The sequence below is a fragment of the Lynx canadensis genome, chromosome D1 (genome assembly GCF_007474595.2).
Source record: "Lynx canadensis isolate LIC74 chromosome D1, mLynCan4.pri.v2, whole genome shotgun sequence".
NCBI lineage: Eukaryota > Metazoa > Chordata > Mammalia > Carnivora > Felidae > Lynx > Lynx canadensis.
In genome coordinates, this window is record NC_044312.2 from 90,199,298 (window position 1) to 90,342,187 (window position 142,890).

Genomic DNA, 142,890 nt, shown 5'->3' on the forward strand with positions numbered 1-142,890 from the left:
ACAGTAGATGCAGGGTGAACAGGAAGGAAAGTACCTTCAGTGCCCTTCTCTGATGAATCGGAGATTTTAAAAATTATTCTTTCTTTTTTTTAATTGTTCAAGTTTATTTATTTTTGAGGGACAGAGAGTGAGCAAGTGAGGGGCAGAGAGAGAGAGAGAGGGATAGAGAGAATCCCAAGCAGGCTCCACACCATCAGCATGGAGCCCGATGCTGGGCTCAAATGCACGAACTGTGAGATCATGAGCTTGGCTGAAACCAAGAGTCAAACGCTTAACCGACTAAGCCACCCAGGGGCCACTAAAAATTGTTGCTTCTAAAAGCATTTGAGTTAAAGTGAACACACACACACACACACACACACACACACACACTGTATGAGTGTGCACTTGGCCCTTTCTGGCATCTGTTTCTCAAACAGGCGGAGAGCTCACCGGGAACTGAGCCAGGGGCAGTGAGGGAGGGGAAGCAGGAGGCCCCAGCAGGGCCCAGGTTTCCTGCAGGGAAATCCAGGGGCTGAGTGTCCCTGCTTCCTTCTGGCCAATTGTTCGTGGGAAGGAAGGCTAGGGCCTCCTGTTCTCTCTCCAGAATCCCATGATGCCCACTCTTAAGCAAGCAAGAAGAAGTCACCCCCTCACCCTGCCCCAGAGCTCTCCACATCTTCCCCTACTTAGGGGGCTGTGGGGATGGGGTGCAGCTTCCTTCATTTCTTCCTTGATGGCAAGGACATGAAGCTTTAGCCTATCATTTTCTTAACAACTCATTTTCTGAACCCTACAGCACCTAAGGCATCTTGGGGTGGCCCAGATGTAACTGGGCTCATTCTTTCCTCCAATAACCGGAAAAAAAATACTCTGAGACCTGCCCATCCGCACAGAGGACTCAGAAAAGGAGAGAGACCAGCGCCATCTTGGATCGCCTGCCGCCTGCCTCCTCCCCATCACCTCTAGCCCCATCCTCACTGATGCTGGGGGCTACCTTCAGCTCTGTGCACCACTTGGCCCCCAGGGTAAGGAAGGTTCATGTAGTTCTCCCTCAGTTTTACTTCCTGTATTTTTCTGGGCTAACAGACTTACATCACAAAGCAAACACACTCATCTGAATTATTAATAAAGTCGTTACAAGCACAAATCCTCAAGTCAAACTGCCCAGGTTTGTATCCCAGTTGGGCCTCCTACCAGCTGTGTGGTTCCCTGTGTCTCATTTGTAAAAAGGAGATAATAAATAATACCAATGGGATTATTGTGGAGATTAAATGACCCGGTACTTGTAGGGGGCTCAGCACCATGCCTGGTGCATAGTTAGCACAGATGATCAGCTATGAAATAATTGCCAGAGTGTCTAGGATGTCTCTGACTTTGACCGGGTCAGTTTCGTGTTGCTGGGGCCTCTGCCCTGCCCTGACCCTGGGGAGCGACTGGTTTTTTTTCTTCCCTTACAGGATTCCAGGGCCTGTCCAACATGTGTACGTCTCGAGTTGCAAGGGGAAAACAGAGAATTCTTGTTACTTAATTATGGAGACCACTTTCCGCTTCCTTTATTTCTGCTTCCTCATTGTGGTCTGAGCTCTTTTATATTGTTCAATCTCCATATTTTTCTAAACAAAAGATCAGTCCACTCCTCCCCTCTCTCACCCCTGGGACAATAGCGAATATCCCTAAATGTGCACACAATGCAGAAACAGCCATGGCCAGTAGTTTAATAATACTTTGGGACGCCTGGGTGGCTCATTCAGTTAAGCATCCGACTCTTGATTTCAGCTCTGGTCATGATCTCACAGTTTGTGGGATCGAGTCCCGTGTCAGGCTCTGCACTGACCTCCCTCCCCCCATCTGCTTGGAATTCTCTCTCTCCCTGTATCTCTCTGTCCCCCCCAAAATAAATAAGTACACATTTGAAATAATAATAATAATAATAATAATAATAAAATACTTTTGCCTTTGTAGGGGAAGGAAACTTTTCCTCCACTCTCTCAGATTCCAAGACTCAGGACTGTGAACTAAGCTGACAAGTAACAGAAGAACAGGAGAAAAGCACACACCTTTTATTCGATGTTAATATTTTTACATAGCATGGGGATCTTCATGGAAAGAAATGAAAATCTCAAAGAAGCATGTGATTAGGGGGCTTAGTTGCCACTTAATACATTTAAGGGCAATAAATCTCCGAAAAGGGGTTAGACGAGGGAAAGGGCGTTGGGCCTCTGGGGTGGCAACTTGTTTGGACAATGACTAGGAAATAAAATGGGGGAAACTGAGGCAAGATAAGGCTGTTTATTGTGCAAGGCTCATCTCAGGGTCAGCTCTCCATCTTGTGCAATGAGAATGTTCTTTACTTCCGGTACCAGGAGGGCACTCTTTCGCAGGGGAAATTTATGCCCTGCTTTTAGGCAGAGAGGGGTACTGGAGGTGAACGAAGAAGAGGCATTTCTGCTGACTCTGCGGAAATTTCCATGAGGAAGGATTCTGAAGCATCCGCTGCCCCCAGGGAGGGTGGAGAGCAAGAAGATGAGAGAGAACGTGACTTAGGTCACATATTAGGGGCTGCTGGGAATCCTGGTCAAGCTGCCGAATCTCCTGAGAATTTACCCTGGAGAAAAGGGGTCAATTAGGAGGCGTGCCCTGTAATCCATGCGAGACAGTGAGGGCCTGGGTGGAGGAAGTGTGCGTCTGTGGAGAGGCGATTGCAAGAGGGTCTTAAATGAAACACAACCTATAAATCTTGACGTGCGATTGGTTGTGAATCGGGGGGATAATTTAAAAAAGAGTTTAAACTTGCGGAATTTGTTAAAACTGGAGGTATTTTAGAGCTAGAAGGGCTCCCCTCACACACACACATATTTTACAGATGAAAAGTTGGATCCAACAACTTGCCTGCAGCAGTAAATCATGTTAATTCTAGGTCTCAGAGCCAGAAGTTAGATCTCTGGATCCTCTAGCTGGATCCCCAATTTCTCCTGTTCCTTCCATGCAAATAAGAGGCCAATGCCAACCCTGGGCTTCAGTAATTGGCACTCAGATAATCACTAGCGCTTGTACATCACTGGCCCATCTCGATCACTAGGACACTAGTTTTAGGAAGACAAACACTTACATCAGGTTTCTCAGCCTCAGCATTTATTGACATTGTGGGCCAGATGGTTCTTCATTGTGGGTTGTAGGACCTTGCCATTAGATGCCATTGGCAACCTCACCCTTTCTCCCCACCCCCAGGTGTGAGAGTTAAAAATGCTTCTAGGGGTGCCTGGTGGCCCAGTTGGTTAAACTTCCCATTCTTGATTTCGGCTCAGGTCAAGATCTCAGTTCGTGGGTTCGAGCCCCACATCGGACTCTACACTGCCAGCACAGAGCCTGCTTGGGATTTTCTGTCTCCTTCTCTCTCTGCTGCACACCAACTCCCCACCCCCCTGCTCATGCTCTCTCTCTCAAAAAGAAATAAAATAAACATTAAAAAATGTTTCTAGACTTGTTGAATGTCCCAGGCAGGGTGGAGGTGGGGGTACAAAATTGCTCCCGGGTGACAACCAAGGCCTTATATCAGTGTGCTTACAGTGAGTTTCAGCATTGCATGGGCCAAAGAACCTAAAATCTTAAATGATGAAGCTCTTAGATCATTCATTGAGAAAGAAATGATTCCTATTTTCCAAATAACCATTAGAAAGGTGATTTGTTCATTCATTCAGCAATAGGGATTGTGTATATACTGTGTGCCAGGAGCTATGGAAGTCTTTAGAGAGATGGGGGTAATTTGATGGCTTTAAAGAGTTGACAGGCAAGAGCAGTGATGTGAAAATAAATGCTCACCTCTAGGACAGAAAGAGTCCCACAGGGAGTGGGAGAAGGGGGAGAAGCCGGGCAAGACATGGACCGTCAGATGGGATAGCATCTTGCTGTACATATCAACCTATAAACTGAGCCCCAGAGAGCCTGGGCTTTGAAGTCAGATGCACCTGTGTCTGAACCTCGGCTTAGTATGACTTGGGCAAATTGTTTTCTTAACCTCAGTTTCCTTATCTGTCAAATGGAGATAATAACAATACTCGGTTCATGGTTGTTTTGAAGATTTCAGTGAGATAATGCATGTAAAGCTCTCAGCACAGAGCTCAGGACCTGGTAAGCACTCAACAATGCTAGAGAAGTTTCACTAATCATTTTGGTTATGCTATTTTATGATTATTTCGTTTTACAGAATTTTCTTAAGGAGGCTCCACACCCAATGTGGGGCTTGAACTCACGACCTTGAGATCAGGAGTTGCATATGCTACCGACTGAGCCAGCCAGGCACCCCTATTAGTTTATACTTAAGAACAACGTTGTGCTCTAGGCAGAAAAGCACATCCGTCATCCCCAAGGAGAGAGTAAGTCATCGGGGCAGGTTATTTTAGCTTCAGCCACCTGATGGACTCTTATTTATGGCTTCTTCGTTGTACGTATGCTTGGTTTGAGGTGTCTTACCAATAGTATTACTAAGTCCTTCATTTCCTATATCACAAAAGCAGTGAGATTGTTGAACGTGCCACTTAAGATGTATCTGCTCATATGGAAATGAGAGCAAAGATTATTTTTTTAAAGTTGAAAGTGAGAAAATGCAAAATTCTCCATGTGCGTTTGAGGCAAAGCATTGGAGAGTGGGGATGACGATACATATAAAGTGCTTAGAAACAACCTTTGCACATAGTAAGCACCCAAGAAGTATCTTCCATTACCACCACCATCATCATCATCATCATCATCATCATGCGGAACAAGGAGGGAATCATATAGTATATGGAAGATTTTGAGCTGATGCACTCTGCAGTTACAGCCAGAGGCAAGGACAACTGAAAAGCAAATTGAGAAAATCCCAAGGATGTGGCTACAGCTGAGCATCAGCCTTGCGACCTCATGCAAATTTAGGACCCTGCTGGGGATGGAGAACACAAGGGCTTAGCTTATGGGAAGTGGAAATTGCCATTGGGCGATGTTGTTGCAAACCATGAGGTCCCGTGGATTTAAAGGTTCATTTAAATGTGTTCCTCGTTAAAATGAATCTCGGGTGATCGGGCTCTGGATCCCATAAGGTCTCTGAGACACTCAGGGACACCATCTGGGGAAGAAGGGTCATTTGCCTAAACAGGTTTCCAAATTGCGAAGGAGAAGAATGTATGAGAGCAGCAAGGAGCGTGGTGGCTTTGCACGTGGATACTGCAAATGTAAACTCTTATTGGACACCTCAGACTGATAAGTTTTATATCAACCACTCACCTTTGTTGAGCATGTATGATGCGCCCAGACTGTGTTCTAAGTATATTTCATGGACGTTCACCCAAACTCTAAGAGCGAGATACTGTTGTGTTCCCATTTTACAGATGTGGAATCTGAGGTGCAACTTGCTTAAGGGATCCAGCCAGTCAATTTTGCAAGCAAGAGGTGAATCAGGCAGTCTGCCTCCGAAGCGCATGCTTTTACCTGATTTACAAATGTCCTTTTAACACGACCTATTTTTAAGCATAAAAGTTTCCACATTATCACGACACCTATCACTCGTAGGGAAGCATGGCTGTTGAAGGCGAGGAGAAAGCCATTTGATTTAGAAAGAAGCACATCATTGACCCTTGAGTGGGTGGTTTCTGCAAAGCGCTGGGATGGCAGCCAGACTGTCAGGGCTTACCGGAGTCAAGGGAGGTGAGAGAGGAAGGCTTCCATGTATATATCACTTCCTGGAGTTATTGGCAGTAATAGGCGAGGAAGAACTAGAATTACAGCTACAGGGAGCAGCCGACCATGTGAAGGCTTGTTTTTTTTCTTCTCCCCAAGGTGATTGAAGACACATTGGAAAGAAGGAGAGGGTGCTGGTGGAGGGGAAGAAGATAAAGATGTTGAAGAGGAAGGCAAGATGTTGCGAATAAACATCTGGGAAGGGAGAGCACTCGGGGCTAGAGAGCAGAGGGTTTGAAGTCTGGCTGAATTTGGAAGAGATGTTTTGGGTTTTACTTGTTAGTGATCCCCTGATGAATCATGGTTTAAATTTTCCGTTATCTGGACTCACCTTGTCCTGAAAGCCCACATTCTCCTGGTGTGGATGGTCCGTTATCTAATTTTAGGAGAAGTGGGTGTGTGTCCCACAGCTGCTACTCGATAGCTGTGTGTTCTTGGACAAATAAGTCTCTTCTTGTCTCTGAGCCTCAATTTCCCCATCTGTGGAGTGGCGGAGGCCAACTACAGGTCCTGGGTCCTTCCACCTGCAACGGGATGAACTTCCGATATGAACAGAAAATATCCTGCCATTTTAGGGAAGAGATTAATTCCCTTATTGTGTGATTTTTGTTTGGGTGGGAGAAGCAACCACAGTCGCTTCCCTCTGCAGGAGAGCGGGTGATTTGACCAGAACTTAAAGTGGGTCTGCATTATTTACAAATGTGTGTAATGTTCGTTCAAATGGATTAATTTGTTACCAAGATTCTAAGGGCATCATTCTAGATACTATAAAAACGTATGTCCTTCACTAGCCATATACATACCTGAGCCTCAGGTATGCTCTCTCGTTGCTGGAGAGAAGTGCACTGTCATTTGAATACACAAGTCGACCCACTGGTAGTGGGATTGCCAATCTCCCTAAGAGCCTAGTTCTCAGGAAGGAGGACAAAAGGGTGTACTTTCGTTGCCAACCACCTGTTGTTAACAGCATTTAATGAGTAGAATTTCCCCCACCAGAACTATAACTCGACAGATGCATAGAGTGCCTACTGTGTGTCAGGCACCAAACAGGAAAATGGGGACCGTAGATATCAGTCTTGCTGATCAAAGCCTGTAACCGCAATAAAAACACAAAACAGGAAACCATGACAAGTATCTGACTATCTGGTGTGCAGCCATTTGGAACACAAGGGGTGCAGCGCGTCAGCTAGAGGTGTGTGTGTGTGTGTGTGTGGTCAGTATGGAATAATAAATAGGTGGTATAATAAGGTAGAAGTGTTTGCAGCAGGCACCCAGGAGAGGCCTGCACAATTACGCCTTTATCTCGTTATGGATAGATTATTGCTCAAGAATACTTATACCTACTGATCCCGCAGCTCCAACAACACACACACACACACACACACACACACACACACATGCACACGCACACTCCTACCTCTACAGCACCTTGGTGTGTACTATGGCCCTAAGCCAGCCCTTAGATTCGAGATGCAGGTAGCATTCTATAGAAGCAGTTCTCACAGTGTGGTCTGGGGACCTTTGAAGTTGCCCTCAGAACCTTTGCAGTCACAAGGGGCCCCAGGCTCAGAGGGGCCCCGTGTTCAATGTAATTATTGCTCTGCTGTGGCTGTCTTGAAATTCTCACTAACTTTTGGACAAGGGACCCCCACGTTTTCAGTTGCACTGGGATTATGTAGCTGGTCTTCGTTGTTTCAGATCCTTTCATGGGGCTCATGAGCTCAAAACTATTTTAATAATGATAATGATACATTATTTGCCTCCTTTTTTCTCATTCTTAACACAAGAACACGGTGGAATTTTCTGGCAGCTAGATGACGTTTCCAGCAGCTACTGCAACAGACTGAATGCAGAAGCAGATCTGAGGACCCAGCTCTTTTCTCTGAAGCCAGGCATGAAGGAGATTGACAGAAATGAAAAACTATGCTAACCCTTTCACTGCACATCATTTGCTTTTGGAAAATATAGCCAGTTTTCATAAAAATCGTGGTGTGCAATGGGTTTTTTTAAATTGTTTTGAAACGAATTAACTAATGACGTTTTTTTCTCAGTTTTAGTTTTTAACACATTAAATCTCAACAGATAAAACTCACGAAAAACAAAGTTTTGGAAGATTATCAATAAATTCTAAGAGTGTGAAGGTTGGGCCCCTGGCTAGCCTAGTTGGTAGAGTGAGTGACTCTTTAATCTTGGGGTTGTGAGTTTGGTGCAGTGATTACTTAAAAATAAAATCTTAAAGAAAGAGTATAAAGAGGTTTGGAGTTCAAAAGATTTGAAAGCCACAGGTCTATAGATATTTACTATTTCTGTTGGAGGAAAGAAACTATTGAGGAAATGTGATCGGAAGGTATAGTTTATCTTTGTTTATACTTGTTGTATTAGTCAGGGTCCTCCAGAGAAACAGAACCAACAGGAGAGATATATCTATATATCTGTGTCTATATGTTTATATCTATATCTGTATCTGTATCTATATCTATATATCTATCTAAAAATGGAGATTTGTTATAGGAATTGGTTCATACAACTTATGGAAGCTGAGAATTCCCACGATCGACTGTCTGCAAACTGGAGACCCAGGAAAGTCGGTGGTGTAATTCATTACGAGCCCAAAGGCCTGAGAAGCAGGAAGGGCAATCATATAAAGCCCAGTCTGAGTCTGAAGTAGAAGCAGGAGAACCAGTGTCCAAGAGCATGAGAAGATCCCAGCGCAGGCAGAGAGCAAATTCACCCTTCCTTTGTCTTTTGTTAGATTCATATCCTCAACGGATTGGATGAGGTTCACCCACATTGGTAAAGATGATCTTCTTTACTGGGTGCACCAATTCAAATGCTAATCTCTTCCAGAACACCTTCACAGACACACTCAGAAACGTTTCACCAGCTATCTGGGCATCCCTTACCCAGTAAAGGTGATGCACAAAATTAACTGTCACACTCGTTCGTTGTTGTAAGTACATCAATGTCTATTAAAAAATGAGGCAGACACAATCTGTTCCTTACCGTTGCACTTCTGCAGAGTTTCCCAAAGTGTCATCCAACACAAATCACTTGCTTTACTTGTTTTTCTCTTCCATAAAAGTTTCAGGGGCTCCCGGGTGACTCAGTCGATGAAGCGTCTGACTTCGACTCAGGTCCATGATCTCATGGTTCGTGAGTTCAAGCCCTGCATCGGGCTCTGTGCTAGCCTGGAGCCTGCTTCAGATTCTGTGTCTCCCTCTCTCTCTCTGCCCCTCCCCTACTCGTGCTCTGTCTCTCAATAAATAAAAACATTAAAAAATTTTTTTTTAATTAAAAAAAAATAGTTTCAGACCGGCTGGTTCTGGGTCACATCTGGCCACTGGAGTGTTCCAAAATGGAAGAGCTGCTTCAAGAGGCAGTGAACACCTCTTCCCTCAAAGGGTCCAAGCAGAAGCCAGCTGTTCACCTCCAGATAGGTTGCTGCCCCTGCTTCCTAGGGGTGCTGGAGAAGGTTTGGCATGAGGCAGAGTTGACCTCTGAGGTCCCTTGCACTTCTGGCATGTTAGATGAGAAAGTCCTTTGCCTTACCAAGTCCAAACTCCCTGGTTGAAGTGATCATGAACGGGCCCATACCTTAAGAGGAAGACAGAGAGAGAGGGAGAGAGAGGGAGAGAGAGAGGACATTTTGTCAGCATCAAAGCAGTGGTACAGTCACTAGAGATTCCAATCTTCATTATGAGACCGAGGTACCAGCTGTAGCCTGAAGAGGGAACTTTCTCCCAGGGACGTGTGCGAGAGAGAACGGGGTTGACGGGACAGAGTGGGAATAGGAATTGTGTGTTCACATTCTGATGACTCTGACTCACTGAGGTTGACATTTAAAAAAAAATAATTTTTTTATGTTTATTTAATTTTGGGGCGCCTGGGTGGCTCAGTCGGTTAAGCGTCCGACTTCAGCTCAGGTCACGATCTCGCGGTCCGTGAGTTCAAGCCCCGCATCGGGCTCTGGGCTGATGGCTCAGAGCCTGGAGCCTGCTTCCGATTCTGTGTGTCCCTCTCTCTCTGCCCCTCCCCCGTTCATGCTCTGTCTCTCTCTGTCTCAAAAATAAATAAACGTTAAAAAAATATTAATTTTGAGAAAGACAGAGTGTGAGTGGGGGAGGGGCAGAGAGAGAGAGACAGACAGACAGACAGACAGAATCTGAGGCAAGCTCCAAGCTGTCAGCACAGAGCCTGACACGGGGCTCGAACTCATAAACCATGAGATTGTGACCTGGGCCAAAGTCAGCCATTTAACCAACTGAGCCATCCAGGCACCCCGAGGTTGACATTTTTTTAAGTCACTGATATCTCTCTTCCCTGTTTGGGGCCCCCTTTCCTTCACTTTTAGCACCAAAGCCCTGACAGGCTTTTTCCCCACTTGCCTTTTGAAAATCCATCTTATAAAGGAATGCTAAGGTGCTTGGCTGTTAATAGTTTAACACATTACCCTTGGAAAAGGAACAAGGAGATCCTGGAGATAATATCTCTACCCCGAGGAACATATCTCCTTAAGCAGGAAATTTTAGATGCTGGGCAGGCTGTCCAGACATTTGGGGGAAAGAACCATGCCTATTGCTTTCAAGGGGTAATCAATTATGTCTGTCCTCCCTTCCTCTCTGCATCCGCCTTTCCTTTTTCACTCCCACTTTTCCTCTTCCATACAAGCCTCTGTTATATCTGAGGAGTAGCCTAGGTATTGGGATTCGGAGATGAATAACTTGGCGTCACTGACGACTTCACCAGTGAGTGGAGACAGGGGAGCGGATCACGTGATGCACTGAGACAAGACTGTAAGGGAGGCTGTCCTCACTGCCAGTGGAGCTTGCCTGGGGTGCAGGGGAAGGATGATCCCTTGACCTGGCTCGTGGAGGGGGGAGAAGGATGATCCCTTGACCTGGCTCGTGGGGGGGGGGAAGGATGATCCCTTGACCTGGTCCGTGGGGGGGGGGAAGGATGATCCTTGACCTGGCTCGTGGGGGGGGGGGAGGATGATCCCTTGACCTGGCTCGTGGGGGGGGGGGGAAGGATGATCCCTTGACCTGGCTCGTGGGGGGGGGGGGGGGGGGAAGGATGATCCCTTGACCTGGCTCGTGGAGGGGGGGGAAGGATGATCCCTTGACCTGGCTCGTGGAGGGGGGGGAAGGATGATCCCTTGACCTGGCTCGTGGAGGGGGGGGAAGGATGATCCCTTGACCTGGCTCGTGGAGGGGGGAGAAGGATGATCCCTTGACCTGGCTCGTGGGGGGGGGAAGGATGATCCCTTGACCTGGCTCGTGGGGGGGGGGGAAGGATGATCCCTTGACCTGGCTCGTGGAGGGGGGAGAAGGATGATCCCTTGACCTGGCTCGTGGAGGGGGGAGAAGGATGACCCCTTGACCTGGCTCGTGGGGGGGGGAAGGATGACCCCTTGACCTGGCTCGTGGGGGGGGGGGAAGGATGATCCCTTGACCTGGCTCGTGGAGGGGGGAGAAGGATGATCCCTTGACCTGGCTCGTGGAGGGGGGGAAGGATGATCCCTTGACTGGCTTGTGGAGGGGGGGGGAAGGATGATCCCTTGACCTGGCTCGTGGAGGGGGATGTGGGTGTTATCAGGGGGAGCAAGAGAGCAAGGGGCTCCAGGCCCGGGGAGGTGAAGTGAGGTGCCCGAGTTCACACTGGTTATGTTGCTGGACCAACACTGAACCTGGTCTGGCTGTCCACAGCCTGCACCCTTGACCTGTATGTGGTACTGCCTTTGCCCAAACCGCCAGCCATTCAGTGTGGCCCGGCATAGGGTGAGGTGGGGGGAGAGAGTGGCCAGGAACGAGGCCACGGTCAAGGTTTCACACAGCATCCCTTTAGTCGTCCAGGGAAACAGAAAAGCACGGTAAACATTTATGGACCAGAGAAAAGTAAGGCCCAACTCTTTGAGGCGTTGTTAACTTATATTCATGCCCCGAGATGATATTCATTGAATGCCTGCCCTGCGTCTGGACAGCTATCACTCCCTCCCTCTAGAGCTCACGCCTCACATCTTCACAGTCTCCACTGCGTAGGTGGGGACAGTCTTACTGAGCTAAGCAGGATTCACCGTTGAGGGCTCATTGTCATTTCCACCGGAGCTGTATGTATCTCTTCGTCACTTCCTTCGAAGACCTTTTGCCCCTTCTGACAAATAACCCCACGTGTCTTTTCTTTCCTCTTTTCCTTCCTCTTGCTCCCTGCGTCCAGGTTCAGAAGGAATGTGAATTGACCCCCCGGGGAAGGTTTCCTGCAGTGGGGAGGATGGCCCGGCCCCTACACCAGCGAAACAAGCAGGAGTTGACCCATCGGTGCCATGCACTCCTTGCTACAGGGTTTTGGTCCCCGTTACCTGCCTGACGCTGGCTGACAGCTACTGTTCCACAAGCAGAGGCTCAGGAGAATGGCCCACCCCTCCCGCAAGAATGCAAACAATCAGCTATGAATTTCCAGTGGGACGAACAGGAACCCATTCAGCCAGGAAATCTAAATTGAACAGGATTAAGTCACTCAAGCTCCCTGGCCCCGCTTAACTTCCAGGACTGTAGATGATGCCGTGTTCCTGTTTGCGACCGTTTTCGCAGCTGGTCTCCGGAGGGTATCTCACTTGTAAATGAGGTGCTCTGTCTGTGCAGGCGGCACTCTGTGGTGGGTCAGCCCAAGGACCAGGGAGCCAGACAGTCTGGGTTTGAATCCCATGTCTTTCCCTTGCTGTGTGGACAGGTTTCCCATCTCTGGAAACTATGTCTCAGTTTCCTCATCTATGAAATGAGAATCGTAACAGTACCAGCCCCATGCTGTTGTTTCATGGTATTATGAAAATTAAGCGAGTTGATACTAGGGATGTGCTTAGAACTACGCAGGGCAAACACTTTTAAGGGTTAAAGTAATGAAATAAATATGTTTCATTATCCAGCTACGGGTGGTACTTGCCCCTGTCTCCTTCCTTCAGGACGTCTGTTGTTTGACAGAGGGCACGGATTTAAGGAAGAGGCTACGAGCAGGGATTTAAGAATTAAACCGCCTCCGTTCAGATCCTTCTTCACCTCTTAATGGTGGGTTGTCACCTAATCTCTCTGCTCCTCAGTTTCCTCGTCTGTAAAATGGGGGCTCTAATTGTACCCTATTTCTCAGGAGGGGCATGGGGAACGAATTCTGTCAAGTTCTTAGTGTAGTATCTGGCACAAGTAAGTACTCAATAAACTTTAGCTGTTCTTGTCAGGCACTCCAAAACAAGTGGCTTATAAATGCACCAATTTCGAGTGCACAAACAACAATAATGCCAAAGCAAACGCCCCGAGAAAGTGTGGCCAGAGCCTCGAGGCAGCTCCTGGGGGCTGGCCGTGTGCGAGCCGACAACGACAACGAGCGTGGCGGCTTGGCAAGGCATGGAAGAACCCAGCCGCTCTGCATCTGAGCCCTGGCTCTCCTCCTTGCGAGAGGTGTGGCGTCATGGGGCCGGTTACCATCTACAAACCTCAATTTGTTTCCTTCCTGCCTCCCTTCCTTCCGTTAATAAATATTTATTGAGTGTCTACTCAGCAGAGGCACAGTGCTGAGTGCTGGGTATTCCCCCAGTGCACAGGCCGCTGGTGGACCACGGGCAGAGCGTGTGCTGGCCTGGGGGCCTGCTGCTGAGTGTGTGCGCAGTCAACACGCGGCTCGTGCGAATTTGCTATCAAATACCCTTAGTTCGCCTCTTTCTCTGGTCTCATCAGCCTTTCTTATGAAGAAGGTGACTGGTTCTGACTCCTTTCTCCGGCCCAGACGAGGTGCTTAGGCAATCGTCAGGAGAACGATTGTTCAAGGTTACTCGTTTTGTTTCTGCGGTGGAAAGTGAAGCAGGGATCTTTTCCCCCTGTAAATTTAGGAATACTATCAGTAGATTAGTCATCCAAGAAATTAAGAATCAGAAAGCAGAGTCTACTGAGTAGACTCAATTAAGATCTCCCCTTGATCTTATTTAGTCCTGGGCCCCTTTCAAAGCAAATTTGACTGGCATGCAATCCTTCCGTCTAGGACAAAATTTCCCCAGTTAGGTTCTGTGGAATGCCATATCCTCAAACTGTTGATAGGAAATGAAAAAGGAATGAAATTATTGAATTTCTTTCCTGCAGACCGCCTGCACTTTCTCAATACACTGATGCGTATTATGCTCTCGTATGTAGTACTTCCCGAGATGATTTCGCTAAGGAGCCTTTCTCCTGCAGCAATAGCTACATCTTGTAGTATTGCCTTTCCTCAGAGAACAGTCTAAGAAATGCCCATCCGTGAGATCTCATGGGCCGGTCTGTGCTCCTGTCAGACCAGAACTGGCCCATTTAATGCTAGAAAACGAACAGAGAGTTCTTTGTGAAGGGCGGCCATCCACTTGCCGCTTGGCTCTCTTTGACGGAAGAAGACCCTCAAGCACTGCGAGGAACCGTTGTCCTGGGGGACAGGGCATCTTTGCTCCATCCGCTTTCTGCTACTGTGGAGTTCTCCTTATTTCCTATGGCCAGCAGAAAACCTCTCTGCAGTTGGTGGTTTGGATGAGAATATTTATCTTCCCCAAACAGCTATGCAACTTCCTCTCCTCCAGTTGGGAGGTCAAGCTGACCAAGAGAGGAGGGAAGCGCTTACAATGGGAAATAAAACCTTGTAGTTATTTTTACTCCTGACAAGTGTGTGACCTTGAGAAAGGACTAAACCATTCGTGTGAGCCTTGATTTCCTCATCTGTAAATGGCAATAATAATAATAGTGCTCCTGTCATGTGTTGTCTGAGGAGCGAGATACTGCCTTCAAAGCACCTGGCACTGTATCAGCGGAACATACGTCTGCAGTTAATATTAATGTCGATTGTAATTGTTGTTAGTGTTGATTCCGCATTTGTGTTTTCCTGTGCGTGTGTGTGTGTGTGAGAGAGAGAGAGAGAAAAGAAGAAGAAGAGAAGAAGAAGGAAGAAGAAGAAGAAGAGAAGAAGGAGGGGGAGGAGGAGAAGGAAGAGGAGGTAGAAGGGGAGGGGGAGGGGGAGGAGAAGGAGAAGGGAAGAAGGAGGAGGAGGGGAAAGAGGAAGAGGAAGAAGGGAGGGAAGAGAAAAGCAGATACAACGCTTAGGGTATAAAAGGGATTCCATCTTGCAAAGGAATATTTACATTAAAATGGAAAATGAATAAATTTCCTACTAATGCTGAGTCTTTCACCTAAAGAGATCATTTATCAATGTGATCCTAGGTTGACTCCTAGAAACCAATATTGCTGGTTATAGATTAACTCGTATCTTAGTTTATACATTAGTCTCTAGAGAATCTTATTAGTAGGAGTCAATCCCAAAAAGCTCACTTTGCATGGGATGTGCCTTGTGAATATACCATGGTACCCAGAACACCAAACTCATGGATAGGGTTGTGTGCTGGGTTCTGACTCTAAGGAAAGTGGCCTAGATTGCCTCAAGGGGTTTTTCATGAGGCCTCTTGACCATAGCCTAGATGAACTATCCTGGCCAGGACTCTTTCTCTTTCTCTCCCTGCCTCCTTCTTTCTCCTCTTCCCATAGCTTCCCCTCCCTCTCCTGCCCTCCCCTTGCTCACAGACAGGAATGAATAAGCATAAACCCATTCTTGCTTATTCCATTTGTCTTTGTATATATCCAATGAAGACTACCATCTTAGGGTCGTTATGTTAATGTGGTTATGCTCTTTATTTTTATTTTATCTGTTTTCGACATGGGGAGGATATGAATGTCATGGTTTAAGGTTACCATTTTGCTTTCGTGTTCTTGGACCACTAGTTGAAGTCTCCCTTACATTCAAGAGCATTTTTTAATACAACGGTATGTTGTGTTGTAGTAATATAATAAACATTTGAGTGTAAAGAAAGGCTAAGACATATGGGAACCAAATTGGGAGTCAAAGATAATATTAGGCTTTCCCATAAAGGAATTGGGATTATTTATCTAGGGAAACAAACATTATGGACAAGAAACACACAAAGATCTTTTATGTTGAATGCAGTACTTCATTACTTTTCTTTAGCCAATGAACATATTGTACAAGAGTGTGGCAAGCACTATACACATATTTCACATAACTCTCATAAATCTCACTTAAACCTTACAAAATCCCTGAAAACCAAGTTGTGTCTGCAACTGGGATTCCAATGGATTAAGGAATTGCCCCCAAACAGTACCACTCGGTCTAAACCAAAGTGGGGGCTTCTTCCCCAAAGGAACTATTCCTTGTCTACAAGGTTGTGCCTATACTAGGATGACTGTCCTGACCCAGACATGTGTTGCAAAGGACAGCCTTACCCGTGCCCTGTACTATCTCAAATGAAGGGGTCAGAGCCTTTCACAAAAACAAGTACAAGCTGGGTTTCATGGGACCTGGGGCCAAGAAGAGTCTTCTCACCAGCCCTTCCCGACCTCTCTCTATCTGTGTGTGTGTGTGTGTGTGTGTGTGTGTGTGTGTGTGTGTGTGTGTGTGTGTCTGTGTGTGCATATGCAACTCTTCTATTGTGAGGTCCTCATGATCTGAGGATCTACTGTGAGGTCCTCATGATCTGAGGACTCATTCATCCATTCCTTCAACAAGTGTTTGTTGAATTCTTATGTGACATGGAGATCACCGATAACCTTGACAGTGGTTTCATCAGAATGGAGAGGATGAAAGCCTGATTGGAGAGAGTCAAAGAAAGAACAAGAGAAGGAATAGTAGGGACAGTGAATATGGAAAACTCAAGGTGTTTTGCTCTATGTAAACAAAGATGGTGGGAGTGGAGGGACGTCCCACACACCCCACGAAAAGATGAGGAATGTGGGGGACAGGGTCTGGTGCACAGTGGAGGGTTTAGCCTCAGATTCAAGTCCAGCAATAAGAGGGAGGCAGAATAGGGCTGCGAATCCTGGCAAGTGGATTGGTTCGGCAGTGGCAGCATGCGTGTCTTGGCTTGGGGGCTGCTAGAGCAAGTACCCCAGGCTGGGAACCTTAACAATGGACATCATTTTCTCACAGGTGTGGAGGCTGAGGTGTCCAAGATCAAGGTACTGGCAGATTTAGTTCTTGGTGAGGACCCTCTTCACGGCTTGCAGATGCCCTCTTCTTGCTGTGTGCTCACATGACCTTCCCTTGGCTGAGAGACAGAGAGAGACAAAGAGAGAGACAGAGAGAGATGACCAGTCTTGTGTTTCTTTCTCTTTTCATTCATGTATTACTTATTTATTTTAAAAATGTTTATTTATTTTGAGCGAGAGAGTGTGAAAGAGATTGAGAGAGAATGAGCAGGGGATGGGCAAAGAGAGAGAGAAAGAGAGAAAATCCCAAGCAGTCTCCGCCCTGAGCACAGAGCCTGACTCGGGGTTCAATCTCATGACTGTGAGATCATGACTTGAGTCAAAGTTAAGAATCAGACATTTAACCCATTGAGCCACCCAGGTGCCCCTGTTTCTCTTTTTATAAGGGTGCTGAGTGTCCTATCCTCATGACCTTATCTAACCCTAATCACCTCCCAAAGGACCCAACTCCAAATGCCATCACACTGAGGACTAGGGGTTCCACATATGAATTTGGGGGATGCAAACATTCAGTCCATAGTATTCTGGAAATTATGTTTCCATGTTCTCGCTGAAAGAAGGAAAAAAGGTTCTCAGATGCGAGTGAGGCTATGTGAGAAAATTTGGGAATGTTGGAGAGAGTGGGACAGTGACTAAAGACATCTAGTGTGAGTGCTGAGAGACATTAGAACCCAGGAGGATGGTGAGTGTGAATTTAAAGTGAAGTCAGGCAGTGTGGTTTTGTGTGTTTTTCCAGCCATGTTCAAAGTGATGCAAGCACCAAGTAGGAAGAGAATTGGACTGAGCAACCTTGACCTAGCAAAGCAAATACAGTGAAGTGAGTCTAGGATGCATGCGAGAAAGTTAATATAATAATGGAATTTAATCTGGGTGAGGAGGGAAGTGATGGCCACGAAAGGTAATAGATTTCAGGGAGTTGCAGAATCATGGGAGTCCGGGTACTGGAGGGGTGAACTGGGAAGTTAGAGAGTGGGAGAGGGTAGCAATAGGAAATGACAAAGTCAAGGCTGACCATGAGAGTGAGTGGCCATGGTAGAGTGTAGAATGAGGTCATTGGAGCAGAGGTCAAGGAACTGAGCTGCCAGGACATTGGAAAGATTTTGTCTACGAATATTGAAATCATCAGGAATTGTGACAAGAGCAGTAGCTAAGACAATGACCATGAACCAGGAGTTAAAGCATCAAGAAAAGGGGAGGAATAACCCTGGAGTCTGCAATGGCCACAACAAGGAGGGGAAGTGAGTAAACTAGTCCAATGGTTCGATGGGGATTTTTAGGAAGGGAGTGTGATCTCAAAAGCGGCTCAAGGAGCAAAGAACACAAGCCCTCTCCTTCACAGTCCAGTGTTAGAAGGAGGGTTGGAGAGAACCTACCACCATCTGAGAGGATTTCGGGGGAGGGAAGGTCCTCAGAGGGTTCAATTAGAACAGTGATTCTCGAGGCATCTGGGTAGTTCAGTCGGTTAAGTGTCCAACGTTGGTGGAAGTCGTGATCTCATGGTTCGTGAGTTCAAGGCCTATGTAGGGCTTTCAGCTGTCAGCTGGAGCCTGCTTCATATCCTCAGTTTCCCTCTCTCCCTTCTCTCTCTGCCGCTCCCCCTCGCCCCCTCTCTTAAAAATAAATAAATATTAAAAAAAAAAAAAAAAGAACAGTGATTCTCAAAGTGTAGTTTAGGAAAGTTCAGGAACTCTAGGGAGTCTCTGAGGCCCTGTCAGGGATCCACAAGTCAAAAACTATTTTCATAGTAAGACTACAATATTATTTGCCTTTTCACTCTCATTCTCTCACAAGTGCACAGTGGAATTTTCCAGAGGCTACATGATGTGTGATAACACCACAGATTGAATGCAGAAGTGGATAGGAGAGTCCAGCTGTCTTCTATTAAGCCAGAAGTTGAAGAGATTTGCAGACATGTAAAACAACGACATTCTTCCCATGACTTAAAAAATAGTTATTTTTCATAGAATATTTGATGGTTTTATTAGTTATTTTAAAATCATTAAGTTAATGTGAACGTTTAGTTTCGAATCCAGTATGCACTGATAGATATAACCTGCACAAACAAAAGTTCTTTGGGTCCTCAGTGATTTCTAAGAGCCTCCTGAGACAAAAATGTTCAAGAACCACCGAGTGAGGGCGTAAAGGCTAATGGAATGTTCAGAAAAGAAGCTGAAGACCCTATGGGAGATTTTTCTGATGATGGGCCGTGGGCTCCAGAGCACACAACAGAAGGTTCTAAGGAGTGGGGAAGGGCTGGGAAACAGGTCAGAATGGAAACAGTCATGTGGCGATGACAGTCTGGAGGATTAAGGGCAACCTTGAGCCCTGGCTTCTCGTGTTGATGGACAGAGACCGGGTGTGAAGGCCATAGGGAGGCCAGTCCTGAGTACCTACAGGCAGAGGGTAGTGATGATTTTGTGGGTGCTGCCAGGAAGCCAGGAGCACGCTGAGCCAGCTCGTGCTCTGAGAGACGTGGCTCCAGGATACCAGCCATCTTACATAGTCTTTGAATTCTTTTTTTTTTTTTTTAATGGGGGTAGGGGGGGCGTTGACATTTCGTTTGTTTATTTTTGAGAAACAGAGTGAGGCAAAGCATGAGCAGGGGAGGGGCAGAGAGAGAAGGAGACACAGAATCTGAAGCAGGCTCCAGGCTCTGAGCAAACAGTCAGCACAGAGCCTGATGCAGGGCTCGAACCCACGAACTGTGAGATCATGACCTGAGCCGAAGTTGGATGCTCAACCAACTGAGCCACCCAGGCGCCCCTAGTCTTTGAATTCTTAAAGAGAATCTGGCTGGCGCTCCTCACCTGCTCTTGGGTCAGGTGCTCTCTCCCAAGACCGGTCACCTGTCACAAGTTGTAGGATGATCCACTACCCCATCCTGCAAAATCTGAGATGTGCAATGGTTCCTAGAAAGGAGGGTATGGTCTGGGCAGGCATTCCCAAATGCCTATTACAATGACTAAGGGAAATGAAAAAAAAAAAAACAAACAAACTTTTTTTGGAGCAACTCTGAGTATTTATTTGGAATGTTTCCCATTTAGTCTGGCCTGAAGGTGCAGAGGTGGATTGAGCATGTGCTGATCTTACATTGTGACACAAAAAAAATTGGGGTACACGGTCTGCTACGAACTTCTTCCGTTGCCTCTGGATGCAAAAGGCCTTCTGAGAGGGGAATCGGGCAATACAATGTCAGCATCTTTGGATGTGGCAGTGGTGAGTGGGTTGATGTACACAGCCAGATTCCTGCAGCAGTGGAGAAAGATAGATTTGCACCAGTAGTTGGCTGGTGGAGGGGCTAGCCCAAAGAATCTTTAGGTCCAGTCTGCCATTTTGCACAACTTCAGAATACACTATTCACACTGTAATTCAAGCGACGGATGTCCCCTATAGTTGTGTAATGCACAAACCCTGACATGGGAACCCTCCCTGTGCGTGTCAAAATCTGACTTTGACAGTGTTCACCCAGACACCTTTCCATTATAGTCTCAACACATGAATGTATTGCATTTAACAATGTTTAAATCTTTCAAGCAGATCAGCACAACATCATAGTCACAGGAAAGATAAAACAGTTTGCAAACATGAACATTCAGTGAAGAAAAAATAAGATTTTAAATAACGTGTTTAAATGTGCCATATTTGGAGAATGTGCTCAAAAGAGCATTTATGTCTCCTACCCTGTCCCAACAAGCTGTGAGTAGGAACATAAATCAATTTCCCTCTCCACTGGATAATTCCAATCAGCCTTCAAAATATAGTAGGGTTACTAGTTATCACCCATTTATATATTTTTTCAGTTTATTTATGTATTTTGAGGGAGAGAGAGAGCCGAGTGGGAAAAAGGAGCAGAGGAAGAGGGAGAAAGGGAATCTCAAGCAGACGCCATGCCCAGGGTGGAGGTGGGGGTGGGGGCGACACAAGGCCCAACCATGACCATGTGGGGCTCAATCTCACAATTGTGAGATCATGACCTGAGCCAAAACCAAGAGCCAAATGCTGAACCGACTGAGCCACCCAGGCGCCCCAGGGATCACCCATTCTAAAGTAATCAGACCATCAAGTCAACAGAGTATCTCTTGACCCTGCATCCCGTCCAGGTTCAGCCCCACTTCTCTGCTTCCCTTCATGGCAGAACTCTTCAAAGGAGTTGTTAGTGTTCCCTGTCTCCTTCTCTTCAACTCTATCTCCTTTCAGCCCACTCTGATGGGATTTCTTCCCACACCACTCCACTCAAAAGGACCCTTATCAAGATCACCAATGTGGCTTTGTCAAAGAAAAGTTAATTCTCTGTTCTCATTTCACCTTTAGACAGCATTGGACATACTTGACCAAAGCCTTCCAGAACACTTTCTTCTCTAGGACTCTGTCTCAGACTCCCTTGGACTTTCCCGTCTCATTAACAACTCATTTCTTTTTTTTTCCTCTGCTGGTTGCTCTTCTTCTATAAGACCTCTCTATAATTTCTGGCTTCTGCTTTCCGTCCACACTCACTCCCCAAGGCATTGCACGTAGTCCCTTGGTTTTCAATGCTGTTTATATACACGGATGGGTCTCAAATTTACCCATCCCTCAATGCCATCTCATATATTCAAATGTCTATTTGACATCTCCGCCTGGCTCTCCCTCAGGCATTTCAAACATAACAGAGCTGCCACAGAACTAGGGATTCTCCTTCTAAATGCACTCTCCATTCTGTCTTTCCCATCTCAGTAGTGGCGCCGCTATCCATCCCATTGCTCAAACAAAAAAGTCAAAGCCTCACCTGTGACATGTATCTTTCCTCATGTGGCAAATCCATCAGAAAGTTCCATCATCTCCAATTCCATGTTTTACAAATAGAATTGTTCCAGACCGAATCCAAGCATCATCATCTCTTCTTTGGTCTACTGAGGCCACCTCCTCAAAGTGACTGCCAACCCTCACTTTTGCTCTTTTTCTAGTTCATCTGCAACCTGTTAGCCAGAGGGATCTTTCTAAAGCAGAAATCGGATCATGTTACTTCATTCCTAAAACCCTCTGATGACTTCCAACTGTGGCCAAGCTCTTACCCTGACTTACCAGGTCCTTTACGATCTGACCCGGAGCTGTTTCTTGGACCTTATTTTGTTCCCCTTTCCACCTTGTTGCCAAGCTTTAACTACAATGGTTTTCTTTTCATCCTTCTTACTTGTCAAGCTTCTTCTTGACTCAAGGTCTCCGTATTGGTCACGTCTTCTGTTTGGACCATCTCTTCGTTCCTATGGATTCTTCTTTTCATCATTTAAGTCTCAGTGTCGGAGCTCTGGGCTGAAAGGCCATCCCTGCCAACCCCGGATGAAGCAGTTCTCTTCCCCACAGTCACGCCAGTGCCCCATAGCCTATTCTCCTCGTGCACAGACCAGGACTTGAAATAATCTCCCTTATGTGTTCATTTGCATGTTGACTGTTTGCTTTCTGCCCCTTGATGGTAGAGCCTTTGTCCTGCTCACTGTGACATCCCCAGGACTTGGTACCAGTAAGTGACCCTTAGTATTTGTCAACTAACTGACTGACTTGGAACTGTGAGAAGGAATCACTGAAATCCAGATTATCAGGGAGAATTCCTGCTAAGCTCTTTTCACTTTTAAGATTTGCTCATTTAAGTCATTCTTAAAACACAGTCTCAAAATAAATACCAGCCCCTTTAGTGGAGGCCAGATACTTCCCCACACCAAAAGACAAAAAAGAGACTAAAACCAACATTCCAGAAACACCCCATGTTTGCCAAGGAAAGGATGAGGCAGACAAAAACAATTTTTTGTTTTTATCATCCGACGTTCTTCAAAAAACAAACTTCGGTTTCTTCCATGTTTGTGCTGTAGAAGTTAAAAAGAGGACAGGGGCGCCTCAGTGGCTCAGGTGGTTAAGCATCCAACTCTTGATTTTGGCTCAGGGCACGATCTCATGGTTTGTGAGTTCGAGCCCCACGTCGGGCTCTCTGCTGTCAGCACAGAGCCCACTTTCCATCCTCTGTGTCCCTCTCTCTGCCCCTCCCCTGCTCGTGCTCTCTCCCTCTCTCTCAAAAATAAACATTAAAAAAGAAGAAGAAGACAGAAGGAAGCCAAGCTTGTTTTCATCTGTGTGATAAGTCTTCCTGCTGTACCAAAGGTCACTGATTTTACATCCTGGTGTTGGATCAGATGCTGAGCTTATCCCTCAATGGCTCTGCCTTCATGGATGGTGCAGTGCTGTGGATGTATACTGTGTGCTTACGCAAGTTCTGTGTCTAGATTGGTATGTATCCTGAGTAACGACATTAACTTATTTTATGACCGGAGCTCTGAGAACCTGAAAACCTGTGTGTTCTAACACTGCAAGTACCTGGGGGACCTATCTGTGCTTCTCACAAACTCTGTGGCCAGGCATTAGCAAAGGGTCTTGGATTTTCGGGGCATCTGTTTTTCTACCTATGAAGAGGAGAAAACGTATGAAAAGGTATGATGTTTTTCTTCATTGGAATGCCTTTAAGATTGTGTGAGACATTGAAGTAGTATGGAAGGAGGTCTAACCTTGAACGCCTGAAGTTGGCAGATGTGTATTTTACACCCACTGTATACCATAGATCCTCGAGGCATTAAATACTCTGATTTTGTAAACTGAAGTGACTTTAATTATTATTCAGAGACAGACGCAGTTACCCTCACTGAGAGGGAGTATGGTGGAGTCAGGGAATCCCTGCCCTAGCCTATCTTTACCTTGTGTATAACTTCAGACAGGTCACCTTGCCCTTTCTTAAATTTTTTTTTTTCAACGTTTATTTATTTTTGGGACAGAGAGAGACAGAGCATGAACGGAGGAGGGGCAAAGAGAGAGGGAGACACAGAATCGGAAGCAGGCTCCAGGCTCTGGGCCATCATCAGCCCAGAGCCCGACGCGGGGCTCGAACTCACGGACCGCGAGATCGTGACCTGGCTGAAGTCGGACGCTTAACCGACTGCGCCACCCAGGCGCCCAGCCTTGTCCTTTCTGAACTTGGCCTGATTAGACTTCTGGGGGTAGAAATGAGTTATGAAGATGGGTTGAGCAGGCATTGTTGCGGAAACAAAGAAAAAGGAGAACGACGCATCTCTGGAAGAGTGGGAACCGGAGGGTGGTTTTGATCCCAAGGCAGCCCAAGGAGGCCTCTGCTTCTCCCTGGCTTGATGCCCACTTGCCTCCGTATTTAACCCATAGCTTCCTTCACCTCAGTAGTGTTCAAGCTATGCAACGTCAAGCAAGGTTTTAAAGAAAAGGTTCTCTTGCTAAGGAGAAAAATGATTTGAACCTATGCTGTTCTATTGCATCGTGTCTGCTTATCCCCAGCTCTGGCCCCTCCTAGGTGCCAGCATCCCTTCCCTCACTGCACCGCCATGGGTGGCCGGGAAGTGGGTGAAGCAGGCTGGGGTCAGGAGAAATAGGGAGTATGAGTGGTTGGGACTGTGGCAAACTGAACACCCCATATCCCGTCTACAGGGAGAAGCATTATAGCAGTAGCCCGTGGTGGCTGTACCAGCCTACGGCACAAACAGTGCCAGATATTTCTGATTTTCCAAGGCAAGCTGAAAATCCGTATTTTTGCACGAGGTGTTCTGATTTTTACATATCGGCAAGTAATTTAAAAAACGTTGACGCTACTGGGTTCAAAAAATATGCTACATCTAATATACATCTAGCTGGTCCACAGGTGGCCAATCTGCAGCTTCCAGAATCCAGAGTTTAGATAAAGTCATGACCTGTCAGCTTCTGTTCTGGATACTAGGTGTGTGTGTGTGTGTGTGTGTGTGTGTGTGTGTGTGTGTTCTCATTCCTGAAATGGAATCTGATTGGTCCAGTATACCATTGCAGGGCCAGAGTTTGTCACAGAGGTTTGTCACAGAGTTTGGCTGCATTTGGGTTAGGCACCTGCCCTTGATCTTAAAGGCGTTGTCTAAGGCCTGCCTTTTCAGGAGGGACCTTGATTGGGCCAACTTCCATTCTAGGGGCTGTGGCCATGGCAAGCTGTGTACCTGATATGTCTTATAAAGACCTAGACTTTTCACCTCCATGAATGAATGTTTACATAGAATGATCTCTGTGTTGGTTTCTCCTAACAAAATCCTGTTTCTTAAGAAAAGGCAATGTTGCAGGAGCATCTGGGTGGCTCAGTCCGTTGAGCATCTGACTCTTGATTTCAACTCAGGTCATGTTTCCCAGTTCATGAGTTCAAGCAAACATCACATCGGGCTCCACACTGTCAGTGCAGATTCTGACACATGGGATTCTCTAGCTCTTGCTCTCACTCTCAAAATAGATAAATAAACTTAAAAAAAATTTTTTTTGAAAGAAAAGGCAATGTTCCATTGGCATTTAGTTGAAGTTTTGGTAAAAATGTGGGTGGTAACAAGTGTAAGATATTGGTGGTAGGAAGCGTTATTAGAGAGAAGCTCTGACTGATTTATACCAGTGTCGGCTACTTCTCACTTTGAGAAAATTCAGATTACAAAATTAGCAACTCTTAGGTTTAGAAGAGACTTTAGCCTCTTTAAACCTCCGTTCCAGTCCTTGAATACGCTTTTATGGCGTCCCCACCAAGCTGGTGTTGCCTACATTGTGGGTACTTCTCTTTACTAGGGAGTATACTTCTTCCAGAGGGAGCCTCTTTTATCCCTATCCCTGGATAGGCCTAGTGATTGCATTTTTTTTCTTATTGCACAGTGCCCAATCCATTCACGGATTCACTCATCTGATATTTACTGGGTGCACACTGTGTGCCAGGCACTGTTCTAGGATCTTGGGCAATATCAGTGAATGGAATAATTCCATGTTCTTGGAGAGCTGATGGTATGGCCTAGAAGTAGGAGGCGGTGGGAGAGAGATAAATTTTCTTAAAAAAGTAAAATCTGTAATATGTTACAAGGTTATAGATGCAGTGGAAAAAAGAAAAAGTAGAGTCTGATGAGGGGGCTTGGGAGGGAGGGCTGCGTGAGTTACAATTTCACGCGGACAGAAGAGGATGGGCCTCACTGAACAAAGACTTGAAGGAGATAAGGGAGTTAGCCATGTAGAATGAGTGTAGAATGAGTTCGAATGTAGAATGAGCCCAGCGAAGGGCTTCCTGTAGCCCTGTAGAAATAGCTCCTTTTTCACTTCCCTGACCTGCAGATAATACAGTAATAGTAATGGCTTAAGTTCTGTTGAATCCAGGCAGAGATTCTAAGCTCTTCCTCCATCTGAATTCATTACATTCTCATAGAATTCATTACATTCTCATAACAACCCTGTGATCACTACTGCTTTCCTCCTCGTTTTCATAGGAGTAAACTGAGGCATAGCACCGCTAGGTAACTTGGCTAATATCCTGCAGCTAGTTACAAGAGGAGGTGGGATACAAACTTTGACCTTCTGGCTCTAGGCTTGGGCTCTGAAGACCTCAGCACAGCTGCCTTGAAGATGTCTCCCAAGTCACTGCCCCTCAAGCGTTTCTTTCCGAGGCACGTGCTGGAGCCCGGTCCTTTCCTTGTGTGTGCTTTCTGGGATGAGATTTCATCACCCTGGGGTTTGAGAATACTTTAATATCATTGGACAAGTGGGGCTCAGGGAACTTCACCAAACCCCTTCCCTTGGGCACACCCTGACCAGCAACCCATCCTCAAACATAAGTTTTTTTAGGACACAGTGATCAAAATAAACACTTATTTTTTTTTCTCTCAGTTTTGACATAAAAAGACACATACATCTTTTCTTCAGCAAATGTCACTGTGGTTTCAAAGCCTAAGTGTGATATTTGAGCGGGCAGCATTTTAAAAGTATTTCCTGCTTAACCATAGGCTGAAATTATACAAGCCAGTGAGTCCTGAAAACAGCTGCCTCAAATTCTTACCACCTGCAAAAAAAAAAAAAAAAAAAAAAAAAAAAAAAATTGAAAATAATTTTACATTGTTTTTAATTTTGAGATTGGTCGACTTTCTCTTGTTTCACACTCTGAGGGACCCTCCAACTCACTAAACCTTCAGCTGGAAAGAGAATTTGAGAGCTTTAAAAGGGTTTTGCAAATCTAAGGGAGACTTCACCGGAATTATATTTTCATTAATGCACTTAAAACAACTGTTCCTGGAATCGGCCTGGGGACTGTTCCTTGAAACAACAACAAAAGTCCCTAATCTCTGGGACTCTAGTGAACCTTAGAATCAACCCCATGGCTTTTTGGTAGAGTTTCCCAGGGTGGGGGGACACGGAGCAGATCCCTTGGTGGAGGTTGGGGGGTGGGGAGTGTGTCGTCTTGTGGGAGCTCCCTTGACCTGTTGCATCCTCCCCCGCTTTTCAAGTTAAGAGTTGGATTTCCTGAAATTGTTGATCTGGATGAAAGTGCAGGCGCCCCCTCCCCCTTGCTCCCCTCCCCAGCAGAGTGCGAGTCGCTGCAGGGGAGGAGGAGTGGGAGGGGTTGAGGTGGGGTGAGGTGGGGTAGGGGCTGCAGGAGAAAAACTAAAGCGATGAGCACAGGACAGGAAAAGTGGGAGGAGGAGGAGGAGGAGGAGGAGGAGGAGGAGAAGACGAAGCAGGGGGAGGAGGCGGCCTTGAGAGGAGAGAGGAGGGAAACGTGTCACCAGCCCGGCTCGGGGAGCTCCGCGGCCGCGGCGTTTGTGGACCCGCGCTGGGGGACCCGAGGCCAGACGGGACCCCGCGGAGGCCAGCGCTACGCAGGGAGGGAGGAGGGAGAGCTGGGCAGAGCGCGGCGGGAGAGCCACCCAGGTCCCTCTTTGCTCTTTGGTGAGAAAACTTTCTCGGGAACACCGGAAACTTTGTCCTGGGCGCGCAGAGGGGAGCTGCGGGTGTGTGCGACTCGAGGTGACTCAGCCCCGGGACCCCCAGGGGGGGAGTGGGGAAGTCCCCGGGAGGGGCTGGCGTTGTCGGCTCAGCAACCGCTCTGGATTGAGAACGAAATCGCCGTGGACTCCGGTCACAGGCTTGCGGGGCGCGGGCAGGGGGTGCGTGGGGAGAGCGTCACATTTGGGGGCAGCTGGATGGGGACCCCCGTGCGGTTAAGGATCCTCGGATCCCACGCAGCAGGCGGGCGTAGAGTACCGAACGGGCGACCCCCGAGTTGAGGCGGGGGGAAGCGGTGCCCAGCGTCTGCGGCTTAGCGCGGGTTGGGGGCGGGGGGATGCCGCCGACCGCGGGACCCAGGCTGGGCCAGGAGATCGAAAAAGAAAGTTTGCTTGCTTGCCTCTCTAGTTGTCCCTCGGCCCCAGGGTGCAAATCTAAAGAGCTGCCCCGGCTGGGGCGCGGGCGATTGGGAGCCCAGGAACAGCCCATCTTTTCCTGCGGTCCCCCTTTTGCAGAAGCAGGCGTGGGAGGGAGGACAGCCGTTTTGTCCCGCGGGCCACTGGGCTCCGCCGACTGGGGCGGGCCGGGGCGCAGCCCGCGGGACACCCGGCTGGGGCGGGCGGCTGTCGGCGTCAGCCGCACCCCGGTTCCGCGTCGGCTTTCCAGCCCGCCCTCTATTTGGCGAGGCTTTCTCCTGCGCGCCTACTGTGCGCACGCGGGCTGCCCCCTGCGCGCTGGGGGGCGCTCTGCAGCCTCGGCTCCCGGGGCCGCGACCCTCCCTCGCCGCCCTCTGCCCCTGTTCCCGAGGGCGGGCGCCCTGCGTCAGATCAGGCTGTGTGCTTGCAAACTGTGCTTCAGGAATCGGTTCTGGGGTACCTCCCTGTTTGGCAACAGGGTTTTTCCCCTGTTGTAGCCAGCCCCTGCCCTCGGTCACATGCCGCCGCCTCTTCCTCCGCGGTGCCGGGAGCCCGCGTTTTGTTTGTCAGCAGTAAAGCGGTGAGTATTTATAGACGCCGCTGCAGTCCTGCGGTGTGTAAGGTTTCAATTACTGCGATGCGCCCCACAAGACGGAAGGCTCACGCGCGGCAGCTCAGAGGCACGTTTACTCCGGAGACCCGCATGGAAAAAAACTCTGTGCTGGAGTCTCCGGGCATCCCTCCTGGGGCGGGGTTCTGGACCTGTTGCCCGCGTGCAAATTCAAATGGCCCACGGGGAGGACCAAAGCAGTCAAGGACGCCGATGGTCCACACTGCCTTCATAGTCTGCCCCGCTTCCCCTCAAACGGTGCTCGCGGATCAAGCCTCGAACACTGCCTTTTTTGACCTCCCTTTGGTCATCCTGACCACCGTGGGTGGGTTGCTGTCATGACATTTCGTTGGCCTACACGCTGCAGAATGTCCCAGTGCTGCTCTCTGGGGAAAGGCTGCTCTTGACACCATAAAGCAGCAAGTGGATCAGGAGGGGAAATGGAGCTTGCAGAAGCTAATTTAGCCACACATTAAATTTAGCCCCTGGTGAGTTCTCTACCGCTGAGAATGGTGACTGAGAAAGGTGTGGTGGGACCCTCCTCTCCGTGGAACCTGACTGGTAGGTTTTCTCTGGTCGCAGCGTGGAGCCCTTCTAAGCCACGAAGGGTGCTGTTGAGAGCTTTTTCTACAGGAATCTAGCAGATACCGGAAACAGTGCTTGATCAATCCACAAAATCGTCTTCAGTGTTTCCAACCGCAACCATTGATTGTCCTTTTGGGATTTTATTAATGCTTCTTCTAACATCCAGAACCACGAATAGTGTAAAAAAGAAAGGCCTTAGCAATGAGCTAGTCTAACTGGTTTATTTCTCTAGAGCCTGGTTGAGACTACCATGTTTCTCAACGAGAAGACCTCATTTCGTTCACATCCAGAAGTTCACGCATATATATTTATTTCAGTGGGTGAGATTTCAATAATGGTTATTATTTGAACATTATACAAATGTTCCCTTTATTTAAAAAAGGAGGAGGGGGACAAACACCTCTTGAGTTCTTATTATGTCTTAAACTTGGCCCTAAGAGACATTGAGGATGTTGTATAATCTGCACCAAAACAATGTTTAGGTAGGTGCTATTATATCTCCATGACTATAACAATGAGCCCACTGAGGCTTAGAGAACTTGGGTAGTTTGTTCAAAGTCACACACATGCAGGGGTGGAGCTTAGGGTGAGTTCTGGGTCTGCTACTCCAGGCTTATAGTGGCAGCCAGTATTGGAGATGACTTTCCCTCCAGTTCCTCAGCTGTTAATTAGATCATCTTATGGTCGAATAACTTGGTGGCTTTTTCTTTCTTACTTTTCCTCTGTGTCGCATAATATCACAGAATGGCTCAATTGTTGAAGAAAAAAAAATCCTAATCTTACATTTAGAAAACTGTTCGTTCCACTGTTATTGACAATTTCATGCTGGGAGCCCAGACCCCAATGTCATAATCTTCAGTGTGTTCACTGACAGTGTGTGTGCAACATTTAAACTGTTTATCTGTGGAAAGTTGGATTGTTAGGACTTTATGGATTTCTTCATTATTTCTCTTTTCTAATTACTTCCTGTGGTCATTCCTTTTGTAGTGCCCTTGTACGAGATCAAGTATACTGAAATCTTTCTTGAATTTCAGATTGAATGGAATTGAACTGACTTTTTCCCTTTAATTGTTTTTGCAGAGCTAGACGGATACAGAATTGATTTGAGAAATAGAGTGTGGGCCCCTCAAAGATCCCTACTGTGTTTAATGTTTGCCATTAAAAGTTTGTTCTCTAGAACTGCCTCTCTATATGCAAATGTTAAAAGTAATGCTTGCTGAAAAGTATCATCTGTTAACAAGTCGGTGTGAATATCTCTATAAGTCGGTGTGAATATCTCTATTGCTGAAGGAAGGTTGAGAACACAATATTTTGTGGATTTTATACTGGGTTAGGAATTTGGGAACAGAGAGAGTGATATCCTGATAAGCAGAAAGCAAGTTTTTACAAAGGAGGATTCCACTTTGGAACCAGAAAGGAGGTTGGGAGTGCAAATGATACAAAGCAGTGATGAGACATCAGAGGTGAACTTGAGTTAATTAACATTTTTGTCAGGGACTGGGGATCCAAGGTTTACTTTGAAACTTGTTCCGTTAAAACAAACAAGCCAACTTATGTATTGGGCAACTATTATGAGCCAGGTACAATCACGGTAATGTTATTTGAGCCTCTCGGCAATGTAAGCAGGTGAATATTCTTTTCTCTATGTTGAGATGGGAAAATGGAGGCTCAGAGAGGTTAATTACTTTCCTGATGTAACACAGCCATTAACCCAAGCCCCTTGTCCTCTGCAGCACATTTTGATATCTATCCTTGAAGGCCTTTCATGAAAAACCTAGGGTGCCAAGTACTCAAGAAAGGCCTAGCGGTTCACATGGAAGTTTCTGGATCAGAAGTGGGTGCAAGGGCAGTGTGGGAGCTCTAAAATGAGGGGTTAGGAGGTGGGTGAACAGTGGAGGAACTGAAGGGACAGTGTGGATCATTCTGACAGTTGTTATTCCATGGAAGAAGGAGAGAAGCCCTGCAGATACTTTGAATGTAGAGAATTGGTAGCATTGGTCTGGCAGGGGATGGCTGTCACACCGTGCAAGACCTGGAAATTGGCATGCCGCATGACGTACCCAGAGAGAGGACCCCCATCTCCCTCAGCATACCTTCTGTTGTGATGATGCCTGGTTAGGAGCCCCAGTTCGTAGGCAATATAATTTAGGGAGCTTGTGAGACCTGTTTCCATTTTAATTGGACTTGGCCCTTTGTGGTAATAGTCACCCAATCTCTGGCTTTAAATATTCTTTTCTTATGCTTTGCCAGTTTATGGCCTTTGTAGATCAATCCTTGGATTCCATTTAGAGGAGAGAGAGGGAGGAAAAAACCAGCAAAGGTTAGTGATTACCTAAATTGGATTAAGTTCTGTCTCGCAGCGTTTAAAGAAATGCTGCTTGCTCTCTAATTACCGTCAACTAGGAATTTAAACGGTCTATTAAATTTAAGCTGACTTTTTTTTTTTTAATCCAGGATAGTTCTAGTTCTAACATATTCCGGGATTTTGGAAGCTTTTTTTATATTCTTTAAGTGTAGAGAGGGCGTTCTCTTGTTCCCCACCTTTTGAAAATATTACATTTCTGTAGCAGGATAATGAATGATGTTATTATATACCTGCTTCATTGAGAAGCACACTCACAGCCAGGTTCATCCAGCTTTGTCAGCCTCTGGAAAGCAAGCCAGTGGAATGAATTCTTTGTCAGAAATTTAGGGGCGCCTGGGTGGCTCAGGTCCGACTTCGGCTCAGGTCATGATCTCACGGTTCGTGAGTTCGAGGCGCGCGTCAGGCTCTGTGCTGACAGCTTGGAGCCTGGAGCCTGCTTCAGATTCTGTCTCAATCTCTCCGCACCCCCCCCCCAAATATAAAAAAGAAAACATAACAAGTTTCTTTTAAAATAAAAAAAAAGAAATTTAGGGACACCTATGTGAAGGATGGGGTATGGCTTCCTCCTTTATCTCTGTAGTGAAAGAATAGGCCTATGATGCAAATCAGCCACCTTTACTCTGCTTGAGCTTTGAATAGAAAATATGAGTTATTCTTTGTCGGAGTGGGTGGTGGGTACGCTCTGGGGCTGAGACTAGGTAGGCATCAAGGCTGCAACCTTGAAGGGCATGACCCTGAGAGACAGGGCCTTACTTGCCTCCTCCTCTCGTGGGCCCTGGTGTGCTTATGATGAACTGCACCCAGAGGGTTTCAGTGAGTGGTAGAACTCACCAAAAGATCTCTCCTTCTTTTGACCCTGGCCTGTGGGAAGATAGGGTCAACCCCTAAACAACCTATCGTAAGTATTTGTACGATTGGTTTTGCGTATAATTGTACATTACCTAAAAGCATGGAATTACCTCTCTAGGCTTTCATTCTCGTTCCCTCTCCTCAATTTTGGGGTACAAATAGATGATTTTTTGAATGCATTCATCAGTGTTCTGGTTTCGCTTTAGCTCGTTGCCAAATGGCAGCAACATCTCCAGTTTCCCGCTTCTCTTTACCTGTTACAGAACTTTGTCCAGCTTGGCTCGTTCCTTTTGATGCACGCTGAGTTCAGTGTCTTGTTGAAGGCGTCTGTGACTGCGGTTAGGTTTTTAGTAAATGCTAGGATGAAGGGACCGCTTTGGGCTCCCTCGTTCAGGAACTAGAGTATATATATATATATATATGTCAGCTTGAGCTGAACCCGGGAGGGCACCTGAAGGAAGCATTTGTTTTTGTCTTCTTCCCGAGGACTGGGGGCCAGAGTCCAGCAAGCGCTGGGATGTGTGTGTATGTTGTTCTGAACTAAGCTGCCTCAAACCCTGTCGCAACCTGCTGGTGACCTCAGCCGCGTAAATCCTCCCTGGAAACCCATTCACGCTTGCTGTTTAATTCCAAATACTCCTTTGGAACTGGTTTACCTTAATTCCCCAGACGTCTTTGGGGGAGATCACGTCAACCGCGCCATCATTTTGGGGAACTCTGCCCAGTGTGCCAGCTGCTGGAGGCCACCACTGTGGGGGTGTATGGCCCCTTTCGCTGTAAAGTATCTGGAGGCGAAATCAGTGGGTGAGCAAGGTGATCCCTTGTGGCGTTCTGAGAAAATGAAAAAAAAGAAAATTCTTGCCAGCGGAACAATTGATTCCTTTCAAGATACCTCGAAAGGTGTCGGTGTCAACTTTGAAGAGCGGGGAGCTGGTGAAAGAGTCCCCGTATGGGGGCTAGCTGGCATCTTGGAGACAACGCAGGTCAAGGAACTGAGATCTGAATCCTGATCTCCATTCTGCCGGGGGCAAGCTGTACGAGTTGCTCGATTGCTCTGGGTGTCAGTTTTCCTAGCTACAAAATAATGGGATTGGCCTACTGCTGGACTGTTAAAATTTTAAAATTGGGAGACTTGACATCTAAACTCAGGTTTCCAGCTTTTAAAAAAAAAAAAGTGGGGGGGGGGTGGGACTGGATTCTCTAACGCGGTGGCGTTCCCTGCCTCGGCCCCACTGAGAATCGAGTTTACTGTGCTGGCTTCAGGCCTTCCTGTCTTTGTCTTTAATCATGACCAACTTATTATTCTCTCTCTTCTTGTTTCTTTATTATTGGTAAGACTATATCTGGCTTGTCTTTGTGTTCGGGATAGTAGGTGCTCATGAAATATTTGTTGAAATGTGTGGGTTTTTTTCATTCCTGTCCTTGTCTGTCACAAATGAAAAAGGATACTCAAGCTTGGGAAGGGCTTACCTATGAAAGCTTGTGTTTCCTTCCCCAGATTTCCTTTCTAGGCTCCAGTGTCCATGTTCTTTAGAGGAAGAAAATGGAGAGCCTTATTTTTCAGTTGACCGCATATTAGCCTTGCCTTGTAAACTGGAAAAGGCGAGCTAACCTTTCCGCCTCAGTCTTGTCTCAACTGCCGTTCTTCCCTCATAGTCGTCAGCTTGCATGTATAACGTTAACTTCTGAGTGTTTACAGTGAGCCCCTGAGCCCCACAGAAGCACGTATTTTATTCTTCTTTACCCTCTATGCTTCCTCTTCTCAGATGCTGGCACACACCCAGACCTCCTAATGTTTGGTTGTTGAATGAAATTGAGTTGACCTCATGAGCTCCGTGAAGTGATCAGATCCCGAGAGCCTCTTCGGTTTTCTGAGTCTCTGTGCAGTGCTCTTCACACCTGGCTGCGTGTCATGAAGAGAAATTTCCTTTCCCTTGATCCCGTTTTCTTATGAAAAAGCATTTCATCCATGGGAAGGTGAAGCTCCTTTTGAACAAACAGCACAAGTTAATCTGGAGCACGCTTCCCCACACGGAGAGCTCTTGTCTGCCGGGCAGTAGCTTTTGTCCGCTGTGTCCCCCACCAGGGTTTTAGAGGGTACGTGTCAGAAATGCGATTGCTCACGTAACGGTCAGTCTCAGCCACCGCTTGTGTCTAGACTTTTCAGTTTATCATCTGGTAGGCCCTGTGGAATCGCTCTGGATGGCATTTATGGGCCACACCCTAACAATTTGCACTCCAAGAAACTCGATGCTTAAAGTGGGGCTTAGAGATGAGTAACTGAGATGTGTTGCTCTTCCCCACAGTTTTGCTTGAGTTGTACCAGAGGAGGGGATTTTTCTGGTGATTACATAGTGGTTTGCAGGCCAGGCTGATGGTGATGATCTGATGAAATAATTACTGCTAGCTGCATCTGAATCGTCAGTGCTTTGAGTCGTGTGGGCACTAAGAAAACTTTGCTAAGCAAAGATAAGGGCTTGAGCTTGCATCCTGTTTGCGCTAATATTTACCGTTGCCTAAGTTCAGATTCTCAAGACTCTGTGTCTGCATTGGTGTCCAGTGTGAGCACTGAGAAAGTGGTCTCATTCTTCCCGTGGAGCCTTTTGCATAGTCCACACTTGACCCTTGACATCTTCTTGCTTGTGGGAGTGTCTGTCCCTCAGCTGGCTTTTGTCTCCTAAGCGTTGTGAAGTTTGGTCCTTAAAACAAACGCTCTGTGCTATGCAGCAGACACCTGTCCCCTGCCGTGTCTGTAGGCTTCGCTGACCGGCACACAGACCCAGGATTCCTGGCCCACGCGGCCGAGGTCCACATTCCTGTGGACAGTGATACTTAGGTGGACTCCAGTTCAGTCATCTGAGAAGGGAATTTTTCTGGTTTCTGAAAAATAGGAAGCCTGTTCTGCCCGGTGGCCTAGAAGCCACATGTCACTCCATCATTCAGAGATGTGGTTGTGGTTGTTGTTTTAATTTATTTATTTGGAGACAGAGAATCCCAGGCAGGCTCCGAGCAGTCAGCAAAGAGCCCAATGTGGGGCTTGATCCCACGAACCGTGAGACTATGACCTGAGCCGAAATCCAGAGTTGGAGGCTCACCTGACCGAGCCCCCCAGGGGCCCTGGAGATGTTTACCTTGTACGTGCCCTGCACTGTGCTTGCAGTGGGATACAGCAGGGAGGAAGAGAGGCACGGCAGGTCTTGGACTTTGAGGAACTTACACGCCATCGGGGCTAGTCAGTGAACAAGTAAACAAACATGATGACCTCACAAGCTGGTAAGGGCCTGAGAAACAAAGCCTCATCCTGTGAGAGACTGAGTGTTCCTCATGTCCGGGCCGGGCAAGAAGCTGTTGATGAAGGGAAGCCATGGGTGATGGTCACCTCTTAACCTCTGCGTGTGGCAGACATGAGTGTTGCTTAAAACAGGTGGTGTAGGAGGTCAGGTCCTGGAATCAGGTAGGATCTGACTGTTGGTCCCTCTTACGACTCTTCTGAATTTGGACAAGTTAACCCCTGTGCTTCAGTTTCTTCGTCTGCGAAATGGGATGAATTAAACCTACCTGGTTACTTTCAAGTGGAGATGGACCGAGATGCTAGATGCAGATAGGGGGTTGATACCATCCCGACCATCCTGGCCAGCCCATGATGAAAAGTAGTGTATTCCTTTTTTTTTTTTAATTTTATTTATTTATTTTGAGAGAGAAAGGAAGAAAGAGAGAGAGAGTGCACGAGCAGAGGAGGGGCAGAGAGAGAGGGAGAGAGAATCCCAAGCAGACTCCACACTTTTGGGCACAGAGCCCAATGGGGGGCTTGAACCCACAAACCGTGAGATCGTGACGTGAGCCGAAATCAAGAGTTGGGACGCTCAACCAACTGAGCCATCTGGGCTCCCCAGTAGTATATTCTTTTCAGGGAAAATTTAACAAAATAGTCACAGTAGGCGATTTGCAAAATGGTCTCAGTATTCTTGAATACCTACTTCTGACTTAGTTTCCATCTGGTGAGCTGGGGTGGGGTGTGTGGGGTTCAGATCTAGTTTCCTGGGCTGGCTTGGTGGCTTCTGTTTGCTGTGTGTTTCTTCTAGAAATATCCCAAGCCAGCAAGCTTTTGGCTTGCCCTGTTTGAAGAGTGCATATGGATATGTCTATACTACAGGAGTGCTTGTGGTTCCAGAATGGAATCAGTGATGGGGTAAGACTGAGAGAAGACAGTTGATGAGGTAAGAGGCTGGTCAACTAGATGACGTGGTAGGTGGGAGCTGAAACACCAGAGGAGGCCAGTTCTGGGTTTGTGCTGTGTCAGGGGGTCATCTGCTGCCACGTCTCTCAGAGGCTCTCAGTTCTGTAGGGCAATGAGGGTAGGGACTGAACGTAGAGCTGGTGACGCTGAGGTAATCATGGCCACTAGCTAAGCCAGACTCTTTATTTTTCTTTAATGTTCATTTTTTGAGAGAGAGAGCATAAGCAGAGGAGGGGCAGAGAGAGAGGGGGACAGAGGATCTGAAGCAGGCTCAGTGCTGACAGGCTGACATCAGAGAACCTGACGTGGGGCTCAAACTCACGAATGGTGAGATCATGACCTGAGCTGAAGTCCGATGCTCAACTAACTGAGCCACCCAGGTGCCCCAGGCCAGACTCTTAATCAACTGATAAGCCAGCAGACCTCGGGAAGACCACTTGTGTGCCCAAGCCCATAGTGGCTGGTTTGTGAGGGCTTATGTTACACTTGACTTAGACCCTGGGAAAGGGGTGTGAGAAGGCTGGTGGTCATAGTTGTGATGGAGAAAATAAAGGTCCCAAACCTATACGTTAGGCCCCTAAAGTGCTAGTGGGCTTGGTGAGTTCATTGCTAACACTTACAAGTCACATGGTTTAGCATCTTAAAAAATCTGGGTTTTTGGCATCTGTTGGAAAATTCAGATCTGGCAAAACTGAACTTGTGCCCCGAGGTGGCAAAAACCAGACTGGATTGAGTAGTGACTGCCTCCTTTAGCCTGGGCAGATCCTGCCCACTCTCTGTGATGTTCCACAAAGTATGGCAAGTATGTGGCATATCGTGCAGAAAGGAAAGAAATCAGTCTTCCTTTTGTTTGCTTTTTTCCCCAGGGTTTGTTTTTCTGGCCTGTGTGTCCCTGTATATATACAAGGAAGCTCCTGTTGTAGAATAAGTGGTAAAGAAATAAATTTGTGGGGGTGCCTGGGTGGCTCAGTCGGTTACTGATCCTTCGGATCCTCTGTCTCCCTCTCTCTCTGTCTCTCCCCTGCTTGCACACGCGTGCTCTCTCTCCCTCTGTCTCTCTCAAAAATAAATAAACATTAAAAAATGGTTATGATGGTAAATTTTTAAAAAAGAAATAAACTTATGTCGAAGGAATGAATGAACGAACGAACTGTAATTGATAGAGCATCGCATTTGGGATCAGAGCCAAGTTCAAATCCTCACTTCTCCCGAGCAGCTGAGGGACTTTGAACAAATCAGTAACCTTTTTTTGTCTTTCTCTTGAGGGGCTGGGGGAAGGCATCACTGTTGTTTTTACTTATTTCTTTGAATAAGTCGAACGTGTTCATGTTTCAAAATTCAAAGGCACAAACAGGTTTATAGAGAAAAATCTCCCTACTGTGTCCCTGTCACCCAGCTCTTTTCCTTGGGGGAAACAGGTGTTCTCCGTTTCTGGTTTGCCCCTTCCAGAGATTCTTTATGCCGTGCAATGACATTTGTAAATGCTCTTTTTTGTCTGTTTTACCTAGATCGTAGCATACTGCACGTGCGGTTCTATGTTTAGCACACTTTCCTTCGGATTGGAGAGCACGCCAGTCGGTACACAGAGCCCTCCCCTTCTTTCCTAGAGCTGCACGGGCTTCCAGAGTGTGAGATACTCCAGTTCACCTAGTCGGTCCTCTGTGGCTGGGCATTTAGGTTATTTGCAACCTGTTGCTGTTGTAAAGGAGGCCGTAGTAAAAACCCTGGTTATGTAAGTCGCTGGATGTGCCTCGAGTAAAATTTCTGAAAGTAGAGCTGCTAGGTCAGAGGGCACAGCCTTTGTCACTGTGGTAGATCTTGTCACATTTCCATCCACAGCAGCTGCCCCAAACTGCTGTGCTTCCAGTAATGTGTGAGAGTGCCTGTCACCCAACACCCTAGTCCTCTGTCACCTCTTGGAAACGGCGAGCGTTTTGTGAAGAACACAGAGTGTTACAAAAATATTGACACTAGCTATAATTTGGGGGGCCCCTTCACGGGCCCAGCTATGCTCTAGATTATCTCGTGGAGATGCATACCCCACTCATTTGAAGATAAGGCAACTTGGGAGTCATTTACTCGGGTCACCCAGCTAATAAACTGTAGATGCTGGATTCCAGGCCAGGCTTGTCAGATTTCAGTACCAGGATATTTTCATATGGGAAAGCCTTATGTAATTTTAGGTGCTGGAATTCTCAGCTGACACATGCATGAAGTTCCTGTGTCTCCCGGTAGTACCTCTCATGTGGCTGGTTCATTTGCTCATTCATCAAGTGTCTGAAGAATTCCTGCACTGTAATAAGCACCCAAGAACAAGATAGACATAGTCCCTGCCTTTATGGACCTCACAAAAATAAGAAATAATTCTGTAGTCATTTATTGGATGACAAGACAACAAAGGAGGTGAGGAGGGTGTTCACTGGGGTCTCCTAAACAGGAGAAAAAATCAGGGGAAAGAGAGCTCTGTGAGCAAGTGCTTATCAAGATAACTGATAAAGGGTCTGTGGGTTTGAGCCTGGAGAAGTGGATGGAAAGTATTTCACACAGAGGGCATGGTATGTGCAAAGGTCCTGGGGCAGGGAAGAACTGGTAATGTTGGAGGAAATGAAGGAAGATCAGTGAGCTGGCATGCAGAGTAGCAGGTGGTTGGTGAAGGTAGGAGGATGGGGTGTGGGGATTTATTCTAAGAGCTGTGGGGAGCCTTTGAAGGCATTGAAGTAACATGAGCACCAAGGGCCTTGGGCTGTGGGGTTCTTGTCATGGACTGTATGACCTTAGACAAGGTCAACATTGGGCACATCCATTTTCTTCTCTGTAAGGTGAGGATGGTCACAGCACACAGGGGTTTTCAAACATTTTGAGTGTTACATCCATACATACGAAATGTGCAATTCACTTAGACTCTGTACACATGGGCATGTGTGTCGTATACACGTGTCCCCAAAATGTGAGGCACGCTGATATTTTCTATCCTAGTCTGTTAAAGGTTTTGGCTAAGACCCCTACGATCCTTTTAGAAACACTGAGATAATATATGTCAAGTGCATGCTTCACAGCTGGCACTCAGTAAACTGTGCTCTCACTCATCACAGGCGTTATTATGAAGATGATGCTGGTTGCGGTTAGAGAACACATCGGTCACGTTAAGGGACAGTATCCAAATCCTGACCGATGCTGAAGGACACTGGCTCTTCATCTCTGTGTTCGGGTCACAGGGAAAGGAGTTGCACCCGGGGCCTCCTGGCTGCAGGAACTGCTGAGGGGAACGTGGAAATTGTACCATCTGTACAGTTTCCCTGGGAACTAGCTTCTCCTTGTTTTCTGGGCGGTCACATCCGACTCCGTTTTCTTTGACTTCTTTGTTATTTACACTCAGAATGGCTTTTTCCTGGAAGCCTCAGAGTCATTATAAGCCACTCACTTCTTTATTTTAAGTTGTGCCATGGTTCTACTTCCCTTTTCAGAGTTAAGGGTTGGAGCCTGAGTGGAATTTATTTGCATTTTCCACCAAGTGTACTGCCTTCTTCTGCCCGCGGGGCTGGTTTGCGGGGCTGTGCCCCACTCCCCGTGCCCTGGCCGCTGGGAGAAGAAAGAGAGGCACCACATTTTTTTTTTTTCTCCAAGAAACATATTCTGGATCTTGTGTGTGGCAGTTTTCAAAGAAATCCCTGTGCGGTGAGCCTGGGAGAGTACGGCCAGTGATAACACCCAATAACCCTGTAACCACCACAGCCCTTCCCGTGTCCAGGACCCCGGCTTTCCAGATCGCTGAATGTCAGCACCCAAAGCTGCACCATTTAAATCATTTTAGATGCACATTTCTCTACATGTTAACTGCATTGGCCCTTCACAGGAGAATATCCGCCAAAACACCGGTTTCTTTAACTCAGAGACATTAGGCCAAGAACTTTTTGTGATGATGACGGTGGTGGCTGAGTCGTGTTCCTCCCAGTACCTTAGAATGTGACTGTATTTGGAGATGGGGCCTTCAAAGAGGTGATGAAGTTAAAGTGAGCCTGTCAGGTGGGCCCTAATCCAGTCTGACTGGTGTCCTTATAAAAGGACGCATGGACACACAGCAAGAGATGCGTGTCCACAGAAGAAAGGCCATGTGAGGACGCAGCGAGAAAGTGGCCACCTGCAAGTCAAGGAGAGGCCTCAGGAGAAACCAAACCTGCTGACACCTTGATCTTGAGCTTCTAGCTTCTGGAACTGTGACAAAATCCATTTCTGGTGTTGACAGCATGCAGTCTGTGGTCTTTGGTTACAGTGGCCTGAGCAGACTGATACAGTGGTGGTGGTGGTGGTGATGGGAATAAACAACAGGTAGTATTTATCCAGCACTTACTGTATACCGGGACCGTTTTAAGCCTTGCTTGAGTCATCTCATTCAACCCTCAGACCAAGCCTAAGTCACCTGCCCAGGTCACACCATAAGTGGTGGCACTCAGCCCGGCTCTGGCAGCTGTGCTCAGAACCTCCACTGTACCTGTGTCATGCCCAGTAGTTCCCGGATCCCTGCCAGGCACTTCCTAAATCATCTTTCTCAACACCGCAACGCTCCAAGGTCACACTTCCTGTTCCCCTTTTTTCCGATGTAGAGACTGCAGTTCAGAGTGGCCCAGGGCCACACAGTGAAGTGTATTTATTTCTTGTGGCTGCAATAAGACATGACCACAACCTTGGTGGCTTAAAACAACAAAAATTTATTCTGTTGTAATTTTGGATGTCAGAAGGCCAGAATCAAGGTGTCACGGGGCCATACTGCCTCCAGAGGCACGATGGGAGAATCTACTTTCTTCTAGTTGCTTCTCGTGGCTGCTGGCATTCCTTGGCTTGCAACAGCATCCCTCCAGGCTCTGCCTCTGTCTTCACATCACCTCCTCCTGTGGATCTGTGTCTCCTCTTCTGTCCCCAGTCTCCTTCTGCATCCATCTTATAAGGAGACATGTGATTATATTTATGGCCCCCCGGGATAATTCAGGATGAGCTCCATATCTCAAGATCTTTCACTTAATTACATCATTTGCCACCTAACATAATATCTACAGGTTCTGGGGACTAGGAAGTAAGTATACCTTTGGGACACCAGTGTTTGTTTCTGCCTCTCACAGTCAGTGAGCAGCAGAATGAACATTGGTGCCAGGGCTTGCCTGATTCCCAAGCCACCCATCCTTCAGAGCTACAGGCAAGAGACCTCTCAAGTCCCTTTCTGCAGTGCTATTTTTGGCTGCCGTGGCATTGGGTGTAAGAGGCAGGATCCCTGAGACTGGCAGATATGCTCATTCTTTGCAGTAATAAAAAACTGGAGGCTACCAAAATACCCATCCATAGGGGACTGGTTAAATCAAATATGGTGTCCCCTAAATGGAATAAAGAAACCATTATAAAGAATGAAATAGATCAATCCATGGTGCTGTGGGATGGTAGCCATGATGTGTTAAAAGGAAAGAACAAATTACCCATTTTAATTGAAATACAGTGTGTACACATCTATATGGCCTTAAAAATTACATTAAAACAAAACAAAATTAAAGTTTACTTCCTCAGCCACACTAGCCACATTTTAAGTGCTCAATAGCCACGTGGCTGCCGCAAGTAGCCACCACGTTGGACAGCACAGATATAGAACATTTCTGTCATCTTAGAAAGTTCTGGGCAGAGAGCTTCTCCACATTCAGTGGCCAGAGCGAGAAGCCTTTCTCACTTTGCATGTTACAGGTGTACGTGCATGTGTACCTTTGTCGTGATAAATAAGTAGGTGTGCTATTATGAGAAAAATAGGAACACATGGGGTTTCCAAGGAAACATTCTTTCTTAAGCGGGTGGTAGTGTATTATTATTTACGATACATGCAATTGATTTTTTCTTTTTTAATTAGGCTTCTTGCCCAGCGGGCAGCCCGACACAGGGCTTGAACTCATGACCCTGAGATCAAGACCTGAGCTGAGATCACCTGAGATCCTCAACTAACTGAGCCACCCAGGTGCCCCTAAGATGCATGTGTTTGTATGTGTCTGTGAACTCTTTTTTACGTATGTTGCTTAATGAAAATATTTTAAAATGTATAGGGAAAAAAGAAGAATTTCCTGGCAGGGCAGGCTTGAGGTTGGGAGACTTTGGGTGGGATCTGGTTCCCTGACCACGTAGCCTCCCAGCCATGGCCATATCACGTATCCTTAGAGTTCCGATCCTATGGAATCCCTACTCAACCTGCCTTGTAGGGTTAGGTTAAGATTTACAAGTGTGGGGCTGTGTGGAAACACTCTGAGACTGAGGGATGTCCACACGGAGGTGAAGGGTCAGTAAATAAGTGAGTTACCCAAGGCCTGAGGAGGCAAGGCCTCAGTACTCTGTGACCACAACGGCAGCTTGGAGGCCTCGCATCCTTCCGAGCAGAGTATTTTCCAGATGTTGCTGAGGTCGCCAGAAGCAGGGGGGACGTGTTCTTGTATTTCAACTGCTGTCATTGCTTGGAGATTTAGAAATAACAAAGTATTTAATTTATTTCACAAGCACTTACCTAGCACTTGCTATTTGCCGTGCACCGTCCTAAGTGCTTTACAAATAGGTACTCGTTTTATCCTCACACATCCCTGAGGCAGTCACTGGCTGTGACAGTACCTGGCACCACGACAGGCAGGCAGTTGATTCCTTATTCGTTCCCGTCCTTCCTTGGTCTGTATCTTAAGCAGTGAGCTTAGGCCTGGGGATACAGAGACGAGTAAGTGCTGGGGCCTCTCTTTGAGGAGTTTACAGAATGGCCCAGGTGGGGCCTGGGGAACTTTCTAGATCGGGAGTCAGGGAACCTGAGTTCTGGCCAGTGCTGGCTCTCCGACCTCAGAGACACTGGCCAAGCTCCTCTGGGCTTCACTTTTGTCATCTGTAAACGGGGGCCCCGCCCGTCTTGTCATTTTCTGACTTGTCCTATTTGGGTCAGGACATGCCTGTGCCTGAGGGGCCAGCGTGGTAGCCGGTGGATCCAGGGCGCACCGGCTTTGACCTTGAGGCCGCTCCTGTCATCCCACCAGCATTGCTGGCAGCCCCTCTCGGCAGGGCTCTGGGGGGGGTGCCTCATGGCTCTGTCCGGAAGCAGGAATGGTGGAAACAAAGGTGGCTTCTGATGGTCTTCAGCCAGTCAGGGTCTGAGGGTGGCAGATGGTATGGGTGAGAAATGAGTCAGAGGCACCTGCTTGTCGTGTGTGACTCTACACCCAGGGACAAGGTCATGGGAGCCGTGCTCGTTGTTCTTTTGCTGAAAATTATCCTTATTTAAAAGGGGACGCAGGCCAATGGGGCTGCCCGTCTGTGTGCCTTGCTGGATATGCAGCCCGGCTCGCAGTGGGGAGCCTGGGGGCTGCTGGCTGAGCGGCAGAGGGGGATGGGAGCCGGCCCCGTGGTCCTCAGTGTCGCACAGCCTCCTGGAGAAGTGGCTGTTGCAGCGGGAAGCCGGGAAGTAAACACCTGGATGATCCATTCAGCTCACCTTTCCACTTCCCTGCACGAGTGCCTCTGAGTGGGAGGCGGCTCCTTCACCTCGAGTCTAAGGTCCTCGTAAATGGAGTTAATATCCTGTAATTACGCAGATGTATTGCACTTAGCAGGCCCATTTAAAGAAGGGCAGCAAAATGGGTCCTCTTTTAATAGTATGACCTTTACCAGGCAAGTTAAATCCCAAAGCCATCCGGGGTAAGGATTCTGAAGGGGCCCCATGGTTTTATTTCTTCTTTGCCTCATTCACTGATTTGCATAGATCTTTCCAAATTCTAGTGGCTCTTGCGTAGCCATTGAGACTCTCTGAAATGGAGCAGGCCTGTTTTGACTTCTGTGGTACTTACCGATAAATTTGTTACTGTTGGTTCACCCTGAGAAGCAGGTGGAGGGGCAGAACACTCGAAAAGGAAATGGTACATGAGCCTGCTTTCGTTTAAAAAATTTTTTTCCAAGAGGTAGTCTACGCCATTCCTTTTTTGGCTCTTGGTCTTGCCAGTTCATTGCCAGCGTGCCCGCTGTCTGCAGACAGCATCTGGCACCTCCCACGCCTTCTTGATGGATCGCCTGGGTGCCCGTCCCCAAGCCTCAATCCTCTGCTGACGGGAGCAGCGTGTTTATCTGGGGGCGGCCCCTTGGTTCCTCCTGCTTCAGACGCTGTAGCTGGGACTGCAGAATGTACTCCCCTCTCCACCTGGAGACTGACATGTATGGCTGGGATCCATCTTTTTCTTCCAGCTCTGGTTCGTGGGAAACAGCAGCATTAGCTGGTGGGAGAGGTGGCCTTGAGAATACGTCCGGGCTCAACCCTAACCCCTCGAGAAAAAAGTGACTCTAACCTTGGTGCCGTTTCCTCTGTCCTTTACTGCGACCGGCTCCCAAACTGGTTTTAACTCAGTGATTTAGACTTTAGGTTCACTGGAGAATCAGAGACTGAAATGAAAGGAACAGAGGCTCTGAGGAAAGCAAGCTTTGGGCACCAGCAGAAACAGGACCACGCTCGAGGGTCTTGGGTCTGCCATTCTGCTGGGCACACATCACACCATCTCATGTCGTCTCTCATCGGTCCTGTGCAGTTGGCACTGCTAACCCCTGTGGACTCTTGGACTCAGTGTGCCCAGGTCACACAGCTGGGGAGGGGCCCAGTTAAGACCCGAACCCGGGTTCACTCCAAAGCCATTGCCATTAGCCACAAAGTCATTAAGTCCTAGGAACTGCTCAGGGGACAGTATCCTTGAATCTAGTTCTGCAAGGTAGGGTAGATTTAGATAAGCATAGGGGAAGGAAAAGGAAGGGAATTCCGGGGAAGGGAAGCAGTAAATATAGTCAAGGTGGGGAGAGGGAGGAAGCATAGGCTGGAACCATGCCTACCGGTTTGTAAGCTCCACAGGGCAGCCACCACGTTGTCCAGAGCCACCATTATATCCCGGATACGTAAGTGAGTGGCTGTTGCATAGGGTGTGGTCAATAAATATTGATTGCTTAAAAATCGAACTGCCCTACAATCCAGCAGTTGCACTACCAGGTAATTACACAAGAAATACAAAAACACTAAGTCAAAGGGATACATGCACCTGTATGTTGATAGCCGCATTATTCACAATAGCCAAACTATGGAAACACCCAAGTGTCCGTCGACTGATGAATGGATAAAGCAGATATGGTGTATACATATATACAATGGGCTATTATTCAGCCATAAAAAGGACAAAATCTTGCCATTTGCAATGACATGGATGGAGCTAGAGAGTATCATGCTAAGTGAAGTAAGTCAGAGAAGGACAAATACCGTATGATTTCACCTGTATGGACTTTAAGAAAACAAACGAGCAAAGGAAAAAAAAGAGGGAAGCAAATCAAGAAACAGACCCTTCACTACAGAGAACAAACTGATGGTTACCAGACGGGAGGTGGGTGAAGTAGGTGTTGGGGATTAAGAGTACACTTACTGGGGTGCCTGGGTGGCTCAGTCAGTGGATCGTCCTACTCTTGATTTCCACTCAGGTCATGATGTGAGTTCAAGCCCCACATCGGGCTCCACGCTGATGGTACAGAGCCTGCTTGGAATTCTCTCTCTGCCCCTCCCCCCTCCAAGATAAACAAATTAAAAAAAAAGTATACACTTCCCATGATGAGTACCAGGTGTTGTATGGAAATATTAAATCACTGTGTTGTACACCTGAATCCAATACAATGCTGTAAGTTAATTAACTAGAATTAAAAGTTATTAAAAAAATAAAATGAGGAGAGAAAATAAATATTGATTGTGTGTGAATACACAGATAGCTGTTTTCTCAATAGACCTTGAGCCTCTTGAGGGCAGGGATCACGTCTTAGAAATCTTTGGATGCTTTACAGCTCCCAGTGGTTAATAAATAATGAACACTCAGTAAATATGCTCTTACAGAATGAATGAATGAATGAATGAATGGCAGGTAAGGGATGGTGAGATGTGCCTGAGTGAGGAGGCATTGATACTTTGGAAAATACTGAGCAGTACACATGGGCTGGCATGCTAAGGGCAAATCATGGAAGGTCTTTAGTGCCAAGAGAAGGAGTTTTTGTGTTCTCCTTGAGGCACTTTTTTTTCATGTTTATTTATTTTTGAGAGAGACAGAGACAGAGTGTGAGTGGGGCAGGGGCAGAGAGTAAGGGAGACAGAATCCGGAGCAGGCTCCAGGCTCTGGGCAAGCTGTCAGCACAGAGCCTGACGCGGGGCTCATACTCACAAACCACAAGATCATGACCTGAGCCAAAGTCGGATGCTCAACCGACTGAGCCACCCAGGCGCCCCCAGGCATTTTTGAAAAAGCCGTCTCTTTAATGCGCAATGTTGCAGGGTCTACAGAAACCCAGCCAGTGCCCGTGCTTTGGCATTTGTAGGCATTTAGAACCACATTCAAGCACAACTTAGAAATCACTTTTCTGTAGGATTGACTCAACCTGTTCCCATTGTTGCTGCCTTCCCACTTTGGGGTAACCAGACGGAGCCCCGTATAAATGCATGAGTGGGAGCGTGTAGGGTATAGATGTTATTTCAGGACACTGGAGTTGTTTTTAACATAGCGCGGCCGGAAAATCCCAGCCAACCTCGTCTAAGAAATGTTGTGCCCGACGCGGGAGTTTTCAATAAAAGCTTCCCTATCTTTTCAGGTGTGGGCTAAGTTTGTGGTTTTAAGAAAGCCTGAGGGCCGGAAGGCAGCCCCGGAAGAAGCCCCTGTCCGTGGGCTGTTGGAACCTTGTGGTGCAGAGGAGAAGCCGTCCCCTCCTCCGGACTTATGACCCGTGGCTTCGCGCCCAGTGTGCCCACCGCGTTCCACGAGATGGGCTCCTTCCGCAGGCCCCGGCCACGCTTCATGAGCTCCCCGGTGCTCAGCGATCTGCCCCGCTTCCAAGCCACGCGGCAGGCCCTGCAGCTGAGCTCCAGCTCGGCCTGGAACAGGTAACGGGGGCCGGTAGTCCTGGGGTGGAGGGCCAGGGGACTGGCTTAGCGTCTGCTCCTCCTGAGAGCCCTGCTTCAGAAGGTCGGCATTATGTATACAGGCACGTTTTCCTGTGGAGACCGTATCCACTGGCCTGCCTTGTTTGGGTGGAGACGAGGTGGGCCACTGGGGGCCTCCGGGCTACCAGAGTCTGTTAGCCAGCCTGGGACAGTTGGGTTGGAATTTACAGTGACAGTTCATGCTCCTTAGTCACGCCCAAGACTGTTCGAGTACCCAGGGCTGGGGCCATGTAAGTCATCTATAACCTGTTTGGGAAGATAAGACCTGTATCTGTGAAAAGCTAAGTGAGGAGTATAAACCAAGGACTAGCCGTACCTGTGAGCCACAGGTGGATGGGAAAGGAGACACTGCGCTTTTATGGGCGTCTGGCTGACTTTTTGTACACCAAGCATCGAGTAGCGACTGAATCAACACTGCGTCTTGTGTTCCTGTGGGCTACTACTTTTCAAATCTAGCAGTTACTCTTTGGATGAATTAAATGCATCACTATTTTAAAGCATTCCTGAACTCTTTGTCCTTTGGTTCATTTTGGATTTTCTCAGTGAATGCACACCTCTTCTGATGGGGAAGAAGAGGGGGCTGTGAAACGTTCTGCTATGGATGGATCCATGTTCTTTAAAAAAGGCTTTGGATCCTTGATAAAGACAAGATTGTAATCTGCTCCTTGCTGAAATACCGGGCTGGAGCCTCAGGGCACCTAGAGTTAAGACTTAACTGTGGCTCCTCGAGGGACTAACCCCCTACACCTCACAGGAGGGGGAATGGAAGGGGCAAGAGAGGCTGGCCTCGGTGAAACTCTTCCAAAGAAAAACTGTTTAAAGGCAAGGAATTAGCATTTCATATTAGCCCCAGGCATGGAGGCTGCCTTGTGAGGACAGGGACCTTCTAGGTGAAGGAACCCAGTTGGCTCCTGCTTGTAGCAAGCACCATTTTGTTTTGTTTTTTTTAATTTTTTTTTTTAACGTTTTATTTATTTTTGAGACAGAGAGAGACAGAGCATGAACGGGGGAGGGTCAGAGAGAGGGAGACACAGAATCGGAAGCAGGCTCCAGGCTCTGAGCCGTCAGCCCAGAGCCCGACGTGGGGCTCGAACTCACGGACCGCGAGATTGTGACCTGAGCTGAAGTCGGACGCTTAACCGACTGAGACACCCAGGCGCCCCATTTTTTTTTTAATTAAAAAAAAATTTTTTTTAACGTTTTATTTATTTTTGAGACAGAGAGAGACAGAGCATGAACGGGGGAGGGTCAGAGAGAGGGAGGCAAGCGCCATTTTGGATTCCTCCAGGCACAGATCCTGAGAGCAGATCCCACCACCTGCCCTCGATCAGTGCTGTTTGCCATCAGGGCCACCAGCGAGGCAAGCGAGGAAGACCTGCTGGCCTTTGAGAGAGTGGAGGGAGAGGAGCTGCTTTTGGATCCTTTTGGCCTCGGTCTTTGTTTCTCTCCAAGGACCCTGGGAAGGAAATGATGGTTTCCAGGGATGGACAGTGGGCCATTTTTGTGCCATGTGCTTCCTGGCCCTTACACCTGCCTTTAGCTCAGAGCTGCTTGTTGAGTTTGCCCCAGGCAGGCAGATCCTCTAACCAGGGGTCATTTCTGTTTACCCTGTAGTGTGCAGACTGCCGTGATCAACGTCTTCAAAGGGGGTGGCTTGCAAAGCAACGAACTCTATGCACTGAACGAAAACATCAGGTACGTGGATGGCCAGGTCATGGACTATTCTCCCCTGGTGGGACTGAGCTGGGGCAGGGGGACTGTCCCCCACGGGGAGCCCTATCTTAAGGTTTTTGTCTGCTTGGCTCTTGTTGCTTCTGTTGACTTTGATGTGGCTCATGTGGCTATTAAGTTCTGAGACCCTTACCTGTCTAGACTTCTGATCCATAGATGGTTCATCCATTTATTCATGTATATAACATCTGTAAGGGGGGCAGAGGGTTGATACACAGGCAGATATCACATACTGTGTAAAGATGTATTGTGCCCTCCTTAACCATTTGGTGCCATTGTAGGCAAGATGGCCTCGTGGTTGGAACCAGACTGCTTGGGATTTTGTCACTCTTAACACTTCTGTTAAGACCTGGCCAAGTGACTTACCCACTTGGTACAAAGTGGTTTATACCCCTCACTTAGCTTTTCACAGATACAGGTCTGTGACTTAACACTTCTGGCCAAGTGACTTACCAACTTCTTTGTGCCTCGGTTTCCTCTTACATGAAACAGGGATGAGAAACGTGCCTCCTTCCATAGGATTCTTTTTTTTTTTTTTTAATGTTTTTATTTATTTTTGAGACAGAGAGAGACAGAGCATAAGCAGGGGAGGGGCAGAAAGAGAGGGAGACACAGAATCCGAAGCAGGCTCCAGGCTCCGAGCTGTCAGCACAGAGCCTGACGCGGGGCTTGAACTCACAGACTGTGAGATCATGACCTGAGCCGAAGTCGGATGCTTAACCGACTGAGCCACCCAGGTGCGCCCATAGGATTCTTAATGAAGGTTTAAATCAAGTTATTCTATAAATGACCTGTTAGAACAGGGTTGGAGCACACTGAGAACTGATAGCTCTTATTACTGTCCATGTTGTCGCTGTCATTACTGTTACGTCTTGGAGATACAGCCCTCAACAGGACGTGGTCCTTGAGGGGTTTATGGCCTTCCAGGATCTTCCCAGTAGAATAGTGTCAGCTTTTTGTAAATGTATTCACTCGTTCAACAAATATTTGAGTGCCTCCTTATTGGCCAGGCACTGGAGAGACAACTTGGAGCAGAGATAGATGTGGACCCCGCTCTTCTGGCATTTATATCCAGTCAGGGAGATGATCATTAGTCAACTAATCATACAAGTAAGATGTTAAAGAGCCGCTTTGACAGCTCCTGTGATGCAGCTGATGTGATGAAAGCATGTTAGCGTGACTTGCTCTTGCCAAGGAGTGGCGATGTCCTGCCGATGCTGTCTTCTGGAGGATCAGTGGGAATTAACTAGGTGAAGAGGGTTCCGGCTGGTGGGAACTGCAGGTGCAAAGGTCCTGTGGTGGCAGTGAGCAAGAAGCCAAAAGAAGGCCAACGTGCATAGAATACCAGAGGCTGTGGGGTGGGTGGTTGGGTTTGTGTCTTGGTGAAATGAGGGCAGAGAGGCAGGCAGGGCCCAGAGCACTAGGACCTCCTGGGGACAGGAGGTTGCACATCAGCCGTTTAATGCCCTCGTGTTCTTTCCTCGCTGGTGTGTTAAGTGCAGAACATCAAGGCTAAAGCCCCAACCCTGGAGGGAGCAGAACAATAAACAAGGCCATTATCTGAGTCCTGTTTACATTTAGTTAAGTCTTATTTTAAGGGTCAGTGAGGTGTTTTAAGAGCTCATTAAAGCCTTTAGGGCTCCGAAATAAACCGGGGTGTGTTGAATTTCTACCCAGGAGCTTGAATTCCACCTAATAATTACACAAATATGGGAAGAGACAATAGAGCTTGTCTAGCCCAAGGCCTCCTTTTACAGAGGAGGAAACTGAGGCCCCACAAACTTGAGTGACAGGGGCAAAGCTAGGTCAGCCAGCCTCTGGGTTGTAAGAAATCTATTTTACTCCAAGAACTAAGATCCTGGCCTCTCTGTGAGGGTTCTTGAGCTCACAGTGGAAGTAAAAATAAATAAAACAGTGACTCAGGAATGTGCTAATTGTTCCTCACTTTGGAAGACTGATCCTGAAATTGTACTTAAAATCTTTGTTTGTGGGCAGCTAGGAAAAGTACCGGCCACACCGATTCCACCAGCCCTTTCAGCCCAGGGGCTGCTAACTCAGAAGCCTTCAGGTGCCAAGTGGGTGTTCTGAATGGGTGAGGTCTCCTGGGTGCATGGAGGTGAGAGGTCACCTTCTGATGAAAGGGGATTGCCCTGGCAGAACGCAGGGCCGGTGACATGTCAACCTATCTCTCAAACAGAATTTGAGATTTTTTTTTTTTTTTGCATGAAACTTCCTGGCTTTTAAATGTTGATAAATAACCCAAAGTTCCCCCAAACATTAGTTCAGGACAAACAAAACACATCTGTGGGCTGAATGTGACCAATAGGCTACCTATTGGCAAGATGAACCACAGCGTGCATCAGGTCATTGCTGATGGGGGCTGTTCTAGCACAAAGGCCGCATGAGGGATGGACGTTCCAGGAAAAGCTCTGGGCACCTTTCACATACATCGGCCCATTCAACTGTCCCTGCAACCCTGTGAGGCAACCATTGTTCTCGTAGTTTATCCATAAAATTGTGGATAAGAAAAATCAAATGACTCGTCCAAGGTCACCTAGCTGTGTAAAGGGTGGAGTCAGGATCTGAACTCCTGGCTGACTCAGGCACCTGTATTAGTTTGCTCAGGCTGCCATAACAAATACCGCAGACTGGGGGTTTAATAATAGACATTTATTTCTCACTGTTCTGGAAGCTGGGAAGTCTCAGGTCAAGATGCCAGTAGGTTCGGCCCCTGGTGAGAGTCCAGTTCCTGGCCGCCAGCTCACCGCGTCCTTACAGGCCTCTCCTTCCTATTTAGCAGCCTCTCTGTGTTTCTTCTTATAAGGCCGCTAATCCCATCTTGAGGACCCCACGCTCATGACCGCATCGGAACCTGATGACCTCCCAGAGGCCCCATCTCCAAATATCATCACTGGGAGGGTAGGGCTTTAGGTTCTTTGTACCATATTGTAGAGTCCAAGAGGTTTTAGGCTGGAAGAAAGGTTAACGTGGCGGTCTTGGTGTTTCCTTCTGCATTCCTTTCACGAGGCCCCTGGGACCCCATCTTTCATCATGCGCTCTGAGAGGCATAACACCCTCCCCCAAACCTCCCTTCCAGTGTTGGGTCTAGTTCCCTATGTTTGGGGCAGTTTTCAGGCTGGTGAGAAGTACATGTAGTTGGGGTTTGACACTGATTGTCCAGATATGACCTGAGTCCAGAATAAGTCAAAACTGTCAAAAAACCAGAGTTTCAGTTGCCGCTATTGTGGACCTTCTATTCTCTGGCCTTCTCTAGGATAGTGATTAAAATAGAGATGGGTTTTCACATCACACTCAGAGTTACATGACTGAGAATGTGAAACACATCCTGGGCATATGTGTGACCTGGTCCCAAGTTGAGTAAAGTGAGCTGGCCTGGCATGTGTGCCCACATCTGCAAGTGCCTGCACAAAAATACATGCCACTGTCCCTTAGTTCAGCAATTAAAATGCCAAAATGGGCATGCCACTTGCTGGTTACATTCAGGTAGACATTTGGGCTTTGATTTTCCTTTTCTTTGCTCTTTTCGAAGACCTGTTCACAGAATAGGTCCATACACTCAACAGGGTTGAGGCATGACCGGTGGGGAGGGTGTATGTAAGGGTGGGGGAACAGGACAGTAGGCACGTAGAGAAGAGAATGTGGAAGGAGGGGAGACTAGTGATTCTCAAGCCCACTTTGCAATCAGTTGTGAGAGGTCTTTGTCCCAGAAGATCTGTGTGGGTCCAATAGAATTTGTGAACATGTTAAGAGAGTAGCGTCCCGATTCAGAGAGACTGGGGTCAAGACTTAGACTAGCTGTGTGACGTTGGGCAAGTTACTTCATTTTTCTTGGTCTCTGTTTTTCCTTTTATAACATGAGGATAATAATAGCGTCAACCTGATGGTGGTTTGGGGAGACTGAGATAATGCTACCCACACCATTAGTCCAGGATCCAGTACATAAGAAACGTTAACCATTATTGGGGTGCCTGAGTCGGCTCAGGTCATTCATGATCCTCATGGTCTGTGAGTTCAAGCCCCATATCTGGGTCTGTGCTGACAGCTCAGAACCTGGAGCCTGCTTTGGATTTTGTATCTCCCTCCCTTTCTGCCCCTCCCCTATTCACGCTCTGTCTCTCTCTGTCTCTCAAAAATAAACATTGAAAAAAAAATGTTTTTTAATGTTAACCATTATTATTCCTACTGTTGTGAGATTTTAGTAATAATGAAGTGATGAATGATGGGTGAGAGGAGAGGGGCAGTATGATGACTCATTGCATAAATGGAATTGTGTAGAGATTTCTCTAGCAATTTGGATGCGGGGAGCTCACTTTGAATGAGAGCGGTCCGGGACAGGCCCCTCCAAGAATGTGCTGGACTTGAAATTTGGGTGAGCCGGAGTTCCAACCAGGAGCCAGCTGTTTCTCCCTTCCTCAGAGACAAGAGTGAGAGGAAATGACTCCATTCTCCATTCTACTCAAGCCAAATGGTAATCAACTTTGATGGACTGTCCAAGTCCAGAAATCAGCTTCCTCAGGCCACCCTGACCAGCCCTGGCCTTCTTTCTAATGGCGGAGTTAGTATGTACCCAGGAAATGTGAATTCATTTACACATTAGCCGATGCAAAGGATGACCAGGAAGATAGAGGCTTTATGTAACTAGGTTTTATAATGCAGTCAGTACAAACAGTTGGTCTTTCAGTTATCGAGAATGAATTCCAGTTTAAATTTTGACGGGTAGACTTTGGGGTAGTTACGGGGAAGAACTTTGGTAAGGATGGGCAAGTTCTAAAACACATTATTAGATCAAGAGTAAGATGTGGAGACCTTTTAAGAGCAAATTGATCAGGAATGTCCACACCTCAATAAAGCAGCAATTTCCCAAATACGTCCAGGCATATGGTCATTCAGTATGAAGACTGTAAATCAGGGGCGCCTGGGTGGCGCAGTCGGTTAAGCGTCCGACTGCAGCCAGGTCACGATCTCGCGGTCCGTGAGTTCGAGCCCCGCGTCGGGCTCTGGGCTGATGGCTCGGAGCCTGGAGCCTGTTTCCGATTCTGTGTCTCCCTCTCTCTCTGCCCCTCCCCCGTTCATGCTCTGTCTCTCTCTGTCCCAAAAATAAATAAATGTTGAAAAAAAAAATTAAAAAAAAAAAAAAGACTGTAAATCAGAGTTGCCTTAAAGCAGGCCTTGCATATTGTTACATCCCTAGAGGTAAGAAAATGACTGTTTAGAATAGACCTATTCTAGTGAGATCGCTGGTCATCACCGTCCACAATTCTGCCTGCCCTCAAATTCCATCTGCCGACTGGGGCTGGCCCTGAGTGTCCTGTTGGTTTCAATTTTCCATGGGGCATTGATGTGGTTTTCTGTTTGTTTGCTTTTAAAGTTTACTTATTTATTTTGAGAGACAGCAAGCGTGAGTGAGGAGGGGCAGAGAGAGAGGGTGAGAAAGAATCCCAAGCAGGCTCCACGCTGTCCGTATAGAGCCTGACTCGGGGCTCGAGCTCATGCACCGTGAGATCGTGCCCTGAGCCAAAATCAAGACCGACTGAGCCACCCAGGTGCCCCCGTGTGGTTTTTAATACCCTCCCAGCTTCAATCCTGATGTGCTGCATTTTGGCAGTGGGGACACGTCTGGGTCTGAGGCTTGGGTTCCCTGGGTTTTCCCAGGAACCAGACTGTCCAAACCTCTGTGACACAGGAGCACCCTCCTTCCTTTTCAGCCAACTGTTCTACGGATTGTGTGTGACTACAAAGAGTTAGAGAAGTATGAGAAACCTATGATTTACATTTGCTGGTTCTTACGAGAACCTGTACAAGTAGATTCTTGAAAGTGCTTTCAGTTTTTGATTGGTGGGGGGGTGTGTGTGGAGGGAGAGGCCACTGGTGCTTTTATTCATGTAGTCAGTGGATATTGGTGGATGCTGTACCGGATACTGGGCCAGGTTTGGAGGAAGCTATTGAAGTAGGTGGTTCTAGCTCTTGGGAAGCTTCCTGCAGAGTGAGTGGGGGGCCCTGCGTAGGTCGTGACCCTACTGTGTCTTCAGTGGGGTGTTAGCGGAATCCAGAGTGCCGGGGGAGGGCAGAGGATAGGCACGTAATTATTTGGGGGAAGGTGACACCCCAGTTGAAATCTGAAGGATGAGCAGGCAAGGGTGAGGTGGAAAGGGCAACTGAGGCCATGACCTCCTTGCCGTACTTCTGTCTCCATGGCCTCCCACCCTCTGCTTCTCCCCCCAGGAGGATTTTTTTTTTTCTCTCTCTGCAGAAATGAATGCTCAGAGACAAGGGTTCCGGAAACCAGAGATGAGTTATCTGCAGCTGGCCTGAGGCAGGAAACTCACATTTTCCTTCTGTCTCCAACCACACTGCTTCTGTTCTTGTTGGGAGGGAGGCGGCATGGAGGAAACCCCAGAGATTTTCAAGGAAAGAGGAGGTTCCAAGAACCATGCTTGATCTTTGATGGCTCTGAGTCGACACGCCCTCCTTCTGAGTCACTTGGCTGCCCGAGTCCCCCCCCGAAGGGAACGCACCTCAGGTTTTCCCATCTCTGTGAGGGAGCCTGGTGGACTGTGGCAGGACCCTCAACCCCGGGGAAGAGCTGGGAAGAGCTGGAAAAGGAGGAGACTTTGGCCGCGGCCCACAGGCTGGCAGAGTTTGAGGCGAGACTCCCTGAGGTGATGATAATAGCAGACATTTACGTAGTGTTTAGTACGTGCCAGGCTTGCTTCTGAGTGCTTTCACTGTGTCAGTTCTTCTAAAACTCACCACACCTCTATGAGACGGGTACTGTATCCCTGTCTTGCGGATGAGGAAATAGAGGCACGGAGAAAAGGGACGACTTGCGCAGAGTCGTACCGCTGGGATTTGAACCCGAGCCTCCCGTGTTCTTAAACTCCTAGTAAGTAGGCTGCAGGAGGCACACAGAGATGGCCTTGTCCAGATTTAGGCCTGACGTCCCAGGGCACAGAATCGTTACCACATCAGAGGGAAGCGGGGCGCTGTCTTCTGAGGGCCCTACTTTGGGAGGGCTTGAGGTGGAGTCTCTTTTCAGCCCAGGTGGCCCTGCCTGAGTGTGTGTTGTTTTTCTCTCTGCTCCAGTTGGTAAACACATTTGATTTTGGGGGAGGGAAGGGTAGCTAAAGGGAAGTGACAAATGGGAAGCCTCTGGGGCTGGCCCCGTGTGGTGGTTGGTCTGCACAGTGTTTAGAAATGTGGATATCTCCCCTAAAAATCCAGGCCTCTCTGGAAAGTTCACGTCGGGCAGTGCTGGATGTGCAGTCTGGGCTGGAACTGATCAGCTCCCCTCCAGGAGCCAAGGCCCGGCTGCTGGCTTTAGAGGAGCCCACTACAGCCCCCCGCTACTCATGCCCACCTGCTTCCCTCACCCACCTTGCCGACCTGCCCCTGTGAGCCTGTGGGGTGCCATGGACCGACTTTCAGGTTGGCCTCGCGTTGAGTGAGGATCTGTATACATGGCCCTGGGCAAGGTTCTGAGCGTCTGTCTCATCTTGCAGATGAGGATAAATTCCTACCACAGAGGCACTGGAGAATCAGCAGCCCTGTGCGTCAACTGCCTAGCAACGTGCGTGTGACATAATTAGGTCAACCTTTCCTCCATCTTTTTCACTGTCCCCGGTGCCACCCACTGGGGTGCAGGAAACTGAGATGTATGGGAGTCCTGGCATTTTACCCGAGTCATGGACACCACTTCCAGTGGCCCCGATAGAACGGACCCAAGGAGGAAATGGGGCATTTCCATGTTAGTGCTTAAAGATGCCACTTCCTTGGGGTGCCTGGATGGCTCGGTCAGTTAAGCATCTGACTTCAGCTCAGGTCACGATCTCACGGTTTGTGAGTTTGAGCCCGGCTTTGGGTGAGCTCGAGCCGCACTTCTCTCTCTCTCTCTCTCTCTCTCTCTCTCTCTCTCTCCCTCTCTGTCTCTGCCCCGTCTCTCATCTTCAGAGGATTTCGCAGTCGGGTCGGCGGGACACTGATCAGCATAGCATCAGTAACCGAGTCTGCAGGTCCCCTGCTGTTCCTGGATCCTGAGGAAGTGGGGTGGGACCCCGCCAAGGGGCCAGGTTGGAGGGCCCGAGTACGTGGGGCAGCCCCTAATTGCCAAATGGCACAGAAACGTCGAATAACTCATCTGGCTGTCCTGACGCGTGCTGGTTAAACACGAGCCCCGTGGCATCTGTCTCCAAACTGCTTCGTCATCCCTTGGGATTTTGCTGCTGTGGGTCTTTCCGCACGTGCAAGGGAGATCGTGGCTCATACCCGAGGTGGTTTCTCTACATCCTTCGTGCCACTCCTGCGCTGCCTGTCACCCTGTGGTCCCCACGCCCCCCAACCAGCATCCAGCTCCGGCAGGGCCTTGTTTACTTTCGAGTCCACAGAAGTGGGAAGTTGACAAGACGGTGAGGGGCGAGATGGCGAGTCTGTGTAATAACAGGAAATCTTGTCATCTGGGGTGGTGTCTCGCCCAGTCAGCCTGGGAGGGAGAAGGGGTGAGATAATACAGACCAGTGAGTGGTTCCCCATTTTTTTCCCTATTGTGGCCTTTTTGGCTTCTGACTGAACTTCATGCTCTGTTTCACTTTGGGGCCGGGTCCACGTAAGCGTTCCTTTGCCATTACTCCTGGGGCGCGTTACTCCTGAGGCCCCACTTCCTTCTTCTGGCTCCGTGGCTGCAGCTGCCACTAGGGGTGGTGGTGGTTAGCTCAGGATTCGGTTTCCACACGAAACCTGGCATGGAGGCCCCGTACGTGAAACAGATGAAGCATCTCATTAAGCTGAGATGTTACTTCCATCTTCGTCACAGCCACATTTCCCCCCAAGTGTGGCCCCATCCTCTGCCTTTACCCTTAAATCAGTGAGGTCTGGCCCTAGTGTCCAGCCCCCTTCATGAGTCTCACCTGGGTCCTTAATGTCAGGTCTGGGAAATGCTGGCCCGGCTGTCCTTTTAAGAAGATGCTGGAGCTCCTGGGTGGCTCAGTCGGTTGAGCATCCAACTCTTTGATTTCAGCTCAGGTCATGATCCCAGGGTCATGCGATCAAGCCCCATGTCAGGCTCTGTGGTGAGTGTAGAGCCTGCTTGACATTCTCTCTCTCTCTCTCTCTCTCTCTCTCTCTCTGTCTCCCTTTCCCTTCCTCCCTCCCTTCTTCTGCCCCCTCCCTTGCTCATGCATGCACTTTCTCTCTCTTTAAAAAAAAAAAGATGCCAAGAAGCAGTGAAATTGAGTCCTTGGGAGTGTGGGCTTCAGGGTCTGCAGCCCTGGGTAGCATATGCACCTGCTGAGTCTTGCGTGTGCCAGGCTTCTTCTGGGAACTAACTGGTCTAGGATGAACTCCCTTAACCCTTACGCTATCTGCGGAGTAGGCATCCTCATTACGCCTGAACTCCAGCTGGGGAGCAGATACAAGGGACTCACCTGGGACATTGACTTGCAAAGGTTATTGCTGACAACAGTTTTCAGGCCCAGGAGCTGCCTCTTGGTCCTCACACTCCGTGAGGCTCCTCCCATCTCCGTCCTGTGCTTGCTGCACACCCTCCTGAGTGACCTCTGAGCATTGGTTTCCTTAAAAAGTGGAGCTGTCACTACAACCGTATGGCTTTGTTTCTAGCTTACAGGAGGAAACACATGTTGTGTATGTTGTGGAAAACAGTGCCTGGCACCCAGTAAGTGCTTAGTGAAACTTCAACCGGGGGAAAAGATCGTCCAGCTCCATCCTAAGAGCAGTTTATTTCTTCTTCCTTATTTATTTGCTGCAATAAGTCCCTACTTTCCTGTCTTCAGGGAAAACACCCTAGGAAAGGGTGGAAAAAGTGGAAGGGGGATGCTGGATTCTTGGCCCCCGTGCCTGAGACAGAGCACACATCGTAAGGATTGGAGATCAGAGATTTCCTGTCTTTTGCATCTAGGGAACCACAAACCATAGGCTCGTTAATTCTGTTGTCTTCCTCCTGCTTTGCTCTTCTTTCTCGTGCTTTACAGACTAAACTGGCAAAGTTGGTGAGGAAGTTACAGGGTGAGTTGTTTTTCTGTGAATGTAGGTCCGCATACCTCTAATGCCTTGATACTTACGCTCTCCATTTTTGGAGACGTTGGTGCACCTGGTGCCTCCTGAGACCGTGGCCCCGGTGAGAAGAAATCACTGTCCGAGCCCTGCCTATCCCTTCTCCTAGCATCTAGTCTAGCACCGTGGCTGGCACACCGCAGGTGTTCAGGAAATGGTTGTGATTCAGTGAATGAATTCATGGATCTCTCTTCTCTTATCAGTCACTCTGGAGGGAAGCGACTGCCGAGTTCCCCCTGGGGATCGTGTATCATGACAGAGGGGTGGAAAATCCCTCTTTCTCTCAGTTCAGCTAAGATCATGTTTTTCAGAAGTACTCGTTCCTTGTAAACCCAGTGCAAGCAGAATAAACACCGAGTAGAGAAACAGGTTGGAGATTTTGTGGTATGACTCAGCAGCAGTCTGCTCTCCGATGGCTGGGCCAGCTCTGGCCTTTCCTCCCCACTTTTCTCTCTGAGTTGAATTCTCAGGCTGCCAGGCTGAGGAGGGTTTGCGTTGGCAGGTTCTCTGCTTGTGGGGTTCTCCGTTCCCTAGGACTGCCTTCTTCCTGACATCACGCCCTTGATGGGAACTCACTCCCAGAATTCCTTCTCAGCTGCATCTCGTGGTAACCTTGGGGGTGGTTCTTGTTAATTACAAATTTTTAAAAATTTAAATTTTAAAATTTAAAAATTAAATTTTAAAAATTTAATAGGACTTTGTTCACAGGGTACGAAACATTTATATAGTGAGTTGTACCTTGAAGAATCTCCCTCTCCTGAACCCCAGAAACCCAGTTCTCATTCAAGCCCCCACAAAGATAATTATTATAACAGCAATTTAGTGGACTTTCTCCCAGACCTTCCTTAGGCATATGTAAGGAACATCGATATGGAAAAGCAGCTGGGGATATTCAACAGTTCATAGGAGGTCCACAGACTGGGTTGATCTGTAGGAGAATATCCCCTAACTTCAGGGAATAAAGTTTGCTAAAGTGTTTTGTTGCCCCACCAAATTTCCAGCAACAACTTCTGCTTCCTCCGTGTCCTTACTTGGGGAGATGGAGAAGAGGAAACCAAACCCAGTATTTATATATAATCTTCTATGTAATTTTTTAAATGCATACACACTTCATGGTTTAAAAATCAAGGTGCTATTTTAGTTCAAAGGGCCTGTTGGAAACCAAATCACATCGCTCTTGCAGAACAGCAAGTGAAGAGAGCAGATTTGACAACTGCGTTCATTGGTATTCTGTAAATAAAAATATATATATATTCTTCCTTTTATCTTTTCACAAGGTAGCGTATTATACACACTATTCTGTATCCTGCATTTAAAATTTTTTTTTTACATTTATTTATTTTTGGTAGAGAGAAACAGAGCACAAGTAGGGGAGGGGCAGAGAGAGAAGGGGACACAGAATCCGAGGCAGGCTCCAGGCTCCAAGCTGTCAGCACAGAGCCCAGTGTGGGGCTCGAACTCCCAAACCGCGAGATCATGACCTGAGCCAAAGTTGGAAGCTTAACCGACTGAGCCACCCAGGCGCCCCTGTATTCTGCATTTTTAAAAAATTAATTTTTGTATTGTTAGAGTTCTTCCCTCTCTCTCTGTCTCTAACAATTGCATAAAATTCCATTGTATGAATGAACCACAATTTTTTATGAGCACTATTGGTGCCCATTTTTATTGATTCCTGTATTTTCCTGCAGCAAAAACTCTGTACACATATGCAGTGACCTTGTGTAATGCATAGCATGCCCAGAAGTCCGACAGGTTTTGTAAGGGACAGAGCAACTTACTGACACGCCTACCCGCGATAACAGAATGTTGGCTTCAGTGATCCGATGGGGTCAGTTCTGTTCAGCTAAGTCTAACAATAATACCTAGCAGACAGGGTTTTAAACTCAGGATAGATGAAAGGACAAGTGTCTCATTCTCTTACCATACCTGGTTATAATTGGTCCATGGTGCTTCAAGTATATAAAGTGGGTTGTTGTGCACATTCCTGTGCTGGTTCCCCCTCGGTAAAGGACTGAGGATCGCCCTCATCAGTGTGCGGGAAGCAGCTCTCTGTGCTCTGTGGCTTGTTCCCATCCATCACCCTCCCATCGCTCCTGGTGCGGCTGCTCGTAGCTTCAGAGTCCTTTCTTCTGTGCCTTTGTCTTGGTGGTTATGTCAGGTTCACTCCTTAGCCTCCGCTCCTTTATCAGCTGATTTCTACCCCACGCTTTGTGTTCCCTTAAAGCTCTGCAGAATTCTGGCTGTGGCCATGGCTTGCTGCAGCCCTCGCCTTACCATAAGGTGCTGTATCTCCCCCTCACTGGAGGCCCCAGCCTTTCTGCATGTCCTGATAGGTAGGGGAAGATACTGCTTGGATTCCTCACTTGGGTAACATCAGGATGCACTCAGAGTGCCATTGTGAAATGTCCCTGGGCAGTCATCGCCTGTTTAACCATGTCTAGCCTCCATTAACAACTGTTACATTTGCATAGGTCCCTCCTCCAACATGCTCCAGTAGGGTTTTCCATGGTTGTTGACCTTGAAGGACTACCCTTACCCCTGACCTCTTTCTCCTTCCATTTTACCCAAAGCATCTTCATGAGCACAGAGTTTCCCAGCACAGATTCCTCAGAACGCCAACTCCATAGCGTATTATTTGGTCTCAGAGCCGTGTCAGCCCCTCAGCATTATGGGTACCTGAGATGTGTGTGGGAAACTTCGTTTGAAGTAGCCCATTGTTAGGACTTGGTTTTCTAAGTCCTTTTGAGGAAGCCTGGCTTCTTCACCTATGGTTTTGAGGCTTCCCAGTGGCCATGAAGACTTCCCAGTGGCCAGCAGTCAGAAGCAGCCTCTCTGACTCTTCCTGTTTGAGAGCCCCCATCTGGGGCTGCCCGCCAGGTTTCTGTTTTCTGTCTGAGAGACACTTCTAGCCTCCAAGAGCAGCGATGAGCAACCTGCCCTCAGCCTCCGGACTGATGAAGGTTCCCCTGTTTCTGTCAGACCTGCCCACCATCTGGGAGAGCTCCTGGGTTGTGTTGATGGGGCAGCCTTCCAGGAGACTGCCATTAAATTGGATCTCAAGATGCGGTATCCACACAGGCACATTGTCTGTCTTGGGAAAAAGAAGGTATTTTCCGTGTGCAACCCGTGTTTGCAGCTTTCCAGGGCTCTTTCTGGTGTGAGAATTGAGATCATGGGTGTCTCTTTCTCTTTTTTGATCCCGTTGCATCGATGATCTGCACATAATGATACCTCACTGTCACTTCCTGTTTCTCCAGGACACGGAGAACATGTGGGAACACATTTTGGGGGCGGGGGAGTTGATATCCAGCGGGGGTTGTCAGAAGGCTGAGCCTTTGCTCCTTAATGACCGTGGCTAGTGGGGTGAAACAATTTGAAGTCAATGAGGAGTGTACCCTCTAGGGAGCACGTTGGATCCGGAAAGCCAGTTACTCATGTTTTTTGATTCATTGCCTTATTTGGATCAAGTTAAAGAAAGATCAGTAGGGCGGTCCCATGATTTGTCACAAGGAGATGGGGACCTGGTGCCAACACCTCTACTTTTAAAATTCTTTTTTAGCTCTAAAGACTCTTTGAAATTATCCTGCGAGTGTATTTATTAACACACTATCGATCCATACCACCGAGACATCATCTGTCTTGGTTGTTCACTTCCGTCCACCTGGTGCTGGCCCAGTGTCTGACACGTCAAGGGAAGCTCAATAAACTGGATAAATAAAATCTGTTTTCCCTGTTGTAGCCCCCTTTGAACGACTGCCTCAGTCACTTGGGGGGGGGGGTGGTAAGACCATCCAAACTATGGCACCATGTTGAATGTCTCTGATGGATTTGGAGGAGAGACAGAGTGGGATTATGGGGAAAGATGTTGAATTTGCAGAAGGCCTGGGTTTGAATCTTCACTCTGCCACTGGGGGTCTCTCTGAGCCTCTGTTTCTTTACTTATATTGGAGGATAGTAATTGCCCTCCTCTCACACATACTTTACAGTTCTTCAATCCTTGACTGAAGAATGCATGAAAAATGTTTTAAACCATAAAGTCTACAAATATGGAAGATTACAAAATTATGGTCTTTCTCTCTTTCCTTTTTTTTTTTTTTTTTTTTTTTTTTTTTTTTTTTTTTTTTTTGCTTCCCATGAAGCCAGAGTCCCCTAGCTTGCTCCTACCAACTCTATTAGAATTAGAATCTCCCGCGACTGCCCTCTGGTGATGGTTGTCTTTATAGAGTGAACTAAGGAACAGATACCCTTTTAGGACTTCCATTGCCTGAATCCCATAATAACTTTGGTGCAGAGGTATTATTAGAGCCTAGCACACTCCTTTCTTAGACCTGGCCTTGGCCCCTATGCCACTGGGGAGCACTCTATCGTTGTATGTGTCTGTGAGTTAGGCACCGGGAGCTCTACTATCATGGGCTGCTTGATGGTGTTTCTCTCTCCCCAGGAGGCTGCTGAAGAGTGAACTTGGATCATTCATTACAGACTATTTCCAGGTAAGTTGTGTGAGTCTGAGTATCTGTCATTATAGTGCACATGGATACATGCACCTAAAGGGATGGCCAATACCATACATCTGGGCATTCCTTCAACATCCAAGATTACATATGCCGAGTCCCTGATAATGCACAGGGCCAGTGTGGTCCCTGCTTTTATGGAGATTACAGTCTTGGGCAGTGGTTCTCAGGCTTCTTGGTCATCCTTACACTCTTAAAAATGATTGGTTATTTGGGTTATCTCTGTCTTCACCGTATTGGAAACTGAACCTGAGAAACTTAAAAATATTTAAGTCATTTAAATAATAAACCTATTACATGTTAGTCTAAATAGCATTTTAGTGAAAAATAACTTTTCAGAATAAAAAAAATAGAAGAGAGGCATTATTTTACGTTTGCAAATCTCTGCACCATCTGGCTTCATAGAAGATAGCTGGATGGATCCTCCTGTCTGTTTCCCATTCAGTCTGTTGTGACATTGCGCATCATGCGGACTCTGGAAACCTGCACGGTACACTGATGGAAGATGCAAGGAAAAGGGCAAATTGTGGCTTAGTGTCATTAAGGAACTAGTTTTGACCCTGTGGAAAAGGTCTGGGGATATGGGACCTCAGACCACACTGTGGGTACTGCTCCTCTAGCAACATTCCCTCTCACCCCCCGGGGATGGCATCTAATTCAGTGTAACTGTATGTACCTTTCAGCCAAGTGACTTCTTGTCGCTAAGCCTCCTAGTCTGTTCTGTTAAAGATGATTGGATCTGGCGATCTGACACCCCTCTGCCCAAACACTGTTGTTACGAGGCTAATGAACTCAAGGTTCCAGACTCCCTTAGAGGATGGTTTATTTTTCTTCTTCGTTTTTTCTTAGTTTATTTATTTATTTTGAGAGTGAGAGTGTTGTGTGTGCATGAGCAGGGGAAGGGCAGAGAGAGAGGGAGAGAGAGAATCCCGAGGAGGCTCCGTGCTGTCAGCGCAGAGCCTGACCTGCGGCTTGAACTCATGAACTGTGAGATGCTAACCTGAGCTGAAATCAAGAGTCAGAAGCTTAACCAATTGAGCCACCCAGATGCCCCTCAGAGGATAGTTTCTAATCGACTGACACAAGTTGTTTTCCTGACTCCACCCACAGGCATGTGGGAGAGGGCGTGGGGACGTTTGTTTGACAGTGAGTAATTGACTGAGTGATACTTTAGTGAAGTCAGAGTTACTACTTTTCCCTGCTCATTAGCTGAGTAGGTCTTGGGCAAGATGCCTCATTTTCCCCATCTGTAAAATGGGAACAAAAACATGACCTACCTTAGAGGTCGTTGTTGGTTTACGTGAAATAACACATGCAAAGCATTCAGCGCATAGTGTGGGTGTTGGGTGGGGGACAGAGTAGGGGAGTGGTCAAGATCGTGGCCTCTAAAGCCAGACTACCTGAGTTTAGTGCCCAGCATAGCCCATTACCACCTGTGTGACCTTGAGCAAGTTGCTTTACCTCTGTGTGTTTTAGTTTTCTGGTCTATAAAACCAGGGGTATTAGGACCTAACCTTATAAGATTGTCGTGAAGACTAAATAAAGTGTTATTTGTCAAGTGCTCAGAACAGTGACTAGCACAGAGGAAGACAGAGTAACGCGGTTATTAAACTTAACTGTATGCGTATTTGTTATTCTAAAGTGTCGTCCAACCCTTTTAATGGGAAACTAACATAAAAATACCTAACATCTTGGTTTCAGGTTGGTGGTGCTATTCTATACCCACGGAGAACATACTTTTATTTAAGACAGGTTAAAGAATTTTTAGATCTTAAAAACAATACTGACATTCTTTTTTTTTCTTCCTTACCAACATTTGGGAAGCTTAAATTTTTATGTGCACTTTTAAAGAATGACAGATGTTAGTCCTTTAACACACACACACACACATACACACACACACAGCAGAGAATGGCCACTATAAATATGGACAAAGCAAGACCCAACAGCAGCCTGGAATTCTATCGGGTCAGATGTCTCAGCTGCTTGAAAGAAAAAGCTCCTGTCCAGGGAGAGACAAACATAAAGATTAAGAAAGAGGTAATTAGTTACAAATGTGAATCATCTCAGTTGCCCTTGACTCAAAGGTCAGCCTTGTCCTCAGTCTCTTCTCTTGCTGTCTGTACTGATTGATTTTTAAATCCAACTACAGAGAAGTGGTTTTTCAGTTGGTCCTGAAGAAACCTGCCAGGCCGGCAGCCTTCCTCGCTGACATTTAAAGTAGACAGAGTTTGGTGTGGTTTCAATCGGGTTTTAAATGTCAGTTGTCTTTTGGCACGGGGGGGCTACCCCTAGGATGGGTGGGGAAGGGCACTTGGGTGGGGACTTGTTTATCTGGGAAGCCCTGAGGTTTGGGGGGGTCGGTTAATGCTGCTTACAAAGTATGCCAGCCACTTAACTAATAACCACATGTCATTTTCCATCGAGAGCTTAATCAGAGAAACGGCTTGGTGAATATTGAGTCTCTTTCTGGGGGTGTGGGGTGGGAACTGGTTTTCACAGTTTTGAATCTGGGATTTTCCTTAGTACTAGACTGGAGAGAAAGCTATCCTGGACGCTGTTTATTTAAATGTAGGTTTTAAGTTTCCTGTAGGTGCAGAGCCCTTTAAAAAAAAAAAAAAAAAAAAAAAGGTGTTTGGCTCCCCAGTGCCTGGAAAGTACCTGGAACATAAGAGATGCCCAGTGAAGTTTCTTGGGAGAGAGGGAGGGGTTGTCTACCACAGATACAGGAGATGATATTAGGTGGTATGCACAATGACGTTAAGTAATACTGGTCTTCGTGGCTAGAATGTATTTTCCTTTCTTTTCCTTTCATGCTTCGGATTGTGCCCAGGGAGAGTCTCGCTTTGCGCCACTGTATCTTTGACGCTCCTGCAGGACTTGGCGATCTCCCTTGTTTCAGAAAGAGAGAGCACGCCTCGAACTTAGTGTCTTCAGCTAGGAATGCTGATTAGGATTTCATAATTTTTTTTTTCTTTGCCTCGAGTTGATGGTTGAGTTACATTCTGTTTATGGCAAATGATGTTGCTATAGTTTCATTTTTTACACATATTTATGTTTTAAAAAGTGGACTGATTTAAGAAAAATAGTATGCAAAGAATAACAGTTTAGGGGACCCTGGTGATGGCCAGATGGTGAAGGTGGTTCAAGAGAGAGTCAGGTTTGGAAAGCCCAATGCTGGGCACCGCTTGAAGGAACTGTCCATGAAGGAGGATGGGAGGGAGGAGGGAGGTCCAGGAGGGAGGGCTATAGAGGCCAGCCTTCACATTCAACTAGCAGACGTGCTGTGAAGAAGGAAAAGTCTGAATGGGCTCCAGAAAGAACACGCCTCCAGCAAGGAGGAAGGAGGAAGTCCATGGACAAATAAGGAACAGAACATGAGGGTGGAGGTGAGACCCCAAAGCCACGGATGTGGCTGTTGGAGAGGACGATGAATGGGCTCTTTGGGCTCTGGGCTTTTCTGTGTGACATGAAGGATGGGGGGCCCCCTCCCTGCCGTCTGCATTTAGCGATGAACTCGCATCTCCTGGGACCCAGAGAGATCTCTTCTGGGTTGGGTTGGGTCGCATCTCTCCAACCCAGAGATCTCTACTTGCAGAACCTTCTCTGTGGCTCTGCTTTTGAAGGTGAGCATTCTCAATTTGTAGCTTCAAGGAAAGATTCACTGAAGGGTGTCTTCAGTCAGGAATAATGAAAATGACCTGAGGTGAAGGCAGAGGGGAAGCAGGTGGGAAAAGAGTGCTTATCTTGTGTCTGCACACAGAGAAGACAGGCCATTTGATCCACAGAAGCATAGAGAGATTTCCATAAGAAACTGGCGGGAAAAAATCTGACATTTCCAGTGTTGAATTTTCTCTTTCCCTCTGTTTTGGGCCTGGAAGGAAAGCTGGGGTTTCCCAGGGGAACTCTATCATAGAGACAGCTCTGTGGGAGAACTGTTGCCTTAGAACTTTGGAAATGATGATCGGAAGTGCTCTACATTTTTCTATAACCTAATTAATGGTTAACCACGTCGGTGGTGCAGGGCATGGGGATGGGCACGGGGAGGAGTGGCTGCAGATAGAGTATTCTGTGCTCCTGTATCTGCTGGCTGTGTTGTGTTTGTTGCAAGTTTTTACCCCAAGCCCAGAAAGTTAAATTCCCTTTGATGAAACTAGAGTTTTGCTTGATACAGAAACTCAGTTTCTAGTCAGTAGCTCTGAACAAGATAGTACCTAGGAAAAGGGGAAATTTAGTCACCCCAGTGCCCAAAGGCCACAGATGGCCTGGTAGTGTTTGATCTAAATACTTCCATTACTGCTCATGTCTTGTGAGAGCCCCAGGAGGTCAGTCCCTCTTAGCTCATCATTATCAGGGAAGATTCATTAAGGGCTTGTGGCACAGGGCAGAACCAAAGGAGGAGACCCATGGAAGTGTCAGGGTCACCGTGGAGTTCGACACTGAAGACAGAGCAGGGATGTGGATACCTCTATGCAGGTACCACACAGGGTAGTGTTACCTGAAAACCTGAGTGGATGGTAAAGGCTTACAAACAGGCCCAGGATAAGTATACTTTGTAGGGACAAAGCTGGGTGGGACTTGTAAGAATCCACAGATTCTTCCTGGGTGGAGAGATGATAAAGATTGGGGAAAATCACTTTCATGTGATTTTTTTTTTTTTTCCAAACCCAAATTGACTAGAGGCGAAAAGTTTCAGCTCCTCTTTGGTCAGCCTGGGAGGTCTTCCCAAACACATGGAGTTCCCCAGAAGGAAAGGGGTGATTAGGTGGATGGAGGGGAGCAAGAGATGGGGCTTTGAACAAGTGGACTGAGCTCCAGCAAAAAGACAAGGGGGGAAGATGATATCCTTAGGGGAGAAGATCGTTGCGAGGTTACGTTTTGGATTTGGCCAGTACTTGGAAGAAATCCCTTGTGGAGTCTGTAAACTTGGGAGTGGCTCAGAAACTTTGCTTGGGCACTGTGAGGGGAGGGAATGGGGTAGTGCCAGTCTGGGGGCTGCAAGAAGGACCCCTGGATGTCCCAGGCTGCACTGTGTGGGGCTGCCCGCCAGCCAGCCGCGTTCCCTGTCAGCAGCTCCGCCATGCTTAATCTCCTCGGCGATTGCCTGGAATCTGTGCAATTATTTGAATATTTTTATTGTACTTTTTCTCACGTTTTATGAGGATAAGTGGGAAAATGGGCCTTGAAATTGATAACCATAGGTCTTAATATAATTGAGATAAAGATGAAAATCCGCGGGCATGCTGCAATGGCGGATCTTTAGCCTCATTGGACTTGGGTGATTGCACATTCTATTGTTAAAGAAGGAACACGTAGGTACAAAATGCTGAAAATCTATCACCCGAAGATGAGCTCCGAAGGTGAGGTGTAATTAGGGGTTTTATAATCCTTCTTAGCTCTGTGGGAACAGAACTCCGAACATCATGTAAGTGTCTTGTTCCACACGAATACGTGTTTTCAGGAACCCACTATGGGTGAAATTGGGTGATTTCCTATAGAGCAGGCAGGGAATGGCAGCAGCCAGATTTAAGGCACCAGTGAAGGAAGGTTGGAAGGCAGAGGTAGATGCTAGAAATGCACATGTGTTCCGATAAGTGCAAACATTCAGCAGTTCAGTGGCCATGAGGGGTAAAGACTGAGTTGGAAGGGCTGAGAAGTATTTGTTAGGCATGGAAAGCACCAGGGCAACTGTCTCTGAGGCTGCTTAAGAGCTATATGGAGGGGACGCCTGGGTGGCTCAGTCAGTTAAGCGTCTGACTTTGGTTCAGGTCATGATCTCATGGTCAGTGAGTTCGAGCCCTGTGTCAGGCTCTGTACTGACAGCCCAGAGCCTGGAGGCTGCTTCGGACTCTGTGTCTCCTTCTCTTTCTCTCTGTCCCTCTTCCACTCACACTCTGTCTCTGTCTCTCTCTCAAAAATAAGTAAATGTTGTTGTTGTTGTTGTTGTTGTTGTTTTTTAAAAAAAGGGTTATATGGAGGACAAAAACATCCATAGTCACGACGGCGAACATTATCATGCATTTATGCACCAGCCACTCTTTAAAGCTGATGGTTCTCGAAGTGTGGTCCCCGGACCAGCATCTTCCGCACCACCTGAGAGCGCGTTGCCAAGGCAGATTTTCAGGCCCCGCCTCGGACTCACAGAATCAGACACTGGGGATGGGGCCCAGAACTCTGTGATTCTGATACCTAATCAAGTCTGAGAAAATGCTGGAAGCATTCTCCCTGTGCCAAGTCACTTATTCCTCCTGACAGCTGATGAGGAAGATTTTGTTATTACTGTTCTGCAGATACTATGACTGCAGCTCTCAGAAGGGAGGTTATCCAAGATCGCACAGCTGGTAAAATGTAGAGCAAGTGTCAGACTCAGGCCCTCTGGCCATGGAAGAAAAATCTTCTGGATTATACTCTAAATGTTAAAATGCCCGTAAGGCATTCCCTGAAAAACTCCACGGAAGAGAAATTTCAGTGTTTTTAAATTTTATTTATGTATTTTTGGTGTCCAGAGAAACAGACAGGGACTGTTTTCCAGCTTCCTTTAAAACGACTTTTTTAAAAGCCCAAATTCACCCTCTACCACTGAAATGGTGCTGAATGAAGGATTCGCATATGTAGCAAGTTTTTCATCTTTTTCACACTCCCATCTGGGGATTTCTGTCTGGTCTCATCACACTGCCACATCCCCTCCCCGCCCCCATCCACACACCAGGACTGGTTTATTAGGAACTCTCTGGGCTTGGGGACGAGTCGTGTTTATAAGGCTTTTCGTTGCTTATCTAGGAAGGCATCCAGGTTCACAGGAAATGCAGACATCCTTAGATATGATGGCTGTACTTTCAAAGCTGCAGCGGGGAAAAGAGGAGGTGGCCCATAGTTTCCATCCCTGGCTTAGTGCCAGTGCCAGGAACCTTTGTGGATCTTGATATCACTGGAAACATGCCTGGATTAGAAAAGAATTGTTGGCTAAGAAGAGTTCTCCGTAGGCAGAGTGGCATGCTTCTAGATGCCTCCGGGGTAGGAAAGAAGGTCTCATTTGGGAATGGAACCCACCTAGGAGCCACGTGTGAGCCTTGCTGGACAGTGAGTATGTGTGGATAGCGGAGAGGGAGGCCCTGAGGAAGTACTTCGGGGGAGGCAGAATTTGGGAAGCTGGTAGCAGGGTTGGGCAGCGGAAATGGCCCGGCTGGATAGAGGTTTCATGGCGGAACTCCGTCCCGTCACCCGAGATTGCTAAACCGACTGCTCCCCATATGTGTGATCCTGAAGTGGATCTCCTCTCCCTTCCCCTTTGGGCAAGGACACAAGAAACCTCCCCAGTGGACAGGGCAGAAGAACAGGATGGCTAAAAGCACCAGACCTTCTTCCGGGTGGGTCTGGATTCCCATCCTTGCTGGAACGCTCACTGGCTGGGTAACTGCAGGCATGTCACTTAACCTCTCTGAGCCTCAGTTCTCTTAGTGATACGCTAGCTGAGATCATGGTACCGACTTCAAAAAGTTGATGCGGTTACTGGTTGAGATGTTGTAGATGCAAAGTCCTTGGTATTTAGGGAGCGGTCAACATACGGTAGCTATTTGTATCTTTATATATATTGTTTTATTATTGCTAAAATAAACCAAGGGAATATAATGGGGGTTTGGATTCAGACCAATCTGGGTGCTAGTTCTGGTCTCACATCTGCTAGTTGCTACTCTGAGCTTCCATTTCTTCATCTGTACAAAAGGCATCGTTTGTGGCAAAGGTACAATGAGTTAGTGCATGCAAAGGGTTTAATACAGTGCCTGACAAGAGTAAAAACCAGTGAATAACTCTACTGTCATTCTTTCTTCTTCTTCTTCTTCTTCTTCTTCTTCTTCTTCTTCTTCTTCTTCATCGCTAAAGCAGTGGCAGGCAGCCTTAGCATTTACAGGATTCCTGCTGTTGGAAAGTTCTTTCCTCTGGGAAGATGGGTTAGTGTCCTTCTCCCCACCCCCACCCCCCCAGCCTGTGGGTTCCCTGTTTCCCTGAGTCCCTCCGGTGGGTTTGGGAAAGTACCTGCTTGACAAGAGGTGCACACTGTTGACAAGCCCACCTTCTCCTCTGTCCTCCCTTGCTTCCTCCTGCCTGCCCTCCATAATCAGCTAGGATGAGCTGAATCTGTCCCACCCACTCAAGATTGGGTGGTTTTGGATGCCTTTCCCCAGACATCCTTGTTTTTTGGGTTTTGTTTTTTTTTTTTTTTTTTTTTTTTTTTTTGCATTTTTCCTAGCTGAACTTCATTTTTCTGTTGGTGGCGTATTTTTTGATGTCTTAGACGTGTCAGCTGTCTTTCACGTCCAGGCTCCTCTGCTGCTTGATTCAAGTGATGTGTATTCCACGTCTAAGTTCATTTATGGGGTGGGGGCAAGGCACCGAGTAACAATGGGCCTCGTTCCCGGTCCCAAGTCATTTCCTAGGTGGCTGCTATTTAATGTAAACGGTTGTTGGCTCCAAGCCATCGGGCCGGGGAGGTGGTGCGGTTGCCGCCATTGGGCAGGGAATGGGACCAGAGAAAGGTCGGGTTCTTCCCAGCCCTGGCACCACACAGCTCCATCACCACAGCCTGCAGCAAGCATGTCCTCGGCGCCTTCCAGAATCATGCCTTTGTTAAGGGCCGGGAATGCGGTGAGGCGAGTTCCAGGAAGAGATGCTTAAAAGGACAGACCATCCAAGATGGATGCCTGAGTCAAGGCTGGTTCTTTTCGTTTTCCTTTGTCCTTCTGGGGGGAAGGAGGGGGCTGTCTCAGCAGCCTTAAGCCCCACAGATGTCCAGTTGGCGTATCCTGAGGTGAAGTGAGCAGCACACAGAGTGGCCGCAGCCAGGGTTGGGGAGGTCGGTCTCCCTTTCCCCTGGGCCTGCTGCTGCAGCCTGTGGTGGACAGGAGACCCCCCCCCCCCCACGAGAGATCGGAACCTTTGCACCCTCAGTACACACATCCGGGATGGTCAAGAGGCCTTCCCTGAGTTACCGGCACTTGAGCCACAGCTCTGCCAGCCCTGGGGCGGGGAAGCCTGCCCCCGGGGCCCCTCCCCAGGTGCTGCAGGGCCTGCCCCAACCCTGCCCTCCTTGCATTTGGGCCTGGGCCCCCCAGCATTTCGGGGAATAAGAGGACAGTGTGGGGCCGGAGGCAGGGTGAGGGAGACCCTGTGGGACCAGTACACGCAGGGGTGGGGGAGTGGGGGGCGAGCAGGTGTTGAAAAATCCTCCTGGGGAGGTGGTAGGAGGCAGGACCACAAGTGAACCCAATCAGATTTCACTTACAAAACACAAGTTTGAAGATAAAAAATACTAAGAATTAAAATGGCAACTGCAGAGCATTAAACCCCAAGCAGGAAGCCCTTCAGGCCATGAGGCCCGGAGGAACATAGGACCATTTGGAGGGTAGGAGCCTGTGTGACTGCAGATTCCCAGGAGAGAAGACTGTTGGCTCAGTTTGAGACCTGGGTCAGCAATGGGATAGGAAACAGGCCAATCAGCTAAGCCGGAGATGCAGGCTGTGATCAAGGGGTTTGAGCTTGCACAGTGGGGCACAGATCCATTGAGTGCATGGCGGGAGGTTCTCTGGAGAGCAGGGGCTGTGGGCTAGGCTGGGCCCAGTGATCCCTCCTCTGCGTGCACGTGACAAACAAAAGCTGGAGACCAGTTATTCATTCAGCTGTAAAATAAGAGCAAAATCTACAAATGCTTGCGGATAGCAGAATCTGCAAGATGCTTTTGAAAGGTGCTTTAGTTTCCTGGAAAAGGACAAGTCCACCAAAATAGCCTCAAAACTGCGTGTGACCAGTGGATTTTGACCACAGGGCTGGGGAGATGGCAGAATATGGCTAGAGGCTCCTTAAGTCCCCTCCTGAGCCCAAGTTTCTATTGCTTTTATTTTGGCCTAAGTTATAGAACTGTGTATCATGAGGATTTTAAAAGAGTATTTTCTTTTCCATTTCTCCATAATACACAAATCATTCCTTTGCATTGAAAAAAAAATGCCTTTTTTCTTTCCCCAAATGTCTCCTTGAAGGGGGAAGAAGTAGGAGAGAGAGGGAAATAAGAACCTGGGCCATCATTTAAAGCTTATCCCTTAAGGTACAGATACAGAGTGATTTTTATCAAGTAAAGAATACGTCAACAGATTTAGGGACCCTGTATCACTTTCTCCCCTCTTCTACATATTCTGTCTCTTATCTTGATTTCTTAAAAGTTCAAAATGGGCTTCAGCACCAAAACAGGCAATATATATATTCAGCCAATGTTTATTAACATCTGCTATGTTTGGGAGCAGTAAGAAATGGCCTTCACCGCTAAGGACCTAGTGAGTATGATACAAGGTTTGAATTTGTTTCTTTAACTCATGACATCGCCTGGACTAGGCTTTTATCTCTCTGTTGTCAGTACTTCCTGTTCTCCCACCACTCTACCCCCACCCCTGCCATTTAAAATGTAGACGTCATAGGACAAAGTCACAAAAACTGCATTAAGACGGAGGCGCAATCACATTCACAGGTGCATTGCAGAAACATGACATCTTGGAAGGTTGTAAAGTTGTTTTGGAAGAAGCCTGGGACATCTGTGTTGGCATCAGAGGTGGTGACAGAGACTAATGGCATCAGGAGCCCTTGCACAGAGCACCCAGGGGAAGTTCTGAGAACTTCACCTGGATGGGTGATAGGGACCCACACAGAGACTTGAGGCCCCAGCTGCTCAGAAACATGCAGGTGGAGCGACTGCCTTCTGGAAGCACCTACACAGTCCTTTCCTGTCCAACCCGGCTGTCACAGAGCCTTGCTTCTGATAGTCTAAATTTGGTGCAGTGGTGTTTTCTTGCTTTCTGACCCAGAAGCTGTTGGGATTCATTTGTTTGGCTGGAAGGTGGAGAATGCAGGTGGGGTCTCGCTGGAACTACCTCTCTGTTCCATCGTTCTGTGTAAAGGAATTGATTTTTGTCTCCTTTAACAGAGTTGGTGTTCTCCTAGAAGATGTCATTCTGACTTTGAGTTGGGGTTCCATCTTGACGCTAAATGCTGGCCAACTACTTTTTGAAGTTAGATCATCTCTTGTGAATTTTAATAGGGCTTCTGAAATTTGGTTTATATGTGTGAGTCACAGAAATGTGACAGTTCCTTTGACAAAATATTTTAATATGTTTGATGTAGGCCCATTCATTACCGACTCTCTTTAACTCCCACTCCTTTGTGAAGATAGATGGGCTAAGAGAACAGCTATTATCATCAATGCCCATTACCACTGAGTACTAAGGACATGAGATACTGTGTGTGTGTGTGTGTGTGTGTGTGTGTGTGTGTGTGTGTGTGTAATGACTAAGTCTTATAAGAACTTTATGATGTTGCTGGTATGGTGCCATTTTACAGCTGAGGAATTCAAGTATTAGAGAAAGTTCAAGATCACACAGCTCGAGTGTGGCCAAGCTGGGACTTGAGCCCCCGTCTGATACCCAAATTGTTTCCACTCTGCTATGCACGAGGGTTTGCATCATTGTCATCGTTGCAACAGGGTTTTAAGGTTTTATAAAGGAGAATACTAAGAAATGCATTAGGTTTTCTGTAGGATACAGATCACCATGGGCCCCCTGTCCCATAAGCATAGGACTTTGATAATCTGATAATGTGAGGTGAGTGGAGAGGCACCAGTGCATCCTTGCTCTTGGAGCTTCTGTGACCTGTGAAGAGGCTGCTCCACTTCTTATGGGACCGCGCTAGCCCTTTAAGGGGGCTCTGGGTGGGGAGACTTGCTAGAAGGCAACAAAGCAGAGTGGAGAGAACATGGCTTCTGGAGCTAAGAAGACCTGGTCTGTCTCCTGTAGGCGGTCTCTTCACTGACCATCAGTAAAGTGAGGGTCATGGCACCAACCGGCTAGGTCTGTTGGGAGGGTTGCAATTAGGTGAAATGAAGGATATAAACCCTCTGACATGCGCAGAACACTCAGCAGTTGCTAGGTACAATTGCACAAGGACTTAACCATACTCTCTCTTTCCACAGCTTTCCATGCACACCCTCACTGGTGGACACATACTCACGGCTGCTTAAGGTTTTGCGTACAGTCTCTTTCATGCTTGCGTGGGAAACCCTAAATTCATCTCTTAAAAAAATATATTATCTCTGCACAATTTCCCATTACCTCAACGCTCCCTTTTCTGAGTTTAGATGAAGGGCTTGAAGGACATCGGGTGTCCACCACAGGCCTGCCGTAGGACTCAGCCAAGCCTGTGGCATGCCTCCTCCCTGCTTGGAGGGATGGAATAGTGGTTGAGTTTGGCTCTCGTCTCCCTCGTTTGCCATGGGATGTCTCGTTGACTTCTCCCGAAGCCTGATCTTCCAAGAGGACAGATGGCTTCTAGTACTTGGAAGCGTGACTGGCATCCAAGGGCCCAGAGCCCCGCGCCCTCGCCCATTGGACGTGGAAGAGGTTTTGTCGGTGCGTGAAGTAGCCCAACCCTTGTGTTCTTTGTTCTCTCTTGACAGAATCAGCTTCTTGCCAAAGGCCTGTTGTTTGTGGAGGAGAAGATTAAGCTGTGTGAAGGCAAGTACAAGGCAGCCCTCGTACAGTGGGCCCTGTGACTCAGCCTCTGCTGTTTGGACAGCTGAAATGCTTCTGTCCAAGAGTGGCAGGCTCCAAGTGAGTGATTCACCCTGTCTCTCGCTCCCCCCGCGAGCGGCCTCACTTGCTTGGAGCCAGCCACTGTGGCTGTGCCAGTCAGATCTGTATTTTGAAAAATGAGGTGGGATTGGGGTGGTCTTCTCCGAGAACCCTCGCCGAGGGTGTTTCACGGGATGCGTGCTGGCGGTCCCCTGTGGAGGGATAAATTCTACCACGGATCCTGACATGCTGTTCTCCCTGGTCTGACCCAGGCTATTTCTAACTGGCCTTTTTCATCTTAGTTGAGGTCCTATATGACAGGAGGCCTACCTGTTTGGGGGGCATTAGGCTAAATAGGCCCCTGCTGAATGGCGTATGATTTGATAGGCAATGGAAGATACCTGGCCTGAAAAGATTTTAGAGCCCAGCAGACAGAATAGAAAGGGACCGAATGGAGATGGGAGATGGGACCAAGGCAAGAAGTGGCCAACCCCGGGACTCTATCAAGGGCTACCTCTCAGCTGCCTCCAAGGTGGATTCTGACCTTAGCTTACCACCTACTTCTTCGGTGACTTTGGCCAAGTTTCTAGTTCCTTTGAGCCTTGGTTTTTACTGATTATTTATTTTTGAAAATTTTTTATTAAAATTTTTTTAAGTTTATTTTGAGAGAGAGAGAGAGAAATAGAAAGAGAGAGAAAGAGAATCCCAAGCAGGCACTATGCTCAGCACAGAGCCCAGTGCAGGGCTTGAACTCATGAACTGTGAGATCATGACCTGACTTGAAATCAGGAGTCAGATGCTTAACTGACTGAGCCACCCAGGTGCCCCAGTTTTTTATCATTTTTAAAATGACCAAATGGGCTAGGAGTTATAAGGAGTATAAGGAGTGTACCTGGCGTAGCATCATACTTGGCATGCCGTAGGTCCACAAACTGGTTTTTTTTTTTTTTGTTTTTTTTTTTTTTTGTTTTTTTTTGGTACTTTAGCCTAAAGACCTCTATCTGTAGGTCAAATTTACTACTAGTCCCAGACATATCAGGCCATAGAGCATCCCTTTTTTTTTCACCTCCATTCCCTGGGAAAGAGATTCTTGTTCCATGAAGTGTCCCCTGGGAAGGCAAAGTAGGAGACAAATGAGAAGCTGACACCGGAAAGTTCCGGTGCTTGGCCCACAGTAAGTGCTCAGCAGACCTTTGGAAGAATAGAGATTAGAAATTAACTTCCATATATGTGACAGCTGACTGAACTTGTAGCCTTGTTTTCCTTCCATATAGCTGTATTCAGGCTTTTTCAACCTTATAAACACCCACTAGCCCAGGGCCTTAATTTTAAGTGAGTGGCTTTGACAGGGATTTTGTGCCCCTTTTGCATTTAACAGTCGGGCCAGTACACAAGTATGGAAGGTGGCTGCCTAGTAAAGGGGGGGAAGGGAAGCGTGGTCTCTGGCCACATTATTTGTCTGTAAGTCACCTGAGGGGTTAGTACATGCTCCTGCAAATGTGGGAAACCAGCTTCATGAAAAAGATACCGAGCAAAACCAAGTCTGTAAGTGTTTTCAGGGAAGAGTTGGATGTCTTTTATTCCAGTGATGCTTGACACGGATACATTTGGAGTGAAGGCTCAGAAATGGTGCTGAATGGGGTAAATGAAGGTCATCTGAGGTTCTCTGCCTCTGCCCTAAAGCACGCCATGGGGCACCAGGGCGGGGGTTCTCCCCGGGTCCATGCTGGCCGTGAAGTCTGCATGTCACCTCTGCACAGTGAAAGAGGTGGAGAACCTTGAAGGGCCTTTCCTGTCTTCAGCCAGAACTTCTCCACTTTTTTATGTCATGTATTACAACCCCACAAAAGATTTTATTTGACAGAAAGGATTCCCTTGCTATAGGATCCATCCTATCACTGAACAGACCGTACTCTGTTGACCTGATTGTTTTATGGACACATTGTACATGTGTCCCTTATGGCCGCAGAAAGGACAGAGGCAGCTCTTATCCTTGTGTTGATCTTTTGTGGGCAGGATCTGCCGTGTTTCTTCCAGGAATCTTTCCCAGAGCTTTCGTGGCCTTGACTGTAAGGAGTCCCTGATTCCCCTTCTATGGGCTTCCGGTGATCTAAACTCCTGTGGCACATTTAGAGGACAGTTTTTATAGGGTGGTGGTCTAGAAGCTTCTGTGCAGCCCCCTTCATCTTTGCGGGGGGCTAAGTCCTTAGGGGCTGTTTCTGGAGGTGAAGTCACCTCCCTGAAACTCTTTCTTCCCCGGGGTCACCCTGTTTTGTTAGCCTGTGTCAGTCGGACATTCTTCTCTGAACACTTTCCAAAACCTCCATTACTCTGTGAAGTTCGAAGCCAGCAATTAGACCCGAGTTCCCAGGAGAGGTGCCTTCCTGCTGCTGGGTTGAAAGATTACCTCATGTGCTGACGAGCTCTCCATCCTGGCGGTGGAGGGGAATAAGCGGGCACCGGCACGGATCTGCAGGATTCTCCTGCCCTTCCTTCGTGTCGGGAAGGCCTCTGCTGGGCTTTGTAATAGAAGGCTTAGGATACAGGCCGTCAATAAAGCAGCTGGAATATGGCCTTTTCTCCTGTGCAGTACGTTCCCCGGGTGTTGGGTTCACCTTGGTTTTGGGTACCAGGATGGCTTAACGTGTCAGATGTTCCTTTTGAGCTCCCCAACTCCTCCCTGCCACGAACTAGCATAGCCTACATTTGAAAAGATTGGTTCGTTCAGACATTGGTTGATTATCAGCCATCTACCAGACACTTTGCTAGGTGCTGGGGACACGGTGGTGAACAAAACCATCCTAGGATTCCAGGTCCTCGTGGATTAGCTCATAACCCAGTGGTGAAGAGAGAGATTAATCAAATCATTATGAAATATAACACTGTAACTGCAGCAGGTACTAAGAATACAGTCTGGGGCACCTGGGTGACTCGGTCGGACGTCCGGCTTTGGCTCAGGTCACGATCTCGCGGTTCGTGGGTTCGAGCCCCGCATCGGGCTCAGAGCCTGGAGCCTGCTGGGATTCTGTGTCTCCCTTTCTCTCTGCCCTTCCCCTGTTCCTGCTCTGTCTCTCTCTCAAAAATAAATAAAAATTTAAAAGATTAAAAAAAAAAATACAGTTTGTAGGAGGGAGGTTTGACCCATGGGCGAGACTTTGCTATAGAAGTGATGCTGGAGCTGAAACTAAAAGAACAGGCAGGTGTAGGTGAGGCAGAAAGAGGGGTAAAAAATAGTCTAGGCAAAGGGACTAGCACATGCAAATGCCCTGTGGTGTACAGAGCATGGTGAGCCTGAGGGGCTGAAATAAAATCCACATACTTAGGGGAATAGAGAAGGAGGGTGAGGATGCAGAAGAAGGAAACAGACTGTCCCCTCCAGATTGCCCGTGTTGCGGATGTTTCCTTGATCTAAGACCAAAGGAAAATGTTGGAGCTAATTATTAAGTCCTGTTGTGTCCTGTCCCATACTGGGGCTAAATGTTAACCCCCTTCACTCACCAGCCGCAGCATCTGCGAAAGCCTGTACCCTTGTTACTTGTGATTCATTCACTCAGAGATTTCTAAAAAGTAATTTATTGATCTGGCAACATGCCAGACACTAGAAATAATAATGGTGGGGCAGGACAGACAGGACCCAGACGCCCATCCCATTCTAGGAGAGGAGACAGAGAAGTCAATCAATGATTCCAACAACGTGTAATTAGCACTTTGTGAGGCAAATTACAGGGGACTATGGATTTGCATTTTCCCCTAGCGTGTGTCTCTCCAAGCTTTCAAAAATCCATGCATCTTTGGCCCCGCTAGCTGCTGGTTCTGCCCTTGTTCTGTTCTCTCTCCCAGCCGCTGCTTTTATTGTCCATTAAATTAATAGGCGGAAGAGGCTAAATGAATCTTTCAAGATCTGTTCAGTGGAACTGGCAGTGTTTTGCCAAACGCATCTTTCAGTGTCTAATCTTGGCCGACCCAGTTTCTCGGCCTCAGATGAGCAAAGACGGTGCCCAATCAGCTCTGTTATCTAGGTCATTAAAAAGCAGCCACCGTGTAGGCTCCTCTCTGCCAGTGCCGGCCTTTCCTGCAGGTGCGGGGTTCCTGGCACGGCCTTCTGGTGGCATTGGGTGACCCATGTACACCCAGCCTGGGAGTGGTGCCTGACCAGTGGCTCAGGATCCCAGGGGTGAGCGTAAGTATAGCATCAGGAGGCGGGGCCTGAGTTCTGGAGTTCTGCAGGTGATGTGCTGCTTCCCTCTCCCCGCTGGTTATTGCAAACCAGTGGGTGGAAGTGACAGTTTCCAGGCCCTTCTTTTCACCTCCTTGTCCCAACAGCTCAAATCCAGAATAAAAACCCAGTGTCGTAGTGATTAGAAAATCAAAACAATATATAATTGTGCACGTGATCGTCCCAGATAATGTTGGTCAAGGGCATGGATTCTGGAATCCCAGCTCTGCCTTCTAGCCGTGTGATGTTAGGCTAGACACCTGGCCTCTCTCTCTGAGCCTGTAAAGTGAGGGAATAGTTTATTCATGAAATGTAGATGAGGAGTTTAGTACAGTGCCTGAGAATGTTGTTACCATTCTCACCACAGCGGCAACTGTTCTGTGATTTCCAGACTTCAGCTCCCTTTCCTGGATTGGGGGATAGAAGACATATTTGCCTCTTTTCGGTTAAGGCTTTCCACTCATTCCCACGTTTACTTGTAGCAATGCCTCCTAGGTGAAATGTAGGTCATGAGTTACCTGCCCCCATGCTCCCTTTGACACGGAGTGGTCTCTAGCCTCTCCTGCAAGTAATGACAAATTCTTTTTCTTTCTTTCTCCCCTCCCATCTTCTCGCCCTCGTGTAGGTGAAAATCGCATTGAGGTTCTGGCTGAAGTGTGGGACCACTTCTTCACTGAGACTCTCCCCACCCTGCAGGCAATATTTTATCCAGTTCAGGTCAGTCTCGGAGGAACGACCTCCTGCCGGCCTCAGCACTCTGTCTCATTCCTTGGCCTTTGCCAGCTCGGGCCTCCTGGTGAACCGGGGAGAGGCAGGACGTTGGGTGCCTGAGTCGGCTAAGGACCTTGGGGCTCTTTGAAGGGCTCTCTGGTCTGTGTTTAGCATCTGACCTCCAGCAAAGAGAGAGCGCCTGCGTAACTAGCAATTTGTAGGCTCTCCTCACCCTCTTGGTTTTGAATATGCCTTGTATGTTCTCGGAGTGGTTTGTTTCTTCCAGCTTTTCAGAAGCAGAGATGGGGTAGGGAGACTGTTTTCTTTTCTGTCCCTTCCTTTCTTTGCTCCCCCCTCCCTTTCTTTGAAGCACAATTTTAAGGCAGGGTTCCTGTTGTACCAAACTGTGGGAAAGGAATAATGTTTCTTGCCCTCTGTAAGGGATTCCCGAAGACAAGTAGCCACATGATGTAGCAGAAAGAACACTAGACTGAGAATCAGTAGTTGGTCCTGGGCAAACTCATTTCACTTCTCTGAGCATAGCTCGGTTTCATCTGCAAAATGTGGAATTTCGTGTGAGCAGTGAGTAGCATCTCTTTGGTATTATTGTGTGACCTGGGCTTCTCCTAACACTTGAGGTGATTTCCTTCCATCTTCCCGCAGAGTCTAATAGCAGGACGAGGCATTGCCACTGCAGAGTAGACGCCCCCGAAGGCAGGTGTACCAATCGATGTTCCTCTCCCAGACTCACCTCTCCATCCTGCATTAACACTGCCCCCCCACCCCGCCCCTGGGCTTAAGGCTCCTATCTCACCTGGCTTTGGGGAAGTGTGGGTGTGGGGCATAGCAGCTGAGCCATTAACAGTGGTAGGAATGACCCTGGTACCAGACCTAAGGGCCCACATGCTTTGTTTGCTCTGAATGGTATTTTATGGGAGCTTGGAATTCTTTTAAATATGTATCAATATTTAAACATTGGGAAGTTATGCCTACAGAGCTCCTTTCCATTTCTGGCCTGCCCCTAACAATTTTTAGTAGAAGCCTCTGGCCCGCACAGCTCACTGCTCTTTTGATCCCTTCCTTTATCCTCAGGTCCATCCTTTACCCCCGTGAGGGGGTTTGCAGCATTTATATAGACAGTTGAGCCCCCATACCCTGTGATAGTCACTAGGCCAGCACTGGGTCCTAAGAAGACAGACCTAGGGGTAGGATTCCCAGATTTAGCAAATAAAATGACAGGATGCTGAGTTAAATTTGAATTTCAGATAAACAATGAATAATGCAACATTTGGGACATACTTCTACTAAAAAATCATTCACATCTACTGGACATCCTCTGTTTTATTTGGCATCCTGTTGGCGGGGGTGTATAGACCCAGGTCTCTCTCTTGGGACCTGGTGGGCATGGAATTTCAAGGGGTGGGTGTATCCAGATGGGTTTAGGATGGAAGTGTGGCACCTGAGTGAGCATGGCCCTGGGACAATCGTCAGATGGCCAAGAAGGACCCTCACATACATCCAAGCGGGAGCCCAGCTGTGAGGGTCTGAGGACGTTACTGTCCTGCTTCTCTAGAAGAATCAGAAGCTCCGGTGACAGGTGATGCTGCCCGTCCATCCGCTTCCCCACACACGGTTTCCCAAGTGCTGTTGCTGCCGCTGCTGTTCCAGACACCCCACCGCGGGAAGCCCTGAGTTAGCGGTTCTCACTACTGGTGGTAACACACCAAGGTGTCTGTTTGTCCGGCTAGATCCTTCTTAGAGCCCCCTGCCTGGATGGGTGTCTGACACCTACTTCCTCATTGGACAGGTGTGGTTTTGAGTACCTACTGTGTTCAAGGGTGTGGAAGCTTGCCTTCATCTTCCTACCTCATAAGGGGAAAGGAACCCTGGAGGGGAAGCGAGGGCAGAGACCTAAGAGACAGGCGGTCAGTGTCGAGTGCTGGCGTGTGGGGCAAAAAGTAGCAACTGTAGCACCTTAAGGAGGTGGGGAAGGCAATCAGGGAGAGGGGTGGTTGACCCGAGCCTGGAAGGCACTGGTGGTGGTTGTGTGCATCTCTTGGTGGAGGGAGGGGGGGGATGCGGGGATGGCAACCCTAAGGAGTTACGGGAAATGTAAAACTTCCTTAAGCCTTGGCAGACTTGTGGGATGAAAAGCTACATCCTGTTTGGCAGGTGCCTTGATGATATCTTTGGCTCTCCCAAGAGCAACCCATCTTTGGTGTGTGTTGTATATATATGTGCAAAGGAGAGTCTAGGAAAGAGGCCCTCCTCTCTCTTTTGGGAAACTTTGGCAGCTCTAAAATCAACCGGTTAATGTTTGAGATCCAGCTCTTCCCTGGATATAGTACCATAGCCCTGTCCTTCAGGGTTTTCATCTGCGGGGTAGGTTTTGTAATAGTACCTATCCGAAAGGGTGGCGACTAAACGTGTTACTTCCATCTAAAATATTTAGAGTCATGGCTTGCACATGGAGCTTGGGTAGTATCAGCTCTTAGGATTATTAGTTATGTTCATCCTCCGCCTGCACCCTGCACGGTCAAAATGAGTCCCCGTGTTTTTCCTTCTTTGCCTGTCATGCACCAGGCGCTCACATATTAAGCAAAGTTGAGGAAGCAGCCTTGAAAGTGGGGGGCAGGGCTAGTGTTGATCTTTTCTCTCGCTTCCCCCCATCTTCCTTTCTTCCTCCTTCCTGAATGCCCCTTGCCCCCCATGACAGCATAGCCCCCATGTATCTTGTCCCATCTTGGGTCACTTAGGCAGATTGAGTGAGTCACACCTTATCTTTTTTTCCTTTAATGTTTTATTTATTTTTGAGAGAGAGAGAGAGAGCACAAGTTGGGGAGGGGCAGAGAGAGAGGGAGACACAGAATCGGAAGCAGGCTCCGGGCTCCGAGCCGTCAGCACAGAGCCCAGCACGGGGTTCGAACCCACAAACTGTGAGATCATGACCTGAGCTGAAGTCAGACGCTTAACCGACTGAGCCACGAGGCACCTCTGAGTCACACCTTAATCTTAAATGAAGTTTTCATTCGGAAGGACGGGGGGAGGAAGGGGCCAAATCTTCGACTTTTTGGCAGTCTTCTCCCCACCCAGGTCTGCAGACACCTCATCCCGGCCCATCGTGGTGCTCTGTACACACTGGTTGTCCTGGAACCCCCGTGGTTAGTGGCATATCCAGCGGGCTCTCACCTCCCAGCCCTGCCCCCTCTCTCCTCTCCAGGGCCAGGAGCTGACCATCCGCCAGATCTCTCTGCTGGGCTTCCGCGACCTGGTCCTGCTGAAGGTGAAGCCGGGTGACTTGCTGCTGGCCCGGTCCCAGCCGCCCTCATCCATTGTCCAGATGTTGCTTGTCCTGCAGGTGGGTGAGGCCCCGGTGGAGATGTGGCCACGTGGCCAAGGGAGGAAGAGACCCTGTGGGATGGCAGAGGGACCAAACGACTTGAACATCTTAGCTTAGCTCGTATTCTTCAGTGTAGCTGTTCCTGTGCCTTAGCGCATTTGTTCCCTTGCTGTACCTCCACTGAGTGCCTGTGAGGCCCCTGGCACCGTGCTCCATGCTGGGATCCCAGTGGGGGCCAGAGAAGCAGGTCTTGTCATTCAGGAAGCACCCTCCCCGCTCTCCTGCATGTCAGTGATCCATAAGTCACACGCGACCACAAGAGCGTGCTGTAGCCTAGCTGAAGCCAGACCAGGAACTCCCTAGAGGGTTCCCAGGCAGGTGGGCACCCTAAGAGACTACAGTGAGACCACATCAGGCCCCAAAGCTGCCAGCCTTTCACCACTTACCAGTCTTGCCTTGTTTCTCTCTGCTGCTACCTCTCCTGGCCCTGCCCGGTGCCTCGTGGACTTGGTGTCTCTCCCTTTCTCCTTCCTTCTGCAGAATTGTATTCGGTACTTTGGTTTGCACCTGACCAAACGTGGCATCCCACACACAACTCCCGTGTTTCCACCAAGAGCTGACCCAGATGGTTGTCTCTCAATCCCAGTTTTGAATCAACAGTGGGAAGATGAGCTAATGCTACTGGCTGATTTCTGAATCAGATAATCCAAACGACCACCTTATGAGGTGGACAGTGTTGTTATTCCCATTTTACAGATGAAGAAATGGAAACCCGGGAAGTGTGTGTTTGTCCAAGCTCCCTCAGCAAGAGGTGGTAAGATTCAGAGCTATGTACACTCAGGGGAAAGAATTGGATTTGTCTAGCTCTGGCTACACGACTCCCCTTTGCCAGTCAGCCATGACCTTGGGTCGAGTACCATAAACATGGCGTCAGGGAGCCCGATCCGATGGACGGGGGTGCATAGTTCCCAAGAAACAGAGCTGCAGCCCAGGGACAGCCCCAGAAGATGGCAACTATGCCTCCACCTCTGTAACAAGTTCAGCTGCCACAGCATCAGGTCTGAGCCGTTCCCCAGGGCAGCCGGTTCCATCGTTGGTCAGGCTGGTGGTGACCCCGCTGCCCTCTTGGCAGGGGTAGAACAGCAGGCTTGGGGCCCTGGTCTCCCCCTCCCCCAGCTGCTGTTGCCTTCTGGCTGTCTAAGCTAGGCCGTCCTTCTGGGCATTCTCCCCCTTTCCTGAAGTCAGAGGAGCAAGAGCTGCCTAATAGGACAAGAGGGCGCTTAAATGTCTGGAAAACCAGCTCAGGCATGTTTATGGCAGGGAAGGAGAAGGCGTGGGGGTCAGAAAGTGTGTGTGTGGGCTCATGTCTGGGATGCATAAAGCAGAGCTTGCATCCCACGGAAAAAGTCTAGAAAATGAGCCCTTTAGGGTTTGGATAGGACAATTGGGAAAGAGGAGTTGGGCTTTCCCCCTCTTATTTCCATTTATAATATTTTAGGGATGACAGGTGTTCCTTTGTTGTTGTTGCTGTTTGTTCTTTTGGAGGGAGAACTGGGGTGGGGGTCCCCACCTGCTGACAGCAGACCAAAAAGGACTGTCTCTGTACTAATGAGAAACGCCCACCACGTTCCCACATTGGACAACCCAAGAATCACATGAGAAAGCCGCCGTCATCCCCCCGAAGCCCCGTAGGGGTTAGCCTGCTTGCCTGGGAGATGCTTCCTTCATCCCTCCTGGCCCCCAGTCCACACCGCTGTCTGTGGGGTTCCCGGTGGGATCTTAGGAGAGCAGCCCAGTCTGTACCCTGGCCTCCGGTCCTCCCACCTCCCCAGCCTCACCTGGAAACTGCGGCCACACTGGCACCCCCTTTGTGTCTCCCTACACAGCAGAGTCTTCCAGGATCCACGGTCCCCTTCAGGCCAAGGCAGGTCTGTATGTTTGCTCCTCCCTCTTGTTCCTTCAGCACATAGCAGGCCCGGGGAAAGGTAAACAAAACACCCATTCCGCAAGTGATGGCACAGCCAGAAAGAGCCTGAGTAGGACTGACCCCAGGTCTCTGGCCTCAAATCCCCTGACAGTGACCATCACGTAGTTGGGATTTGTCTCTTGGCAGACAGAAGTACAGTCGGAGAAACTCCATGGTCGTGACAGAGGTCTGGGAAGTTGGGCAAGGAAACAGTCCCTGTTTTCCTGTTTTCACAGATGAGATGGAGTTTCAGAGAGTTGGCCAACCAGCTTAAGGTCACGTCCTAATCTGTAAGATCTGGATCTGTCATCCAGTCCTCAGCTCTTGCTACCTGCCCACCGAGCCGTGCCCAGCTACAACTGCCTGCCCTCCAGCAGTCCCCCCAGGGTCCTGGGAGATGCTACATAAGCTTCTAAGATGGTCCCCTTTAATGCTGGGCATTTGGCGTTATTTCCCCCAAGGGTCTCGTGGGACTAGTTCTGGCCCACGTTCTTCCTCACCCTGGGAGCTATAAAGCCCAGGGCTGGGAATGTGACAGTGACGAATCGGGATGCTTGGCCAGTCCAGGTCTGTCGTCTTGAATAGCAGGATGGCAGCTGCTGGGTCTGAATGCAACTAGCAGGTTGCCGTGCCCTGGGATCATTCCAACTGCAGGAAATTTGGGTCCCAGTAGTTAGAATTGCTCCCTTCTCTCCCCAGACCCCCACTTTCCCCAGTGCCATGAGATCTGGGGCTGGCTTTTCCCTGCCTGACTCGTACAGAGAAAAGAGCCATTTCTCAGGCCTTCTCTCCCTTTTCCAGTGCTCTTCCAAAATGTCACTGAACAAACCTCTCCCTCCCCAAAATACGCAAGGGGCTCCAACTTCCCTGCTATGGGCTGTATCAAGCTACCCCAGGGAGAGGCTGGACCAGCGGTTTTGACCACTAGAGAGATCTGGTTCCTCCTGGCAGGTACAGACAGGTTCTGAGATCATCCTAGAACAGTGCCTTCTGAGGGATACCCGTGCAGTCACCCGGGGTCCCATGCCAAGCAGGGCCCTGTGCTTGGTTTAATTCTCTCCCACTGCCGTCTTGAAATTCTTAATAATTTTTCAGTAACGGACCCCCACATTTTCATTTTGCACTGGGCCTTGCAAATACATAGCAGTCCGGCGGCCAGGCTGAGGGCTGTGTGCAAGCCAGGCTGTCCAGCAGCTACCCTGGGAGAAAACCATCCAGCTCCAAACCATGCACTTGTTAACCCATTTTCTTCCCACCTCTTGCCTCCTCTCCTTTCTCTGTTGCCCCTCTCTGTTTAGCGTTTATTAATCGTAGTGGGGGAAACACTTGGGTGGGGGGTGGGAGGAGAAGGCAGAGAAATAACAGAGAAATATCTCAGAGAAATATCCCTGAGAAATAACAAGGAGGAAAAAAATGAAAAAGAAAAAAGTCTCCTCAGCTCTGAACACCAGTCGAGGTGGTTTTGGGGCTGAAACTGCTGCACTCTTGAGGCCTGGGTGGTTCCCGGGGAGCATTAACAAGGCTCCGCTCTCCCCTCTGTGGCCTTGAGGATTTCCTTCCCCAGTGAAGCAGGCCCTGTGCTTTCCCCCCTTTGCTTCCATGGCTTCGGCCCACGCTGAGGGGTATTAGAGCCCGGAGGGCATGAGAAACATCCTGCCTTCTTCCCACCGTCCCCTGTCCCCTGTCCCCTGTCCCCTGCCAGTGCTAGGGAGTCTGAGGCCCACTCGTGTTTATTCTGCATCTCCTCCCTTCCCACCCCTCCCAGCCCCAGCCTCCAAGTCTTCTGTCCCCACAGCCCACTTCCGCAACCTCCTTTGTGTTTCCTTAAGCCACTCCTTCCCTGTCACTGCCCCCAGCCATCCCCGTCTCCGTGGTGGGGGGAGCTGACAAGGGGCCAAGTCAGCCTGTGTGCAGGGGAGGCTCCACCCCACCCAGGCCTCCCCCACCTGTGGGATGGGCCCTTCCCGCTTCACCCCTCCACCATCTTTTCCTCTAATCCCTGAAAACTCCAGCACAGTGAGGCGTTTTTACTTTTTAGGTAAAGGTGATTGTAACATCAATTCCAATTTGAGAATTTGGTGGGACGTCCTCTTGGGCCGAGGGGAGCCCCCACGGAGCCTTTTCTCTCTGTCTTTCCGCAGTCCCTCAACACAGAGCAAGGCTTCGAGCCCTTTCCAGCAAGATATTGGATTCCCTAGGAGTCTACCGGTCTTCTAGAGAACCTTCGTCATGTTTTGTCTCCTTTTTGGTTTTGACCGTTGTCATGTGTTTTAGTTGGTGTTTGTTCAGGCTTAGCCCTGAGGACTCCTGTCCTTTTGGGCTTTTGAACTAACTCTTCTTCATCTTGGTGCCTAACATCTGTCTGGCTCCACAGTGAGTCTCCCTTTCTTCTACTGTTCTGGATTTTTCCATATTCTGTCCCCCTTTCTTTTCTAACCTCCTTAACAAGTGGCAGTAAGATGGGTTCAGAGCCAGACAGCCGGCATTCCAGTCCCAGGTTTTTGCCACTCACCAGCTGAGTGTTCCTGGGAAAGTTACTTGAGCTCTCTGGGTGCTACTTCCTCATCTGTAGAAGGTGGACGATGAGGGAGGGTCCCTGGCTCCTTGCGTTGTTGAGAGGCCTCTGCTTTGGTCCGTGTAAAGTGCCTGCATTGTGGCAGTGGGGTGGGATTACATGGTTGGGACCAAAGTGGGCAGTCCCACCTGCCCTGGACAGTTCTGATCCCTGTGACCCATGGCAAGTGACTCGGGCTTTAAGCCTCAGTTTCCTTCATTCCAGCCACAGAGATGCCGCCTGCTGGTGTCACCACTTTGAATGTAGTAGGAAGGCAATCAGGACTTGGTGGCTGAGTGCCAGCTGGCCCTGGCAACTTTTGACTGACCCTTGTCTCTCTTGGATGTTTATTTCCAGAGTGTTCACGAGCCCACAGGCCCAAGTGAGGGTTATTTGCAGCTGGAGGAACTGGTGAAGCAAGTGGTGTCTCCGTTCCTCGGCATCAGTGAGGACCGCGGTGTCTCGGGTCCTGCGTTTATGTTGGGTAAGGGGCAAGGCTCTCGGGCTGCCGGGTGCTTTGGTGATAATGCTGCCAGCTCTGTTTTCCTGAGCCTGGATTATGTCCAAGCCCTTGACTTCTGATGTGGGTCCGTGCAGATCTGTGCCTGGTAATCACTCGTGTGTCCTGCTGGCCTGTGTGGCCGTAACCCTCCCCGCCTGACGATGCCTCCCCAGGGACTGTGCCTCTGTGGTGTTGCTTGTCTGATCCGCATCTTTGATCAGTGGCTTTGATCTTCTCTGTGGGCCTGCAATACTTTTCCTGTATCTGATCACCAGAAACTATACCTTATTACACGCCCCACACACTCGAGTGCAGAAACCACCCGTGATGGATTTTCCCTTGAAAGCAGCTTGAAATGTGAAGCCAACTCATTTTATGTGCGGCCAGGGACAGATGAAATTGAGCTGCTGTCACCCCCTCCTTGTCTGTAGGTACTGCCAGGGCCCACATGCCAAGGAAAGGGGCTCGTGGACTGGGGGACAAATCCTGTTGGTGGCTGTAAGGCTAGCATTAGTGTCAGGCTCTGCATTTGGCCCCCTGGAGAATCTCGAGGTGAACGGGATCTGTTCCTTCTCTCTGTGAAACCACGGTCCAGATGGGGAAATAGCCGTATAACAGGCTTATCATAAGACACATTCCTGTCACTCTTTGAAATGAAAGTCCCCCAAAGGCAGGAATTTTTCTATCCCCAGTGACTTTAATGGTGGTTGGCGATAGTAGGCACTCAAAAAATACTTAGTGGATGGACGACAGGCAGTTGCACCCCAAGGCGGGGCTGACTGGCGCCCATACAGAGCTGCAGAGGTGAAAAGCGATTCCCTGAACTGGGAATCTTTTGCCTCCTCTCCTTGCTTTAATGGAATTGCAGCCGAGCGTCAAAGGAAAGGGCAGAGGAACAGCCTCCAGCCTGGCTCCTACCCCTTCCTGGGCCTCACTACTGCAAGCAAAGCAGGGCTGGCTGCCAGTCTTCCTGGCCCCTTCGTGTGTTTTCTCTGGAGACACCAGCCTAGCCACAGCCACCGCACATCTGGGGTGCTGGCCCAGCCCGCCTGCCCAGTCCTTCCCCCGCCCTCTCTTCCACCCTTGCTCACTCACTCATTCCGCCCAGGGGCTGGCACGAGCCAGAGTAGCAATGGCGGCTGAGGGCAAACCGTCCCCTGCCTCTCTGGCCGTGAGCGGGGCGCCACGTTGCTACGCCCTCCCTGGAGCCCACCTTCTTACTTCAGCTCAGCCCACTGGCTTGCCGGCTCACCCACTTTGGGACAGGAGGATCCGGGTAGATGTCAGGACACCATCAGGTGAGCTGGGCCACGTCGGGGACTTTGCCATTGGCTGGGCCTAGAGCCAGGAACAGGGACAGATTTGGAAGTTTGCTCTGGGAGTACTTACTCCAAGAGGGGACACCTTTGGCTTCCCAGTTAGGATAGTACATTCTTTTGTCAAAGTATAAAGCAAAGGTCTGAGGTTTTTTTGTTTGTTTTTTGTTTGTTTGTTTGTTTGTTTTATACCAAGGACAATCCTTGTGTGGGGCATTGTCTCAGGAGGGACAGAAGGGGAAGAAAATGACTCTTATGGATTGTTTGATTATGATTATTTTAGCAAATGTATACTGAAACCTTACCCCTGGTACCTTAGGAGGTGCTGCAGGTATATCCATGAGTAAAACCGACCCATCTCTGCCCTGTGGGGCACACGGTCCAGTGAGGAGGTCTCAGACAGTACATCATGACTCATTAATGAACAAGTTCTCTGAATGGGGGAAGTACATCGGCCACAGGGCCCAGGGCAGGGGCACTTCACCTGGACTGGGGGAACCAGGGGAGGCTCCCCAAAGGAAGTGATACCTGTGCTGAGTCCTGTAGGATGGATTTGAGGTAGTCTCCCTTCGCTGTTTGCTGAGCTATCCCAGGGAGAGGGAGAGATCTTTGGGAGGCCTTTGGGGTAGGGAGAGTGGTGAACGGGGCAGGGGCGGGGGGAGGGGCTGGAGCATTTGAAAAACCAAGATACCGTCAGAGTTGCAAAGCGGCTGGTGGCCAGGGAAGGCACAGGCCACAGATTACATCCTGGGCATTATGCTGGGTGGGCTGGAGACCATACCGCAGAGTGGGCACCATTGTTCCCATTTTACAGTTGAGGGTTCAGGTCACTTGGCTGTTGGAGCTGGGATTTGAAAGCCCCAGGTTGTTTGCACTTTACCAGTTATCCTACATGCTCCAGCCTCCCCCCGCCCCTGTCAGTTTCTAGAAGGTCATTGTGATTTTACTGAGGGACAGCTGAGGAGGTGATCCTTCCCCCTTATTCCTTAGCTCCTCAGGGCTCCGGGGCCAGACATTTCACCCCGAACCTCTGGATACTAAAAAGTTGACATGGCTACAATGGATCTCTTCCCTGTTGAGGACACTCCTTTGCCAGATAAAGTGAGGATTCTCTGTGCCTCAGTCTTCCCCTCAGTAAAACATGGAGACCATGACGTTTATCCTGCCTGAAGGAGAGGAGCGTGCAGACCACCAACTGAAGTGTGAAGCCACAGGAGGGCTTTGCCATGGTCCACTGGGGCGGGGGCGGGGTTGGTGGTGAGGGGAGCAAAGGTGGGGTGGGGAAGGGGAAGGGGAGGGGGGGCATCCAGGGGTGAGGAGCGGTCGAGGGCAGCTGGAACGCTCATCTCAAAAGCCACCACTTATCAAAATGCCTGCCATGTTTCAGGTGCTGACCAGGCACTTGTCCTCTTTGCACAGCCCACTGAGGGGTGGGGGAGTGCTGTGGTTGTCTCAGTCTCAGACTCCGGAAGAGACCTCCCCAGGGCTGCGTGGAGTAGATGACCAGAGACAGAGAAGCGGTTTCTCCAGGGGGCGCCCCTCATTGCACGCGCCTGTCCAGGCACGTTTGACCCCACGGGGATTCTGGGGAAAGCTCTCTTCCTGTCAGCCAGGCCGATGGGTGTGAGGAGCGAGCCTCACCCCCTGATATACGAGGCTTGGCAGAGAGAGGGAGAGGACTCTGAGGCTCGTGGGAGCAACTGTGTGCGCAATGTGGCTCTCCTCCAAAGCAGTCCCTTTTCCAGAGCTGTGGGGAGGTGGAGGTGAGGAGTAAAATCTTTAAACAAAAACAAAAACAAAACTGTTTTGTCCTACCTTTCTAGTTCCCGAAGTCTCCAAGCTGCTGCCCTGGCTGCCTCCCGGGCCCCCCAGCAAACACTCAGAACACTCAGCAGTGCTGTGTTTTTCTCACACAAAAGCCCTGGCCTCCCACAGATCTTCCTCCATTGTGTCTCCAGGGGAGGGCCCTTTTCCTCAAGACCCTGTAACTTCTCCTCGTGACAAGTAGGCATTCATGGGCTTTCAGGTGCCTGGGCCTGGAGAGGGACGTCCACAATGGGCTTGGCGTGCAGAGGGCACAATACCCGCATTATGGCGGCCACTCCTTCGAGCCTGGGAGATCAAAGGCCTGGGAACGAGTCCCCCACAAAGGGCCCGAGGACCGCCTCATCCAGGCTTTGCTTCTCTGGGGTTTGAAAGGAACTGCCATTGCTGGCTCCGGTGTAGGGGGATGAATGCCAGAGCTCAGTGGGGCGCCTGGGGAGTGATGAAGGCAGAAAGGCTCCCCTTGCCCCACCCCGTGTGAAAGGCAGGAGGAGGAGGAGGAGGTCTGGAGGTGGGTGCCTGCCCAGGTGGCAGGACACGGCTCCTCTCCCAGCTCAAAGGGTACCGTTGCAAGGGAAGGACCCATTTCAGCCCCCGAGGGATGACCACAGCTTAATCAGCCTCTTAAAGGGAGATTTTCTTCTCTGAGTGGCAGGGCCTGACTTTCCCTGGTACAAATGAGAAGGCCGGGAAGATGATAGGCAACAACAGTGTGGGTAGCTGTCTCAGCTCCAGCCTGGCCTGTGGTCTGACCCCACTGGGGCCGCAGCTGACGTGCCTGTCTGAGGTTGACTCTGGAGTCTGGTGGGAGCTTATCGAGGAAACGCTGTCTGCCCCGGGGGACTCTGCACAGCCCAGCGGCCCCTGTGGTCTCCACTCTGCCCACACCCAGTCTTGGGAACCAAAACACTCCACCCAGCAGGCAGAAGGAAGAGTCCTAGGCCTCTCCCGTGAGTCATCAGCAGAGAACAGCCATAAGGAGAGAGGCAAGGCCAGAAGGAGCGGGGCCTCAGAAACCACAAGGGCTGCGCTTTGGCTGTGTGGCCTAGAGTCAGTTACTTGATGTCTCTGAGCTGCAGAGAGCTGAACACAGAGAAGGAAGATGCCACCCTGTCTCAGGGCAGGGCCCAGGCAGAGCTGCTACCTGCTATGATATGGTCCCCAGCTAGAGGCAGCCTGGCCCCCTTGGAATGCCTCCAGATGAGAAATTGTATGTGCCTCTCCCCGGACCACATCCCGACCCTTGCCATGCTGCATAGTCATGCCTGATGATTTGTCAGTCTCCCCCTTAGACTGTTAGCTCGTCGAGGGCAGGGAACGTGTGGTTCCTCTTGTACCCCAGGCCCTAGTGTAGGTGTCTGCTCTGAGTGAGTGTGTGAGTGAATGTCTGGGTTCCATCCGTCAGTCACTCTGGAGCAGGCCCATCCGAAATGACTCCTCTTCAAGACTTCTCCTCCTCTGACTCCTCAGAGAGCTCCTGCCTGTACCTCTGCCCTGTCATTCGTTGACCTTGTTCGTTTTTTTTTTTTTATTCCAGTAGAGTTAGCATGCAGTGTTATATTAGTTTTAAGTGTACAATACAGTGATTCAACAATTCCATACTTGACCTGGGTTTTTTTGTTTGTTTTATTTTTTTTTTTAACGTTTATTCATTTTTTGATAGAGACAGAGCGTGAGTGGGGGAGGGGCAGAGAGAGAGGGAGACACAGAATCCGAAGCAGGCTCCAGGCTCTGGACTGACAGCACAGAGCCCGACACGGGGCTCAAACTCATGGACCGTGAGATCATGACCCGAGCTGAAGTTGGACGCTTAACCGACTGAGCCACCCAGGTGCCCCCACTTGTTGATCTGGTTTTAACAGGTACTTGTGTGTAGGCTTCCCAGTGGGCATGCAGGAGCTCTGCCTTGAGGCCTGGGCTTGAATCCGGATTACACCGCTGACTGGCTGGAAAGTTATTTCACATCTTCACTTCAGGTTCCTTTTCTACAAAATGGTCAGAAGATGACCATGTCGGTGAGGCACCTCCTTTTTTGATACAGTATATGGCACGTACTAGATGCTCATTGACCCAGCCCCCCACCACATACATGCACATGTGCACACACACACACACACACGTGCACTGGGCTTGGGCCCCTGAGGCGGGCCCCATGTCAGATTCACATTTCTCCCTCCCAGCAGCGACCACAGCGTTTTGCATGTTGCAGTTCAGAATGTTTGGGGCAGGAGAGGGCAGATGTTATGGAGACCCCCTCCTCTATGTTGACCACTCTCACTCTAGCTTCAGCTTGCAGCAGCAGCTAAAGTGGCCTCCCTTGTCTCTTCTGCCTGTTAACCCCAACCCCCCCCCCACCGCCCCCAGGACTTTGGGCTTCTTGGCTAACAGTGTGGGAGAGAGACGGAGAACATCCAGGCACCCATCTGAAACACCCTTCCTGGCTCATTCTACTGGAGTAGGGCCCCTGGAAACGATCAAACAATCCTCATTTCCTCCAGAGATGCTGTGTGTGTCCCCCATCTATCCCCCATGCCCTCAACTTACCTTGTGTCCTGGGCCCAGCCCAGCCTTTGCTCTAGCTCTTTCCCCTTCCTGGATCTGCGTGTAGTAAATGCTCACCGAACAGTCTAGCCCGGTCTCCTGCCCAGCTGGTTGAAGGTTTGGGCCACAACACAGATCTTTGCAACTACCTATTGTAGGTGCTTGTTTCTAATAGCAGGGGACAAATGGATGGTTTTCGAGGGCATTTTTTTAAGGATGGTTCTTTAATGGGATCCTTGCTTCTTGGTCGCTCTTTGCCACCTCATCTCTCCTTTTCATTCTTCCCCAAAGAGGCCGCTGAACTAGCCTCTCCCAGCCAGTAGCAGCCTCTTATTTGGCACCTCAGGGGACAGTGTTTGCTATTACCTGGCATCAGAGGGTGGGGGCGTGGGGGGGGTCAGGCAGCAGTGGAATCCTGAGACACAATAGCACGCAGTGGGGAAAGTCTGGGCATGGCTGTTGAGAGCCTGTGAGAGTTGGGCTGAGCCTCAGTCTTCCTCATCTGAACAATGGGAATAATGAGAGTAGCCTTGGTATTTCAAAGGGAGATTGGGACTCAGCAGTGAGAAAGTGGATGGGAACACAGTAAAATTCTACATATTACTTGGGTCTTGAGAAATAATTAGTTACCTGCCAAAGATTTCCTGTTGGGCTCAGAGCCAGCAGACTTGGTGACTCTATCCTAGGGCTTAAGATTTCATTCTCTTGTCGCTGCCTGTGCATATATGTGTATATAAGGACATGCAGAACCGTCCAGTGACAGGGGTCACGGAGAGCTTTGCAGGGGACATGGCCCATCTCACTGTGATGCCCGTCTAGGAGCGTGAGCTCCGGAAGTGACGACAGTGTGCGTCTGGGCCCTCCAGACCCACAGGAAGAGCCAAGAGTAAACTAAAGCAGAGTGGGCCGTGTGTCCCCAAGGACAGTCTCTGAGCAGCACTGTTTGCTTTCTTTTTAGGGACTAAGTCTTCCCCTCTGATCCTGCCAGTGTTCAGGAATAGCAGCCCTGTCACACTTCTCCATTGCGGCCTGCTGCATCCCCCTGCTGAGAGAGGGTGCTTTTGGGGGGCCTTCGGGGTCTCAAGGACATGGGAGCTGTGGAAAGTCGTGTATGCCCCGGTAGAAAGAGAGAGGCTGAACAGAACCCACGTGGTCCTCAGCCCTCCATTCTCGGTCCTGTCTCTCGCTGGGGTCCTTCATCCCACTCGTCATACAGATGAAGGGCCCACGTGAGAGAAGAGATGGGCTGCCTCTCCAGGAGCGTGGGGAGGAGACCTCCCTGACACGGAGGGGATGTAGGTTTGTCGTGATCCTGGCTTTCCTCACTTCTGGGCCCTCGGGCTCCAACCCTGCATAACTCCTGCAGGGTGCATTTTCCTGGAGCACAGCCCCCATCCTGCGCCGTATCCCCGGGCTTGTCTGATCACCGATGGTTCCATCTGGCTTTCAGGGGCCCTCCTGCAGGACCAAGGGCCATCCGCCTGCTTGTGCACGTCCCCACTGTTTCATGCGTACAGTGTTCGGCCAGGCTGGGGCCCGGTGGCGCACCTGTCTCGGCACCTTGCTCGGGCTGTTCCCACTGCTCAGAATGCTGTCACTCCTCCCTTCTGGGAGCTCTGCTACTCTGAAGACCGGCTCCGGGCTACATCCGCCCTGACACATGGATACACTTGTCCCTGCCTCTGAAGCCCATGCACTTGGCTTGTCCTTCCTTCCCTGGCGGTACTCGGCCTATTGTAGTTACGTGCATGTTGTGTGGGTGTCCGGGAAGAGCAGCGTCTGCAGGGAGGCCACCCTTAACTCCCCGCTGTACCGTGTTCTAGCGATGCGCACGTCGGTAAGTCATCACCTCTCTGATACTCCCGTTTTCTCATCTGTAAAGTGGGAGCCAATAAACCTATCATGACTTAAGCTCAGTTTTTAGGAGTCAAAAGATGAGTGCATGTCAAGGCCTAGCGTAGTTTCTAGAATGTGGGGAGAGCTCAAGCAGCGGTGGTTTGGTGATGATTCATGTCCAGCCCTCCTCTGTGTGTCTGGCTCCACGGGGCCATCCGTGGAGCCCAGCCCGTTCTTTGATGGTGCCAGAGGCTGTTGGAAGCGAGTAGGACGTGAACAGCACATAGGTCTCGGGCCAGTGGCCTGGTGGGAGGGGAGCGCTGTAGCCCTGGTCAAGATGATTTGGAGGACGTCCCATTCCCTAGCTTTAAGGCCCCCTCGGGTAAGCTGGACCTTAAGCTCCTGGGGCCTTTTCCACTTCATCTGCTGACACTGGGGAGGCCACTTCCTGCTCCACAGAGCTGGGGGTTTTCTTATAGAAGCTGGTCCAGGCTGTGCCCAGGCCTTTGGAGGAGACCGGTTGAAAGGAGATTTAGGGCAAATGCAGTGAAGTTCAGGCAGCAGCTGAGAAGGAGGGGAGATCCCCTTGAAGCTAGTCTGTCCCGGAAAGCCCTTTGGCGACCCCTACTATGGTGGGAATGTCGGCGGGGCAGTGTCGGGCGCACACAGGTAAGGCTGCGAGGGAAGCAGGCAGACCTTTCTGGTTCCTCCCTTGCATCCAGCCGAACTGTGCCTGAAGCTACTCCTGAAGGTGGAGCCACCACCTCCCTCTCCTCCCAAATTGATGAGTAGGCGCGGTTGGCCCTGTGTCCCTGGCAGTTACCGCCTTTGCTGGTTTTTGTCTTGCAGCGAGACGCCACTCCAGGGTCCGGCCCAAGGTGGCTGTCCTGAACTACGCCTCCCCAACGACCACTGTCAGCCGGCCGCCGAATGAGATGGCTCTGACCCCTCTGACGGAGCAAGAGGGGGAAGCCTACCTGGAGAAATGTGGCAGCGTCCGAAGGCACACGGTGGCCAACGCCCACTCAGACATCCAGCTGCTGGCCATGGCCACCATGATGCACTCGGGCTTAGGCGAGGAGCCTGGCGGTGAGGACAAGTGCCTGCTCCTGCCGCCCAGCTTCTCCCCACCCCACCGACAGTGCTCCAGTGAGCCCAACATCACCGACAGCCCTGATGAGCTGGAGGAGGTGACAGGGGGCAGCCAGGGGGACTCTGAGCTGAACTGTGCTTCCCTCAGCTGAATGCCCGCCTCTGGGACTTCCCAGCTCCGGCCTGGTCACCAACACGAGGACCGCCCCATCCCCAGGGGCTCACCAAGGGGCTCTTCCTGCGGGTGACGCTGCCCGTGTCAGGCCTGGCCCAAGTGCCCTAGTGGAAATCCCGGGTGTGAACCTCTCTGTTTTTGTGACTGTGACCATCTCTTTGCAGCCACACAGACCCAACTGCCTAATGTTCACTTTCTGCTTGCCTGACTCCAGACCCCCCTCTCCGGGCTTTTCTCCCAGATAGTGGACTGTCCGACGCTCCCAATGATGCAGCCCGGGGCCCCCCTGGCGTTATGACAGCAGGAGGTCGGCTGAGCCACACACAAAGCCAGCGAGGATGCATCGGCCTCTGGAGTTCCCCGTTAGGTTCTTGTGATGCGGGGCTCACAGGTGAGAACAGGTAGTGGAGGGGTGTCCTTCCCGCCTATTCTGTGGGGAGTGGAAGGAGGCAGCAGCCCGACCAAGCACGACTCTGGGAGTGTACCTTCCTTATTTTAGTTTCACAATTACTGGAAAGAGTTGCCCCCCTCACGCGGGTGAGGGCCGTTCTCACCCGGATCCAGATCCTACCTGCCACCTTTGCCTTTTGGCCCAGGAGGGGCTACGGGGCTGGGGAAGTCCCCTCTTTGACAAAGCCTCAGCATTTCCCTCTCAGGCCTCCCCACCAAGCTCAAGGAACTAACCTCCTGGGTGGAGTAGCTGGTGCCTTCATTCCTCTTTCATTTCAGACACTGACCGTTTTCCTGTTGTGGGTGAGGGGCCAGCTGATGACCAACCAATTAGTCTGTTCCTGGATTTGACTTGAATTTTGTAAATGTGCATCGTTTCAGAAGGAAGTGTTTGCAAATATTTGCACGTAGGATCTTGCACTGCTCATTTCCAGTGGGGTGTGTCCTCAAACTAGAAAATAGCCCCCCTAGGAAAGGAGCCTGGAAGTTGTTCAGGGCGCAGGGGATCCGTGGTGGGCAGGGCTCATCAGCTGCTGAGCGCCGGAAGCCACTGGACTTGAATCCAGAACGGCCTGTGTTTGTGAGTGTCACGGTCGACAGCACTGAGGCTGGGAGCCTCACTTTGCCTCGTGAGCAGAGGGTGGCAGCAAATGGAATGTCTCAATGCTTCACCATAGAGGGAGATGGGGGAAATGTGGGCAGGACCTTTTGGAGAGATGTTCATTCCCTGTGATTAAAGCGATGCCAGAAGTGCCTGGAATTTCTAACATCTGAGCTCTCAAAATGCTATTTGGGGCAGCAGGCTTTGGTACTGTGCTGAATCCTTAACACTGCTCCCCCAGGTCTGGGCTTTTGATCCACCTAGAACCCCTGTTCTTCTCTTTGTATCTGCCTGTTGGCCTCACTGATAACACATCCTGGAAAGCGAGGAGGATCCCCTGAAGCCTTCTGGCACCTTTTAGGTGTGCTGTTGGTCTTTGGAAACTGTTTATGAACTCTCAGAGACAGGAGCCAGCTTGGCCTCCAAGATGGCAGGAGGAGGCTGGGAGAGGACGAGGACAGTGTAAGCTTCCAGCAGGGAAGAGGCTTTCTAAGCACATCGAAGCCTTGATGGCACATCCCTTCTGGGTGAAGATCTGGAACGTGACCAGAGTCATGCTTTTTTGATGGCTTCTGATTTGGAAACTTTAAGAAGTTGTCTCATTTTTATTCTTCTAAGAGAGGGTGGAAGAGAAGTGTCCAAAGGAGGTCTTCTGAGAATTTCAAACAAAAAATTATCTCTGTGTATGTGTTGGATAAAGTCCACAAATTGACTAACGTGCGTTAGCAAATAGAACGTCAGTAAGTAACAACATGATGATTTATTTAACTGATGGTGTGTGTCCTTACTGGTACACTTGGCACTTCATTGATCCAGGCAAGGTAATTAATCAGGCTTGGGTTTGCTTTTTAGTTTACAACGTTCAAGATCTATATGCTTTTAAATGCCTTGTCCGTATACTAAATGCCCCTGATGAGGACAGCAGTCATCGGTTAAACATGTCAGCTCTGAGGATGAGAATGGGAGTGTCAGTCCAGACCCACTGTACTTACTTGCTGATGACTGTTAGCCAGTTTACAACTTCACCTTTGATGTACCTGCCTGATCTCGTACTGTAAATATTTCAGACTACACACACCATTTTGTTGATGCTTATGGGCATTTTAGCCATCTGAGCTACGGCAAGAGTGATGGCTGTGTTTGCAACCACTTTTTTGCCCCTTTAGAAGATGAAGCTAGAATCTTCCAGTGGCTGAGTTCTAATGACAGGAAGCTAACACGACTCGGAGCTCTGAGTGAGCTCACAAACCAAAAACGTTTCATGTTGCCTGTTTCCAAAATAGATTCAATAAACGTCATTTTGTACACGTCCTCCCTGTCCCCATGCTGTGTGGCCGGACTGAATCTGCAAGCGCCACCGCCCCCAGCTCTTCATGCATCCTGTCCTCACGCTCTCTGTGCCGGCTTCCACTCCAGGATTAGGCAGCAGCCTGACCTCAGCCAGTGTCCCCTGGGTTTTGTTTGCCGTCCTCAGCTGGATCGGCAAGTCATTTCCTGGAGGGGCGGCCTGTCTGCGGAGCTTGGAAAACACTGAACAAAGTCTGGGAAGGCAAGGCCTCTTCTAAAACCAGTTTGGGCTCTTCCCGAGCCTTTAACCTGGAGGGGGACACTTAACCGTGTCTGTTCACGGACTCGCTCGTCATATGCTCCCCTCCGATCTGTTTGGCAGAGGGAATCCATAATATTTTACTCTCTGCGTGTGTTTTCCTAGGAGGGCTGGAGCAGAGTTGGACTGAGATTGAAGGCTGATTAGTAAGAGCATTCAAAGAGGTGGGACCTGAGCTGAGCATCCCGGGGGAGGGTGGGGGGTTGGGGGTGGGGGGGAGCGCATGTACACTTGTGTTGAGCCTTCAGAGGCTATGTGGTGGGAAAGAGCTGCTGTATGTTGTGCCTTGGCAGATCTCTGGTCATGTCACTGGTGCACCGTCACACTCGCTCATCTATCCACCAGGAGTTTGTGGAGCGGCCACTGTGTCATAGGCACTTGCTTTGGAGCTGGGGATGCGGTGATGGACAGCCAGGCAAGGTGCCCACCCTCCTAGAGACAGTCTAATGGGGGAAGGTGGGCAATCGGTTCAATACAGGCGTTTCAAATAACAAAAGACACCGGAAGAAATCAAATGCAAACCTCAGTGGCCGGGGGGTGCGATGAGAGGGCAATCCTGGGTGAGGTGGCTAGAGAAGTTCTCTCTGAAACACCCAGCGTTATGATCTGCTTGTGTTTCCTGTCACTGCCATCACAAATGGCCGCCAATGGCAATGGCGTTGAGTGGCTGAAAACAACACACAGTTATCGCCTCACGGGACTGGAAGTCTGACATGGGTCTCACTGGGCTAAGATCCACGCGTAGGTAGGGCTGCGGCCCTGGCTGGAGGCTCTGGGGGAGAATCCGTCCCCTCACCTTTGCCAGCTTCTGGAGGCCACCTGCATGCCTGGGCTCATGGGCCACCTCCTGAGGTTTCCAGGCCAGCGACGGTGGCCCCGGGATTCCATTGCCCACCCTCCCCGAGATGACACAGCATAACCTCCGTCTCGAGATGTCATGGGCACTGTCTCCACTGCCTGCCTGTCCCAGCAGGAGAAGGGCCACCACAGAGTGTGCTGGGGACCCTACAAAGATGAGACTGTAGTGGGCGGGCAGGTGCCTTGGCCCAGACTCCCACGCCAACCATGATTCTGGAGTCTCTTGCTCCAACCTTTCTCTGATTTCTAATCTCATTTGCTTGTCAAGCCTTCATCCTCCCCCGTCTGGACTCCTCCAACTGGGTACTCCCTGTATCTGTCTCCAGATTCCATCTCTCCTCATGCACATCCCCAGCAGATTTTTCTAAAACGTAGTTAAAACTTCTCCCTGGCTTCCAATAAAATCCACACACTGGAACGTGACTACAAAGTCCTTCCCAAGCTGGCCCTCCTCTGCCTTCCCGGCCTCCTTTGCTGCCCCCTGACTCCCTACCTGTGAGGCATCAGTCTCACTGGATGGCTCGTTGTCTTGGAAGGCGTCCTCCACGTGCACGCACCCCACCTTGTTCCTGCTGCCCCCACACCCCGGGCGCCCTGCCCACTGCTTCTCTGGGTAGACACTTCTGCCTCTACATGTGCAGGTGCCTCCCCAGGAAGGCAAGGATACGCAGGACTTGTGTTTGCATGCCTAGGGCTTAGCAATACAGAGAAAGTTCTAAGGGGCTTAGCAATACAGAGAAAGTTCTAAGTCAGGTGCACTGGACAGTGAGATGGTGGTAATTCTGACCGCCACTCCTTCCCTCCCATGTATTCGTACAGAAGCCCTTCATCCCCTTTCCTTTCTCTGTAGGCAGAGACCTTCCCCATGCCGCTCTCTAGAACCATGTTCCAGCTGAGGCTACGTGGCCCGGTGACCCGTGGACGCCGCTGGGGGCCAGGACCAGGCCCTTCCCTGCGGCCCCTCCCCTTCCTGCTCCAGCCGGTCGCTGCCGGTCCCTGTGGAGCTCTCGGACCCTGTCCATCAGGCTGCTGCTTTGCTCCCGAGCCAGCTGCTTCCTTCCTCGCCTGTCCCCTTTCTGTCTGTGGTGAGAGATTCCTTCAGGGCCTGAAACGTGTGCTTATTGTTGGCGGGAGGCCATCTCTTTGAAGTTCTCCTGCCAAGAAGTGAGCGGGAGTATTCCTGGCCCGTGTGCTCAGGCAAGGACCTCCCGGCCCTAACCCAAGAAAGGCCCAACACGAGGGAGCTTCAGACTCTGCCCCGGTGTGCCAAGCACTATGCTGATCCCCACAACAACTGTGCGCGGCAGGTATCTCCCCCATTTTGCAGATGGGAAAACCGAGGCTTGGGTTCTCCTGCCCCACGTCCAGTGGCCATCCTTCCTGTGTTCCATGAGGTGTCCTGGCTTGGTAGAGGATGAAGAGGCAGAACAGCTAAGCCAGGGGCACATTCCCTCAGCCCGCTACACAGTGGGATGGTTTCAGCGTTTCCAGAGAGCCGAGAAACAAAGCTGCCTCTCTGGCTCTTCTCCAGCCACTTCTAGAAAACCTTGTGGGGGAGGGGTGGGGGGGAGTGGGGGGATTCTGCCGTCCTGAACAGCTGATTTCCCGTGCAGGAAAGATTGCAGTGGGTTGTTTTGGTTTGTTTGTTTAAAAATTAGTAAGTTTAAATTTGGATTTAAAAGTAATATTTTAATAAGTTTAATAATTAGTATTCATTTAATAAATAATTCAGGTAATAATGTCTTCAGAGTCCATATTCAATTTAAGATACAAATTTAAAAGTCTTAGGCTTTTAAGTTTAACTCACAAATTTTATTATTCTGTTTATAAGTCTAGCAGATTTTAGCATTAATTTTGGAGGAGCCTTTGAATAATGCTTTGCTCCCATTTACAAGCGTAGCTCAGCGCTTCAAACACTTCTAAATACATTTATAAATTTAATATTTCTTTTTTAAGTACTTCACTTTTTCTGACGGCATACAAAATCTTCCCCAATCCTAAATTCTTATAGAAACTCAAAAGTTAAACTTATGACTAAGGGAAACTTTAAATGTTTTTATACTCTATTTAAGCTTAGAAGACATCATAAAAAAAAAAAAAAACACAAGTCTTAATTAATTACTCAATTATACATTTTAAAGTGGAATTATAAAACTGTCCCTGAACAGGGCCTTATTCTCTTAAATATCATGTGTCTAAAATACCAAATATGCACAGATTCCTTCCTCACACAAAAGTCTTAGTGCTCTAGTTTGTTTTCTTTTAAATCTTCCTACACTTGAGTCTAAATCTTCTTGGTATGTCGGTTGTTAAGCTGTCGTCTCTCAGCTTCCATTCTTTTCTGTATTTTGGGATGCTGGGGCTGGAAATCTAAAACCACATTTCTGCTTTGTCGGCTGGGTTCCTGTTAGGCTCTGCCTGCAGGGGGCGCTGGAGGGCGGCTGGGCAGCCAGGGAAAGAGAAGACACAGACTTACCCCAGTCTCCTGCCTTTGTCAACATGGCTGGTCCAATGGCAGTGGCTAGGATCAGCCTCAAGTTTTCCTCACTCTCAGAAGCAGCCTCAGACGTGTCCCTTCAGAGGCAGCAGCACCAGCCGGCCTGGGCCCCTCCTCTAGCCCTTTCAACGTCGACCATCCCCACCTCTGCCTTTTGTGTCCCGGCCCCTAAGGGTGGTTGCTGCTCCCTGTACTCACCACGTCTGCGATTCCCCCGTGTCTCCTCTTTGCCATCTGACTTGTCCAATACCTGATGAACAATTTTTTGTGTGTTAAATTCTCCGTTTGGATGTTGGCGTGGCTTTTGCCCCATGATAGACCCTGACTGATAAACCACTCACTAAAGAAGACACTGATCCTCTCAGTTAACCCAGGTTACTCATGACCGGAAATTTCCTTTGGGTATGCGATCCAGAGCCACAGACACACACAGCGATTCTTGGTCGCCCTGACCTAAGGACACCACGACATCTTTTCAGGTAACTTTGGTGACTGTTCCTCTGCATCCTTGAGTTTACTGGTGAAGCATATTTGACTCTTGTCAGAATCCCCAAGAGATACTGGATGCTATTTCTGGTGGCTTACTCAGTGACTTCATAACCCTAAGAGAAGTGATCTTGTAGGCAATTGCCTTATCCAGTTGCCTCGTTCTTTGGTCTCCCTTATGAAATATGACCCTCTCACCAAGCCACTCATTAAATTCGTTCTCATTTTCCATGATCTTTTGGCCTAGGTCTGGTCCTCTGAGAAGAATCCTAAGCAATATAAATACCTTGTACCTACTAGGCTCCTGAATTCTTGCATGTTCTCAGGGCCGCATAACTTAACAGATGCCTAAACTTCAGTCTGAGATGAATGAAACATCTCAGATAGCTTTGTCTGGGAGCCAACTTACGAGGTCATCTCCCTCCCCGTTGACTGAACTAGGATCAAGTCAGTTGCCTGCCAACGGAAACTTCTGGTGTCCACTCTAAGGCAGTGGTGAGAAGGGCTTAATAGATGAAAGTACGGTAACACTTCTGCTTCTGGCCAGAGGGCAATGGCTTGTATCAGATTAATCTTTCTGTCAAAATAATTATAAAAGCTGGACACAATATGTAGGGTAACCGTTTGAAGGAACTGAAGAGCACTGGGTGCAAGTCCACGTGGCTATGATCCCTGAGAGAAGCAAAATGCACAGTCATCCCGGTTTTTCCCAAAGGCATTTTCCCAGATCACGGGCGGGGTGGGGAGGGGAGGGGAGGAGTGGGTGATAGCAGAGAACTGCAGTCTTACTGGGCTGAGATCAGAGGTGAAGTCTGCCGGAGGAGCTGGAACTCGAAGGGAGAAAGATGGAGAGGAGCAAATGAAAAAATCTGCAAACGTGTTTCCCTCAAGTTATTGTCTGACTCCTAAGCTGAGCATGCAGGGAGAATTCCAGGGAACCAGCTGAGAACAGAAGCTGGGAACTAAAGAGCTGAACGGATTTCACCTGCTGCATAATGCCGAGGAGCCAGAGGCCTGAGTCCCACCGAGGGGGAGGAGCTTTGGCAAACCTCCTGGACTTTTGGTTGAGAACCCAGGAAGGAAACACGGTAGCAAATGGTAGACGTAAACACAAGTACAGCAGTAATTACATTAAATGTAAATGGGCTAAAGACTCCAATGAAAAGATGAAGATGGTCACATCAGATTAAAAAATAACAATAGGCTGCTTATAAGAGACATAACTTCAGGGGCGCCTGGGTGGCGCAGTCGGTTAAGCATCCGACTTCAGCCAGGTCACGATCTCGCGGTCCGTGAGTTTGAGCCCTGCGTCGGGCTCTGGGCTGATGGCTCAGAGCCTGGAGCCTGTTTCCGATTCTGTGTCTCCCTCTCCCTCTGCCCTTCCCCTGCTCATGCTCTGTCTCTCTCTGTCCCAAAAATAAATAAAAGTTGAAAAAAAAATTAAAAAAAAAATACCTATAAAAGAGACATAACTTCAAATATTGGGACACAGAAATATTGAAAATTTAAAAGATGGAAAAACATATACCGTGTAAACACTAAAGAAATTTGGTGTTGTTAATTTAGAGTCATGCGTATTTCTTTTTTTTTTTAATTTATTTATTTTGAGAGAGAAAGAGTGCACGTTCATGTGAGTGCGGGGGAGGTAGAGAATGAGAGGGAGAGAGAGAATCCCAGACGCCTCACTGCTGCCAGTGCAAGCCTGACTCCGGGCTTGATCCCATGAAACTGACCTGCGCTGAAACCAAGAGTCAGACACTGAATTGACTGAGCCACTCATGCGCCTCTAGAGTCATGCATATTTCATAAAAGGATGATTCAATAAATGACAGTACATAATCATTTATAGGTCATCAACTATATGCCAAGTACCACCATAAGTATTTCATTCATTGTTGTGTGTAATCATCTGAGTGATTTTATGAAGTAAATTTTATCATCCCCATTAGACCAGGAAATTGAAGCTCAGAGAGACAACCATTTTCCTAAGGTCACACAGCTAGAAAATGGTAGCGAAGATTCAAACCTAGTTCTGTCTGACCTCTTGCCAATGGGCTTGAATCACAGCTCTGCTGCCTGTGGTGTGCTTTCTCAAACCAGTTGGAGAGGACCCCTGCGGGCACAGGAGACCATTTCAACACAAGCAGACTGTGGGTACTGCTGGGACGCTGGACTGGAAAGCCTTCAAGAACTAAGACCCTTAGATTTTCTGTCACACACTCTCACACTTTACGAATGCGCTGCTCTTCTATACACATGGTCTCCAAGCGGTACAGAGACTTTCCAATTCATGGGCTACTGCAGCCTGATTCTTTGACTTTCTCAGTCCAAATTCTCGAGAACCTCGTGTAGTTTAAGAATCATGGGGGCGCCTGGGTGGCTCAGTCGGTTGGGCATCCGACTTCAGCCCAGGTCATGATCTCACAGTGTGTGAGTTCGAGCCCTGCATCGGGCTCTGTGCTGATGGCTCAGAACCTGGAGCCTGCTTCCAATTCTGTGTCTCCCTCTCTCTCTGCCCCTTCCCTGCTCATGTTCTGTCTCTCTCTGTCTCAAAAATAAATAAAAACATTAAGAAAAAACAATAAAAAAAAAAGAATCATGTATCCACTCCCGATTTGATCAGCTGCCTGCTGCTCGGGAGCGCCATCTTACCTGGTTTTAGGTTTCGAGCTTTTCAATCCTTTGGAGTTGAAGGGGAGGGTTCGGCAGTTCTCAAGAGGAGAGACTCACCTACTCCATGATGAAGTCATGCGTTTGTGGGTGGGTGGGAATCAGAGTCGAAAACCCCCAGAGAATCCTTCCCAAGCCACTGCTAGCTCTGGTCTTCACCTAAAACACAAAGATGCCTGGAGTGGGGGGGGGGGGGCAGATAGCAGGATCAGGCAGAAGAGGCTGGGGGAGCCCCAAGAGAGAGTGGGGGACAGATGGGCCCATCGTTAGGGTGGGAGGGGAAGCTGGAGGCAGCCATGAAATGAAGCATTCTCTGAAGTGGGCAGTCTGGGCTGCAGCCCTCTCTGCCCTCGAGCTCCAGGGGTATTTCCCTCAGAGGGTATTGCCACCAGTTGCCACTTCCCTTACTACCTGGGCAGGCGCATCTGGAAAAGCCTACAGAGAAAACAGGCTGAAGTTTGGGGCATAATGTGCCGTGGTGATGGATAGTCAGGATGACGTAGGGGCCCCTAGTGTCTTCTAAGCTCCTGGGACTCCAAGGATAATTCTGTAGCAAGTAATTACAACATTTAGTACTTATTCAGGACCTGCTATGGCCAGGTGCTAGTGTAGTCTTTGCTCTCTATTATCTCATTTATTTTTAAATGTTTTTTTTAATGTTTATTTCTGAGACAGAGACAAAGCATGTGGGGGGGAGGGGCAGAGAGAGAGGGAGACACAGAATCCGAAGCAGGCTCCAGGCTCTGAGCTGTCAGCACAGAGCCTGACGCGGGGCTCGAACTCAAACCGCGAGATCATGACCTGAGCTGAAGTCGGTTGCTCAACCGACTGAGCCACCCAGGTGCCCCTCATTTATTTTTTTAATTTTTATTTACTTTTGAGAGAGAGAGAGAGCACAAGCAAGGGAGGGACAGAAAGAGGCAGACACAGAATCTGAAGCAGGCACCAGGCTCCTAGTTGTCAGCTTAGAGCCTGAAGCAAGGCATGAACTCATGAACTGTGAGATCATGACCTGAGCCAAAGTTGGAAACTCAACCTACTGAACCACCCAGGCGCCCCTCTCTATTACCTTATTTATTTATTTTTTATTTTTTTAATGTTTGTTTTTGAGAGAGAGAGAGAGAGAGCAGGGGAGGGGCAGAGAGAGAGGGAGACAACAGAATCTGAAGCAGGCTCCAGGCTCTGAGCAAGCGGTCAGCACAGAGCCCGACGCGGGGCTCGAACCCACAAACCGTGAGATCATGACCTGAGTCAAAGTTGGAAGCTCAACTGACTGAGCCACCCAGATGCCCCTCTATTATCTCATTTAAACCTTAGAACAACCCAGAAGCGTAGACACCATTATTATTCACATTCTACATATAAAGAAGCTGAAGCACAGAGAAGGTAAATAACTTGCCCCCGAGGCCAGGGAGCTAGAAACTGGCAACAGCAGAATGTGAACTCAGGTTGTCCAGCTCCAGAGGCCTTGCTTTTAACCGTGATACGCTCTTCCTCTACTCTTTGGAAAATGTAACCTAAATTACCAAGCAGAGGGCAGCTAGGTGGCTCAGTTGGCTCAGAGTGTCCGACTTCGGCTCAGGTCATGATCCCATGGTTGGTGAGTTTGAGCCCCGTGTCGGGTTCTGCGCTGACAGGGAGGAGCCTCCTTGAGATTCTGTCTCCCTCTGTCCCTCCTTCTCCCCCTGCCCCTCCTCTCCTCTGCTTACACGATCTCTCTCTCAAAAAAAAAAAAAAAAGTTTAAATTACCAAGGAGAGGGGCGCCTGGGTGGTGCAGTCGGTTAAGCTTCCGACTTCAGCCAGGTCATGATCTCGCGGTCCGTGAGTTCGAGCCCCGCGTCAGGCTCTGGGCTGATGGCTCGGAGCCTGGAGCCTGTTTCCGATTCTGTGTCTCCCTCTCTCTCTGCCCCTCCCCCGTTCATGCTCTGTCTCTCTCTGTCCCAAAAATAAATAAACGTTGAAAAAAAATTTTTTTAAATTACCAAGGAGAATTACAGTCACTGAGAAAAGCAAGAGCTTGCCGGGCAGCCCCTTGGAACTCCTGGTTTCCCATAGGGAAGTTGTTCTACTTGAGGGAAGTTCCCTCCGTGAGGCTCCCCACCCGTGTGTGTGAGGCACATTGAGGCCAGGCCTCCAAAACCTGCCGCCTGAGAGCCAGTGAGCACATGGGAGGGGGCCAAGTCCACAGACAATCCAGACAGACCTCTGTCTCCTCTGTCACCCTCATGTCACTGCTGTCAGTCAGACCTTCGTCGATGCCCAGCAAAACGAGCTGGGTGACCCTTCACAAGTTACTTAACCTTTCTTCTCTTCTGTGAAATGCAGCTAATTATGCCTGTCTTGCAGGATTCGAGAAAAATAATAATATCTAGACATATGCATATGCATACACACCCATATATACACACATACATATGTGTGTGCATAGGGCATAGAAAAGGTTTAGGCTGTCTCTGGGTTAGGTGAAATCATGACTATTCTTGGCAGCCATGATGTGTAATAACCAGAAACTAGAAGCAACCTACACATCTCTCGACTGATGAACGGGTAGATAAACGAGGTGTATCCACACACTCAAGTTCTACTTGGCACTGAAAAAGGAACAAACTATGGACGTGTGCTACGTCACGGACAGCCTTCAAAAATGTGACGCTGGGTAAAAGAAGGCAGACCCAGAACGCCACATTTGTGTGACTCCATATACACGTAATGTGCAGAAAAGGCAAATGTTTAGAGAGAGAAGGTAGATCGGTGGTTGCCCTGGGGGTGGAGTGGGAATGGGCACCAGGGATCCTGCACAGAGATGAAAACTCCCTAAAACTGATTGATGATGCTGCTGCATCACTGGGTAAAGTTACAAAAAGCGACCTGAACTGTACCTCTGAGGTTGCAGGGGTTTCTTTTTTTTTTATTGTGGCAAATGGACAGAGCCTGAACTTTGCCACTCTGATAACTTTGGGATGTACACTTCGCTGGCATTAAGTACGTGCGCATCGTTGTACAACCATCACTGACATCCACCCTCGGAACGTTTTCATCCTCCCCAACTGAAACTCTGTCCCAGTCAAGCAGAAACCCCCCTCTCAGCTCCCCACGGTCCCTTACTCTCTTTGAATCTGACTAGTCTAGACACCTCAGGTCAGTGGAATCACACGGTATTTGTCCTTTGTGACTGCCTTCCTTTGCTTAGAATAATGTCTTCAGGGTTCATCTATGTTGTCGCACGTGTCAAATTATCCTTCCTTATTAAGGCTGAGTACTATTCCACTGTATGTATAGACCACATCTTGTTTATCCAGTCATCCAGTGATGAACACTTGTGTTGTTTCCACCTTTTGACTAGTGTGAATAATACTGCTGGGAACATTGGTGTATAAATATCTTGACATGCGTGGACTTTATGATACGTGGCACATATCTCAATAAAGTTATTTTAAAATAAAACTTTATGTTTTCTGTCTCTCTCAAAGATCAACAAACTATAAAAAAATTTTAAGACTTTATTGTTGTCAAAACTTAAAGAGCCAATAGATGGTAGGTGCTGTTATTATCAATAACTTAAGGAATGGTAAATTTGACCAATAAAGCGAGTTTTAAGAAAATAATGAAAAAGATACGCTCTTGGTTTTTTCAAAAAGGAAAAACACGAAAAAGTACAAAGAAAAAAATCTCGGTAATCTCACGTAGAGAAAACCTGCTGGAAGGTTACTTTACAAAAATTACTAAATTTTAATTTTACCTGAAATTAGTAGAAGGAACTGAAATGAAATGAAATACTGCTGAACCTCAGGTGTTTACTCACAACAGAGATACATTCATTCCTAAACTAGCCCTCTAAAGGCAAAAGAAGTTATGAAAAAATATGGAGGTTGAGTTGGGACACGCGATATTTCCATTCCGGTTCATGTTTCTTGAAGCTGAAAGTTTAATTGTTCACCCAAGGTGAACAATTGTTTTGGAAAAATCAGAGGATATTTTTTCATGTTTAAGCAAATAAAGTGCCTGAATTTTTAGATTAAAAACAAAAGAACAAAGCTGAAAACCTTAGCAGGCTGTTCAGAGAGACTTTAAGAAATTATTAGGGAATGACGAAGTTGTAAGCCAGATAACTAGAAAGAGGACCAAACACTTTATTTACAAAACAAGAGGAAGTGATTGTGGCTGGTGTCTGAAATAAATCCAAGAAGGCTGTACGTGAATTCTGAATATCAGTCAGTTTTCTCCCCTCTGAATCAAGTGTTTCTTGTGTTTGAATAGATCTGCTCTAGCCTGAATTTTCTCGCTGCTCCTCTGGGAGCAGAGTCCACACATTTCATATTGTGTTGTCTTCGTTCACTGTAAAAAAGAAGTGTTTAAAACTTGGAAATAAGGCAAAAAGTTGGGCTGCAAGTCCTTTCAAAGTCCTACTGGGGAATTGTTTAACTAAGTCACCCCAGGATTATTTAATTTTCTAGCACAATACGTCTGTGTTTGACTTTGCTATTTATTGTTTGGTGATAGCCAGATACTGCAAAGTTATGGGTTAATTTGTATTTTTCTGTCTGGTAGGAAAGATAGCCCCAAAGGTTACGGTTATATTAGCCTGCAGGATATTAACTAGTTTTTTTTTTTTAACCTAGCAATCTTATTCTAACATTCTTTTGTTTTGAAATGCTTTCCCTGGGAGATTATATCAACCATTTTTCCTCAAATGCTCTTGGAATCAGCTTTGCCATCTATTGGTTCTGTTGTAAATTTATGAACTGAACAAAACCTTTGACACGTGTCCATCCTATATTTGAATGAGAGCCATGATTTTACCATTTTAACAATTATACTTTGATATAGCTGACCAACCTCAGCTCATTCTCTCTCCGGTCTCCTGTGATTACTTACTCTCTTGTTTTGCTGAAGAGTCACCTGGGAGCCTATTTAGAATGCAGATTACCTTGCCCACTACTCATTCTAATTCTAGGGTTTGGCATGGGGTCTAATGATATGCATTTTCACAAGCACCCCAGGAGACTCTGAGGCCCTTGATCAGAGATCCGACCCTTTGAGAAAGCCCCTCAGTAACCTGGGTAGGGGGTCATGGCCCTAAGGCCATCTTGGTTTTCACAGTTCAGAGTGGCCGGAAAAGGCTGGGCTTAAACCTCTAGGCCTTGGGATGGACTGGAGTCCAATAGTCCATTTTCCTAAACTTCAACCTGAAGACGGTAGTTGATCTCAGACATTCTACCCATTGGCTGTATCACAGTGAGGATGACCAGGAATCCCTACATGAAAGTTGAACCTTGACAAATTGCCAATATTCATCTCTTCTAGGGACCTTACAAAAACAGGTTTGTAGGGGCCAACCTAATAACTCCTAAGGTGTTTCCAATATGAAGCTAATTTGGCAACTAAGTTGTGACTATAATAATCGGGACGTGGAATTTCCACTATTTGGGGAAATTGCTTTGTAGTTTCATCAGACTTAAAGTGGGAAAAAAAAAAAAAGACTCTCCTACCAGAAAAATGCACAAAGTACAACTTTTTGCATACAATCTCTGAGAGATTTATGGACTCAAAAGTCCATGGTCACTCCTATTTTACAACTTTCTTTCCGAAGTCTGCAATCTTTAGGGATGGAGCTTTGCTGCCCCCTACTGCTATGTGGTTCTTAAGCTGGGTTTGCTTGGCTTGTGACTCTCCCAGTGTGGAGCTTTGTAGGAGCTACAACCAGCTGTCCCCTCACTCCAGCTGTCAGAGTAGTCCACTTCTAGGTACAGGAACAGGTATTCCAGACGTATTTACTTACAATTCACATGTTGCAATGAATTATTACTAGGACAGGGGTGGGGGAAATTTTGTGTTTTGATGAGACGCTGCATTATCCTGTCTAGAGTACACCCTTCATTCTGACTCTAAGGAAGCTATTTTTCAGCTCTGTCCTGTAGATAACTGAGAAAATGCAAAATAATTCTTGTTTTTAGAAGCGAAAATTATATCTTGTGGGGAGAGGTTCTTGTGGGGAGAGGTTCACTTGACATCCCTCCCCAGTGGAGGAAGAAGCTAGCTTTGCGTCCATTTGGACATTCATTTAAATATTCCTGGACTGTGTCTGTTCTTTGGATTCTGCTAGTTTTAACGTCCACCTCGTTCCCTCATTTAAAATTAAATAAAAAATTTAACTTGTGTTCATTTGAGATCTGTAGGAGACAGACTCTCTTTTGAGAGGGCCAGGATCATATCAGAGATTAGAAGGGCTGGCCCTTCCCTTGAAGGCTCGCTCATAGTCTGATGAAGGAGACACTTAATGGTTGCCAGTAACTCTGACATAGCAGGAAGCAATCTGCCTCTCCTCTTTTCACCCTCCCTCCAGCCCCCCTGTATTCAAACAGGTAGCACCCTACTAGGTGGAGAGAGATGGAACGCATATGAATTTGGCCTCCAATCTGGGCTATTTTAAATCCTCAGATCTTGACTCAAAAGACAAGTTGCATTCTGATGAACTCATCTGGGTTCTGGGGCTACATTTTAAAAAGAACAGAAAATATCAGAACGCATCAGATGGCGTAAAAGCAAGTGTTTCAAATACCTTTTGTTACAGTTTAGTCAGGGTACATATTATTTATTCATCTTACCTCTATTATTTATCTTTTATCTATCTATATATCTATATCATTTACTGTGGTTCATGAGCCAAAACAACAAAAACAAAAAGCAAACAAAAACACACAACAAAAACCGTTGCAAAACACTGACCCTAGTTGTACCCAGAAAATCTGCTTTCTTTTTTCACAAAGGCTCCAAAAGAGTATCAGATTAGGGGCGCCTGGGTGGCGCAGTCGGTTAAGCGTCCGACTTCAGCCAGGTCACGATCTCGCGGTCTGGGAGTTCGAGCCCCGCGTCGGGCTCTGGGCTGATGGCTCAGAGCCTGGAGCCTGTTTCCGATTCTGTGTCTCCCTCTCTCTCTGCGCCTCCCCCGTTCATGCTCTGTCTCTCTCTGTCCCAAAAATAAATAAACGTTGAAAAAAAAAATTAAAAAAAAAAAAAAAAAAAGAGTATCAGATTAGGTTTGAAATAAACTTGACTTTCAAGCCCCTAACTATTCTAAAGGGAATGACTAGTTAGCTTCAGCTTCCTTAAGCACTGCTGATGGGGCTTTGTCTGCATCTAGACACTTCGAGGACTGGACAGAGGGAAACAGAGCTGGGATTACCACGCCAGACCTTCCCACAAAGAGTTGGGGGTTTTTTTTGTTTTTTGTTTTTTTTCTAAATCAACCTCTGCCAGTCAGGGTGGAGCGGCCAGGAGAAAGTCTGGGATAATGATGAGGATTATTTTTTAGGATTTCAAAACCATCTCAGCAAGGTTTTATTATTTAGCTGCCAGAAGTATAAATTCTGGGAAGCTCAGACTTGCTGACTCGTTTTATATTAAAATGTGCAAATCCCCACCCAGACCAAGCAAAAATTATTGCGATCATGCATCATTTCCTGAAAAGATTACAATTGTCACTTTATAAAGTAATCCTGGTTCCTGTTGGTCGCCATGCAAAAATTAATTTTAAAAATGTGACAAGTGTAACAGCACATCTACAAGAATGGACTAGAAGTGTCAAGAAGCTAACCCAAATTAGAGGTGGAATGTTTAAAAAAAAGTTTTTTTATGGCTTATTCTGGGATTAATACCAGGATTTCACTTTTGGAACTTTAAAAATGAAGGCGGCATTTTGTGAAGCACGTGCATGCTTTACCAGCTTTCGTATCCCACTTGGGGAAATTGAGCCTCCTTTAGAAAAGACAAGGACTGACCCACAGGAAGCTTCCTGAAAATGCTTTTTTGGCATATGATAGAGGCAGCTATCGCTTAAAACCATGTCTGGACAGTCTGCCAGCAAGGGGGTGGCTGGGGACAGCCACAGCCTGGAATTGGTTTCATACTTTCTATTTACCTGGTTTTCTCACTGGGCCTAAGATGGTTGTAGGAAAGTTTTCTCTTTGGGCCTAGCCTTATTTTGCAAAATGCAGTTTTAAAAGCCCTAGGAAGAAAACCACAGCCTAAATGGAGCGCTAGAATGAATCCTCATTTACCATTTCCTGGAGGAGCCTTAATTGTATTTCATGTGTAAACCAGCGCCTGGGATCATTCTTCCCTCCCAATATAGTGAGTTACAGTCTCCAAAATAAAACAAAGATAAAGCAAAAATCCAAGCAGTATAGTTATTTTATTAAAACACCCAGAATACCAGTTATATTTTAATACATGTATTTCACTTTAATTAAGAGTACTCCTTTGGTAAAGATGTTGGTGCTATATATAGGCTGACAATATCCACAACAGGTGGGAGCAGGTAGGCAGGTCAGTCTGGCATGTTTTCTTCTTTACAAAAAAATTTTTTTAATGTTTATTTATTTTTGAGTGCAAGCAGGGGAGGGGCAGAGAGAGAGGGAAACACAGAATCTGAAGCAGGCTCCACGCTCTGAGATGTCAGCACGGAGCCCAACACGGGTCTCAAACTCAGGAACTGCAAAGATCATGACCTGAGCCAAAGTTAGATGCTTAACCGACTGAGCCACCCAGGCGCCCCCTGGCATGTATTCTTCTAAGTTAATATTCAGTTAAGGTGCCATTCCAGAAACTCTGTTTTGGTGATACTCTTGTAACCACTACTAATACATGATCTACTGTAAAATCTCCAAGTGCCTCTGTGAGATGCATGTGAATCTATATGCATAACCTTGGGCTGGAAAGAACAGGTCACGCTTATCTACCAATGGAGTAGAGACCCTGCTTATCCCTCGGCCACTCCCGCCATCCTGACGGAGATCACCAGAGACTGAGCCGGGGCAGCAGCAGGGCTTGCTGTCTGTGTTGTGCATGGTGATGGGGGTGGTCGGAGGGGGGGCAGTGGAGGGCGTGTGGCAGTGAATCTTGGTAATGCCGTTAACGCACGCCCTTCCATATGTCCTGCTCAACACTGATTTTCGGTCTTTCTGTGATTAGCCTCCCCCTGCCACCTTTGCTTCACTCCCTCTCACAAAGCACATTATTCTGAGTCCAGGTGGATTAGCAAAACTGCTCACAAATTCCACAGCAATAGTAAATTCTGAGCAACAGCAGGCTTTTTGATAAGACACTCTGACCACGGCCCATGCTTTCATTTTCAAGTCAGCTTTCATCCCATAGCTTATCATACAGTTACACACTTAGAAGAGCCTCCCGGGCTCATAAAGCATCTTTCTGAACAGATCCAAGCATTAATAAATGTTACCCATTACTTAATAATATCCAAATTTCAAATGTTATCCTCCTCTTTACAGGTACCTAAACAGACACCGAGACAAAGAGAACAGATTTGCCCGTGGTCAGTCAGCAGTAACACCGAAGTCTCTTCACTCCTAATTTACTGGTATATATGCTAAATTACACTGCCTCCTCAGCCCTCTGGGAACATAATCCTGGAACCCCGTGTAAGCAAAATGGGCCCCAAATTACATTCTCACCAGAGAAATTAATTGGATAATTTATCAAGTGCGAAAATAACATCAGAATATTCTGCACAATTGATCGAGGACTTTCACATAAATCCATTATAACAAGGATCCCTTCAGGCAAAATAAATAAGATTAAAATTCAGCATAATAATTTCCAAGTTGAAGACGAGCTGAACGCGAGGACTACAATTCTAGCTACAACTCACATATCACACGTTTCCTCGAAGAGTTTAAGATGACTCGGTAGAGGCTAATTATCTTAGATTTTTAAAGAGAAACCAAACTTGAGGAAGTCTCATTAAAATTAACACTTTCTAAGTAAGAAAGCAAATGTTCCAAAATGTTACTCGTAGGTGGTGGTTGTTCACTGTACAATTCATTCAACATTTTTGAACGTTTGAAAATATCATGAAGCGCAGAGGTAAAAAGCAAACAAACCAAAAAACAAAAAAAGAAAAAAAACAAAAAAAACCCGTCTATACACTTCCACCCAAAACTTACATGCGACAAATAAACTACCAGAAATCGGCCGGCGTGAACCAGAATTTTCGTTAGCTGCTCCTTACTAAAAGTCTGTGAGCATGTACTTTGTGCCAGGCGCTGTGCAGTGGCACTCACCACTTCGGTGGTGAACGGGACAGTGTCCCTGTCCCTCAATGTTTACACTCTCCTGAGGACTGGAGTAAGTCATTACAGGCTTCTAAGACCAGCGGCATTTCTCTCTTGTAACACAGGAATCCGTACTTTCTCTTCCCCGTTGGCACTTTAGCTTGGACCCTGAAGTCCATGGGCAGGAGCACTGGGCAGATGCCATCAGTCAGCAGGGGCAGGGAATCTCCAGCAGGTGCTCCCTTCCAGAAACCCCGCTGGGCAGCAGCAACGCAGTGTGCTTTGCTGACCTTCCAGGAGGGCTGTTTCAGCGGCAAGCCTGGAGGGAGCAGAAGAGTCCGCCTCTCCTTCCCTCTTGTCCTCAAGGCGGGGCTAGTGTCCTGCTGAGAAAGCACTTTGAGAGAGAAAAAAAGAGCACCACATCTCCTGATTCTACAAAATGTATGCCCCATCTGGCATTATTTTTTAGTATCTTATAAATTTATAGTAACAATCTGGGGGGAGGAAAAAGCTTTAAAGCATTAAAGGCTTAGGTGACATTTAGAGAAACCAGTAGTCCTCTCCTTGCAAGTGCATGACTGTAAGTGAAGGCTGGAATTGAATATTACAATCTGTAGAGATCCATCTAACCAGGTTTCATCAAATCATCTTTCTGGATACTGGGAATTTGGAAGTGTTGACCCCATTCCATAGATGGCAATGGTATCAACTGTGAAGCTAACTATAAGCTTATCATGCGAATCTGGGAAATTTAGAGAAAAATGTATTCCAAAAGAAATATACAAATGACTATTGTCCATTTTTCATTTAAGGCACTGCACTGCTTAGGCGTTGTAGAGCTAGGCATCACAAAAAACACCTAATGGTGTTTTGTATAAAATGATGAGTGTGACTTAATCGAGGCAAGCCAAAAAAATGAGGAGTAACAAGTAAAGAACATTGCTTTAAAGTCTTAAGTTAGAAAAACTTCTCTACTAATTAAAAGTGTTTTCTGGTCACCAGAGAATTGACAGTTCCCTGGATAACTGTTCCTCTTTATGGAGAATGTAATCTAACTGGATGCATAATTCCTCACCTCTTCCTGCTTACCTCATCTAAGACTTACTGGGTACAGAAACAGTAATGGAGAACATCATTTTACACCTGTCACAGAAACTGCCAGGTATCATCCAACGTCTCTATGTTAATCCAGTATTAGAGGAACAAAACTTGCCTTTCATTCTACTTCACTTTATTCATCCCCACAATAAAAGTTGCATCCCACTGTAGCATAGCCAGAAACCGCCATTGCTGCAAGGGCTGAGGGTCGGTAAAAACTACCAAACTACCAATCGACATCCTGACTTGTTTTCCTGCAGCAAAATATATGACTTGCAACAAGTTTCATCCAACACTGGGTTGGACACCTCTGGGAAAAGAGGAAACAATTTCGCTAAGTTCAAGATGACGTCAGAAGATAAACATGTTTAAAAGGTCAATAAAGTAAAAATACATGGGGCAAACACTGGGTGAGCCAATTGAGTGAAACCAGCACGTGCGAGTGGGGCGGATTTGAAAACCCACGCTTGATTCTGAGTTGAAATCTTAACAAAAGTTTCTATTTAGAATGACAGTTTGACCATTACTTTTATTCTATATTCACAATGAAGGGCCAGTATAAAATAAGTGCCTGGTTTCTTACAAAATGTTTGCGGGTTAAAAAAAAAAAAAAATTGCTTATTTGAATTAAGAGGAGACCCAGCTGATGGACACATTTGAAGTAGAATATTATGTCAGCAAAAAATAAGGTTAGGCCATTTCCCACTGGCAAAACTCTTTAGTAAGTATTGTCAACACTCTGCTGGTTACAACTTAATTTCTTAAAACAGAATTTTATGGCTGGAGTGGACCTTAGAAACATCTAAACCAACTCATTTTACAGATGAGAAACCTGAAGCTAGAAGTTGAAATCAAGCAAAAACTGTTTTTGTTTGGATTAAGTATAGTAGGAAAAAAAATAACATAACCAAAGCAGGAAATGACTGGCCTCAGAACCTAAAGCACAGCCATGCTTTTAATAGAAATTTGACCAGGAAGCTTTTAAATAGCATTTCCTTTTTTGGTAGGGTTGAATGTTTTGTGGCAACCCCTTTTTTCCCCCCTCTGATAAAAGTTACGTTTGCAGTAGAAAATGTAAAACATATGAAGAAAGCACAAAGAAAAAAATAAGTCCTCAAAAATAGTTCAGTATATTTCCTTCAGGCTTTTTCTATGTAATGAAAGTAACTACCATTTACTTCTTAAATGGAACTCAACAGTTATTCACTGAAAAAGTCACAAGAAGGGCAGCAGTGCAGGGTTTCGAACCTAGATGGTGGTGCCGCAGCGCTTCCTGGGAGCTAGCTGGAAGGCACGGCGGCTGAGGGACACAGACTTCAAGGAAGCAAACTGGGAACCGGTGATGAGCAGGTGGTACGGTTGGTAACTCTGGGGAACAGGATCCCTGCACGACCTTTGTTTTTACTCTAGAACATGAACCCATCAGAGAGGAAGTCTAAATGTTGGGGGAGAGGGGCAGACAGACAGGTAAAGGGAAAGGCCACAATGACACTTGCTGGGTCAGCCTGGAACTGAAACCATTCTGCTCCACAGACAAGGTCTCTTGGCTTTCTCTTGAAATTAAGGCTGATCTTGAACGCTCAGATTTGGCTTCTCTAAACAAAAGTACCATCTCTCATGACCAGACATTATTAAACAATCTTGTGTAAACAGCAGAGTGTGTGGGTCCTCTCAGAGTCTTCTAAGAGCCTAGACTAGCTGTGGGACTCCCTGAGAATGAGATTTCACCATATTTATATCTATAGGCCTTAACCAACAAATGGCCTAAAAACCATCTCTATTAGGAACACTTAGCCACTTTGATACATTCCACATGACTCTCCTCAGGTATATACTGCTGGACTAAAGAACCTATTCATGCTAAGTCCTGATAGAACCACCAGGATTTCCCACCCTGGTTTGATGACCTCTCAGGTATCTCCAAGGATCTCCCAGATATTAAGAAATTCTGCCTTTAGGAAATCAGTTTTGTTCCATTTAACTAACTCCCAGAGAGTGTTCAAAAGAGCTGAAAATTTCTGGCTCAGATTGCTTCTGCCACCACCAGGAGATGCCATGTTGATTGACTAGTTGATATATTTAAAAAAAAAAATTTTTTTAATGTTTGTATTTGAGAGAGACAGAGAGACAGAGTGCAAGTGGGGGAAGGGCTGAGAGAGACAGGGAGACACAGAATCTGAAACAGGCTCCAGGCTCTGAGCCGTCAGCACAGAGCCCAACGCGGGGCTCGAACCCACGAACTGTGAGATCAAGACCTGGGCTGAAGTTGGACGTCCAACCGACTGAGCCACCCAGGCACCCCATGACATATTTTGTATGTTGGTGATTATATATGTGCATCTCCTTGTCGTATAAGCCGTGAGGAGCAGAGAACATACGTAAGGCTGTGGAATTCAATCTGCAGTGAACAGGCAAAAACGGATTTATGGCATAACACTGGGCAGTTGGTATCCATATGGTCCTCAGCATTCGAAACTCTGGAGAAGATGCTACATGTAGCCTCAAGGAAATATGCAAGCCACGTAGAATGAAACAAATAAGAATTATTCAACAGACATGTCTGCACTAAATAGGTAAGGTTATACCTGGGGTTTAAACTAGTTTCTGAATATCCTTAGTCGCACCCCGGGGGTGGGGGGGAAACGGAGTAAATGAGAACTTAAACTTTCCAAGGATTAAGGTTCAAATCCTCTGAAATCTGAAATCTGAAGGTCAAATAAATGAGAACTCAGCTCCAGAGTAATAATTCTCGCTGGCACCAGCACGAGGCAGTAGTGATTCTCACATTTAATATATTACATATAATATAAAAATAAGCTGAAGTTTTAAGGAATGTCCATTATTATTAAAAGGTTTGAGCTTTACTACTCCAACCCTGGGCTTTTTGACAATAAAACACACTGGAGCAAAAAAAGCCCATGAAGTGCAACAAAGAGGTATACTGACTGACAGACAGACAGACAGCCGCTGCAATATGCCACAGGCACTCCAGTCTTTGTGAAACTGTGGAACATGTAGGTTCCAAGGGAAAAACCGCTTCCGAGATCTGTAACAGGAAGAAGCGGTAAGTGACCTCAGTAATAGCATTCGCTGCTGGGTACAATGTCTTTCCACTTCTTTTTTTGTTTGCGTATTATTGAGAACAAGGCAAGGAAAGACGGCTTTCTCCAGACAGCTTTTTTTTTTTTTTTTTTTTAAACACATGCAGGGATGCTACATCCCTGAATCAGTACTTCGTGGCTGAAAACCCTCCCTCCGGAGACTACCCATGTCAAAGCGGGTAGAGACCTCACAGCGCACTAATAAAGTATCGTCCTTAATGAAGGTTCTCTGTCTCAGGGCTTCCAGATGCATAAAAGTCACATAGCCAAAACCTTTTGGGTTCCGTGGGATTGTGGGTCTCTGGAAGGCAAGCAGCTCTGGTTTGGCATCCATGATCTCTTCATGGTTTTGCCTTATAGGTGCCTCAGACTGATCAAGAATTGTAAGGCGGATTGTACCCTGGAAGGGCCAAGGGAGGTGGCTGTCATACTCTCCTTGCATTGTGTGCACAAAGAGGGATATGTAATTAGCACAGCGCTGAGCCGACGGTAACTGAAGGTGCAGGCGCATGCACAGTTTGTACCCGGGTTTGCCTGTGTAGAATCCAGGGCTATGAATGACAACAGGTTTCTCCTCTTCTTGAGATTTCAAATGCATCCCAAAGTTGCCAATCTTCCAGATGTAAATCCCATTGCACTGCTGTGCTTCTATTTCAACAACTTTGTCCTCAAGGGTTCGAATCGTTTGTTTGAGCTCACTTACGTACATGCTCTGAGTTTCCATTTTAGCAATTAGCTCTCGGATTTGATGGTCTTGTCTTACAAGGCGACCCTCTAACTGCTGAATGGTTTCTTGGAAATTCTGGACCTCTGGGTGACACCCAGTGGAAACCCGGGACGCAGAGGAAGAATCGTATGGAGGCATATCACACTGAGGTACAGGAGGTAACGCAAGGCTTAAACTCTGAACAGCCTGGGCCAACATTCTCATGTGCGACTGGGTATTCTCTTGCAGGTGGCGTGCCAAGTGATTCCTCTGCATCTAAAAACCAAGCACAAGCCTTAGGTTGGGACTAGATACTGTGAGGACTAGGAAGGGACCTAGCCAAGCCAAATAAAAGGTTTTTAAGTAATGTCATCACTTCCCTCAGTCCCCTACCATCTTCTTCAACAAATTCTTGACTTAGTGAGACGATCTTATCTTTTCATCCACTGGAAAAGTGAGGCTATGTGCCAAATACTCTCACCTTTCACTCAGATAAACCTCCCTCCCACCTACGGAAGTATCAGGATCCATACCCATTCATCTGACTCAGAGACGACGCTCTGCTTGCCCAACATTAATGCTTCACCTGGGCTCTTGCTGGCACTTGCATTTTCAACACCTCAGAGGTTTTGCTCAGTCATCCCCCTTTTCCTTTATCTTCATTCTCTCCCCCTGACCCTTCCCTCCAATTAGTCTTTCCTACTGAAAAAAAGGCACACCTCTCTATTGATCTCACGTCTCTCTTTAGCTAATACCATTTTCTCCCTCTTTCTTTTACGACCAAGAGCAGTCCGTCTGCACTGTCCCCAAGTCATTTATTTTATAAATCTACTGCAAAGTATAATCTTCCCTGTCTCCACACTCTTCTTAGGTCGTCAAGAACATCCTGTTACATGAAAAAATACTTATGGTAACTTTTATTATAAAAGCAATTTGTGTATATTATAGAAAAACAAAATATAGACGACCAAGATGAAAGTTCCCTATTATCTCACCTAACTACCATTAACATTTTGATACATTTCCTTTAAGTCTTTTTCTCTACACACACATACAGAATCCTCTCACGAAATGTAATCTCGGCATATATCATTTCCTCTTTTTCTTTTTTTTTTTAAGTTTATTTATTTTGAGAGAGGCAGAGAAGTGCGAGTGGGGAGGGGCAGAGAGACGGAGAGAGAGAATCCCAAGCAGGCTCCGTGCTGCTAGCACAGAGCCTGACGCTGGACTTGAACTCACAAAACCACGAGATCGTGATCTGAAACCAAGAGTCGAGGCTTAACTGACTGAGCCACCCAGGCGGCCCTCTTCTTTTTATTCTTAAAATTACTAAATGCATGCTTATTGTAAAAAAGTCAGACAAAAAAAGTATAATGGAAAAGCAAAAACATAGTTGTACTCTCCAGAAAGAATGACTTACAATAATCATCGATCTCAAACATGACACAACTGATCATTAGTCTTGAAACTAATTTTTTGGAGAACATAACCATACCATCTCCTCCAATTTCTAATACGGTTTGTTCACGACTCCTATGACGGTCTGCTTCTCCTTCCTGTACACACTCACTCTATGATCTCAATCGCACCTTCCATCACCATCAGGCATCCCATCAATATCCTGAGTCCCAGTTTCTGTTTGGAGCTCCAAACTCATACAACAGTGCATGCCAGTCATCTCCCTGTCCACTGGTACTCTCAAATCCACTATGTAACAGAATTTTCTTCATCGGTATTCAATAATTAAAGAAGAAAAAACAAGCTTTACCTTTACATGGCAACCAAAAGTACTGAATGTGCATGGAATTGGGGCTGTAGGACAGTCCAGGTCGTAATGATTAGGCATCTGAAAATCAAAACAAAGGTTAAAAAATGGTTTTCCTTGCATATCATGTTCTAGTTTGATGAGATCACATTTGAAATAAAGATTTACATTTCATCTAAACAAAATCATGTATTGTCTATGGATGCTTTTGCATAATGCAGAGTTGAGTGGTTACAACAGAAAGCGTGTAGCCCACAAAGATTAGTATTTACTTCCAAAGTCACAGAGAAAGGAAATAGCAACATCTCATACCATCCCCCCAAATCGCTCAAAATTCCAGATAACGAGTTTGTTTCTATTGCTGGGAAACTAACGCCCTCTAGGGACACTTCAGAGAAAAAACATCTTCTAATGTCAACTACAACTGCAAACTCAAGGACTGCTGTGGTCCAGGCCATTTAATAGGGACCAGTTAACTGCATGGACCAGTTAATAGGGACCATGCACTGACACCACTGGCTGCACCCATTATTTCCCTCATGACTGTCTCATATGTCCTCTTACTTTTTTTTAACCAGGGCATGCCTTGATTACCATGGGAAGATGCAGATGTTAGAAGGTATTTTAAAGCACATTAATAACAGTTTTAAAAAAGTCACAGCCTTTGACTTGGGGACTCTAAAACACATTCTTCAAGGTGACACCCATTATGCAAAATTATGTTCTTTGAAAGTGGTACCAAATTCCGTTTAGAAATTTAGTTTGGCTCTCCTCATAGATACTTCAATCAGAAATGACCTTTGAGACCACTTACTCCAATCCTTCATGTTGTATAGTCTAGGACAGCAGTCTACAAAATGTTGTGTAATGAGACGCATAATAAATATTTTCAGCGTTGTGGGCCTTATGGTTTCTGTCCCAAGTACTCAACTCAACTTACCATTGTGGTACACTAGCCATATACAACACACAGACACACGGGCATGGCTGTGTTCCAATAAAATGTATTTACAAAAATGAGCAGTAGGCCAGACTGGCTGGTGTGTTGGTTTGCTGATTCCTGATCTAGAAGGTCAACTTTCTCGTCAGAGATCGGCGGGCAGGTTAGTGGCACAGCCAAAATCAAAACCTAGGTTTTCTCTCTTAAGCTAGAGTTTTTTCCTACATTGTTTTATTTTTACTGGGTTTAATATGTGATACATATTAAATATTAAAACAGAGAAAACAAAAACTAAGGAGGTGAGACTTCATAAGCAAAAAGAAGTTTAACACCTTCAAATTAAGGCTTTGTTGGGAAAGAAACTAAAAGACTGTTAAAAAACAAATGGAAAAGTTTAGTCAACTGACTAAACTTGGTTTGCTTGCTGCTACTTAGTAAGGTAATCAATTATGATCTTTGGGTTTGCAGATTTCATGGGTGTGTAAATATTTAGTGCCTAATATTCATATTTTGTGGGTAAACTCTCCAAATGTCAAAAGATAGTACTCAGATGGAATTTTCCTTTCTCTATTAATACAAATGTACAGCGTTCTACTATAACTACTACTTCTGATGATGCCCATTAGTGACCTATAGCACAAATGACAGAGGCGCTACCAATCCTGGAAATCTCAAAATGTCCCAACATTTCTCAGGGCCTACAGCTACAAGTAGTGCTCTGCTACTGACCAGGTTTGCTTTCTTCTATTTCACTGTTCTCTCACTCTTTCTCTCTGTTCTCTCTGCAGACCCAAGATCCTTATTTCACAGCGTACAAATATGTATTTCTCAAAGAGTTTTCTTTCTTTACATGGAGATTTTCTTATTTTTACCTGACAAGTACCTGGGTTTGGTGGGAATTTTTAAGAAAACACATAAACATGGGTATTATGTTAATGACAGGAATTTTAAGTACTTACAGCTGAATATTTTGTTCTTTCTGAAAGTACTATATTAGTTTACATGAAAATTTTTTCAGTTTTAATACTTCTTCAACCTATATTCATTGTGCTTTACTGACTTAAATTTTTAATTGAAAACTTAACTTGTTTACTTCATCTGATGGAAATATTAACTTAGGAAAGGGAATCATTATACCTGTTCTCTGATGAGTATGGTATTGCAGTATTCACAGATGACATTTGCCAAAGGACAGTTCTGGTCGTGGATCTAAATTTTATTAAAAAAATATGTAAAAAGCATGAGAAAATCTGAAAAAGTAAGAACAGTCTATTTTTATGAAAAGTAATTCTTTCACTATAAACAAACTAAGGACCTCAGTTTGTGCAAAACAAAAATGTAAGAATGATATACAAAGGTTATTTGCCCTCCCTCTGCCAGTGGAGTAATGAGAGATCCATCTTGCCTTCCAGCTCTTTAACAGAGTATGAGTACACATAAGAGAATCTTCTACACCACTTTTGAACCGAGGCACAGCATCTATGACTAGTTTGGACAAAATTTACCAATACTAGGAGTCTCCAAAGGCCCCCTTCCAAAAATTTCAAATAGCCGCATGATGACTTAGGTAAAACTCTTTTCAAGAAGGGTAAAAGAAGACAAGTATTATTACGGCAAGAGGCTTTAGTGCCCAGGTTCTCATGTGCTCCAGACGGAGAGCTCTGTGTTCCAGAATACAATAGATCTGTTCAGTCGATATGCCGAGAAATCATTAAGCTTCCAGTTTAAGTCCATTTAATTTACTGAAGTTTAGAGAGACATCAATTTGCTCTCATTATGCCTCAAACCTTTCTACATTTTTAGCAAGTTAGCAGACTTTTTTTAGTATTTCATCAACCTAATGAATATGCTTGATCTTCTAAGAAAGTAGGAAAAATTACCAAGATGAATTTATAAGAAATAAAGTTTAAAGAAGTATCTTATTAGTTATAAAAAAAGACATAAATTAGAAGTAGGTTATTTCAGTAAAGACATAAGACAGGGATCCAGTTCTAGGATCTCAGTGCTAGCTTTGCCACTGACTACACTAACATAAAATTACTTAACCTCTCCACATCTCAGTTTCTGAATGGAAAACTGTTCTATGGTTACGGTGTGGCCAAGCACCATGAAGTTTCTTTTTAAAGATACACATTTTAATTGAAGTGCAACATGTACAGAAAAGTGAATTCATTACATGTGTACAGCTCGATGAATTATCACCAAAGGAACACACTTTGTGGAATTTAATTTATTCTCCCTAAAGGTTTTAACAACCCATTCTTTTCAAAGTGAAAAGTGTGAGTCTGATAAAGTAATCATTCTACTTGTTTGTCTCTAATCCAAGACTGGTCATTAAAAAAACATATCACATAGGAAAGTAGATTAGCAAGTCTTTCCTAGAAGCTTGTGTTACTCACAGATCTACTATAGTGGTTACGTCGTATAAACAATGTTTTCTAAGAAAGATATACAAGTATAAACCCTACACTTACTTAACTGGTTTACTGAACCTTCTTTCTTAAACATCAAGCTTCCCACAAATGATCACAGAGACCCGGATTCGGAGTAACATCTTCATCTCTTACCCTCAAATGTATATTAACATTTTTTTTTAAGAAGTAGGGAAATTAACAAATCCAAGCTGGTACGTGCCTCTTTATCTTCAAATGCCATCAATGCAGCACAGTTTACACAAGAAACCTGTCTCCTTGGACACTCCTTGAGAATGTGAATATTAAGTTGGCATTTTTGGAAGGGACGCTGGCACTGAGGACAATTCATAAGAGCAAATTCACAATGTGCTTGGTGATCCTATAATAAGAAAGAAATAATTGATTAATATTTGCCAATCTTTTGAAATTTCCTAAAATAATCTCTTCCAAAAATGTACTGTTCTCTTTTATAGAAATGGCTACCGAGACTCCTTTAACACACACCATATAAAGGCCTTAAAGAATTTAAAAATAACGGTTGTGAATTATTTATACAAAGAATGTGAATTCTCAAGTTCACAATTGAACCTGAACAAAAAGGATCCAATTAGGCAACTTGAACTTGAATAAAACTATCCAATTAGGGAAAGAAGTCAGATTTTCTGATGATCAATTGAATATTGTGTCAAAAGGACCATTCCTTCAAAAGGAACTAATTATGGGGGGGGGGGGGCAAGTTACAAATATGTTTTAAACACTTAATCTCAAATAGAACATAAACAATATTTAATTTCTTATAAAATAACTAAGCTAAGAACTGACTTATTTAATTTAAAAGCAAATGCTTTTGGGTCACCTTCGAAGCTCAGTGGGTTAAGTGCCCATCTCTTAATCTTGGCTCAGGTTCTGATTTCAGTTTCCTGAGCCCGACACGGGGCCCGAACCCACAAACCAAGAGATCATGATCTGAGCTGAAGTCCAACGTTTAACTCACTGAGCCACCCATGTGCCCCAAGACATATTTTGGATGTTGGTGATTATATGTGCATTTCAAATATAAGTTAATATATTAATATGTGTTGGGGCACCTGGGTGGCTCAGTTGGTTGAGTGTCTGACTTCGGCTCACGTCATGATCGGTTTGTGGGTTCAAGCCCCATGACGGGCTCTGTGTTGACTGCTCACAGTCTGGAGCCTGCTTCAGATTGTCTCCTTCCTCTCTCTACCCTGCCCCTGCTCACAGTCTCTCTCTCCCTCTCTCTCTCTCAAAAATAAACATTTAAAAAAATTAAATAAAAAAATTGTTATGCTCCTCAGTTTTATTGCAGATAATGTTCACCTAAAAAACTTGTAGTAGAATACTGATTTTTCTTTTAATAAGATTATCCTAGATTTTTTTTTTAAGTTTATTTATTTTGAGAGAGACAGAGACAGTGCAAAGTGGAGGAGGAGCAGAGAGAGGGAGAGAGCCTGACTTGGGGCTCAAACCCATGAAACTGCGAGATCATGACATGAACCGAAACCAAGAGTCAGATGCTTAACCAACTGAGCCACCCAAGCACCCCTGACTTTCTTATTATCACCGGGGCAAAGCCACAGGAAATGGAATAAGAAATTTATGGTTTCGGGGCACCTGGGTGGCTTAGTCAGTTGTGTGCCTGACTCTTGATTTTGGCTCAGGTCATGCTCTCATTGTTGTGGGATCAAGCCCCGCATAGGGCTCTGCACTGACAGTGGTAAGCCTGCCTGGGATTCTCTCTCTCCCTCTCTCTCTCTGACCCTCCCCTGCTCATGCGTGCATGATCAGTCTCTCTCTCTCTCAAAATAAATAAACATAAAAAAAAAAAAAAAAAAAGACGACTTCAAGTTGTTTTACAAAGCTGTAATCATCAAGACAATACGGTACTGGCACAAAAACGGACACTCAGATCAATGGAACAGAATAGAGAACCCAGAAATGGACCCACAAACGTATGGCCAACTAATCTTTGACAAAGCAGGAAAGAATATCCAATGGAATAAAGACAGCCTCTTCAGCAAGTGGTGCTGGGAAAACTGGACAGCAACATGCAGAACAATGAACCTGGACCACTTTCTTACACCATACACAAAAATAGACTCAAAATGGATGAAAGACCTCAATGTGAGACAGGAAGCCATCCAAATCCTTGAAGAGAAAGCAGGCAAAAACCTCTTTGATCTTGGCTGCAGCAACTTCTTACTCAACACGTCTCCAGAGGCAAGGGAAACAAAAGCAAAAATGAACTACTGGGACCTCATCAAAATAAAAAGCTTCTCCACAGTGAAGGAAACAATCAGCAAAACTAAAAGGCAACCGATGGAATGGGAGAAGATATTTGCAAACGACGTATCAGATAAAGGGTTAGTATCCAAAATCTATAAAGAACTTATCAAACTCAACACCCAAAAAACAAATAATCCAGTGAAGAAATGGGCAAAAGACATGAATAGACACTTCTCCAAAGAAGACATCCAGATAGCCAACCGACACATGAAAAAATGCTCAACATCACTCATCATCAGGGAAATACAAATCAAAACCATGAGATACTGCCTCACACCTGTCAGAATGGCTAATATTAACAACTTGGGCAACAACATATGTTGGTGAGGATGTGGAGAAAGAAGATCTCTTGCACTGCTGGTGGGAATGCAAGCTGGTGCAGCCACTCTGGAAAACAGTATGGAGGTTCCTCAAAAAATTAAAAATAGAACTACCCTATGACCCAGCAACTGCATTACTAAGCACTTATCCAAGGGATACAGGTGTGCTGTTTCGAAGGGGTACATGCACACCAATGTTTATAGCAGCACTATCAACAATAGCCAAAGTATGGAAGAAGCCCAAATGTCCATCAATGGATGAATGGATAAAGATGATATGGTGTATATACAATGGAGTATTACTCGGCAATCAAAAAGAATGAAATCTTGCCATTTGCAACTACGTGGATGGAACTAGAGGGTATTATGCTAAGCAAAATTAGTCAGTCAAAGGAAAACAACTATCATATGACTTCACCTCATATGGTGACTTTACCATACAAAACAGATGAACATAAGGGAAGGGAAGGAAAAATAATATAAAAACAGGGAGGGAGACAAAACATAAGAGACTCTTAAATATGGAGAACAGACAGTTACTGGAGGGGCTGTGGGAGGGGGATGGGCTAAACGGGTACGGGGCATTAAGGAATCTACTGAAATCACTGTCACACTATATGCTAGCTAACTTGGACGTAAATTTTAAAAATTAACTAAATTTTAAAAAAAGGTCATTAAAAATTTGTGGTTTCTAATTATATTTATATTCAATTATGAAAGAATTGGGATAATAAGCAAAAATTTATTAACCAATCACTATATGCTAGGCACAGATGGGACACAGCAAAGTGCCTATTCTCTAGGAACTGCCTTGCATATATGCTAACTGCTAGAAAATAATTCTTAATACCTCAAGATGCCTCAGTTCCATCTTGTGCAAACAACCTTCATTTGGACATTTCACCATCAGAGAAAGAATCTCTCGTTTTGCAAAATTGTCAGGAAATAGTTGATTTTCCAGCAGTATTTCATTGTCAACTGGACATTTGTGACCTGCATCCCTAAAAGAAAACAAGTAAGATACATACATTTATTAGATTTAAACAAATGTTAACGTTAGAAAACACAAAATTTATGTTAACAACTTGAATAAATTTAAAAGAACTAAAAAAAAGAAAACACAACCCACAAACTTTCATTTGCCACATACACATTCTCCACTTACTATTTCCTATGGAAAATAATTTAATACCTTATATTGCATATCACCAAAATAAACTGTCTTTCGGTGGACAGCTCAACAATTGTTCTTCACTGAAATGAATACAACTAGCACCAATTTTGATTACCTATCAAAAACTATGGGATTTTAGATTCGGGGATAGATTTTAAGTAAAAAACGAGAAAAAATACTTGAATGAAATCTTATTTTGACTGGCATGAGCTGAAATGAGAGTTCAGGGTGGGAATTTGGCAGTCTGGCAGGTTTCTGTTCTGTCAGCAGCCGTACCGGGTACTAGTGAGACAGAGCTCGATGTGCTGCTCACGTGCTAACATGTCTACAATGTGTTGCTCGGTTACAAGTAAAAGTTAAACCAATTAGCAGTACCCCTACCAGACCACATTTTTAGATTGACTCTGAACAATCCTCTGGCTCACAGGCAACAGAAGCTTTCCTTTATGTTCAAGGTACAAGTTAGAGAACCTCTATGTCCTGATTCCCAGTGGTTTATTCGATCTTATGATGGAAAAGCCATCCCCAGGAAGCTTGGTCGTCTGCCACTCCCTTTTAACTTTCTGAGATGTCTCAACCTTTAACTGACAAAATGTGGCAGGTTGGGGAGGCTAGACAATCACTCACAAATTTGTTGAGCAGCTCCTATGTATAAACCGATAGCACTAATTGCTTTGGCAGGTAAAAAACTGCAAAAAAATGGGGTCTGCTGTCAAATGTCTTAGAAGCAGTAAAGGTGAGAAGCATGGTCTTTATGGAGCCTGTCTCAGAATGCATACTGTTACTACATTATCAAATACTTTCTGATGAGCATAGAAGTTGATGCTCAGGGGTGCCTGGGTGGCTCAGCTGGTTGAGAGTCTGACTTTGGCTCAGGTCATGATCTCACAGTTTGTGAATTTGAGCACCACACTGGGCTGTCTGCTGCCAGCACAGAGCCTGCTTCAGATCCCCTGCCCCCTCTCTCTCCACCCCCTCCCCTGCTCCTGTGCACATGCTCTCTCTCAAAAGTAAATAAAAACATTAAAAAAAAAAAAAAAAAAAAGGAAATAAATAGGTGCCCCAAACCTAAGTGATGGATGACTAAAAGAAAATAAGAACAATCTTACAGAGTAAACTGGAAACCACTGTCCACAGCATCAGCAATCACTCCAAATGGAAATGGAATTGGATTGAGATGTATTTTGATTCCTTGAATGACCATAACAGATGAAAAATTTCACAGCTGTTTCTTTAAGAATTTTAGAGTTAAAGCTAAGTGGTCATTTCTAACTTGGAGAGAGAAACAAAAAAAAGGCTCAGACTTCCTTTTGTGGGTTTTACTTCCTTTTCAGACCACTGTCCCACTACTTGCATGAATATTTTGCTATTAAAAAACTGCTAAAGATTCGTTACCTTCCTGGGATGCATGACACTTGGTAAAATACTATACATTTCTACCTATAGGAAAATCAACAATCCATTTTTGTTACCTACATACAATATAGATAAGAATCATAATAAACAACAACAGAAAATTGAGCCTTTAACATCATTCTCGTGTATATTCTAAACCAGTGGTTTCAACCAGGACAATTCTGTCCTCTATGGGACATTTGGCAATATCTGGAGACACTCTGGGTCTCAGAGCTAGGGAGGACGGAGATACCACAGCATCTATGAGCAGAGGCTGGGCATGCTGCTAAATCATCCTACAATAACTTCCCATGACAAAAGTTCTCTGGCCCAAAACAGAAAGTGAGGAGGATAAGAAAACCTGCCCTAAACAGACCTTAGCAATTCAATAATGGGCGACACATCTTTTTCAAAAAGTGATACAAGCCACATGTTCCCTTCTAACTTAAATTAAGCCAAGTCCCAAAAATGGATGTAGTTATCCCAAATTCAAGTTTTATAGCAAAGTTAATTTAAAAGTTGAAAGAGAGGGGCGCCTGGGTGGCGCAGTCGGTTAAGCGTCCGACTTCAGCCAGGTCACGATCTCCCGGTCCGTGAGTTCGAGCCCCGCGTCAGGCTCTGGGCTGATGGCTCAGAGCCTGGAGCCTGTTTCCGATTCTGTGTCTCCCTCTCTCTCTGCCCCTCCCCCGTTCATGCTCTGTCTCTCTCTGTCCCAAAAAAAATAAATAAACGTTGAAAAAAAAATTAAAAAAAAATAAATAAATAAAAGTTGAAAGAGAAAAACTTGAAGACTAGTGAATAGTCAGCTTAAGAATGATTTTACCAATATAACTAGATATTTACTGAAGAACATAAAATACCCCCACTTCTTCCAATATTTTTGCTCTGAATAGAACTCCTTAGTCACCTAGAAATATTCCCATCTACTTCTGAATTATAGTAAAATGTATCTATTTCTCAGGAGATGAACTTGAATCACCTGTGGAAATCCCATACACCTTCATTTGGTTACAGCAACCATGATTTACTCATGTTTTACTGAGTACCTACTGTGTGTCAGCCATTGTTCTTGGTACTTAGAAAATATCAACAAATAAAACAGATCTCAACCTCTGCTCTTAAGGAGCCTTCTTCCAGTTAAACCAGCAGACAACAAACAAATTGTCTGGTATTTCAGAGGATGGAAATTGCTAAGGAAAAAAGAAAAGTAGGTAAGGGACATTGGGAGTGTGGAGGAAGGTAGGCATGCTGTGGTATAAATAGGGTCGCCAGGGTACCTGTGAGAAGGTGAGATGTGAGCCACATTGGAGGAAGGGAAGGGTCAGCTAAGCAGTCAGCTGAAGTAAGAGGGCTCCAAGCAGAGAGAACAGTTAAAGCCAACTCCCCAGGGCAAGAGCACACTTGACATGTCCGAGAAATAGCAGAATGAATGGTGGAAGGAAGGGGAGCGTAGCAGAGAGGCAGTCAGCAAATGGACTGAGCCTATCATCCCAGATGACCTGATGCCATATTCTTAGCAGAGATGACATCATCCTACTTATTTTACCAGGTTTTATTTAGAACAGTCTGGAAGAAGGCAAGGGTAGAAGCAAGAGGCCTGTGATGGCTGATGGTGATTCAGCTGGCAATAGCAGTGGAGGCAATGAGAAGGAGTTCGATTTTAGGTGTATTATGAAGGTACAGCCATCAACTAATACTTCCTTAAAACTAGTGGTCATTTATGGGTGCCTGAATCTCCCAGTCTGTTAAGCGTCTGACCCTGGATTTGGGCTAAGGTCGTGATCTCACTTGAGATTTGTGAGTTCGAGCCCCATGTCTGGCTCTGCACTGACAATGCATAGCATGCTTGGGATTCTCTCCCTCCCTCCCTCCCTCCCGCCCCTGCTCGTGCTTGCTCTCTCTCTCTTTCAAATAAATAAATAGAAACTTAAAAAAATAAAAAATAAAAATACTGGTGATTTTACAGTTGTCTATAGGCACCAGGTAACACAATTTTACAGGGCTACTAAAATAACTGATCACTTAAGAGTAGCATTCCTTGTATGATTGAGACTGTCAGATTCTAGTAGCATCATCATTTAAGGTACATTTATTTTTTTTATAAGCTTTTATTTTTAAGTAATCCGTACACCCAATGTGGGGCTCAAACCCACAACCCCAAGACTGAGAGTTGCACATTCCAACTGAGCCAGCCAGGTGCCCCTAAGGTACATTTATTTTATATTATTTTCTTAGAGCATAGAGACTCACCTCCTAGTGTGCAACAGAAGTGTTTTAAGTAGAAGTAGCTGATTTACCTGTTTATTTACCTGAGGGTCAGGAGGCGACAAGACAGCAGTTACTTTTCCCACCGCAGGAGAAACTGAAATAAGAATCTAAATTTCTCCACTTGCTGTCCAGTGTTCTTTTCCCTAAGTAACTTGTTATGTGTAAGACTAGCCCCAGAAGGGCCTGTGTTCTAGGTGATAATGTTGTCTGTGCTTGGCTCCGTTACAGGACACGGCTCTGACACTTACGTACCTTATTGATTTGATGATGCAAGCTCTGCAGAACCTGTGGCCGCACGGTGTCTGCACTGCCTCCCGGAGAGCCATCAGGCAGATGGGGCACTCATACTTGCTCTCCAGGGGCGGGTCAAACTCCACGTCATACCCCTGGGTCTCTTCCATGAAAGAGTTGGAGAGGTTCCCCGTGCTGGCAGTTCCACTCACACTGTCATCTTTCGCCGCAGCGCTACAGGAGCTGGCCATGGCGGCACAGCAGTCACTCTCAGACTGGCTGGATCCGCAGCTGTTTTCACAGTTTAGCAGACTCATAGTAACGTAATTATCAACCGCTCTGTAGGAACAATGAGAAAAGAATGCATTAACATGTGCACACAGGCACACACGTATGCCATAGCCTACCTGTACACTTCACCTTTCGGTTGATATGCATTAGCTAAGTTAACGTTATTCACAGAAGACTTTCCAAGTTCTTTGAGTTTTGCTTCATGACTACGATTCTTATTTTTAAAATATTTTTTATATTTTTGAGAAAGACAGAGTGCGAGCAGGGGAGGGGCACAGAGAGAGGGAGACACAGAATCCGAAGCAGGCTCCAGGCTCCGAGCTGTCAGCACAGAGCCCGACGTGGGGCTCGAACCCAGAAACCATGAGATCATGACCTGAGCCAAAGCCAGACGCTTAACCAACGGAGCCACCCAAGCGCCCCATGACTATGATTTTATAATGAGCTAAGGAGTCCATGATCTAGGAGAAAGAGAGAATACGAAGTTAACAGAAGAGAAGCACCTCAACTGTAAAGCTTAGCTCTATCATAATTATCTGCTTATATGTCTGTTTCCTGTCACTGAAGTCAAGAATTTCTATATCCTCAGTACTTAGCACAAGATCTTTCACATAATCGGTATTCATTAAGCATCTACTGAAGAACTGAATTATGCTACGGAAGTTCCTTCAAGTATCCTAAACCGAAGAGCATGGTGTGACCAGCAAGCACTGCAAGGAAGAGCACTAAACGAGGAATCAAGTGATCACCTGCCCTACTAGATGCGTGATTTGGGGCAACCTAACAATTTGGATCTTGGTTTCTTCTAGATTTAAAATTCTCCAAGCATTTCTAAATATTCAGTGTGGGGATTTCTATTACGTAGAAAAAATGGAATTAAAAATATATACGTGTATGTCCTTCTGCCTTCAGTCAGATCAAGTGACTGTGTCTCATTATCAATGACTGGAAAAACACGTGAGGTTTCATCTGCCTAAGGAAAACTATTGCTTTCACGGGTAGGTGGGAAACCTTTAAATTCTAAACCATTATAGTATTTATGAAGTATAAGCTAATGTCTAAAAGCAACTCACAGCCTATGTAACCAAGTCTCTGTTGTAGGTAATTACACCCGAGGGAAACTGCTAACATATGCTATAGTTCTAGAAACTACTGTAAGCCTCTAGTCAATATGGTAGACAATTATCCCCCTGCCTGCTTCATTCTCCTATGAAAATCCTGGCTGCCACTATGCCAAACACTGGGTTAAGGCAGTAATCCTGCATCTTTTTACGACTACAGATACCTTTTTCTTCTTCTCAAAAAGATCTACAAAGGAGGAGGCACTGTTCTGGCTAGAGAGACAGTGTGTGAAGTGATGAGAAGCTTAGGCACTGGAATTTAACGATCTGGGTTTCACTCTCTTCTCCATCATTTGATGTATGACCTGAACAAGTTAGGTAACATTCTATGCTTCAGTTTCCTCATCTATAAATGGGGATAATAACAGAATCCACCTCAGAATTACTGCGGATTAAATGCATTATATGTGCAAGGCACTTGAACTGTGCCTGAAAGAATGAGTTATTATTATGTGCAGCTCTATACAGTAATTTTATTTAATAATTTTATTGTCCCCATTTTATCAAAGTGGAAACTATGGAGCATAAAAGGGTTAAGTAACTTGCTAGTAAGTTACAAGTAATACTTGAATTGTTTCCCAACATTCATACGAAGCATCCACTGACCAATTCCCTAGCATTAAAAAAAATTCTAATATTATAACCAATTACTGTTAGGAATACACAGTCATGGCCTTCTCACTATGTAAGCTGCTTTATAACAATATCCTGGGCCTCATTCCATGTTTTGGTTTGGCTGCTCCTAGTTTGCAGAAGTATTTTGGTGTGTACAATAAACTTTTACCAGTTACTACTTCTATTATTTCTGAACTTTTGACAAAGCACTGCCTTAATTAAATATTGTGGGATGCAACCACTTATTTTTACTGCAAAGTGGATAAATATTGAAAACGGCCTTGTCATAAATCATGGCTTACATCCATGGTATCTGGGTATATATTATAATCCAAAGAGTATACTGTTAAATATCTTAGGCAAGGGACAGGTGTAGTATGGTGATGCACAAAAATGTGCTCCTCCAAGATCAACAGGTGCTAAGGAGAAAGGTTCTAAGATAAAGAAATCAACATGGTAGGTCTCGAATCGGTCCATTTTAAGTCAATGGAAAATTCATTCATGGCGAAATACAGAACTCCTATGAAGTAAAATGATATAAAGCAAAATACTGAGCAAGTACCTTTAATCTGCTACTAGCTTCAGAAACAGAACTATTCACCACCTCTTTAAAATCTATTCCTAAAATGCAAAGACTTGTTAAATGTCCTGCAATGACCAAGAAGTGCTGCAAAATAGTCCACCGTTACGTCTTAATTTTGAATATAAATTCAAGAGGGATTCCCCTTCCTAGGCACGAACGATTTTCCTTCTGGAGGCAAGGATTTGAACAACTTCTTTTGAAATCAAAGTAGCCCAAACTGCAAAGACCTCGCCCTTACACTTCTGACCTACTGAGAATATAATGAATGAAGACTGACACCCTGCTCATGATAAGGGCAACCAGTGCCTGAATGAAACACACACACATTCCTTCCTTGAATCACAAAAAGGCCACCCCAACCTCAAAATCAGAAAAACCTCTTCTATCTTCCCCAGTAATCACAGGGGAGCGGATAATATGGCAGTGGTCAGGTTCACAAGGCCAACATTCAGATTTTCTTTACAAGTTTTTCTCGTTTCTACGCCCGTGTAGCAAGACATTAGTAACAAGTTCTCCGGAGAAACACGCCAAGGCTATACATTCAAGCTGCTCATACTTTAGGTGCTTTCTGTTCACATTCAAGACAGTCCTAGCTCTTAACTGGAGTTCCCCTAAAACCAAACACTAGGAACAGCTTTATCAACTCCGCGTCTGGAACAATCGCTACCACTGCCGAATGCAGGGGCGGGGGAGAAAACATTCGTGTCATCTGAACCTTTTTTTTTTTCTTTTACTTTCTGCCTGGGATGTCTATCGAGTTCAACAGGGAACCTGAAAACAGCTTTCCCATGACAGTGACAGAAAACGGTGGGAACTTAAAAGGTCCCCCCCCACCCCCCTTTTTTAAAAAGCTGGTAACAACTCGGAGGGACGGGAAAATCCAGGAGGCGATGTCCTTTTCTGGGAAGGGGAATACGCGGGGTGCAGAGAGGTAGGGCTAAGGAAGGGGGCGCGCGATTCCCGTCGGATGGAATGACGAGGCCCCCACAAGCAGGGGGAGCAGAGGTGAGTGGAGAGGGGGCGGCGAGGGGACAGAGAGCGGCCTCCCCTACCTCTGGGGAGCGAGGGGACAAAGGGCGGCCTCCCTAACCTCGGGGAAGCAAGAGGATAGGGCGCGGCGACCCCAACCAGTGAGAAACGGGAGAGGGGGCGGCGTCGGCAACCTCTGGGAAGAGAGGCCGCGGCCACTGGGAGGAGACGTCCGAGAAAGACTCACCGCTCCCGTCCGCTGGGCCGCCGACTCCACCCGGCCGCACGACTCCGCTCCGCCAAGACTCCTCACTCCGAGCTGAGACTGCCTGCACGCTAATCTCTCCACCCGAAGGCCTCTTCGGCCGCGACCCCGGGCCGCCCGGAGCCCCAGCCCCAGCCGCGGACGCCCCTACTTCCGCCTTCTCTGCTTGCCCTGGGCAGCGAGGGGCGGGGATCGGGCGGGGGCGGGGACAGAGCGGCCGAGCCGGGGTGGGGCTCCCCCTGGAGGCGGTCCTCCACGGGCGCGCTGGCTTCGGCGCAGGCGCGGGGCAGGGCCAACTGTGGATCTCGTGCACTCCGCCTGGGATTCCTTTGCTCCTTGGATAGGTATCCATCTGGGAATTCCTTGCACCGCAGTCCTGAACTGGTGTGTGTGGTGGTGGTGTGTTTTTATAGCTTCCCTATCCAAGCAGGAGAAAACCCCAAATGGGCTTAGATCACTTGACCTTCGGGAATTCTTAAATAGCTCCCCAGCTCCACCCTCCTTGCCAAGGAAGTTTCCAAGGTACTTAGAACGCTCTTTTATCATCTGGTCCTTCTCCTTCAACCAGTCCGAGGGAGTCAAGCCCATATATTAAACATTTCTCTGAAACTGCTGCCAATGACATCATCCTCTTTTCTGTCACTGTCATGAGAAAGCTATTTTGAATTCCCTGTTTAACTGGAAGCAAACGTCAAAGCAATGTAACAAGCACTTTGCAGGAGATAAACAAAAGATTTTCATCCACCTCTGCAAAGGTGGCTCTGCAAAGGGGAGGCATTATAGGGTAGTGGTTGCACAGTTTTAAAATCACTTTTTTTTTATTTTTTTTTTTTAACATTTATTTTTGAGACAGAGAGAGACAGAGCATGAATGGGGGAGGAGCAGAGAGAGAGGGAGACACAGAATCGGAACCAGGCTCCAGGCTCTGGACCATCAGCCCAGAGCCCGACGCGGGGCTCGAACTCACAGACCGTGAGATCGTGACCTGAGCTGAAGTCGGACGCTTAACCGACTGAGCCACCCAGGCGCCCCTAAAATCACTTTTAAAGGACATGTGGGGGGGGGGGGGAAGAAGACTACTAAGTTAGAGAGCGGTAAAAAGTGAAGACAGAAAGGCAGGTGAGGGCTAGATCAGGCAGGGTCTTGTAATCCATGCAAAGGAGATTTATAAGGAGAGAAGGGATATGATGTCATGTATGGGAATCACTCTGGCTGCTTTATGAAGAAGAGTAAGGACAAGGACGGAAACAAGAGGTAGGGGGAAAAGAAAGACTGCAGTCATCCAGGAAAGACAGCGACTTGAACTGGTGGGTAGCAGTGGATGTGATTAGAAGTGGGCAGATTCTGGATACATTTTAGAGGGAGACAGCCATGTCATAAAACTTGCTGATTGGGTGTGAGCTGGTGATAACAAAGGACTGTGATATTTTTGACGAGCAACTGAGTGGATGGGGAAGAATGAAAGAGGACCAGGTTGGGAAAGGAAAGAATCAGGAGTTCCATGTTTGACCTGCTGAGGCGTAAATTGTTTGCTAGTATGTAATTAGAGACTTTTAGTAAGCTGTGGAAGTAAGGCCTCTGAAGCTTGAGGGAGAGATCAGATCTGGAGTTGTAAATTTTTGAGCAACCACCACATAAAGTGTTTCGAATCACCTGAATGATATCATCTAGGGCGACCATATTTAGGGAAGAGATACAATCTGGTATCTGCAATGTGGGTAGAGGCACCTTACAGTCAGATTCTTTCTCATGCCAGAAGCAGGAAGAGCAAGAAAGTAGATAGATTAACCTTTGATAAAATTACAGATCAAGAATGAATCAATCAATCAGAAGAGGAATTAGATGAGATGGAACCTAGAAAAAGGTCAGAGATCCAGCGTGGCATTTCCCATGTACGTTCTATTTGGGGGAGGAGGTGCCCTGGGTCCAATCTCCCCCTAGCTGTCCATTTTCAAAGGCAGGAATTTTGGAAATGGCCTGATGTCATTAATCGTTGAGTTGTAGAGGCAGTTACCTATTGACCGGTTTCATGATTGCTAACAGTGGCTAAACAAAGCCAAAGGAGCATATGAAGGAATGTTATCCAACAGAAGATTCCGGCCTTGGAATACACTTTGAGTATAAGTTTCAGGATAACCCCATCATTTCTCCCTTCTTGCTCCTCCCACCCCCATTCCACCAAAATAAGGGCAAGTTCTCATAACAAGGTTGAGAGTAAGTAGTGAGGAGTGAGGGTAGGTCATGGGGAGCACAGAGGGAAGTGAGTGAGGTGTGTGGACAGGTAGATGTGTATGGGAAGGCTTCTGGAGAAACTTCAGACACTAATAACAGGCTCTGGGGCTGTGCACTTGGCTCAGTCTACTGTCCAGGTTGAGAGCAGACTCTGAGCCACTAGGAGACAGAAGTTTAATTTTGAACCTGCCTTCAATTAGAAGTTCCCAAAATTGTCTATGGCAGGGACACCTGGCTGGCTCATTCACAGCAATATGAGACCCTTGATCCCAGGATTTCTGATTTAAGCCCCACATTGGGTGTAGAGATTACTAAGAAAAACAAATTTTAAAAAGTCATTATGGCAATGAGTTTTCTTTGGTAAAGCCAGTCTACTAGCAGGGACGAAAAATACTTGCCCTTCTTCTCTACCCTCTTCCCAAATCCCAGGCCAGAACCCAGACATTTTGTGGGTATGCTCATTTTTTTCTACTCTTGGGGAGAGGAGGGGATCTCTTTTTTTTTTTTTTATTCATTTGGGAGAGCCGGAAATGATGGGTGAGTGTCCAGTGCACTGGGACAAGTTTTTTCCTTGTTCAAGCAACAATTTCCATTGTTCAAGCAATGTTGAGATGATAAGTTGACCCAATTTATTGCTTTCCTTGAGGGAAAGAATGTACCAGCCAGAGGAGGTCAGTATCTGATCTATTTGTGAGTTGTATTTTCAATGTAAATGAATTGCTTTTGTCTGATGTTTAGATTTGTTTGCCATGAGCTGAGTTAATGTGCAGGCACTCTGGGTGGAAAAAATCAGTTTTTGAACTGACAGCTGAGAGTCAGGTTAATTCATCAAGATAAATGATACCTTATGGCTTCCCTTGGTACATTCTCTCTGGACACATTTTTTAAAAATTACTATTAAGAAACATCATCCAAAACTTGAAATAAAGCAGAAGGAGGGCTACATGTCCTTTCAGTGTCATTTTTAAACATGTTTGCCTAATAACTCTTTATCTACATCAGAGAATTTGCCTATGTTTGACCATGCTGTTTATTATTTGATTAGAAACCAGATAGACACTGGTTTCTGGTCTCCAGAAACCAGATTTCTGTCCAGTTAAAACCAGATTTCTGCCCGCCTGGGTGGCTCAGTCAGTTGAGCGTCCAACTTGGGCTCAGGTCATGATCTCACAGTTCCTTGGGTTTGAGCCTCACATCAGGCTCTGGGCTGACAGCTTGGAACCTGGAGCCTGCTTTGGGTTCTGCATCTC

The 142,890-nt window shown here is 47.1% G+C and overlaps 2 protein-coding genes across 17 annotated transcripts; one reads left to right on the top strand and one right to left on the bottom strand.

The window, feature by feature from the left end:
• Positions 1-27,331: 27,331 nt before the first annotated feature.
• Positions 27,332-100,971, top strand: PRR5L (proline rich 5 like). 16 transcript variants are annotated; one of them, XR_003972413.1, is made up of 11 exons: positions 35,486-36,026; positions 47,258-47,546; positions 49,221-49,301; positions 63,862-63,910; positions 76,422-76,479; positions 81,378-81,469; positions 84,684-84,821; positions 89,681-89,807; positions 92,529-92,702; positions 92,965-93,145; positions 94,828-95,071. XR_003972413.1 is itself a non-coding variant. In XM_030332894.1 (9 exons), exons 2-9 carry the CDS (start codon positions 47,383-47,385, stop codon positions 98,584-98,586), a joined length of 1,104 nt encoding a protein of 367 aa, XP_030188754.1. In that variant the 5' UTR covers positions 27,332-27,494; positions 47,258-47,382; the 3' UTR covers positions 98,587-100,971. The 16 variants fall into 16 exon arrangements, 13 of the variants coding, with proteins under 13 accessions (XP_030188754.1, XP_030188755.1, XP_030188760.1 ...); XR_003972412.1 differs by having other exon boundaries at positions 92,529-93,145; XR_003972411.1 differs by lacking the exons at positions 92,529-92,702; positions 92,965-93,145; positions 94,828-95,071 and adding exons at positions 96,957-97,343; positions 98,192-98,279 and having other exon boundaries at positions 35,487-36,026.
• A 20,749-nt stretch (positions 100,972-121,720) lies between these two features.
• Positions 121,721-139,576, bottom strand: TRAF6 (TNF receptor associated factor 6). The gene is made up of 7 exons (XM_030332496.2): positions 139,391-139,576; positions 135,586-135,903; positions 131,347-131,497; positions 128,093-128,251; positions 126,596-126,667; positions 124,522-124,599; positions 121,721-123,029 (listed from the first exon to the last, which is right to left on the bottom strand). The coding sequence occupies exons 2-7, from the start codon at positions 135,879-135,881 to the stop codon at positions 122,160-122,162; spliced, it is 1,626 nt and encodes a 541-aa protein (XP_030188356.1). The 5' UTR covers positions 135,882-135,903; positions 139,391-139,576; the 3' UTR covers positions 121,721-122,159.
• Positions 139,577-142,890: the final 3,314 nt, after the last annotated feature.

Bases quoted from the DNA above. Each gene is read 5' to 3' on its own strand.
- PRR5L (XM_030332894.1), top strand. From the start codon at position 47,383: ATGACCCGTGGCTTCGCGCCCAGTGTGCCCACCGCGTTCCACGAGATG. The intron at 47,547-49,220 runs GTAACGGGGGCC...TTTACCCTGTAG, and splicing joins TCCAGCTCGGCCTGGAACAG to TGTGCAGACTGCCGTGATCA. The intron at 84,822-89,680 runs GTGGGTGAGGCC...GTTTATTTCCAG, and splicing joins AGATGTTGCTTGTCCTGCAG to AGTGTTCACGAGCCCACAGG.
- TRAF6 (XM_030332496.2), bottom strand. From the start codon at position 135,881: ATGAGTCTGCTAAACTGTGAAAACAGCTGCGGATCCAGCCAGTCTGAG. The intron at 126,668-128,092 runs GCACGTACCAGC...AATAAAATTTAG, and splicing joins TGGCATTTGAAGATAAAGAG to ATCCACGACCAGAACTGTCC. The intron at 124,600-126,595 runs GTATAATGATTC...TTTGATTTTCAG, and splicing joins CCATACTCATCAGAGAACAG to ATGCCTAATCATTACGACCT.